This window comes from Scyliorhinus torazame, chromosome 15 (assembly GCF_047496885.1).
Source record: "Scyliorhinus torazame isolate Kashiwa2021f chromosome 15, sScyTor2.1, whole genome shotgun sequence".
Taxonomy (NCBI): Eukaryota; Metazoa; Chordata; class Chondrichthyes; order Carcharhiniformes; family Scyliorhinidae; genus Scyliorhinus; species Scyliorhinus torazame.
This window is the reverse complement of record NC_092721.1, coordinates 90,782,886-90,910,592: the sequence shown is the minus strand read 5'-3', so window position 1 is coordinate 90,910,592 and position 127,707 is coordinate 90,782,886. Positions and strand designations below refer to the sequence as shown.

The 127,707-nt window shown below is 48.8% G+C and overlaps 1 protein-coding gene and 1 non-coding gene across 2 annotated transcripts; one reads left to right on the top strand and one right to left on the bottom strand.

Annotated features, from left to right (window-relative positions):
• Window positions 1-6,192: 6,192 nt before the first annotated feature.
• Window positions 6,193-97,790, top strand: panx1a (pannexin 1a). Its single transcript, XM_072476421.1, has 5 exons — window positions 6,193-6,804; window positions 17,791-17,927; window positions 67,525-67,742; window positions 70,990-71,666; window positions 83,956-97,790. The coding sequence occupies exons 1-5, from the start codon at window positions 6,624-6,626 to the stop codon at window positions 84,072-84,074; spliced, it is 1,332 nt and encodes a 443-aa protein (XP_072332522.1). The 5' UTR covers window positions 6,193-6,623; the 3' UTR covers window positions 84,075-97,790.
• trnad-guc (transfer RNA aspartic acid (anticodon GUC)) lies at window positions 83,431-83,502 on the bottom strand. Its single transcript has one exon. It is a non-coding gene; the product is annotated as a tRNA-Asp (tRNA).
• Window positions 97,791-127,707: the final 29,917 nt, after the last annotated feature.

The window sequence follows — 127,707 nt, the reverse complement described above, 5'->3', positions numbered from 1 at the left end:
ACGTTTAAGGGGCATCTTGACAAATACATGAATAGGATGGGAATAGAGGGATACGGACCCAGGAAGTGTAGAAGATTGTAGTTTAGTCGGGCAGCATGGTCGGCACGGGCTGGGAGGGCCGAAGGGCCCTCGGGGAGGCCCGAGTCAGGGGTGAGGGGACCGGGCCTGTAAAAGGAGCTGCGTCAGAGGTGGCGGGGTCTGGTAGGTGGAAAGCGTGGTCTTTTTCCCGCGGTGAAGACTGGAGGGGGCGGGGCTGGGGCGAGGAAGCGAGGGTTGTTTCCCGTGCTTAGAACGGAAGGGGGAGGGGGAGAGCCTATGGATGGGGATGGGAGAGCAGGGTGTGCCACACAATGGGAGGAGTCGAAGGAGAGGCGGGAGTGGCCGGGGTCAGCAGGAGTCAGCTGACTTGCAGAAGTGCAATGGGGGGAGTAAACCAGCTAGGATGGGTCCTAGCCGGGGTGGGGGGGGGGGGGGGGGGGGGGGAGAATCGAGTTGCTGCTGCTAAGGTCAAGGAGGAGCTAGAGCGAGTGGGGGGGTCGAGACGGGGGTATGCCGCTGTGGGGAACTGGCCGGATGTGGGGTGCGGGCGCATGGCTGGCCGAGGAGGGGTCATGGCTAGTCGGCGGGGGAGGGGGGCGGGTAGCCCCCTGATCCGGCTGATAACCTGGAATGTAAGGGGACTGAATGGGCCGGTTAAGCAGGCCCGCGTGTTCGCGCACCTGAAGGGGCTCAAGGCGGATGTGGTTATGCTCCAGGAGACACACCTGAAGGTGGCAGACCAGGTAAGATTGAGGAAAGGTTGGGTAGGTCAGGTGTTTCACTCGGGGCTGGATGCCAAAAATCGAGGGGTGGCGATCTCTGTGGCAGATAATGGCGGCAGGTACATAATGGTAAGTGGTAAGTTGCAGGGAGAGAGGGTGGTACTCGTCAATGTGTATGCTCCAAACTGGGACGATGTGGGTTTTATGCGGCGTATGTTGGGTTGGATCCCAGACTTGCAAGTGGGGGGCCTGATAATGGGGGGAGACTTTAACATGGTTCTGGATCCGGCACTGGATCGCTCCAGGTCTAGGACGGGTAGGAAGCCGGCGGCGGCTAGAGTGCTGAGGGGATTTATGGACCATATGGGAGGGGTGGACCCTTGGAGATTTGCAAGGCCAGGGGCTGGGGAATTTTCATTCTTCTCACATGTCCATAAGGCTTAATCCCCCGAATCGACTTTTTCATTTTGAGTAAGGCGCTGATAGCGAGAGTAGAGGATACTGAGTATTCGGCAATAGCCATTTCGGACCATGCCCCGCATTGGGTGGGCTTGGAGATGGGGGAGGAGAGGGACCAGCGCCCGCTGTGGCGCTTGGAGGTGGGGCTGCTGGCGGACGAGGAGGTGAGCGAGCGGGTCCGAGGAACGTTATAGAGAGGTACTTGGAGACCAACGACAACGGGGAGGTCCGAGTGGGGATGGTATGGGAGGCACTGAAGGCGGTGGTGAGGGGAGAGCTGATCTCCGTTAGGGCCCTCAAGGAGCGGAGGGAGCGGGGGGGAGAGGGAGAGGCTGGTGGGGGAGATGGTGAGGGTAGACAGGAGGTATGCGGAGGAGCCTGAGGAAGGATTGTTTAGGAAGAGGCGTAGCCTCCAGGTCGAATTCGACCTGGTGACCACCAGGAAGGCGGAGGTGCAGTGGAGGAAGGCCCAGGGGGCGATTTACGAGTATGGGGAAAAAGCAAGCCAGATGCTGGCGCATCATCTTCGGAAGCGGGACGCAGCTAGGGAGATCGGGGGAGTTAAGGACAGCGGAGGGAGTGTGGTGAGGAGTGGAGTTGGCATCAATGGGGTCTTCAGGGACTTTTACGAGGAATTGTACCGATCCGAGCCCCCACGGGAGGAGGGAGGGATGGGCCGCTTCCTGGACCAATTGAGGTTTCCAAAGGTAGAAGAGGGACTGGTAGTGGGATTGGGGACCCCGATTGGGCTGGAGGAGCTGATCAAAGGGATAGGAAGCATGCAGGCGGGGAAGGCACTGGGGTCGGACGGTTTCCCGGTCGAATTCTATAAAAAAGATATGGACCTGTTGGGCCCGCTGTTAGTCAGGACCTTTAATGAGGCAAGGGAGGGGGGGGGGGGGGGCTTTGCCCCCGACGATGTCCCGGGCACTGATCTCCTTGTTCCTGAAGCGGGACAAGGATCCCCTGCAGTGTGGGTCTTACAGACCGATTTCCTTGCTAAATGTAGATGCCAAGGTGCTGGCGAAGGTCTTAGCCACGAGGATTGAGGATTGTGTGCCGCAGATCATTCATGAAGACCAGACGCGGTTTGTGAAGGGGAGACAGTTGAACGCGAATGTGCGGAGGCTTTTGAACGTTATCATGATGCCGGCGAGGGTGGGGGAGGCGGAGATAGTGGTGGTGATGGACGCTGAGAAAGCCTTCGATAGGGTAGAGTGGGGGTACCTGTGGGAGGTGCTGAAGAGGTTCGGGTTTGGGGAGGGGTTTGTCAGGTGGGTTAGGCTGTTGTATGAGGTCCCGATGGCGAGTGTGGCCACAAACAGGAGGAGGTCCGAGTACTTTCGGTTGCACCGAGGGACGAGACAGAGGTGTCACATGTCCCCCCTGCTCTTCGCACTGGCGATTGAACCCCTGGCTATGGCACTGAGGGAGTCAAGGAACTGGAGGGGTTGGTGCGGGGTGGGGAGGAGCATAGGGTGTCACTTTATGCGGACGACCTGCTGCTGTATGTGGCGGACCCGGTGGGAGGAATGCCGGAGGTAAAGAGGATTCTTAGGGAATTCGGGGACTTTTCGAGGTACAAGCTCAACATGGGGAAGAGCGAGCTGTTCGTAGTTCATCCAGGGGACCAGGAGAGGGGGATTGGCGAGCTCCCACTAAAGAAGGCGGAGAGGAGCTTCAGGTATTTGGGGGTCCAGGTGGCCAGGAGCTGGGGGGCCCTGCATAGGCTTGATTTTACAAGGCTGGTGGAGCAAATGGAGGAGGAGTTCAAGAGGTGGGACGCGTTGCCGCTGTCCTTGGCGGGTAGGGTGCAGTCAATCAAAATGACGGTGCTCCCAAGGTTTTTGTTCCTGGTCCAGTGCCTCCCCGTGTTTATCCCGAAGGCTTTTTTCAGGCGGATTAACAGGAGTATAATGGGGTTTGTGTGGGCGCGAGGGACTCCGAGGGTGAGAAGGGTGTTCCTGGAGTGGAGTAGAGATAGGGGGGGTACTGGCGCTGTCCAACCTCTGTGGGTACTACTGGGCCGCCAATGCAACGATGGTGCGCAAGTGGGTGATGGTGGGGGACGGGGCTGCATGGAAGAGGATGGAGACGGTGTCTTGTGTGGGTACGAGACTGGGGGCGCTGGCAACGGCGCCGCTGCCGCTCCCTCCAAGGAGGTATACCACGAGCCCGGTGGTGATGGCTGCCCTCAAAATTTGGGGGCAGTGGAGGCAGCACAGGGGGGAAGTTGGGGCCTCGACGTGGACCCTATTACGGGGTAACCACCGGTTCGCCCCAGAAAGAACAGGTGGAGGGTTTTCGGGGTGGCACAGGGCAGGGATACGAAAGTTGGGGGACTTGTTTGTGGACGGGAAGTTTGCGAGCTTGGGTGAGCTGGAGGAGAAGTACGGGCTCCCCCCGGGTAACACGTTCAGGTACTTACAGGTAAGGGCGTTTGCCAGACGGCAGGTGGTGGAATTCCCGCGGCTACTGCCACACACAGTACAGGACAGGGTGCTCTCGGGGGGTTGGGTGGGAGTGGGGAAGATCTCGGAAACTTACCAGGTGATGCAGGAGGAGGAGGAGGCCTCGGTGGTGGAAGTGAAAGGTAAGTGTGAGGAGGAGTTGAGAGAGGAGATTGAGGAAGGGACGTGGGCAGATGCCCTAGGGAGGGTGAACTCTTCCTCTTCGTGCGCGAGGCTCAGCCTCATACAGTTTAAGGTGCTGCACAGGGCACACATGACCGGGACAAGGATGAGCCAGTTTCTTGGAGGTGAGGACAGGTGTGTTAGGTGCTCAGGGAGCCCAGCAAATCACACCCATATGTTCTGGACATGCCCAGCGCTGGAGGAATTTTGGAAAGGTGTAGCGAGGACGGTGTCGAGGGTGGTAGGATCCAGGATCAAACCGGACTGGGGGCTCGCAATATTTGGGGTGACAGAGGAGCCGGGACTGCAGGAGGCGAAAGAGGCCGGAATTCTGGCCTTTGCGTCCTTGGTAGCCCGGCGAAGGATTCTTCTTCAGTGGAAAGATGCGAGGCCCTCAAGCGTGGAATCCTGGATCAGTGATATGGCAGGGTTTGTTGAATTGGAGAGGGTGAAATTCACCTTGAGAGGGTCGGTACAAGGGTTCTTTTGGCGTTGGCAACCGTTCTTAGACTTCCTGGCAGAACGATAGACATTGGTCAATGGCAGCAGCAGCTCGGGGGCTGGGGGGGGGGTGTTTTACTTTATTATTGTTTTTGTTATTGACACTGAAGGGTCTAAATACCTGTTGTGTTAAGTCGGGGTGTTAATGTTAATTTATTATTTATGTACAGGGGGGGTATGGGGGGTTGCTTTTCTAGATTGTGTTTTGTACTTAACACTTTTTTCATTTTGTTATTGCTATTTTATGAAAAAAATTTTAAAAAGACTTAGGGCGAGATTCTTCGACCCCCCGCCGGGTCGTAGAATCGCCGGGGGCTGGTGTGAATCCCGCCCCCGCCGGTTGCCGAATTCTCCGGCACCGGAGATTCGGCGGGGGCGGGAATTGCGCCAGTTGAAGGGCGCCCCCCACCGGCGATTCTCCGGCCCGTATGGGCCGAAGTCCCGCTGCTAGAATGCCTGTCCCGCCGGCGTGGATTAAACCACCTCCCTTACCGGCGGTACAAGGCGGCGCGGGCGGGCTCCGGGGTCCTGGGGGGGGGGCGATCTGGCCCCGGGGGGGTGCCCCCGCGGTGGCCTGGCCCGCGATCGGGGCCCACCGATCTTTGGGCGGGCCTGTGCTGTGGGGACACTCTTTTCCTTCCACCATGGCGGAGGCGGAAGAGACCCCCTCCACTGTGCATGCGCGGGGATGCTGTGAGCGGCCGCTGACGCTCCCGCGCATGCGCCACCCGGCAATGTCATTTCCGCGCCAGCTGGCGGGGCACCAAAGGCCTTTCCCGCCAGCTGGCGGGGCGGAAATCAGTCCGGCGCGGGCCTAGCCCCTCAAGGTTAGGGCTCGGCCGGTCAAGATGCGGAGGATTCCGCACCTTTGGGGTGGCGCGATGCCGGACTGATTTGCGCCGTTTTTGGGGCCGGTCGGCGTACATCGCGCCGATTACGGAGAATTTCGCCCCTCGTCTCCCGATGGGAGAATTGCGCCCGTGGTTTTTCAACAGACCTGATTGAATAATCTTCATTGAGGCACAGACTCTAAACCAGATAGCATTGACTATGAAGTGTAAATTAAATAAAAATCGTGTACACAAAGCAAACTAAAGATTGAGAAAGCAAACTGGGATTAAGAGGCAGAGATACAAGAAACAGAAAAAAAATGAAGAAGTTATGTCTTCTTATAGACCTCTGACACCAATTAAATTCTGAAAGAATGAGACTTCAGAAGTTAAGTTTTTAAGTTGTTTGGCAGTAATTATAATTGGTAACTCTGTTAAAAATTCACATGCCCTAAATGTATTTGCCATGCTTAGTGTAAAATTAGTGGGTAAATTCTACAACTGTACATTTGTTTCAATCCTAAATCTATTGGTGAAGTACTTCTTCAGCACAGCCTCAGGAGGAATTGGATAGCTAAATTACAGCTTCTAATCTCCATCTTTAACTGAAAATTTATATATGATCTAAATTCTGCCAATTTACTCCAAATAACACAAGAGCAGTTAGCATCATCTCAATTCTCAACACAAAACCCAGCTAAGTGATTTATATTTCATAACATCCTCTCTGGGTAAATAGACCAGAGGAATGGGACAGCCGAATAGCTTCCTTCTATGCTGTACATTTTCGATGCTGGATGCATACCTCATCTTCAAAAGAAACATTTTCATAAATGTTAATTGCATATACCGTTGAGCTTTGCAATTTAGGAAGGCGAGCGGTCGCGAATGGCGCAATTTAAATGCAAATCCCTGCTTAAAATGTTTTTAAAAGTTGGCAGTCCCATAGCAGGAAGCCTTGTTTGTTTTTGTTGCTGCTTTGTCCTCTGTGCATACAGCATGGTTCAGCGTGGAGCATCCCTCCCATTGTGAGTGAGCCTTTCTTTGTGATAACATGTTGGTGTTATGTGACAGTGTTCCGGGCATCTGTACCTTCTCCCAGCCGAGGACAGCGTCCGGAAGTGCAGCTGACAGAGGCAAATCCCAAGGCTGGCACACGTGAAAGTGAAAGCCGGCCTGGGGGAACCGGGGCAAAGAGCGCCAGTTTGGGGACCATTCCAGACACTGCGGGAAGCAGCCGGACTCAAGCTGCCTGTCCCCTTCCCCCCCCCCCCCCGGCGGAACCACACCCCAGTTTTCTACCCCCCGCCCAGCAAATCAGCCACCGTGCCTGTGCCGCCTTTTGGACGCTGCATTGGACACCCTCATGCACCCTGGACTCCAGCTGGGACAAGGCACGCATTTGTTCAGGAAGCTGGGAGAAGCGGCGGCTCTGGGCGATGGCGATAACACACGCTGCAGCCGAGTACGTGTTCTCGGATTTTCTGCTGAAGGAGCCGGGCGGCTGCAGACTCCGGGGAGTGAGGCTGGAACTGGCCGTGGATAAGATGGTGACCCTAGTGTCGGCCGGCCTGCCTCTCCTCCTCATCTCTCTGGCCTTTGCTCAAGAAATCTCAGTGGGTAAGCGCGGGGCACTCTCTCTTTTCCCTATTCCATGCGTAGTCAGCAACACCACCGGGCTGTCTACTTGTGCAGATAATATTTCAAACAAAAACGAATCAATATTTGGGGGGGTGTTAATGTTAACCGTCCCAGATGACCAGAGGCTACTTTCCCCTTTGATGGGGAGAGCTGACTGGTGGTGGATCACCACACCTCAGGCAAGGGGCAAGGTTGAGATAGCAGGGCCATTATGAATAACCTCCGCAGGTACGGGAATTGCCTAGCTCTGCATCACAAACCAGCCATCCAGCCAACTGACCACGCTATGGTGAGATCCCAATTTCGCCTATGGGAGTGGGCTGGTTGCATTGCCAACTGTTTGCCGCCTGGTTTGGTTCTCGTTCTTGGCCTTCCGCTATTCTCCAGCCTTGTTTCACTCGAATGAGAGTACAACGAGGCCGGAGAATCGCGCCATAGAGTGTGCACCATGGAAACTTTGCTAGCACCATTTACCTTGTGTGATTCCAGACTGCAAGCTTATTATCATAATTTGTTCTCACACTGATTAGGTCCTGAAAATGAATTTTATGTGTGGAAAGATTATCTGGTGAGCCACTGTAGCCACCTGGGATGGCCACTTCCCGATTACAAAATAGACACTTTGCAAAGATTGCAGGGAAAATGGACAATACTGAGAAAACAAGCAGGTTCAGGGTTTGTCTGTTGATTGGAGCTGCAGCTCCCAGACAAGACCAAAACTGCAAACCAATTAGCATACTAATGGCCCATCTCCGGGGACAAAAGAGTAACATTTGAGTAACTGATACTAAGGCAGACACCCCGGCGCCAGAGGAGACCACAACAAAGCAGGCCAACGCCCACCTATGACACGCCCAGCCATCAGGGCACCCACCCCTTTATTGCAGGAAATCGTTAGGAACGATTGAGAAACGGCCCAATTAATTGGGGCCAAGTTCAAGGCCCGCCCAAAAGTGCGTGAGGCCCCTTTGGGTATAAGAAGGATCCCCCAAGAGAGAATCGTTTTCTTGGCTCCGGCTCTCACCAAGGAGAGACCTGCCCAACAGCTGCACCAGAACAAGTAAGTCCAAGGTCGACACACGCTACCAGACAGACAACCATAGCTGCTCCCCTTCACCACTTCGACCCCAGCAGCCTCAGAACCGAACAACGGCCATTGTTCGTCTGATTGAGTGGGCGCCCGAAGCTAAGTATAGGCTTTAGTAGTATTGATAGTTTAGTCTGCAGTATTTGTGCATGAGTATATTTAACTGTGTAAATAAATAAGCATTTGACTTTGAACTAACTAACTGGTGTATCGAATCTTTGATCAGTATTCAGTTTGAACCTTGTGGTGGTATCGAAAGGTACCTGGCGACTCTAGAGTAAACGTAATTAGAATTAAGGAAGGCGACCATATTGACCGCCATATTCAGAGCCAAATAAAGAGAATTAACAACACCACCAAATCTTCAAGGGTTGAGTGTGGTGATACCCTCACAATGTAGGTTGACTGGACGTTTCAAACGTTAGCTGCAGTAAACTCGTGACAGTTGCCACAATGAATGGAACATTTTCTCGGCCGTGCTGAACTCTGCACACAATTTTAATGTGCTCCAAGCTGGGTGTGCATGTTCATAAAATAGTCCTGAATATGCCCCTTTAGTGTTAATCATAATGCTTTATACTTCCAACCTTCTTACCACATTTTATTAATCTTTCATCCGTATCATGTGGAACTAAATGTTTTCGATAATCCTGCAGCTGCAGTCAATTTGCATGTCAAAGGAATTTATTACACCCAAACCAATTGTTTCAATTTACCTACAATGGCTTCAGAGTAAATCATTTGTACACCAGCCTTTTCAGCACAAACAATTTCATGTAAATTTGCATTCCCTTCTCACTGAATTTTACACTTCGGTTGAAGAATTGCTGCTAATGGAAATTGCTCTGCAAAATTATGGGATTAATTCACCTCATTTGTGGAGTGAAGCAGATTTGGAGCGCAAGCAACAACCTTATTAAAAATAATCTCCATTTTGCAAATATTGCATTGTAGCACTGCTTGTGAAACCAACACTCAATAATACAGGCTATAAGGCAGCTTCACTTCTTTGTGTACACGTGATCAATAAAATCTTTAAGGAATTTGAATATCAGTACATAAGGACTACTCCGCTTTTAGAACTGTGTTTGTACCACGCTGGCACTGTTTTGTTTCCATATTGTGGTTTGCAGTATGTTTAAAGTTACAACCCAATGCTGTCTTAATATTCCATGCTGAATTTCATTTTGCCTCTTATAATTTATAAATAATAGTTTGTCAGGAAGAGTGACATGAACTGTCTTGATGCATGCTGATGTGCTACTCCAATATGACGTAAAGAGAAAAGGTTGAAGCTATAGACAAGCAATTTGTCAATTTGTATTTAAATCTGGCCGGTTACAGAATGGCGTGAAGGGTCACCAGGGATAAGTGTGTCCTCCCAATTGATTGTGGAGTTGTTGTCATAAAGGGTAGTGAAATCTGGGCACTATTAACAGATTTTGCTGACTGGTGGTGAGATCACCACACCTCGGGTGAGGGGCAAGGTTGAGAAGGCGGGCCTTCATGAATAACCAAAAAATGTCCATTGCAAATACCTACTCCTTGTTTACTCTTATCAAAACACTACATGGGCAAACTTTTACACACCCTTGCCTTCAGGTTTGCAAGTTTACTCTTGACCCATTTGAAATTTTAAAGGGGTGTGGGCAAGGCCCAGTGTGGCTCGCCTACTCAATTGAGACCCATAAGTGGCTCAAATTTGAGATCAGCAGGAGGAGTTCAAGCAGGTTACCTGCAAGGGCCTCAGTCTGGCCCCCATGTGCTCCCTCACCCCTGACCGGACTCCTCTCACCATGTGCACCCCCCCCACCGCCCCCCCCGCTTCACTCCAGTCCCTGCCATGTGACCCTTGCAATTCCCTGGGCTCTGGCATTTACAATCTCGGGTTAGATACAGTCTTAGCAGTGGTCACCGGTCCTGGTTGTGCTATTGAAACCACGGATTGGCTGCTAGCTTTTTGAGGCAAAGCATCCTTCCGAATGAGGCACACACACCCCGCCTCTAGCCAGTTAACGCGAGACTCATGAAATTGACAGGTAAAAATGCTGCCCCCTGATTTTGAGCACCTCTTACAACATCTTAACTTTTGCTGTGATACCTACCATATATGTGACTCAAATCACGCAAATCTTTTTGAAGCTGTACAAATGCTTTGGGCAGTGCAGGTTTTGACAAAAAGGACTAATGCTGCAAACTCTGGGCTGACACCAATATCGCCAACAAAGTTCTGGCGAGTAATCCAACAGTGGAGCCTCCAGAATTTGACTTCTGTCAAATGCTTGTCTGCGTGCAATAGTCTCCATGCAAGGACATCACACTGCCCACAAATGTAAATTTAAGGAGAGCTAGCCCAGCATGTGACAGTTCATCACAATGTGAATGAACATGGCCCACAAAAATTTGCTGCAATCCACCTAACACCACACAGTGCTGTGATTTAGCTATCCAGCGTCAATTTATAACACTGCGAAATCTCATATGTAAGAAGCCTTCTGTTTTTACATCATTTTCATTTTGCATCTCCTCTCGTCTCTTTGTATCTCGTTTCTCCAGAGCTAGTATCAAAACTCCTTTATGAGTTTATGGACAGGGATGGGAGGAAACTGCAACCGTTGCTCCCTAACCCTTACTCTCCGGATTGACCATGCATTTGGAAAGGAAGATCTGTGTCTTTCTCAACACCTAGAGTGTGTGATGAATTTAAATATCAGCAGCAGGCTTTCGTGGATTTAAATACAGAAGATTATTTGATCTAACATTTGCCCCAAAAGTCTGAACATAATGGGAGGGTTCCCCCTCTTCCCCACCCTCCACCCCACGGCATATTTTCAGGCAGCCGAGTCGATCCAACATTGGGCAACAAAGGGATCTTCCTGTGCCGCCGATGTGTATGGGGGTTTGTGTGCATCATCCCTTACTGCTGGGGAATTGGTTCAGTGGGTTGCCATCGGTGGGACGAGAAGATCTGTTGGTGGGGCGGGCTAATGTTACTCAGGCACAAACAGACATGAGAAAGATGCAGTTCAAGAGAAATGGCCATTTTTACAAGCTGTAAACAAACAAATACAGTTGTGGGCCCATTTAAGGTGGCATTTTCACTCCAAAAAAGTAGTTCAGGTGTAGTTCAATAGCTGGAGTCGCATATCACGACTACTGAAGGATTCCCTTGAAGAGATGGATATTTGGCAGCTGCAAAGTTAGTAACTCGTAGTTGTTTATCTTGCCAGGAGGTCCAGTTTTTTTAATAGGAACTAATGACAGAGGAATCATGTTGGGAGACCTTTGTAAGATGTAGCAGTCTCCAGGTTCACAAAAGCATAGGAGTTACTGCCTTGTTCTGTAGCTAGTGTTCTGCAGTGGGTGTTCTTTGTATACTGACCAGTTCTGCTCTGGTTCTTAGGATTAAAGATCTGCATTCAGTTTCAGTCACATGATGGCAAGTTTCAGTGACTTCCATCGTTCTCTTAATGGGTTGGAGTCAGGATGATTGATAGACAATAGGAGAATGATTGAAAACCCATCAACCTACCAGCTGCTATTAGCTCACTGGAATATCTTATTTGAGATTCCATCCTCACAACCCCGACACATATGGAAGTCATTGTTTGATTTAAGTTTGTTACATTTCTTCCATTGAGCTGATAAGGATGATCCCATTAGTATTTGAGAAACCCATTATATTTGAGAAATTTTCAGAGGCATTGTCAGATAGGAGTTAATAATTTGTCTGTCAGAAATTGCATAAATCGCCTAACTCTTGACAGCCATCTAGCCACCTTATTAATATCCATTTTTAAAAGACTGTCCCAGAAAGGTATACATTGAGTGCAGTCCACGTTTAACGTTAAGTCAACTGGACATGACAATAGCATTCCATCTTTCATCTTCAGGTTTGCTTGCAGGAAAAGGCCTCATTTTTTCTTATTTGCCTGTTAAATCCTTTCTGCTTCGAGCTGTTCATAAGCCTCATGTATCCAGTCATTGTAATTTCTTATCGGACTGTGGAACCGTGGAGTGATAGCTCTTATTTCTGCACACTAATCAACTTTTGCAGCCCAGCAAGCAATTAACTAAACCAGGTGAACTGAAAATCCTAATGCAGCATTTGGAGTGTAGTCATTGGTTTTAAATATCTATCCAGTTGCATTTTGAATATTGCAGACCACGTTCTCCTTTCAGGTTAGGTACCATAGCCAAAGAGTAACTAATCTACCGGTTTGTTTCTAGAGAGACTAAACATACAACACCAACCTAATCTGCTATCCCTTCCAAGCTGAATACTAAAGATATGTTTATCCTAAGCCTATTTCTAATTTCTTTTTTTAAAAAGATAATTTATTGAAGTATAACAAGAAAATACAAAAACTGGAACAATCAATAAAACAAAACAATATCGAACCCACCATAGAATAGTAACAATGCAATATAACCCATAAAAACACGCCATATATACAAATACATCAGCCACACCCCCAATAATTTTTAAAAAACAGAATAAAGTACCCCCACCCTTTAATAACCAATAGTTACTGTACCCCATCACCCTCCCCTACTTCTCCCTGCTGACGTACTAATACTTCTTGAAAAAGAGGATGAACAGCTTCTACCTCATGAAGAACCCCTTATCCATACCTTTAATGGCGAACTTAATTATCTCCAAATGAAGAAGCTCAGCAAAGTCTTGCACCCATGACCCCCGATACATGGTGGATCCGAGGACCGCCAGTTTAGCAAATTTCTCCTTCGGGCTAACAGGGAGTTGATAGCCACAAAGCTGACCTCCTTCCCCACCAAAACACCCCGATCCTCAGAAACTCCAAAAATAGCTACCCATGGAGAAGGCGTGACCACCATTCCCACCACTTGAGACAATACATCCATGACTCCCTCCCAGAACCCCACCAATTTTGGACAGGACCAGAACATGTGGGCATGATTCGCAGGAGACCTGGCACATCGTGCACACTGAACAACCATTCTGGGAAGAATCGGCTCAGCCTTGCTGGAATCATATGTGCTCTATGTCCAACTTTATCTGAATAAGACTAAGTCTAGCACACGATGAGGATGCATTAATCCTACGCTGTACTTCGTCCCAAATCAAACCTTGCACCGTGCCTCTCAATTCCTCCTCCCATTTTTGCCACATTGCCACCATCAAAACCTCCTCCTTCCTGGCCAACTCGGCGTACACATTAGAGACCTTGCCCTTCCCAATATCATCCTTGGAGAGGAGCCTGTCCTGTAGATCCAAGGGCGACAACATTGGGAACGAACCCACCTCCTTAGTCAAAAAGACCCTTATCTAGAGGTATCTGTACTCATTTACTGCTGGCCAACTGGTAAGCCTCCATCAGCTCAGTTAGGTCGACAAAAGTCCCACCCAGAAACAGGTCCTCGAAGCATTTGATCCCCCAAACGGTCCCACTCCTTAAACCTGGCATCCAATCTCGCTGGGACAAATCTATGGTTACCACAGATTGGGGCCTTCCTGTAAATGTCCACCAAACCGAAATGTAGCTGCCACTGATTCCACACCTTCAAAGTGGAAACTGCCACTAGATTTGATGAGTACCTACTCGGTGAGAATAGTAGAGGATCTGAATCCAGTGCCCTTAAGGAGGTCTCCCTACATGAGGCCTCCTTCACCCTACACCACACTGACCCTTGATCTAACACCCATTTCCGGACAATATTGGCAGCCCAATAGTAACTCTGAAAATTAGGGATAGCTAGGCCACCCCCTCGTCTACCCCTCTCCAGATAAATTCTTTTAATACAGGGAACCCTCCCCGCTCACAGACAGCCCAGAATAAGCATATTGACCTTTCTGAAAAACGATTTGGACAGAAAGATTGGGAGATTCTGGAACAAAAAGGAACCTCGGTAGGGTGACCAGCTTTATTGTCTGGACTCTCACGGACAAAGATAGAGGCAAACTATCCCAACTTTTAAACTCCTCTTTCATACCCTCTACTAAGCCTGTCAGATTTAACTTGTGAAACTGGGCCCAGTCCCGTGCCACCTGGATCACCAGATAGCAAATCTCTTTCTTGCCAAGCGAAATGGGAGCCCGCTCAAACGCCCCTCCTGCCAATCAGAAACATCTCGTTCTTTGCCGTATTGAGCTTTGTATCCGGAGAAGGAGCCAAAATCACTCAGAATCCCCAGAATCTTGTCAAATGACTCCATGGGATGAGTAATGTACAACAGGAGGTCATCCGCGTACAAAGTGAGCCGGTGCTCCACTCACCCACGCCCCTCCCCCGCCACTCCCCAGACACCCGAAGAGCAGAGGAGGGAGCGGGCGCCCCTGCCTCGTCTCGCATTGCAAAGTGAAATACTCAGAACCTCTTGATGCTTGCTTTTGGGGCCTTGTACAACAGTCTAACCCAGTCCACAAATCCCTGTCTGAATCCAAACCGCTCCAAACTGTCAAACAAGTACACCCATTCCACTCCGTCAAATGCCTTCTTGGCATCCATTGTCACCATAACCTCCATCACGCTTCCTCCTGCGGGCATCATGATTATGTTTAATAGCCTCCGTATATATGTCGCTAAAAACCCGGTTTGGTCCTCTCCAACCACATCCAGATCGCATCCCTCAATACGGGTAGCCAAGATCTTAGCCAGGAGCGTGCATCTACATTTAGGAGTAAAAAATCAGACGATAAGATCCACATTGTTCAGGATCTTTGTCCTTTTTTTTGGGTGAGGGATTATGGAAGCCTGTGACAGCATGGAGGGGAGCAAGCCCCTCTCCAGCACTTCATTGTACATCGTACCATTAACGGACCCAGCAAACATTCGGCTGGGAATCCGTCCGAACCTGGGGCCTTCCCTGGCTGTATCAAACTCACACATCCCAACACCTCCCGCAGACCTACTGGGGCCCCCAACCCCTGCGTCCTCGCCCGAACCACCCTCGGCAACTCCAGTCCATCAAAGCGCCTTTGTCTCAGTTCATCCCCTGGCAGCGGTTCCGATTGGAATAGTCTTTGATAGAAGGACTCAAACATTTATTGCTCCCTGCCAGGTCCATTGCCACCTCACCCTCCTCGTCCCTGAGCCTACCTATTTCCCTAGTAGCCGTCTGTTTCCTTAATTGGTGGGCACGCATCCTGCCAGCCTTCTCTCCGCATTCATACACAAACCCCCTATCTCTGCAGAGTTGTCTCACCGCCTTATCTGAAGTGACCAGATTAAACTCCATCTGGAGCCTCGTCATGTGATTCAAGGTAACTGCAATCGACATCCAAGATTGCCTCCACCAATCCTGTTTGCTCCTCTCACTCCACCCTTAGTCTGTGTGCCCAGATCAAGATGAGCTCTCCCCTAACCATAGCCTTCAGTGCCTCTCTCAGCACCCTGGCAGAGACCTCCCCTCTTGTTATTCTGATCCATATTGTTACAAATGGCCCCTTCTAAACTCTCAGTATTCCCTTATCTGCAACAAGGCCAACGTCCAGTCTCCATTACGAGACCAACGTCCAGTCTCCACTGGGGTCTGTAAGGGGACGGCTTTTCCACCCGCAGATCTATCCAGTGTGGAGGGTGGTCAGACATCATGCTTGTCGAGTACTCTGTCCCCGCAACTCTAGAATCAATGTCTTATCTAAAACAAAAAAATGTATCCGAGAATAACACTTGTGAACATGTGAAAAGAAAGAAAGCTCCCATGTCCTCGGCCTCATAAAGCACCATGGATCCATGCTACCCATAAGCTGCATGAATCTCGACAGCTCCCCAACCATTGCCGATATCCTCCCGGATTTTGGACTCAAGCGATCCAGCTCCGGGTCCAAGAGTGTGTTGAAGGTTGAAGTATCCCCCCCCCTCCTCCCCGAGGATGAATCTGTGCATATCCCGATCTATGATCAGGGACAGAAGTCGCCTCAGAAATTCCACATCATCCCAGTTTGGGGCATATGCATGGCACAATACCACCGGGGAGCCCTCCAAATACCCACTCACCAACACAAATCTAACATTCAGATCAGCAATGAGGCTCTCCATTGAGAAAGGCACCCTTTTACCGATTCACACAGCCACCCCTCTTGTCTTCATATCAAGTCCTGAATGGTAAACCTGACCAACTCGCCCCCTTCTCAGTCTTGTCTGGTCCGCTACCTTTAACTGAGATTCCAGGAGAAACATTAAGTCTGCCTTCGGGTTCTTCAGATGAACAAGTATGGTTGACGTTTTAACAGGTCCATTTAGGCCCCGGACATTCCATGGGACCAATCCAGTGAGGGGATCCCCCCCACTCAATTATCAGCCATATTTTCACTTGAGCCAATCACCCCAGGTTGTCAAGTTGGGCCCTTTGGGGAGCCTCCATGAGGTATCCACTGCCACCGACTTCTATATCTCCATGCCCTAACATTACTCACACCATCAGCTTCCCCATGCCCCCCTATCCCCTCCCCCCTCTAAACTAAACCAAACAGATATATTCAAAACCCTGCCCCCCTCACACCACCTCGCCCCCCACATCCCTTCCGTTTACTGGTTCTCTCACCAGTATAGTGACCCCCACACGAGGCCTGCGACTACCCTGAACCCACCATGTCACCCAAACCTGATAAAAAAAACCACAAATAAATAACCCCTATCCCACCCTCCACATGCCCCCGAACATCAAACTCACCTCAATAAAACGAAAAACAGAAAGGAGAATGATAGAGAGAAGAACATGACAAAGATATAGAAATGCACAGCCATCGAACTAACAATATCATCAATGGCACAGAACAACCACATTGTAACATATTTACAGATTCCCAATCCTTTGGTCCCAAAGAAACTTGCCCTCCTCCTCCGCGGTGTCTAAAAAGCACTCCTGTTTAACAAAGGTGATCTACAAACGGGCCGGACACTACATTCCAAATCTCACACCTTCCTTATACAGGACCACCTTGACTTTGTTGAATCCGGTGCACCGTTTAGCCAATTCCGTACCCCAATCGGGGTATATTCTGATTACACTTCCCTCCCACGAGTTCTTCGCCCGCCTGGCCTACCTCAGAATTTTTATCGTGTCCAGGAAACGGTGCAGTCTCACCACCATCGCCCTTGGTTGCTCACCCACTTTTGGCTTTCTTCTCAGCGCTCTGTGTGCAATCCCGGGGGCGGGGGGGGCTGAAACCTTTCTCACCTATCAGCTTCTGCAGCATCTGTGTCACATAATCCGAAGGTTGCGAGCCCTCCAACCTCTCCGGCAGACCCACTATTCGGATATGTGCTCGAAGCTCTCGATTCTCCAATATGCCCACCTTACCACGTACTTGATTGAAGCTGACAGCCATCATGGAAAGCTCTGCTTCTGCCGAGGCCAGCTGGTGTCATGGTCAGCGACGGACTCTTCCATTTTCTGGGGCGGCGCAAACTGAGCCTCTAAACGCTGCTCAACTCTCTCCACTGCCACCTTAATCGGATCAATGGCCCTTACCAGATTTCTGGACCTGAGCAGTTTAAGAAGTCAACCAACTGAGCAGTAGACCATTGGGCTGGTTGTGCCGACTCTGGGCCCGCCACTATCGCGCCTTTAATCACGTTTTCCAGTGCCTCGAAGTCTGCCTGCAGCCGCTTTTTGTTTCCGTTGCTCTGCCACGTGCATCCAGGACCCTGCTCAAAATATTGCCGACACCGTCACCTGCGAGAATCAAGATCTCGGCATCGCAATCAAAGGTCTGACTGGGATTTGAGGGCAAAAAGTCCTTGTACACGGCCGTTTAGTGCAAGGCCGCCACTGGAAGTCCTATTTATAATTTCTAACAACGACTCATGGTTCTGTCATGTTTTGGCACCAAACTGCAGTTTTCGTGATAATTTATCATTTTCATTATGCTTAATCATCTTTTTCTGTTACAGGTACCCAGATTAGTTGCTTTTCCCCGAGTTCATTCTCTTGGCGACAAGCAGCTTATGTAGATGCCTACTGCTGGGCCTCACTACACCGGCCTTTACCAAAGCATGATGCTGAAAGAATACCATTGTGGCTTCATAAGGTAAAAAAGGCTTCATTCACAAATCTTTACTTTTTATTTTAGTTCTATTTTTCTATTACTTTATAGTGAGTATTGTAAAAGGCTATGTACAATGAATGTCTCGGGGCGAAAGTCCTGTGAGTGAAATGTGCCTGCCAAATATTAGTAAGAAGTATGGTGGGGTATCAAACTAGCAGTTTATATTGGATTGCCACATTTTAGTTTCAAAGGGGCTTCTGACTTGATGTGAATCCAGCCGCCTTCTCTTTCTGCACTCCGCCCCCCCCCCCCCCACCACCCAAATCCCATCAGGAGACCTCCAACCTCTTCTCCCCCCCCCCCCCCCCACCTCTGCCCTCACCACACCATTCTCAAACTCCGTTCCCACCCCCCAGTTCCTAACACTGACTTACCTCTTGTTGCCGCTGTCACTGACGATATCACTTCCCAGCTGGAGGCCCGGCTACCATTCAGGCACTGATGTTCCTGATGTGCTGTTGTTTTAAAGCTGTATAGTGTGTGTGGAAATCCCACATAGTGGGTTCCCTGCGACTTTCTGACTGACCCTTTCCCTGTCAGTCAGGCCAATAAAGATTCTCCTCCAATGTTCCAGGCTGATGATCTTTCATTGCAACTCCAGTGCTGATGAAAGATCATCAATCTAAAACATCTCTGTTTCTCTCTCTCTCCCAAAGTCGAGAAATAAAATGGCTCTTCTGGCTGCAGGAGAAGACTGGCAGGTTGTGGTAAACACCACTAGTGGTATATTGTATGTATTATGCCACTGCCCGTATACTACAGGTACGACGGTAAATCCCTGCTTGCTGGCTCCGCCCAGCAGGCGGTGTATAAACTGTGTGCTCTCTGATGCTGCAGCCATTCTGGTTCCAGCTACAGGAGGCACAAAACTTCTCTACCTGCGGCCACGATCAGCAGGACCACAACACAAACCTCCAAAAATTCCTCCAGACCGCCAAACTCCTTAACCTCACCTACAATAAGGAGAAATGCGTGTTCCGCACCAACTGCTTAGTCATCCTTGGCTATGTAGTGGAAAATGGAGTCCTAGGGCCCGGCCCCGACCGCATGCGCCCTCTCATGGGAACTCCCACTGCCCCAAGGCCCTGAAACGATGCTTGGGGTTTTCCTCCTATTACGCCCAGTGGGTTCCTAATTATGCAGACAAGGCCCGCCCACTCATCATGTCCACAGTTGTTCCCCTGACGGCTGAGGCCCGCCAGGCCTTCAACCACATCAAGAGGGACATCGCCAAGGCCTCGATGCACGCGTTCGACGAGTCCTCCCCTTCCAAGTGGAGAGCGATGCATCGGACGTAGCTCTGGCCGTCACCCTCAACCAGGCGGGCAGGCCCGTGGCTTTCTTTTGCCGCACCCTCCATGCCTCTGAAATTCGGCACTCCTTTGTCGAGAAGGAGGCCCAAGCCATTGTGGAAGCTGTGTGGCGTTGGAGGCATTACCTGGCCGGCAGGAGATTCACTCTCCTCTCTGACCAACGGTTGGTTGCCTTCATGTTTAATAATACACAGCGGGGCAAGATCAAAAATGACGAGATCTTGAGGTGGAGGATCGAGCTCTCCACCTATAACTATGAGATCTTGTATCACCCAGGGAAGCTCAATGAACCCCCAGATGCCCTATCCCGCGGTACATGTGCCAGCGCACAGGTAGACTGACTCTGGGCTCTCCACTATGACCTCTGCCATCCGGGGGGTCACCCAGTTCTTCCATTTTGTCAAGGCCCGCAACCTGCCCTACTCCATTGAGGAAGTCAGGACCATCACCAGAGACTGCCAAGTCTGCGCAGAGTGCAAGCCGCACTTCTACCGGCCTGATAGAACACACCTGGTGAAGACCTCCCTCCCCTTTGAACGCCTCAGCATGGACATCAAAGGGCCCCTCCCCTCCACCGACTGCAACGTGTACTTCCTCAATGTTATTGATGAGTACTCCCGGTTCCCCTTTGCCATCCCATGCCCCGACATGACTTCTGCCACAGTAATTAAAGCCCTGCACAGCATCTTCACTCTGTTCGGTTTCCCCACCTACATCCACAGCGATCGGGGATCCTCTTTCATGAGCGATGAGCTGCTCAGCAAGGGCATCGCCTCGAGCAGGACAACCAGCTACAACCCCCAGGGTAACGGGCAGGTGGAGAGGGAAAATAGGATGGTCTGGCAGGCCGTCCTGCTGGCCCTGCGATCTAAAAATCTCCCGGTCTCCCGCTGGCAGGAGGTCCTCGCCGATGCGCTCCACTCCATCCGGTCGCTCCTCGGCACCGCCATTAATGAGACCCCTCATGAACGTGTGTTTGCCTTCCCCAGGAAGTCCACCTCCGGGGTCTCGTTCCCAACATGGCTGACAGTTCCTGGACCCGTCCTCCGGAAGCATATGCGGAGCCATAAATCGGACCCCCTGGTCGAGTAAGTCCACCTCTTGCATGCAAACCCACAGTACGCTCACGTGGCACACCCCGACGGGCGACAGGACACCGTCACCCTCTGGGACCTGGCACCCACTGGGTCCCCACACACGACCCCCGACCTGACACCGCTCCTCCCCCCCCCCCTCCCCCAACCCGAACCCGGTTGCCTCATTCACCCCTGCGCCACTCACCCTCCCTCCAGCAAACCTCCCCGCAGTCCCCACCCCAGCAGGATCCGTCCTCCCACTGGATCCATTCAGGGGTGACGAGGACAATACACTCCCGGAGTCGCAGGTGACCAGGTCGGCGCCCACATCTCCACCAGGACTGAGGCGATTGCGGCGGAGGGTCAAAGCCCCCGACAGACTTAATTTGTAATGTTTCCGTCACCCCCGCCGGACCCTTTCTTTAACAGGGGGTGAATGTGGTAAACACCACTAGTGGTATATTGTATGTATTACGGCACTGCCTGTGTATTAAAGGTACTTCGGTAAATCCCTGCCTGCTGGCTCCTCCCAGCAGGCACCGTATAAAAGCCATTCTGGTTCCAGCTACAGGAGACACAACATCTTGTTCAATAAAGCCTCGATTGTTCCACCATTCTCGTCTAGTGGCAATTGACGGTACATCACAGGTGAATTGTCCCAGTCGTAATGACGCAGTGCATAGCTTTAAGACTGAGAGGCCTGTAGTTGTGCTTCAACTCCTGCCCTTTCTTTCAACGCAAGGCCACGCTCGGGAGGATGGGTGTGCTTTGGCTCCTGATAATATCCAAGGACCGTAAATCCAGGCAATTCTTGACCTGGATGAACTCCGCATTCTTTGGGTGCGTTGCACCGAACTTCAGGGCAGAGTGGAACAGGAAAATCGTCCCTTTTTTTCCTCAATTATTTTGTCTGCAACATTATACCACATATTTATCATTTGCTGGATAAAAAATACCTTAACTTTTACCAGTTGTTTTTATGGATTTTAAAACTTCCCTGGCATAACTGAAGTGACATCCTGTAATGTGTGTGCCATTTATAATTTTATAAACTTTTTGACAAAGTTTTGCTTTAACCATCATTCTCAACTATAGGATTGAGATTTTCCGGTTGGGTCACAATCTCATCATCAGCCCCAATTTCGGGTAGGGAACCCAGAAGTGGCTGTGGCAGGATGTTGATCACGATCTTCCCAGAGGAATTAAGAAGCTGTTTAAGGAGCTCCAATAAGGATCGTGGGTGGATGTTGTTTTGTGAGGGCCACGAAGAATCCAGCACGAGTTTGTAGAGTCAAACAGAAAGTAACTTAATTTGCAAAAATTGTGTACACAGCAGCAGTAGCTCACCACTGCTTCCTTCGCTGGTACCACACTGACCAGCTCCATTTATGCAGCTTTTAAAAAAAAAAAAAAAAAATTTATTCAAAAAAATATACTTTATTCATAAAATTTATCATGAGCATTTTGAATTGTCTTGACTGTACATTTCCGTCACAGCTACACATTGCCTTGACTTTCTTCCATTCAATTTTGATATTATTATACACATATCACTCTTTACATTACAATTCCTTCTTAAATATTTACATTGTCATGTTTGTTTTATACATTGGCGTGTTGGTGGCCCAGACCGAGGGGGGTTTACACTGTTACCCGCCCCTCGGTGTACATTTGCTGGAAAGACCTTACACAGTGGTCTTTGCCCATTGCGCCTTGGCGGCAGCTGCCCCAAGCTTGAGTGCGTCCCTCAGCACGTAGTCCTGGACCTTGGAATGTGCCAGTCTGCAACACTCGGTCGAGGACAATTCTTTGCACTGGAAGATCAGCAAGTTTCGGGCAGACCAAAGAGCGTCTTTCACCGAGTTGATGACCTTCCAGCAGCAGTTGATGTTTGTCTCGGAGTGTGTCCCTGGAAACAGTCCGTAGAGCACAGAGTCCTGTGTCACAGATCTGTTCGGGATAAACCTTGACAAATACCACTGCATCTCTCTCCAGACCTTCTTTGCAAAGGCACATTCCACAAGGAGGTGTGTGACCGTCTCATTTCCCCCACAGCCACTCCGAGGGCAGCGTGCATTGGTGCAGAGCCTTCGGGTGCGCATGAAGAATGTGACAGGGAGGGCCCTTCTCACCACCAGCCAAGCTAGGCCTTGGTGCTTGTTTGAAAGTTCTGGTGATGAGGCGTTCTGTTATGCAGCTGCAACTACTAGTGATTGCCCCGCCCCCCCCTCATTGGGGGAGCTCATACGCCTCAAGAGTATGTCCTGTGAGCTCCTCACCTTTGGATTTCGAACTTTGCAAGCTGCTGTTCCATACAGACTGGAAAACGGACGAAAGGAGAGATATGCTGCTGCCTGTTTTATGTGAAGCTGCGTGATTGCTACAGGGAGCTGCAAGAAGGGGAAAGGAATCTTTGCAGGCGAAGGTTTGCCTGCCCTGGCCTCCAGCCTGCCCAGTCTGGATCCAGACTGGATTTAGACACTGCCGGCCGGCCTCCCTGCATTTCCACAGCCTGCAGCAGAAGGAGGGGAGGGGCTGGGACTGTTTGCTGCTTGTTTCACCTGCAGGGCCCGAGGGCATGAGGCCTCCCAGTAAACAGGAGGCTGCTGCAACACCTGGAAGGGGACGAAGTTCTGAATTCTCCTTCTGTGTACCTTACAGTACCCGAACAGGCGCTGGAGTGTGGCGACCAGGGGATTTTCACAGTAACTTCATTGCAGTGTTAATGTAAGCCAACTGTGACACTAATAAAAATTATTATTATTATAAAGAGGCGAGGAAGATTGGTGCAACTGGACTTCATTTTTAAAAATTTGCTGATTGGACTGAGACGGGATGACACCCATGGACTGTTTGTGGACCCCCTGCCAGGCTGAAGACCCTGTCCCCCATCCACCCATTGCTGAAGCAAAGACATTTTTGGGAGACCAGCCTGCTAGCCTTTCCCTGTCGTGCTTGGGGCACCGGCCTGTCCATTTGTGCCTCACCGATCCATCTCCCTGCACCCCATCTTGTGCCTTTCCATCCACCCCTTTCCCCCCCCCCCTTCAATTACTCTCTCCATCCCCCTTCTCCCCCATCGTTCACCACTGACCGGGATGACAGTAATGCTGCTTATGCTGGTGGCAGGGCCCTTACGGGGTAAAACCTATCTCGTCTCTGGTCCATGGTTGGTGTACGGTGCCATGCCCGCAAGAAGATGGGGCATGTTAGAAAACATTGCCCCACCTCCAAGGCTGCCGTACTCACCAAGGCAATTGCTGATGGTGCCACTGCCCCCTCTCCGTCCACTGGTCTTGCAACTAACCCCCTGTTGGGGGGAGCCCACCGATCTCAGCTGGCGGCGTGGAGGTGAGGGAGCACCCGCATGGACAGAAGGTGCAGAAGAAGACAAACAGGAAGGTTCAACAGCGGTCAGGTTTGGATCGCTCTGACCCCCTGACCCTGATTGATCCAGTGCCCCTGGATATCGGCTCGGGTAGCTGTTACGCCTCAGCCCAGCAGCACCCCCAGCCCGGTGACATTTCATCATCGGATGCCCGCCCGATGACATTTCTACACAGGGTGAGGGGCGCGACCTCAACTCAGGGGGCGCTCTGTCCCAACACTCTCCCCCGGAAATGGCGTCACTCCAGGGAGGCAGGTGGGGTGAGGAATATTCCCTCCCGCACCCCACTTCCCGGGTGAGTTGTGGGTGACGCCTCGTTTCATTCCCATCGACGTCACACCCAGTCCCCAAATGAAAAGAGACCAGGGGATAGTGAGGAAAACCCAGAAGCTGTTGCGGCTCCCCCAGCAGGGTGCTTCGGGGTCGGATGGGATCCTAGGGGGCCCGTTCCACCCAGTCCAATTTAGCACCCCGGACTTGTTCAATTTCTCAGGGGGGCGGGGGCAGCGATAACTCCCTGCTTCTTGGGTTTTTAGCGCGTAGTGGTTTGGAAGACCCTCTTTCCCCCTGTCCCAACCTCTGACTTCGAGCACCTCCGCCACCGTCCCGGAGCTGTTTCTGACTTGTTTCCGGGGCATTGCGGTGACCGGGCATTGGGGCTTGAGCAGGGATCTGCACCATCACCTCCCTCTGGCCCGGGATCAGGAACCCAAGGAGATCCCACCTGTCGATGATCCTGGTGGCGGGATCGAGGCAGGCCCTGGGTTAGTTGGTGGGCCCATGTCGTCCGCCGCACTCAGTGTGGTGGAGGAGCCAGACCCAGAGGGTGATTGCCCCAAGGCTGCCCGATGTCGGGAGCGGAGGGTGCACGTAAGGCTTTCTGCAGTGGGGTGCGGGGCTCACTTGTGCCTGACACTGTGTCGCCCATCACCCCATCTGGGGTCTCCTGGAATCTGTCACGTTATAATTGAGAGTTTTTTTTTCTGCCTCCATCGATAGTTCAGGCAGTGCCCTATTGGACCCCCTCCCTCCCCACCACCCCCCTTTCCCCTCCCTTCCCACCACCCCCCTTAACTCCTCTTCCCCCCCCCCCTCTTCCCTCCTCCCCCTTATGTTGGTGCAGAGGCGAGGGTATCTGGTCTCTCCAGTGCTTGTACTGTTTGTTTTTGTACAAATGTGTTGTTTACTGTTTTAATAATCAGAATATCCCCCCCCCCCCCCCCCCCCCCCCCCCCCCCACCTTGTATGTTCGTACAGAGGCAAGAGTACCCAGTTTCTCCAATGCAAAATTGGTGTTTGTACCGTTTGGTCTTGTACAACTGTAATGTTTACTGTTTCAATAAACAAAATATTTCATGGGGTAACCAATAGTCCCCAACCAATAGGATTTGGCCAGGTTATAACATGTTGGAAGCGGAAAGCCCAAGGGAGGGCTTGAACAGTTAACAATTCTCCTACTAATCTTGCTATAGTAACTCAGTCTAACTAACCAGTCTGCTCTAATCCATGCGGTGGGTGTGATGCTTCCGATCTGCCCCTGTGTCTCTCTCTGAGTGTCGCCTGTGGAAAAGAGAAAGAGCATGTGTGCCCTGTCCTTTTATATGGGTTGCCTCCTTGTGGTAGTGTCACCTCTGGGTGTCTTGACTGCCCATTGGTCGTGTCCTATTCTATGTGTTCATTAGCTGTATGTCTGCATGTCATGATGTCTCTGGTGCTCTAGTCACGTTATAATTGAGAGTGTTTCTACCTAGTTGCAGTGTACCTATATTAACACCTTGTGTATTGACAGTGATGCATATCACCACAGTGGGCACTGCTGAGGCATGCAGAATACCGTGAAGGGGTACCCAACAGTAGGCCTGATTGGCGACTTACCACTGCAGGGTTGGTTGACTTGGCCGCATTGACGGCACTTCCAGCAGGAATGCTCAGAGCTTGGAGAACACGTTTTGCAACTTTGCTCGGCGGGACTGAAAAAAGTCAGCCCGTAAACTCTGAATTTTTCCTGGCTTGTTTGTCTAAATTTGAGATGTTCTTGCTCTTGTCTACAAAACTCCAATGTCTGTATGTTTTTTTTCTTGGTTTGGTGACCACAATTGAATGCAGGACAATCTGTGTATTGTAAAGCCACAACGTAATGGCTGAAGGCTTGGGCATTAGCATCACTGGAGAATGTTTTTACAAGTGGATTTGGAGTAGAGCAGAATCATTCCCTGTCTCAAATTCTTGTGTCAGGAACAATCTGGATGCAATCTTCCCAAAGGGAACAAAGTCCCGGCATTCGCAGTGCAGAGAAACAAATGACTATTCAACACGACTCGCTTTGAATAAGAGGCCTGAAAGGGGAACGCATAGCCGGGGCCGCACATTGCCCCGTATTTTACAATGGGGAGCTCCGCTCGCCGGAACTCCCCATTGTAACTAGAGATCAGGAGGGCATTTTTCAATGCTGTCCTGATCTCCGAAGCCTGCCCTGTGCACCCCCCCCCCCAAACACCCACATTGGGAAACCCCAGCCCGATTGCGCTGGGTAAAAATGCCACTTGGCCGTGTCAACCTGGAACCCTGACAATGCCCAGGCCAGCTGACAGTGTCACCTGGGCACCTTGGCAATGCCAGTCTGGCACCTAGGTGGCACTGCCATGATGCCAGGTGGCACCAGCAGTGCCAGGGCATGGCCCTGCCCATAGGGCCATGCACCTGGGTGCCTCCGAACCCCTTGGAGATCACCACGAGTGCCGTTCCGTCTGCTCCCCGTTTGTTAGACCAGTACCAAATGGCGCTCACCCGAGGCCTTGTGGAAAAGGGGTTGAATCCCAAAGCCTCAGCTACCACGGGAATCTGCGCATTAGAGTAAGCCTTACTGCCTCGCTCTGATATGCCGATTTGCCAAAAAGTGCTCCCGCCCTTTGTGGGCGGGATTCATCTCGCATCGTCTTGCGAGATTGCGTTGAATCTGCGAGGCGTTGCGAACCGGGTAGATCCTGGGAGCGGGGTCCCCGGCTTTCAACGACCGCACTGTGCTGCAACGAGATGCTTTTCCGGCACAGCGTGGCTGGAGGATCTCACACATTGTGTACTGTTGCCCTGATGATCAAGTGGATGGAAGTACTTGGCATTGCCGTCCATCTGCAGCAGCAGTGGGCTGATCCAAATGTACAATAGAAATTCAGCCCCTGTACACTCCGCCTCCATCTTCCCTTTGAGAAATAGCTGATCAGAGTCCCCAGAATATTCATTTTATTCTGGCAGTCCTCCAGTGCCTATCTATTTCAAGTTTAGCGTTAGCTTGACATTTTTTTGAGGATTAAACAATAAGAAAGAGACTTGATTAGAAAGTTCGGAAACTACACCAACACTTCAACACTATCTGGTTTAATGGCAGAGGACATCACAGGTGCCAAATGACATTTTGAAATATTTAATTTTCATTCCACTATAACGCAGCTCAAGGAATTTTTTTTAAAAAATCGCACCTCAAATCAATTTTATTGGTTGAAATTGATGGTGTCACTAAATGAAGTAGCATAACTAACTGAATGAACAAGATTTAAACATCTGAAATTAGTTACTTTATGCTATAACATGAATGTACATGTGCAGCTGACATGGTGGGTTTGCAATGGAGTTTTCAAACAGAATGATCTAGAAACTGATTCCTCGCTTGATAACAACCCTTTGAATAACTTGTTGACAAATGTGGAGCCTCATCTCAGTTCAACGTTCAATATGTTTGTAATAATTTGTTCTGAGGGTCAGAGTATATGATTGGCAAAATTATCCATTTCCAGCTTATATTGCAAAATAACAGTTGGCAATTGTATTGCTCCTGTTCATAGAACAGTACAGCACAGTACAGGCCCTTCATCCCACGATGTTGTGACGACCATTTATCCTAATCTAAGATCAACCTAACCTACACCCCTTAAATTTACTGCTGTCCATGTGCCTGTCCAAGAGTCGCTTAAATATCCCTAATGACTCTGACTCCACCACCTCTGCTGGCAGTGCATTCCACACACACACCACTCTCCGTGTAAAGAACCTACCTCTGACATCTCCCCTATACCTTCCTCCAATCACCTTAAAATTATGTCCCCTCGTGACAGCCATTTCCACCCTGGGGAAAAGTCTCTGGCTATCCATTCTATCCATGCCTCTCATCACCTTGTACACCTCTATCAAGTCACCTCTCTGCCTTCTTCGCTCCAGTGAGAAAAGCCCTAGCTCCCTCAACCTTTCTTCATAAGACATGCCCTCCACTCCAGGCAGCATCCTGGTAAATCTCCTCTGCACCCTCTCCAAAGCATCCACATCCTTCCTATAATGAGGCGACCAGAACTGGACACAATATTCTAAGTGTGGTCTAACCAGAGTTTTATAAAGCTGCAGCAAAACCTCGCGGCTCTTAAACCCAATCCCCCTGTTAATGAAAGCCAACACACCATACGCCTTCTTAACAACCCTATCAACCTGGGTGGCAGCTTTTAGGGATCTATGTATGTGGACCCCAAGATCTCTCTGTTCCACCACACCTCCAAGAATGCTGCCTTTAACCCTGTATTCAGCATTCAAATTCGACCTCCCAAAATGAATCTTCACATTTATCAAGGTTGAACTCCATCTGCCACTTCTCAGCCCAGCTCTGCATACTGTCAATGTCCTGTTGTAACCTGCAACAACCCTCAACACTATCTACAACTCCACCAACCTTCGTGTCATTGGCAAACTTACGAACCCACCCTTCCACTTCCTCATCCAAGTCATTTATAAAAACCACAAATAGCAGAGGTCCCAGATCAGATCCTTGCGGGACACCACTGGTCATCGACCTCCAGGCAGAATACTTTCCATCCACTACCACTCGGTCTTCTTTCGGCCAGCCAATTCTGTAGCCAGACAGCCAAATTTCCCTCTATCCCATGCCTCCTAACTTTCTGAATGAGCCTACCATGGGGAACCTTATCAAATGCCTTACTGAAATTCATATACACCACATCCACTGCCCGACCTTCATCAATGTGTCTGGTCACATCCTCAAAGAATTCAATGAGGCTTGTGAGGCATGACCTGCCCCTCAAAGCCATACTGACTATCCTTAATCAAACAATGTTTTTCTAAATAATCATAAATCCTGGGCGCGATTCTCCACTCCCACGCCGGTTGGGAGAATCGCCAGGGCCGCGAAAATTTCCCGGGACGCCGGTCCGACGCCCTCCCGTGATTCTCCCAAGCGGCGGGAACGGCCCAGTCGAGTTTCGCGGGCCACAGGCCAGAGAATCGCCGGAGACACGGAAAATTGCGATTCTCCGGCACCCTCGCTATTCTGAGGCCCGGATGGGCCGAGCGGCCAGGCCAAAACGGCAGGTTCCCCCCGGCGCCGTCCACACCTGATCGCTGCAGTCGTGAGCGGTGCATGAACGCTGGGGGGGGCGGCCTGCGGGGGGGCGAGGGGGGATCCCGAGGGGGGTACCTCAGATGTGGGGTGGCCCGCGATTGGTGCCCACCGATCGTTGGGCCGTCCTCTCTGAAGGAGGACTTCCTTCCTTCCGCGGCCCCGCAAGATCCGTCCGCCATCTTCTTGTGGGGCGGACTTAGAGAGGACGGCAACCACGCATGCGCGGATGACGCCCGTTATGCGGCGCCGGCCGGGTCATCTATGCGGCGCCGCTTTTACGCGGGCGACAAGTAGATGACGCGGCCCCGATCCTGGCCCATTGTCGGGGCCTGAATCGGTCGGGACTGGGGCCGTTTCGCGCCGTCGTGAACCTCGACGGCACGGCCACTTCGGCGCAGGAGTGGAGAATCCCGCCCCCTATCTTTCAGAATCGTTTCCAATATTTTGCTCACCACAGATGTAAGACTGATGGGTCTGTAATTTCCAGGGATTTCCCTCTTCCCTTTCTTGAATAGGGGAACAACATTCGCCTCCCTCCAATCATCTGGTACTACTCCAGTGGAGAGTGAGGATGCAAAGATCATCGCCAACGGCGCAACAATCTCCTCCCTCGCTTCCCGTAGTAACCATGGGTATATCCCGTCAGGCCCAGGGGGCTTATCTATCCTGATACTTTTCAAAATTTCCAACACATACTACTTCTTAATATCAACCTGTTCGAGTCTGTTAACGTGGTTCACACTGTTCTCATGAGCAACAAGGTCACTCTCTCTAGTGAATACTGAAGCAATGTATTAATTTAAGGCCTCCCCCCATCTCTTCAGATTCTAGGCACAAGTTCCCTCCACTATCCCTGATCGGCCCTACTCTCACTCTGATCATCCTCTTATTTCTCACAAAGTGTGAAAGCCTTGGGGCTTTCCCTAATCCTTCCCGCCAGGGCTTTTTCATGTTCAAGTTTATTATGAAGATATTAATGGAAAACATACAAAATTCTTTGCTCGTGTAACCATTTAACTGCTACATATAACAGATATGTGTTCATCCTTGTTGATTCTGTCCTGAGCTCAGTTTTCGGCAGTTGACGGGAGTCATCTTTCCTCCTTCATCAGTTTTTCCTCATTGTGTTTCAAGCTAACCTCCTACATATATTTGAACGGTCAGATTACATTTCTTAAATATTTAATCTAAATTGTATTACTGAGCTAACACAGTATATTGCTTTGTGAGAAAGTCACATCAACCATTGTACTCCGTGCTCACTAGCTTACTGATGTATGAACGCTTCACGCATTTGTCTGAAATGCCCCTCATCTATTTTAATTGAGACATTCACCTGTTTAAAATATATGGGTTAGTGCCTCCCCTAATGGAACTGGAAGAGTGCATTGTGTTCACACACCAGTAACCCACAGCTTAATTTCAGTTTAAGGCTGCACCTGCTATTTTCACTGCGACTCTTGTGGCCAACAATTCGAGACTTTTATCCCATTAAATTTGATTGCATTCCAACTTAATAATAATAATAATAATAATAATAATCTTTATTATTGTCACAAGTAGACTTACATTATCTCTGCAATTAAGTTACTGTGAAAATTCCCTAGTCGCCGAAGTTGAAGGACTGTTCTAGCCATTCTTCCTTCTATGCTGAGACACTGCGACAACCTGAAAATTTCCACGCGGGCCATGCACAAGTTGGTGCTTCAAGGCAAAAAAAAGGGTCTGTACATTTAAATGAATCGGCCACACACCACAAAAGAATTACAGGGTACATTGGTTATAACTCAGTCCTTCCAGTGTAATGTCGCTAATCTTTAATTTGCCTTGAATTATTTTGGGGCCTGTTTTATAATGTAGAATGAATCATGGACATTTTCAAGTTTAGAAGTGAATTTGATGGTCTGCAATTTGTTATTACTAATTGGATTTGAATTTGAATGTATGTATAGACTGGACCAATGATCCAGATTTAAGAATTCAAATCCTACCACAGAATCTGGGGAATTTCAATTCAGTTAATTGAATACAACCCAAAATTAAAAAGCTGGTATCAATAATGGTGACCGTGAAACTACAGACTGTCCTGAAAACCCATCAGGTTTGCTAATGTCCTTGAGGGCGGATAACCTGCTGTCAATCCTGGTCTGACCTACATGTGACTTCAGACCCACAGCACTGCGGTTGATTCTTAGGGTATCTAAAGTGACCTAGCAAGCCACTCACTTGTATCAAAACCAGTATAAAAAAGCCTAATAAGAAAACTCAAAGGATTATCTGGCAGTGACTTAAGCATCAGACACGATGAAGGTATACGCAGGCCCAGTCAACCATGCAAAGTATTCCTCACGAGCAACTGGAGATTTATGCCAAATTTGGGAGAACTGCCCCGCAGACTAGTCCAACTGCATCTTGACAGTCATACCCACAGAATCGTACCTTACAGCTAAAGTCCCACACTCCTCCATCACCATAATAGATAAAAGCAAATTACTGCGGATGCTGGAACCTGAAACAAAAACAGAAAATACCGGCCAATTGCAGCAGGTCTGACAGCATTTGTGGAGAGAGAAGGGAGCTTACGTTTCGAATCTGGATGACTCTTTGCGAAAGCTTTGAGTCATCTAGACTCGAAACGTTCGCTCACTTTTCTCTCCACACATGCTGTCAGACCTGTTGAAATTGACCAGTATTTTCTGTTTCCGTTTCCTCCATCACCATCCCTGGATCTGCCTCGTATCCACTGACCGGGCAAATGCACAAAGGTAGATCTAGTATTGTGATATATGGTTGGAAGAGAGTGGCAAAGGGAGTTCTGAAATTTGACTCTGGACCCATGAAGTCTCTGACATCAGCAGGTTAAACATGGCAAGGATGATTAGCACTTTACGTCCCTTTAGCTAATGGGCTAGTACTTTGCCACATTGAACACTACGCGGAAGAATCATTTGAGGGTAGAAAGGTGTAATTTGTGAGGGGGCTTTCAATATCTCATAGCAAGGCTGACTTTGTAGCATCTCTGCTGACTGAGCTTGCCAAGTCCTGAAGGAGGGACTTCACCTCATCCTACCAACCTACCTGCCACAGATCATTTACCATGAGAGTAATGGTAAGGAAGAGCCCTGCACAGAAGTGGAGATGAAGTTCCATCTTCATGCTGAGGGAATCCTCCATTGTAGCCCGTGGCAGTATCACCATACTAAATAGGATCGACTTAGAACAGGTCTAGCAGTTCAAAACTAGGCATCCGTTAGGGGCTGTGGGCGATCAGCTAAATTATATTCTGACACCAGTTGTAACCTTATGGTCTGGCACATAGCTCACTCTACCATTGCTGACAAACCAAGTGACTAACCCTGGTTCAAAGACTGGTTTAGGATAGCATAGCAGAAACAACACCAGGTGCAGCTAAAAATGAAATACAAATTTAGTGAATGCACAGAACACGACGCAAGCATGCTAGACAGTTGAATGGTAATTAGCCAAAGGCCATGAAGGACAATGGCATCATTCTCCATTAAAGAGTGACTATTGGTTATATAGTTTTGGGGGCACCACGCCACATCAATATGGCGCAAAATAAGAATTCCATGAATTACCACAGCCGGAACAGGGAATGAAACTGCTGCTGCCATCACATTCTAGCCAACTAAGCTAAGCAAAATGTTATGGGCAGACAATCCCACAGTCAACAGATCAAAGCCCTGCAGTCTTGCCACATCAAATCATGAATGGTGATGGCAATTATACAAACAGAAAATCTGTTGTGTATTGTAACCAATGCCTCGCTCTATAGTATGTCACATGATTACGTGGTGAAATCATCGGAGCACTTGGAAGATTTTCCCTCTTCTTCCACTTAGACACCTCTGTAAGCTCCAACTGGTTAAGTACCTTAAGGTGTGGCAACCTGGTTATCCTTTGTTTATACTTTGAGCTCTCCCCGTGTCTGCGTGGGTTTCCTCCGGATGCTTCGGTTGCCTCCCACTCGTCCCGAAAGATGTGCTGTTCGGTAATTTGGATATTTTGAATTCTCCCCCCGTGCACCCGAACAGACACTGGTACATGGCGGCAAGGAGCTTTTATCAGTAACTTCAATGCAATGTAAGCCTACTTGTGTCTGCACGGAGAACGGAGTCTGCACGTTCTCCCCGTGTGTGCGTGGGTTTTCACCGGGTGCTCCGCTTTCCTCCCACAGTCCAAAGATGTGCAGGTTAGGTGGATTGGCCATGCTAAATTGCCCCTGGTGTCCAAAATTGCCCTTAGTGTCCAAAATTGCTCTTGATGTTGGTGGAGTGGGGTTACTGGGTTATGGGGATAGGGTGGAGGTGTGGGATTGGGTAGGGTGCTCTTTCCAAGAGCCGGGGCACACTCGATGGGCCAAATGGCCTCCTTCTGCACTGTAAATTCTATGGTATTCTTATGAGTAAATGTAAAACCCCCGAAAACACAACAACCCATCCTCAAAAACGCTATTCCAGTACATCAGTAACAGTGACAGCTACCGGACAATGTAGAAAAGTGCCGCGTTATGTGCTGTTCACAAAAGAAGGACAAATTCAATCCAGCCACTTATAGCCCCATCAGCCTACACTACATCCATCAGCAATAGTGCTTGAATGGGTTGCCGACAGTGCTATCAAATAGCACTTACACAATGCTCAATGACCAATGCTCAGTTTGTGTACTGCCAGAACCACTCAGCTCCTGACCTCATTACAGCCTTTGTCCAAACATGAACACAAAAGCTGAACTCGGATGTGAGGTGAGGGTGATTGCCCCTGACATCGAGGCAGCATTTGACCAAGTGTGTCATCAAGGAACCCAAGCTACATTGACATCATTTGGAACCGTGGGAAAACTCTCAACTGGATAGTGTCACACCCACTACCAAGGAAGTTGGTTTCAGTTGTTGGAGGCCAATTTGGACTGAGATGCCCCAGGACAAACTATCGGTGGCGGCATGTAGGAGGAAGTCACACGTTGGGTGGTTCCTGCTCGAGGCTTGATCTTTAGGAATTTTATGCCCGTTTCCAGGGGCAGTTTTCAAGTGCCCCAGCCCCTTCAATAAGTGCAGGAAGACACAAGGATGGAGGGGGATGCCCAAAAACCAAAAGAAAAACGCCGGAAGAAGGGGGAGAATGAAGGCTTGATAGAGTAGAAAGGGGGTACTTGATGACTGTTCTTGAGAGATTCGGAATTGGGCTGAGATTTACGGAGTGGGTAAGGCTATTATATAAGGAACCGATGGCAAGTGTCCACACAGAACATGAGTTCAGGGTACTTTGCTCCACACCAGGGGACCAGGCAGGGGTGTCATACGTCCCCTCTGCTATTTACATTAGCAATAGAGCCTTTGGCCATCGTTTTAAGGAGTTCTGGACTGTGGCAGGGAATAGTATGGGTGGGGGGAGGGAATGGCAGATAGGGTGTGATGGCTCTGTACATGGTCGACTTATTGTTATATATATTGGAGCCGAGTGCATCGGTGGGGAACATAATGAGACTTGTCCAACGATTTGGGTCTTTTTCAGGATATAAATTGGGCGACACGGTAGCACAGTGCTTCACAGAGTCGGGGTCCAAGGTTCGATTCCCGGCTTGGGTCACTATCTGTGTGGTGTCTGCACGTTCTCCCCGTGTCTGCGTGGGTTTTCTCCGGGTGCTCCAGTTTCCTCCCACATGTCCCGAAAGATGTGCTTGCTCAGTGAATTGGACATTCTGAATTCTCCCTCCGTGTACCCGAACAGGTGCCGGAATGTGGCAACTAGGGCTTTTCACAGTAACTTCATTGCAGTGTTAATGTAAGTCTACTTGTGACAAAGATTATTGAAAAAATATTTTTTTTAATTCAACCTGGAGAAGAATGAATATTTTGTGGTGTCCCAGCCGGGAGTGGGAGGGCTGCCATTTCACAGGGCGGCAACCCACTTAAGGCATTTGGGGGTGTAGGTGGCGCGGAATTTTAGGGGTCTCCATAGGTACAATTTTACTAGCTTGATGGGGAGGGTGAAAGTGGACTTGGCAAGGTGGGCCAACCTCCCTCTGTCATTGGCAGGTCAGGTGCAGACGATTAAAATGAATGTGCTGCCGCGATTTTGTTTTTATTTCACTGCCTGCTGATCATTTTGTCGAAGGCAACAGACCGGTCACCTTGCCTATTTGGGGCAGGGAAGGTAGCCAGGGTCAGGAAGATGGTCCTGCAGAGAGGGCGGCAGGCTGGGGGTTTGGGAATCCCAAATTTATTTTATTATTATTGGGCGGCGAATGCGGAAAAGGTGAGGAGTTGGGTTGGAGGGGGAATCCTGGTGGGTTAGGATGGAGGAACGTCTGTGTAGGGGGTCGGGGTTGAGAGTGCTGGGAGCAGCATCACTCCCGATGGCCCTGGGCAATTACTTTGGGAGTCCGGTGGTGGTGGCAACACTGAAGATTTGGAGGCAGTTGAGGCAGCACTTTAAGCTGGGTGCTAGGTCAGGGGTGGTGCCGATCAGGGAGAATCATAGGTTTGAGCTGGGGAGGGTGGATGGGAGGTTTCAGGGATGGGAGGAGAGCGGGATCAGGGTATTACAAGATCTGTTCCTGAGGGGACGTTTTGCGAGGTTGGAAGAGTTGGGGGAAAGATATGGATTGGGGCAAGGGGAAGGATTCATGAAACTGCAACTTCGGGATTTTGCTAGGAAGGAGGCTTCGAGCTTCCTTTTGGCGCTGACTCCCTCATTGTTGGAATAGGTATTGACGGCGTGGATTGGAGAAGGGGCTGGTGTCGGCGATTTATGGGAAGATTCTGGAGGAGGACGGTGTGTCCGTGGAGGAGATTAAAGCCAAGTGGGAAGAAGAGTTGGGGGAGGTTATGGAAGAAGGTTTCTGTTGCGAGGTGCTCTGGAGGGGTGAACGCCTCAACCCCATGTGTGAGGTTGGGGCTGATACTGTTGAAGGTCGTCTATAGAGCGACCTCACCAAGGCGAGGATGGGCCGACTCTTTTGAGGGAGTGGAGGACGTATGTGAGCATTGTTGGAGGGGCCCGGCAAACCATATACATATGTTTTGGTCCTGTCCGAAGCTGGAAAGGTATGGGAGGGAGGTTTTTAATATCATCTCAGGGATAGTACACATGAATTTGGAACCAGGTCCTCTAGAAGCCATTTTTGGGGCGTCGGACCAGGTGCAGGCGGTGCATGGGCAGATGTTTTAGCCTCGGCCTCGCTTATTGCTCATTGGCGGGTCCTGTTGGTGTGGAGGGCAGCTTCTCCACACTATGCCTCTGCGTGGCGGGGGGACCCACTTGAATTTCTGGTCCTTACGAAGGTGACGTTTGAGCTGAGGGGGATGAAGGATGGGTTCTACAATTCATGGGGCTATTTATTATGAACTTTTGGGAATTGGTTGCCATTGAACATTGTGGGGGGGGGGGGGGGGGAAGGGTTAGGGTTGATTTATTATTGTTGCATTATTTGATTGTTAACTTTTACCTGGAATGCACAAATGGATGTACTGAATTGTGTATTGACGGGGGTGTCTCTGGGGGATTGTTATTGTGGTTGTTCTTTTTTGTTTGTTTTTCTTTTGGTGTTTATTGGATGAAAATGTGGCAAATAACATTTTTAAAAAAGAGACATTGCTACAGGTATTCCTCAGTCCAATCGCTTTTAGTTGCTGCATCGATGACCTTCCCATTATCTTAAGGTCAGAAGTGGGAATGTTCACTGCCTGCGAAGTGTTTGGTTCTATTTGTAACTCCTCAGATAATGAGGCAATCCATGCCAGTATGCAGTACAACCTGCACAATATTGAGGCTTGGGCTTGTCAGTGGCAAATACAACTCATATCACTCAAGTGTCAGGCCTTGATCATCTCCAACGAGACGGAATGTAACCACCTCCCAATAATACGTGATAGGATTGCCATTTCTAACACCCCCACAATCAACAACTTGGTGAAGACAAGTGATAGAATTCCTTTAGCTACAAGACTAGGTCAGAGACTAGGGCATTCTGCAGTGAGTAACTTCGCTCAAAACATTTACCCTCTACAAGGCACAAGTAAAGAATGTGATGAAATATCCTCCACTTGCCAGGATGAGTGTGGCTCGAGCAACAATCAAGAAGCTCCGCACAAAACAGTCTGCTTGATTGGCACCCTATTCACCATTTAAAAGGAAAGTTGCTACCTCTACCTCTGTGGCACAGTGGCAGGAATGCGTACTGTTATGCTGACAGCAGATGTTATTGCTGAGCAAGCCAGATGCCAGAGGGAAGTCTGTCTTACTGATCATAAATCTTTTGTTTGTATTCTGAAAAACTACTGACCCCAAAAGCAAAGAATTCCAGTAATATCTTTAAGATTAAAAAAATTAAAAGATATATCTGAAAAAAATGGAAGCACAGTTTCATAGTTAAAACATCCTTACTGAAGAACCCCAAAAAAACCCAGTTGGCCAGAAATACACAAGTAAAGTACTTGACGATAACTCCCTTATAGATTTTAACTATAAAAATCCAGTAATATTACCCAAAGCAAAGAATTTTGTTATTTTAATAAAGAGATGCTGCACAACTCCTCAAACACTTCCATTCAGATGTGGAAATCCAGAAAGGTTCAGAACCAAAATTATTTCTGAAAACTAAAGACTTTTCTGGCTTTGGATAACTGCTTCAGATTGAAAACTGTCACGCTTTCTCAGCACATTGACCTGATTTTGAGAACGTTTTCCCACACGGCCACACAATTCAGCTAAACATTTTTCCTTAAATATCTTTTTTCCTTTTCAACTCAAGATTCCATTGTCTTCAAACATTTCCTTGAACTTAATCTCTCCAAATATAACAATCTTTACTGTCTTTCTATTTACCTCTACTTTTGGCCAGTATTATTTAAGATACTTTCCCCTGTTTACTTGTGAAACCTTCGTAATTTGCCGTGTCATCTCTGGATTTCCCATTGAAATTCAACAGGTGAAAGGCAAAGTTTCCATTTATCTTATAATGCAAATTTTATCCAACCTATTTACTTATAGCACAGACACACCAGAACCCCTCATTTGGCATTATCCAAACACCTTTATCCATTTATCTCTCAGTTCTCACAGACAAGCTGTCTCTAATAACCACCCCTAGTTTAATTAATCATAGACACACACAATCACAGCTTTCTTTACCTATATACCAAAACAATCCCAAAAATATTTTTTTAAACTTCCGATATCATAGTACCATCAGTGAGATGCATTGTAGAAACTCACCAAAGCCCCTTCAACGTACCTTCCAAACCCACCACCTTGAAGACCTAGAAGGGTAAGGGCAATAGATACATGGGAACCCCATTATTTGCAAGTTCCCTCCAAGTCACAACCACGCTGAATTGAAAATTGTTGTTCATTTGTTGTTGTTTGATCAAAATCCTGGAACTCCCTAACAGCACTGTAGGTGTACCACATGGACTGCAGTAAGGAAATCTTCTGCTGATTACCATGTACCATCCCCCTCATTTGATGAATCAGTACTTCACCACGTTGAATACCACATGGAGGAAGCACTGAGGGTGGCAAGGGCAAGAATGTAATTAGGGTGGGAGACTTCACTATCTATCACCAAGTGTGGCTTGGTAGTGCCACCACAGACTGAGCTGGTCAGGTCCTAAAAGACATAGCTTGCTAGACTGGTACTGTGGCAGGCGGTGAGGGAGCCAATAAGAGGGAAAAACATACTACACCTCTACCTCACCAACTTCCCTGCCTCAGATGCATCTGTCCATGACTGTATTGGTTAGAGTGACAACTGCACAGTCCTTGTGGAGATGAAGTCCTGTCTTCACATTGAGGATATCCCTCACTGTATTGTGTGGCACTGCCACTGTGATAAATGGGATAAACGTGGAACAGATCTAGAACTCAAGACTGGGCATCCATGAGGTGCTGTGGGCCATTAGCAGCAGCAGAATTGTATTCATGACAATCTGCAACCTCATTGCCTGGCATATACCCCACTCTACCAAGCCAGGGATCAACCTTGATTCAATGAAAAGTGCAGGAGGGCATACCAGGAGCAATATCAGACAAACTGAAAATTGAGGTGTCAATACAGGTCTACCTGTGTGCCAAACAACATAAGCAGCAAGTAATAGACACAGATATGCGATTCCACACCAATGGATCAGATTTAGTTTCTGCAGATCTGCACATCCAGCTGTGAATGGCGGTTGATAATTAAACAACTCACTGGAGGAGAAGGCTCCACAAATATCCCCATCCTCAATGATGGAGGAACCCAGCACATCTGTGCCAAAGATATGCCTGAAGCACTTGCAATACTTTTCAGCCAGAAGTGCTGAGTGGGTGATCCACCTTGGTCTCCTCTGGAGGTCCCCAGCATCACAGATGCCAGCCTTCAGCCAATTTGATTCACTCCATGTGATATCAAGAAACAGCTTAATCACTGGATACTGCAAAGGCTATGGGCTCTGACAATATTCCGGCAATAGTACTGAAAACCTATTCCTCAGAACTTGCTTCGCCCCTAGACCAGCTGTTCCAGTACAGCTACAACACTGACATCTACCCAGCAATGTAGAAAGTTGTCCTGTACACAAGAACCAGGACAAATCCAAGCCGGCCAACTACTGCCCCCATCAGTCTACTCTCAATCATCAGCAAAGTGGTAGAAGAGGCCATGAATAGTGCTATCAAATGACACTTACTCAGCAATAACCTACTCATGGACGCTCAGTTTGGGTTGTCAGGGTCACTCAGATCCTGACCTCAGTACAACCTTGGTTCAAACATGGACAAAAGGGCTGAATGCCAGGGGTGAGATGAGAGTGACTGCCCTTGACATCAAGGCAGAGTTTGACAGAGTATGGCATCAGTGAGCCCTAGCAAAACTGGAGTCAAAGGGAATCAGTGGGAAAATTCCACTTGTTGGAGTCATACCTGGCGCAAAGGAACATGAACTGTCAGCATGGACTTATGAAGGGGAAATCATGCTTGACAAATCTGTTGGAATTCTTTGAAGATGTAACTGACAATATTAATTTCTTTACCCGTCAGTCTGGCCTCAATAAAATTCGAGATGGATTTGTAGGTATAGTATGACTCGCTTCATAATGAGCCTCAGAACACAGGCTGTGTCTTCTGAAACTCTAGGAACCGAGTGAGATTGGAGACAAAGAGATCTCTGCAAATACATTCAAATAGCATCAGGTTTCACATACAAGATTCCCATAAGCCATCCTATACCACTCCTTACCTGGCCATACATCCTGATTGGCTCACTTTGCATTCCTTAACCCTGGGCCTCTTGTTACCCAGCATCCTTTTCCTCATCCTTGCCATGTTTTCTGAATTCCTTTGTGCTTTGTCCTTTGTGAACTCACTAGAATTAAACTGGCCTACATCTAAGTTACTGTAACTAATATTTGAACTAACTATTTTTTATCACATTCGTCATTCCCTCCTTTTATCATTTCATGATAACCTATCTGTCCAACCCGTAGCTATGGCCCCTCATCGAAGAAGATTTGTCGCTGCATTTCCAATTCCTGTTGCAGCACTCTGTCATCCGCTGCACCCTCGTGGATCCTAACAGCCAAGATTCTTGGGGCGTCTATCCGTTCCAGTGCACCCTGAGACAATTCCTTAGTTATTGCCCCGAGGGCTCCCAAGGTTTCGTTTCCCAGGATGGTAAGGCCACAAATAAAATAATTCCTATCGCTAACCGCCAAGGAACCCCCACACCTCCCAGTGTCAAGGCGCTCAGAATTCCCCATCCGGCTGAGTGGCCCAGGTTGGGTGCGAGAACCCGAGGTTTTTTCCAGTTCTCGCAGAATTCGGCTGAGACTGCCCGGTGTGCCAACTGATTGTGCAGCATCCACGCCGAGGGGCAGGGGACTGTGGTAGCGACTAGAGTCCCGATAGCAATTTGGCAGGGAAATGGGGGTGACAAAACATTGGTCGCTGTGCCATTAAAAAAAGTAGTATCCTTGCTCCGTGTACAGGCTAGCATCACAATCAGTATATCGGTTTTGCAGGGATCCCCCAATAGCACAGTTTATCCAGCTTTGGAACGCCCATTCGGGCCTCCTAGCAATGCGGAAAGCCCTAGTCCCAACAGTGATATGAGAGACATTCGCCCAGCCACAAAGGAGTTGGAGGCCGGTGTTCAATGGAACGCAGGTGGTGTTATAACAGACGCAGTGGCCGGATGCCTGAGTGATATGACACCTCTTGTCCGTTCACGTGGGGAACAAACATGTTATATTCGTTTCCACCTCTACCAGCAAACAGCCGTACCCGTCACTGCTGAAACAATTCTCGTACGACCGGGAGTCTCTATTGGGAGTGAAGTGGCTAGGTATGTACGCCCTCCACCGTTGCAGCCTATCATACTGTGAGTGGGAATTATCCCGAGGCAGGGGAAGGCAAATAGCCGGTGGTGCTGAACCCGGATCGTAAGGAAGAGTGACTTGCTTGGGCGGTGGCTCGGAACGGTGACAATGAACCACCCTTTGGGGAGTGCCCCAAAGCAGTGAAACAAAAATAACCTAGACACCTATGCGGGGTTCGGGTAGCAGACAACCTGTCCCTGGCCATACAAGCGGTGGTAGATCTGGTAGAAGAGATTCATACTACCCAGGTTTCCCTCATTCTGGGTCCTAAATGAATTAAGTATATCGCCTGATAACCTTGCCTGATAACCCACGTACTAGTTGTACTCCCCTTCTCACACGCTCCGTCCTCTTTCTTGTCCTCCTCTCTCTCACAACCTCTTCCTACCCTCTCCCCATGGTCTAACTTTACCTTTGTGGCACCAATCTTAACACATCCAAAATCAAATTTACATGCACTCGAAAAACAAGGCAATGTCCATGTAATGTTCCCTTCCCATCGCCGGGACTGATGCAATTGCTTCATGAGTCCTTCATTGTCCGTTAATCTGATGACCTTCCACGAGTCGATACCCTGTACTCTTAAATGGGGGCAGCGAAGAACGTCACCTCGGCATAAGTGAAATGTCCATGTAGTTTGGTTGGGGTTACAGATGTAGATGATATTCCCTTTTCCCTTTCCGCCGCCAATGTCACTCCAAGCGAGACGAGGCCGAAGATTACACAGGCGGTGCTTCACACCTGTAAAACAGCGCTGGTGAAGGGAGGCAGGTTAACCTGTCCAAGAAAATGAGGCCCGTTATCAGAACTCAACTGAGCTGGTATGCCGTACCGGGGAATGATTTCCCGCCTCAGAACTTTAACCACAGTAGCAGCTTTATTATTGGTAGTCGGATACACCTCAACCCATCTGCTGAACACATCCACAATAACCAAAACATATTTATAACATTGACAACATTGACACCTTTCCAACTCAATGTAATCCATTTGGAGCGTCTCAAAGGGACCACTGGGCAACGGGGTTTGCCCCATACCACAAGGGATACCTTTGCCGGTGTTATATTGCTGACAGATTAAACACCGATTACTGATACTCTGGGCCAGCCCCTGCATTTTAGGGTGCCACCAAGTGTCCAGCAACAAATCACTAGTCCCCCGAGCCCCACAATGAGTTGCAAAGTGTACACATTCGATTACCTATTAAGCCAGTACCTCAGACATACAAGTCAGATCTGCTGGCGTGGTCCATAAAGAAGAAACAGAATCATATGTACACATTTGTTTATCACTCTCAGGAGCGTCCTCCTGTAACCTTATGACGTCTTGGATGGTTGGCATTGGCTTGTCAGAGGCAGACCTATTTATTGCAGAACGTTTAGTCTGACCTAACATCTTAGGCACCATCATTTGCTGAATTTGCGCGGCTGTCCGCATTGCACAATCTGCTCGTTCATTACCAACGTCAACTGGGGTCTTAACATTTGTATGGGCAGCGCATTTAATGACGGAAATCTGCACGGGCATAAGGAGGGCCTGCAGTAAGTCATTAACTAAACCCCGGTGGGATATTTCCGTGCTGGCCGAGGTAAGGAATCCCCTATTCTTCCAGAGCTGTGGGTTGGCTGAAGTCGACTGTTAATCGTTTCAGGGACCTCAAAATATTTTATGGAAGTGCCGCCTGGCATGACTTGAAGTGTGTACTCTGTTGGATCTGAATGGTCCACTACCCTCTTTACCATAGGTCCCAGATCCCTGGCATGGTACTGGTCGTGGACCTGACGTGTAATATGAGGGCTTACCGAAGCTGACTGTGGCCATAAATGTGGTGGTATTGTAACAAAATCGGCTGTACCCTCTTTTCCCGTGACTGTGGCTGTAATCTTGACTGGCCATTCGGTCCCAATTAACGGCCGGTATTTGTCCTCCAACTCACTGTTTTGTCCGGTTCAGTCATAGGCCAGGGTAACTTGGTGCAGTGAATGTTCAATGTCTAATGTCCACCACTGGGGTGTAATAGAAATATAGCACTGTTGTCTCATCCTCCATGATTGAACCGTTACCCCTTCGTCTCCGCACTCTAGCTGTAGCTGGAAGATACACAGTAAATCTCGGGCCAACAAGTTACAGTCCAATTCCCAGTAGTCACCACAAACTGATGATCTGTAGACTTATTCTCATAAGTGACTGTCACAGGTTCAGAAATAGGATACTCACACACCTGTCCTTGGAACCCCGACAAATGCTGGGAGTGGTCGGATAGTGGTAGTCGAAGTTCTGATTGCACCGAAGATATAGCTGCTCCAGTATAGATTACAAATGGGTAATGTTGATCTCCTGTCTGCAGAGAGATAATCAGTTCCCTGTCCGATTGGAGAATCCTTATGACTAAATTAGCTAGTCAATCTTGTGTTGGGAAAGGGTTTGCCTGGGAGAAGTCGGTGTACCCCGTCTGTCCTCCCCTTGGTGGGTACCCCTCCTTTTGGGTCGGGTAGTCTCCTTCTGCTGCCCGTCTTTTAAAGGGGCATTCCTGATGCCAGTGATCTGTACAGCCACAATTAAAACATGCATTGTTCCCTCTATATCTGCCGCTGGTTGGAGTCTCAGATCATCCTTTTTCATTACATACTCAGTCTTAATCTTTGTAACTGAGCCTCCTTCCTGGCCTACACCCTCCTTCCAATAAAATCTGACTGCCCGGGCCATCTGGGAAGGGTCGTTCTCTGTCCAATTCATGTTATTTCATTTCACGGCAGTAGCCACGGAAGGTGGTAGGCAATGCATTAACATAGCACAATATTGAGGGGAATTCTGACCATTTTGGTACAGCAAGTCGCCTGACTGCCCACAGTAGATTTCATCAAAACGTTCCAGAAATTCCTCTGGCTCTTCAGTCTTTTTAGGTTTGAGGTCTAAGATAGCAGAGATGTTTATGGGCTTTTGAAATGTGGCATTCAACGCATTCAGGATTTGTGTCCGTCTATCATCGTCCAAGGCATGGGCTTGCTGAAGTGCGGCGTGGCTAGCATAATTCAAGTGGTTGAGGTAACTGCGGTGCTCTGCTGGGGTTAAAAGCTGCTGGACTAGGGCCCAGAGGTCCCTAGAATCAGCTTGATAAACTGAGATGGTAGTTCTCAGATAATCCACGAAAGCAGCAGGAGATTTCTTCCTGTCTGGGATTGCAGCCAGAATAGCCATCATCTCACTGGGTCTCCATGGGAAATAAATGTCTATCGTGGGCTGGGCTCCTGCTGTTGCAGCATCAGGGTTAGGTATTTTCCTAATCGGCAACTGTCTCAGAGTCTCACTAGGGGGCGCTTTAGCGGATTCCTCTGGCTCTTCAAAGACTTTGACGTCCTTCCCTTCCACCAGGGGAGCCCCAGCGCCTCAGAACCATTCCCATCCTCTTTCTTTGTTCTCATACTTTTCTAACCTACCCTCTCGGTCTTAAGGAATCTAGGTGGTATGCGTAATTGTTTCTGGATAGGATCAGGCCCTTCTCTCTTTGTCCGAGATCGGGTCCTATAGCTAACTGGGTTTGTTGAACAGAGCTCCCCTTCTCTAACAGACGGTGAAGATGCTGAAATAGGACCCAAGCTATCAACCGAAGGGACTGGAGAGGCTGGCATGATTTGAATCTGGGGAGCAGTGACTGGATATAAATTATGATACCCTGGTGGTTCTGGAATTAGTGCAGACAATGCTACCGATGCAGTCGGTCTAATTCTCCAGTTCATCCTCTGTCTCTATCAATGCAAGGCCAGCAATTGAACTACGTAGCCCATTGTTTTTTTTACTCGAGTCCACTCTCTCTGTACTTGCGTGTTTTTTTGAATGCACACTCCTTTTTCAAGATCTCCAGAGTTTTCTGGTTCCCCCCTTCACTAATTGGAATCCCCATTTTAAGGGCATTTTCTTGCCAACTTAATAACATAATCTTATCCCTCTCCCCTTGACAATATTGTCTCCATAATCCAATTAACTCCTTTTGGCTTTCATACTTTGGCTCTTTTTAAAAATTTATTTATTTGCCTATTTATAGCCAATGGCAATTTTTGCTACTTGCAAAGTTATTTAAAAGGTTTTGACAGTGTTCTTTTAAAACTTAAAATGTTTGAAAATTCAAATTGCATTACTGCAAACTGCAAGCTTAGTTCTGATCTCGACTCAGAACTGAATTTACGATTTGCTTAACACAAACTTGTATAACTTTTACAACTTAATTAATTCTTTATCTTAACAATTTTTCTTTTAACAAGTTTTTCTTACATTCACAAAAATGTTGGCTGCTATCAATGAGGGAGCAGTTAGCTGCGGTGATTTATACCAGAGCAAAGTCAACTGTCATCTCCAGATTTACACTTTTTAAAATGGTGTCAGTGAGTTTCTTCAAGTTTCTATTAATTCACAAATAAAATGAAATAAACATTATTTCAAGTAATTCAAACTTAAGATTCTGGCAATTTCAATCAATTGCTTGCTAAAATAATTAACTTTTATCAAAGAGGTGGAGAAATCCACTGGTTTCCTTTAATTAATTCAAAATGTAACTTTGCTGGAGTTTCACTGACTCGAAAGAAAGATATCCGATTAGACCACAGGCTGCTGCTGTTATCTCAAAGCCCATGTGAGAAGCACTGTCTGTAATCTTTAACTTTGGCTGCTGTTAACCCTTTGAGAGACTTCTGCTTTAACTAACATGCAGCATCCAGTTCTATGGATGTTCTTTGTTTTGAAATTTATCCAAGCAATTCCCCATAATCTCTAACTAGTCCTCAAGACTGCGTTTCTCGCCACTACAGTCCAAGGATACAATTTTAGCTTAATCAACTATAGTTTTAAAAACACTCTTGTGGAACTGAACCATCCTTCCGATGTCCCATCAGTTCATCAAAAACACTTGTAGAACTGAACCATCGTTCCGATGTCCCATCAGTTCATCCATCAGTTCATCAAAAACAGGCGTGGAACTGAACCATCTTTCCGATGTCCCATCAGTTTAATTTTCTAATCCCCAGACTGACGTTTCATTTCGTCGAGACGATTTTTCCGTACCAACCGCGAGTGACCAGACCAATCAGACCATGAGAAGAGGGGAAAACCAATGTGGGTCATTTTCCAGCTACACACATTGTGGGCCCGTTTCCACTTTCCTTGTCTAACATCAGTCTAATTCTGATTTCGCAGCTGGCTGGAGACCATCTGGAGAAATCCCGGGTTTTCGGCACCAAATGACAATATTAATTTCTTTACCCGTCAGTCTGGCCTCAATAAAACTCTAGATGGATTTGTAGGTATAGTATTATTTATTTTTAACCAACTTGCAAGTCTTGACTCGCTTCGTAATGAGCCTCAGAACACACAAGCTGTGTCTTCTGAAACCTTAGGAACCGAGTGAGGTTGGGGACAAAGAGATCTCTGCAAATACATTCAAATGGCATCAAGTTTCACATACAAGATTCCCATTGGCCATCCTATACCCCTCCTGACCTGGCCATACATCCTGATCGGCTCACTTCGCATTCCTTAACCCTGGGCCTCTTGTTAACCAGCATCCTTTTCCCCATCCATGCCATGCTTTCTGAATTCCTTTGTGCTTTGTCCTTTGTGAACTCACTAGAATTAAACTGGCCTACATCTACATTACTGTAACTAATATTTGAACTAACTATTTTATATCACATTCGTCATAACCAGTACAATTGACAAGGGGGAGCCAGTCGATGTGGTATATTTGGACTTTAAGAAGGCGTTTGACAAAGTCCTGCATAGAGATTATTGTGCAAAATTAAAGCACATGGGATTGGGGGAAATGTATTGAGGTGGATAGAAAATTTGTTGGCATAGAGGAAACAAAGAGTAGGAATTAATGGGTCCTTTTCAAATTGGCAGGCAGTAACTAGGGGGGTGCCACATGGATTGGTGCTGGGACCCCAGCTATTCACAATATATATTAATGATTTGGATGAGGGAACAAAATATAGAATCTCAAAGTTTGCAGATGATACCAAGTTAGGTGGGAGGGTGAATTGTGACAAGGATGCAGGGATCCCTCAGCATGATCTGGACAGGTTGGGCGAGTGGGCAAATTAATGGCAGATGCAGTATAATTTGGATAAGTGTGAGGTTATTCACATTGGAAGCAAAAACAGGAAGGCAGATTACTACCTGAATGGTTGTTAATTGGGAGAGGGGAGTGTGCAGCGGGACCTGGGTGTCCTTGTGCACCATTCGCTGAAGGTAAGCATGCAGGTGCAGCAGGGAGTAAAAAAGGCTAATGGTATGTTGGCCTTCATTGCGAGAGGTTTCGAGTACAGAAGCAGGGATGTGTTGCTGCAATTATACAGGGCCTTGGTGAGGCCACACCTGGAGTATTGTGTACAGTTTTGGTCTCTTTCTCTGAGGAAGGATGTTCTTGCTCTCGAGGAAGTGCAGGGAAAGTTTACCAGACTGATTCCAGGGATGGAGGGACTGTCATATGAGGTGTCATTGACTAGGTTAGGATTGTTCTCACTGGAGTTCAGAAGAATGAGGGGAGATCTCATAAAGACTTATAAAATTCTAACAGGGCTAGACAGGGTAGATGCAGGGAAGATGTTACCAATGATGGATGTGTGCAGAACCAGGGATCACAGTCTGAGGGTTCAAGGTAAACCATTTCAAACATATGGATGATAATGGTATAGTGTAGGTTAGATGGCTTTTGTTTCGGTGCAACATCGTGGGCCGAAGGGCCTGTACTGCGCTGTATTGTTCTATGTTCTATGTTCTATAGAGATGAGGAGACATTTTTTCACCCAAAGAGTGGTGAGCCTGTGTAATTCATTACCACAGGAAGTAGTTGATGCTAAATAATTAAATATACTCAAGAGGCGGCTAGCTATAGTAGTGGACTACAGGGAGAATGGGATCAAAGGCTGTGGGGAGAAGGCAGGATTAGGCTATTGAGCTGGATGATCAGCCATGATCGTGATAAATGGCGGAGCAGGCTCGAAGGCTAAAAGGCCTCCTTCTGCTCCTATCTTCTATGTATCTATCTATGTATGTACCTATGGATGGAGGTCAATTATCTCAGTTCCCGGACATTTTTGCAGGAGTTCCTCAGGCATGGTCTAACCATCTTCAGCGACTTCATCATTGACCTTCCTACCGCCTTAAGGTCAGAAATGAGGATGTTTGCTGATGACTGCACAATGTTCAGCATCATTCACGACTCTTGAAAATGCTGAAGTAGTCCATGTCCAAAAGACTGGGCAGCATCCAGGCTTGGGCTGATTTGTGACAATTAACATTCACGCCACACAAGGGCTAGGCAATGATCATCTCCAACAAGAGAGGTCATAACCATCGTTCCTTGACATTCAATGGCATTACTATCGCTGAGTCCATTACTTTCAACATCCTAGGGGTACTATTGGGCAGAAAATGGACTAGACTAGATATATAAATAGTGTGGCTATCAGAGCAGGGTAAGAGGAATCCTGCAATGAGTAACTTACCTCCTGACTCTCCAAAGCCTGTCCACCATGCACAAGGCAGGAGTGTCACGGAATACTCTCCATTTTCTTAGATGAGTGCAGCTCCATGGCAAGGTAGCACAGTGGTTAGCACTGCTGCCTCACAGCACCAGGGACCCTGGTTCAATTCCGGCCTTGGGTAACTGTGTGGAGTTTACAAATTCTCCCAGTGTCTGCGTGGGTTTCCTCCGGGTGCTTCTGTTTCCGCCCACAGTCCACAGATGGGAAGGTTATGCGGATTGGCCATGCAGAATTGCCCCTTGCTGTCCAAAGATGTATAGGTTAGGTGGCTTGGCTGTGTTAATTTGCCCCTTAGTGTCCAAAGGTTAGGTGGGGATTATTATGGGCCAGGGTTTAGAGAGCCCCAAAGTGTACCATGGAGTTCACCTGACCCACAACTTTAATAGATTGTGGTTATGGGGAGCACACGGGCCTACCCGCAGGTGTGATGCAACAGAAATCTAAAGTACTTTTAAATTAAAACACTTTATTTATGAAACCAGTTAACACTTTATAAACCCACAGTAAACATCTTAACAACTATCAACACTAATAAATGCCCCAAAGAATACAGTACTCTCTAAGTAACTCTTAATCTTTCCTCGCAACATTCATAAGACAAAAAGAACCCTTTTTACAGAAAGACATCAGATTTAACTTCTCTACTGAGAACAGTTACCACTTTGAAATCACCAAATGAACATTCATAAGCTTGCAGAAATTCATACACATCTTGCTGTGATTGTAGCTTTTCCAAATCTAAAACTAAACACACACTGTAGCAAACAGCCTAAAGCAAAAGTAAAAGCAGACAGACAGCCCAGCTCCACCCACACTCTGACATCACTGATAAACACCCATTTCTTAAAGGTACATTCACTACAGATATTTTAATAAACACTAATTTCTTAAAGGTACTCTCACATGACAGGATGCAGGGATAGGGTGGAGGATGGCCTTGGTGAGGTGCTCTTTTTAAAAATAAAAATAAAAAAAATAGATGAGTGCAGCTCCAACAATGGAAGAAGCAAGACACCACCCCAGACAAATCAGCCCGCTTGATTGCTCCCCCTTCCACAAACATTCAATCTCTCCACCACTGACAACAGTAGCAGCCATGTGTACCATCTACAAGGTGCACTGCAGGAACTCACCAAGGTTCCTTAGTCAGCACCTTCCATACCCACGACCACTACCATACAGAAGGACATGAGCAGTAGATACCTGGGAACCCCACCACCTGGAGGTTCCCCTCCAAGTCACTCATCACCCTGCCTTGGAAATGTATTATCGGTCCTTCACTGTCGCTGGGTCAGAATCCTGGAATTCCTTCCCTGACAGCACTGTAAGTCTCAAGACTGCAGTGGTTCAAGAAGGCAACTCACCTCCACCGTCTGAAGGGCAACTAGTGATGAGCGATAAATGGTGGTCAAGACAGCGATGCCCACATCTCGCAAAATGCATTTTTTAAAGTTCAAGGATGCAGCTTGCATCACCTTCGTAAGGAAATTTAGAGATGGGTAGTGAATGCTAACCGTGCCAATTAAAAAAAAAAAAAAAAAATTATTCAATCCATTGCAGATCAAATCCCTGTGGATTTCCTTCCTTCCTTTCCCACTTCTCTCATAGGACTGTTTTGCTTCATTGTTTAAAATATTATGTGTGGAATTGAGGAATAATTGTGATTGGGCCGAGTGATAAAGGTGAAACTAATCTGCTATGAAAATATGTAGTAATTTGTAATAACATTATGACATGGCCGAGTGACATCAATGAACCCATCGATTCGCAGATGTATCGTTTGAGTTTGGAAGATAGATTGCACAAACTAACAATTCCTACATCTTTTTAACTTGCTTAGCTATTTAAATAAAACATGATTCAGAATGGTACTTCTGTGGTAGCTTAAAAGACATGGTAATAAGTTGGCAGCTAGCTTCATATCGTGCGTAATTTTACTTTTTCATTGACGTTAATGTAAAGAAAATGTGGTTGTTTGTGAAATGGGTTGCCAGTTCACGAGAGATGGTTTTTGTGATCGTGCTCAAGTCCAATTTCACAACCGATCTTTTGATATTGTAACAAAAACATGAGTAAGCTTGGGCGATAACCTTGTTACTGTGGAATGAGAGCCACTCCTACCTGTGCTAATTATACATTTGGTTTGTCGTATTGTTGTTTATGCAATATTCAAGAGTCATACGTCGAATTGGGCCAAAGTCTCAATCCTTTGGTTTTACTCAAAGAAATCAAACAGAAAATATTCATATGAAATCTGGTAGAGCAGGAAGAAATAGGACCCCTTAGGTGACAACAACAGATTATATTTACAAGACATTGCTTGTCTGGGCGCCTGTGTAGACCAGCAAGCATTGGCGTGTTGAGGGAATAAGACTTACTACAAGTTAAGGCACCAGCAGCATAGTTGTGAATGACCTCAATAGAATGTGCCAGAAATGACAGTTCCTTATCCCATTGATCCCGCTATCTTCTACCCATACTTTGATGTTATTGTACTGTTTTGAGCCCTTCCTTAAACATTCAAACCAGGGCCTGGTGATGTAATCAGGATCTGACTTACAATTTTGTATGAGCAGGGGAACAGGCTTGCCTGTCAGGCCAGTTATAGAACATACAGTGCAGAAGGAGGCCATTCGGCCTGTCGAGTCTGCGCCGACCCACTTAAGCCCTCACTTCCACCCTATCCCAATAACCCCTCCTAACCTTTTTGGTCACTAAGGGAAATTTATCGTAGCCAATCCACCTAACCTGCACGTCTTTGGGCTGTGGGAGGAAACCGGAGCACCCGGAGGAAACTGATGCAGACACAGGGAGAACGTACAGACTCCGCACAGACAGTGACCCAGCGGGGAATCGAACCTGGGACCCTGGCGCTGTGAAGCCACAATGCTATCTACTTCTGCTACCGTGCTGCCCTACTCATGCTGGGAGTAGATCGCCACCTCAAAGAGGTCTGGGAAGGTAAATAATTTAAGTTCAATTTTGTGTCTCCTCGATTGACCGGGAGAACAGAAGTAAATCAGGGTTCAGGAAGCCCAATAAAAAAAGCCTATGGGATTTGTCATTAAGATTGGCCACGGTTCCGTGCCATCGGATTCACTTCCCATTTTGGAACTTGTGTGTGCAGTGCTCCCCCTCCCACCCAAATGCCTCTTATAAATCAGGCTTTCTGTCTCCATATTATTGGTAAAACAACAGTGCAGACCAGATTGAGACAATCGATGGCCTTGGTTTCCTCTGTCAGCTCTAACTTCTACTCCCAGGGGAGTACGCATGTAATGCTAATACCAGTTGAGCAACATTCCTGCTGATATTTTTAGATGGATCACCTCGTTATATGTTCTTTTTAATGCAGCCAGTCAAACTCTTTGAACCTCTGGGAAACTTGCCCTTTCATATTGGTACACATCCAAGCTGGATTCCCCTCCGTCGGCATGCTCCGTTTTGGCGGAAGCCGGGGGGGTTTCCTGACGGCCTGGGGCTGCCCCACAATGGGAAACCCCATTGACCAGCCGGCAAAACGGAGCATCCTGCCGGCGTGCTGAACCAGAAATCTGGCGGGACGGAGAATCCAGCTCCTCGAACATGCACCTTGCGAATTGCCTGTGCTTCAATGCTGCTTCAAAGGTTCACTTGTCATACTTTTAAACTTAAACTTTTAAACTTAATTGTTTGAGCATAAATTCAATCACCATCACTTTCTGTTCTGAGCTACTATCATAGATTATCATAGAATTTACAGTGCAGAAGGAGGCCATTCGGCCCATCGAGTCTGCACCAGCTCTTGGAAAGAGCACCCTACCCAAGGTTAACACCTCCACCCTATCCCCATAACCCCATAACCCAGTAACCCCACCCAACACTAAGGGCAATTTTGGACACTAAGGGCAATTTATCATGGCAAATCCACCTAACCTGCACATCTTTGGCCTGTGGGAGGAAACCGGAGCACCCGGAGGAAACACACGCACACACGGGGAGGATGTGCAGACTCCGCACAGACAGTGACCCAAGCCGGAATCGAACCTGGGACCCTGGAGCTACCCACAATGCTACCGTGCTGCCCCAAATTGTTTGTCATACTATTGTTTGTCATAAGTAGAAACCACACCATTTTAATAATTACCAACAATCACGAGCTGCATGGTGTCTGTTAAATTAAATTTGGCCACAGAGAACCAAAACATAACCAACATTTTAAGATGTTTGGCAAGACACCAGAAAGGAGATGGAAATATTATATACACAGTGAGTTATTATGACCCGGAATGCACTGCTTGAAAACATGGTGGACCAAATTCAATAGTAACTTTCAAAAAAGGAGTCAGCTACTTCCTTAAAAAGGGAGCACTTGACACAGCTATGGGAAAAAGAGGGCAGTTGGACTAATATTTAACTCTTTGAACGAGCTGGAACTGGCTTGATACGTAGATACATAGACGACAGGAGCAGGAGAAGGCCTTTTGGCCCTTCGAGCATGCTCCGCCATTCAACACAATCATGGCTGATCATCCAACTCAATAGCCTAATCCTGCTTTCTCCCTATAGCCTTTGATCCCATTCTCCCCAAGTGCTTTCTCTAACCGCCTCTTGAATATATTCAATATTTTAGCATCAAATACTTCCTGCGGTAACGAATTCCACAGGCTCACCACTCTGTGTGAAGAAATTTCTCCTCATCTCTGTCCGAAATGGTTTACCCTGAATCCTCAGACTGTGACCCCTGGTTCTGGGCACACCCACCATTGGTAACATCTTCCCTGCATCTACCCTGTCTAATCCTGTTAGATGTGCACAATGGTTTCCTTCTGTGCTCTGTGATTAGATATGCAAATTCATTGAGATAGTTTTCAATTTGTTACTGCATGGATCAGTTATGTTTTATTCAAAGTCCTCAAAATATTTAAAATATAAGTTGTCAATCAAAAATACAAATTTCTTGTTCAACCAAGCTAACATAGGTAATTTTCCAATACACATGGTGGGGTGCGGGGTGAGGGAGTGTGGCAACTATAAACCTTTTTTGAGCATTGAGTGCTACTGGGGAGCTACCAGCTGAAGGATGGGCTGCGATGGGCTAAGCAGAACCGTGAGGCAAGAAGTTGGGCAGCCTTCAACAAGGCAAAAGCAGCACTTTACAAGAGTGGAGTATGTTTGTAGTGGTCTACCCAGCAAAATTGAGGGTCACTCAACTCAAGGGATCATTTTTTCGAGATGGCAGAGGCGGTGGAGGCGTTCGTAAAGGCAGAGGGTTTAAGGGCGACTTTGTTGTGAAAATAGGGGTGTTAGAATGCTACGTGTTTTGTGGTTTCTTTGCATCTGGGACCATTATTTTATTTGTATTTGGGTATTGTTAATTAAAAATTGTTTAGGAGGACTGTTTACTGGATTGGGTGCTTCTCTCCCCTTTTTTATTTTGTGGCTTTTAGGGACGGATGTGAACATTTGAAAAGTGGGAGAGGAACAATGGTGTGGAAGGAGGGAGTGGGTGTGGAGGGTCCATTATTTTATTGTTAATTTTTGGGTGAGGGGGACTCTGGTGGAGGGGCTACCCTGCTAGCAAACTGCAGTTTGTTAGTAAACGGGAGCGAGGTGGGGGAAGGGGCTGCGGCTTGTTGACCCTGTGTGTGAATGGTGGGAGGATGAGGGGGATAAAAGCGGTTTCAAGTGGAAGTGGTTGTGGGATTTATGGGAAAGAGGAGGGGGAAGGGGTAGTTTGCTGACGGTGACTGGGGTTTGTCTTTTGCTCCATCTGAAGGGTGGGGCCTGGTGCCATCTTGGGCGGGAACTGGTTGGGGAAACGTTGGGGGGGTGGGTGCATCCCCCGTAGGGGTGATCACTGACCCAAGCCGGAGGGGGAGGGGGTGGGAGACCCCCCCCCCCCAATTTGTTTGGTGATATGGAATGTTGGGGCGGATTGGGGCCTGGAAAATGGGCGATAGTTTTCGCTCATCTGAAGAGTTTGAGGGCTGATGTGATGCTGTTGCCGGAGACTCATTTGCGGGTGAAGGACCAGGTAAGCCAAGTGTTTCATTTGAGCTTTGACAGTAGGGTCTGAGGGATGGCAATCTTGATCAATAAAATAGTCCAGTTCCATATCAGAAGGTGATGGCGGGTTGTGGGGTAGATATGTTATGGTCTCGGGGGTGTTGGAGGGCAGGTTGGTAGTGCTGCTGAATAAGTATGCTCCAAATTGGGACAATATAGATTTCACGAAGAGGATGGTGGCGACTGCCCCGGATGTGGACATACATCAGTCAATGCTGGGGCAGGGGATTGGAATAGGGTCTTGGATCCAAAGGTGGACCGTTCCAAGCTGAAGTCTTTGTCCCCTTCCGGGGCGGGGTGGGGGTGGGGGGCAGGGGGGGTGGGGGGTTGGAAGTGTTGGTGGCGTATGAGGGAAATGGGGGGGGGGGCGGATCCGTGTAGGTTTCTGCACTCAGAGTGGGCAAGGAGTTCTCATTCTTCTTGCCAGTGCATAAGGTGTATTCAAGTATTGATGTTTTTAATTATGGAGAGCTCCCTGTTGGCAGGGGTGCAGAGTGTGGAATATTCGTCAATTGTAATTTTAGATCATGCCCCGCACCTGGTTGTTTGGCAGATCTGAGGTTTTGTGTCAGGGTGGCAAGGGTGCTTGATGAGTAAAACAGGTTTAATAACAATGGGGAGTTCCCGCCTTCGGTGTTACAGCAGGCTTTGAAGATCGGAACCACCGGAGGATGAGTTGGACATGGGGGTGCATTTGGAGGGGATGGAGTGTCCCACATTGGAGGAGGGGGAGTATTTGGAGGGGTTGGAGTGTCCCACATTGGAAAGAAGAGGATCGGGAAGGGTTAGTGGAGCCACTGGAGTGGGGGAAGTTCGGGGGGCAATCAGAAATATGCAGACGGGTAAGACGCAGAGGCTGGATGGGTTCCTGGTGGAATTTTCTGAAATGTTTGCCGACTGGCTGGTACTGTTTTTAGTGGAGACATTTGAGGACTCAGTGGCTTGAAACCTAGGACTTGGCTCCCCACTCTGCAACTGGATCCTCGATTTTCTGCCCAACAGACCACAATCAGTAAGAATGAACAACAACATAGATCCCTGAAATGATCCATAGATCCCTGAAAGTTGCCACCCAGGTTGATAGGGTTGTGAAGAAGGCCTATGGTGTGTTGGCCTTTATTGGTAGAGGGATTGAGTTCCGGAGTCATGAGGTCATGTTGCAGCTGTACAAAACTCTGGTACGGCCGCATTTGGAGTATTGCATACAGTTCTGGTCACCTCATTATAGGAAGGACGTGGAAGCTTTGGAATGGGAGCAGAGGAGATTTACCAGGATGTTGCCTGGTATGGAGGGAAACTCTTATGAGGAAAGGCTGATGGACATGAGGTTGTTTTCGTTAGAGAGAAGAAGGTTAAGAGGAGACTTAATAGAGGCATACAAAATGATCAGAGGGTTAGATAGGGTGGACAGTGAGAGCCTTCTCCCGCGGATGGAAATGGCTAGCACGAGGGGACATAGCCTTAAACTGAGGGGTAATAGATATAGGACAGAGGTCAGAGGTAGGTTCTTTACGCAAAGAGTGGTGAGGCCGTGGAATGCCCTACCTGCAACAGTAGTGAACTCGCCAACATTGAGGGCATTTAAAAGTTTATTGGATAAGCATATGGATGATAATGGCATAGTGTAGGTTAGATGGCTTTTTTTTAACTTCCCATGTCGGTGCAACATCGTGGGCCGAAGGGCCTGTACTGCGTTGTATCGTTCTATGTTCTATGTTCTAACACCTCCTCCACAATAGTCCTCAACACCGGGGCCCCGCAAGGCTGCGTACTTAGCCCCCTACTCTATTCCCTGTACACACACAACTGCGTGGCAAAACTTGGTTCCAACTCCATCTACAAGTTTGCTGATGATACGACCACAGTGGGCCAGATCTCGAATAACGACGAGTCCGGAGGCAGGAGATAGAGAACCTAGTGGAGTGGTGTAGCGCAACAATCTCTCCCTCAATGCCAGCAAAACTAAAGAGCTGGTCATTGACTTCAGGAAGCAAAGTACTGTACACACCCCTGTCAGCATCAACGGGGCCGAGGTGGAGATGGTTAGCAGTTTCATATTTCTAGGGGTGCACATCTCCAAAAATCTGTCCTGGTCCACCCACGTCGACGCTACCACCAAGAAAGCACAACAGTGCCTATACTTCCTCAGGAAACTAAGGAAATTCGGCATGTCCACATTAACCCTTGCCAACTTTTACAGATGCACCATAGAAAGCATCCTATCCGGCTGCATCACAGCCTGGTATGGCAACTGCTCGGCCCAGGACCGCAAGAAACTTCAGAGAGTCGTGAACACCGCCCAGTCCATCACACGAACCTGCCTCCCACCCATTGACTCCATCTACACCTCCAGCTGCCTGGGGAAAGCGGGCAGCATAATCAAAGACCCTTCCCACCCGGCTTACTCACTCTTCCAACTTCTTCCATCGGGCAGGAGATACAGCAATCTGAGAACACGCACGAACAGACTCAAAAACAGCTTCTTCCCCGCTGTCACCAGACTCCTAAACGACCCTCTTATGGACTGACCTCCTGTATGCTTCATCCGATGCCAGTGCTTATGTAGTTACATTGTCTATGTTGTGTTGCCCTATTATGTATTTTCTTTTATTCCCTTTTCTTCCCATGTACTTACTGATCTCTTGAGCTGCTCGCAGAAAAATACTTTTCACTGTACCTCGGTACACGTGACAATAAACCAATCCATTCATGAGGGCAGCTGGAGGAGATGCCGCAGGCATCTATCTCACTCCTTCTGAAGAAGGGGAAGGACCTGGTGGAAGGTCGATTTTATTATTGAATGTGGATGCAAAGACCCTCGCAAAGGTGCTGCCGTTCAGATTGAAGAGTGCCTCCCGAGCATTGTTTGGGAGGATCAAACAGGGTTTATGAAGGGTGGGCAGTCATCTTCTAATGTGCGGCGCCCGCTGAATGTGATCCTATCCCTGCCGGAGTAGGAGCAGGAGAGGTTATTTAGCCACTGGATGTGGAAAAGGCCTTCGTTATGGTAGAGTGGAAGCACCTGTGGTTTTGGAGCAGTTTGGGGTTTTGCCCCAAGTTTGTGGGTGAGACTGTTATACAAAGAACCTAAGGCTGGTATGTGCACAAATAATATGAGCTCAAAGTATTTTCAGCAGTATAAGAGAGCTGGGCAGGGGTGCCCTATGTCCCCGCACTTATTTGCGTTGGTGATAGAGCCATCATGTTGAAGAAGTCGGGTATGTGGAGGGGGATAGTGAGGGGGGTTGGATGGAACATAGGGGGCGGGATTCTGTGATCCGTCGCGTTACTCGAAGGCGTCAACATGCCCTCAGGTGCTGAAATTCTGACCCCTACAGGGGGCAAGCACGGCACTGGAGCGACCCACGCCACTCCAGCTGCCGATTGCCGGCATCAGATGAGCGCTGCGGGTCTGCAGATGCGCAGTGGCTCCCTTCTCCGCGTCGGCCCCGACGCAACATGGCGCAGGGCTACAGGGGCCGGCGCGGAACAAAAGAGTCCCCCAGCCCGAGAGGTCGGCCCGCCGATCGATAAGCCACGATCACGGTCCAGGCCACAGCAGAGCGACCCCCCCCCCCCCCCCCCCCCCCCCCGGTGTCGGACCGCCCCCTCCCCCCACCATGGAATGCTTAGACCCGTCAGTTAGTTCAGCCCTTCCCGACCCACAAAATGTAGGAGGAGGTAGCCTCCAAGACATGAAAACAGCCATTTTAGATGCCATTGGCTACAATAGAGGAGATCCGGTAGAAGGACTCAACCGGTGCTGACAGAAAAAGGGAGAGCATCCAACAGCATTTGCTGGACGTCTCTGGATACACTTTACCGCTGTATTTGATGAGTTAGCCCGCGCCCGTTTATCAGCAGACGATACGGCCAAATGGACCTGTAGTCTAGTATCCCATGCCACAGAGGCAGGACAGAAGGCATGTGCCAACTACGGTGTTCGGGCTCCCCAACTTGGGTCTGTGATATCCTTTGGGATAAGTCCGGAAGACCGGTAGTTGCAGGCATAGTCCCGGGGACACCCCGTAGAGTTCCTTTGGGACACAGGAGGGTCCCAAATCACGTTAAACTCCTCCATGATGTACCAGCGAGATATCTGGCCCACTATGGACACCATTACCCTTCGTGGCTTTACAGGTCACCTCCAGCAGGGACACATCACAGCCCCTGTGGATGTACAGATCGGCAAAATTAAAACAAAACACTCGGTCGTTTTAGTAGATTTACCCCAGGCGGCAGAACACATCCTGGGCATAGATTTCATGAGTACACACAACCTTTCATTTGACCCAGTCGACCGATGTATATGGGAAATGGCTAGAGCAGCGCGAGCCCCCGCCACGCTCACAGTAGGAGACTATGCACACAGGATTAGCCCGGTAGGAGAGTACTGGTTTGATCCACAAACCATTACCACAGATAAAACGGTGAGAGAAGTCTTGAAAAGACATAAAGCATCGTTTGCCCAGCACAAGCACGATTTCAGCAAAAATCCCAGGAGTGGTTAACATTACTTATCCCGATCCTAAGCCCCAGAAACAATACGGCTTCCCCCAGCAAGCTGAGGGAGAGATAGCTGAAGTAATCCAGAGTTTATTGAACCAAGGAGTGATTCGACCCGTAGCATCAACGGACAATGCCCAGATTTGGCTCGTAAGGAAACCAGATGGTTCATGGCGATTGACCGTCGATTATAAGGAATTAAACAAAGTGACTCCCATAGCAGCCCCCACCGTTGCCACGAGTCCCAAGACCATGTTAAACAGGGACTCCAGTCAAAAGTTTTCACGGTATTGGACATTAGCAATGGCTTTTGGTCCATACCACTGGACAAAGCGTGCCAGTAAAATTTGCGTTCACTTTCCAGGGACAGCAGTACACGTGGACGTGCCTTCCACAGGTCTTCCACAACTCCCCCTCCATTTTTCACAGACAATTGGCGAACAGCTACTCAAAACTTTCCTGCCCTGAATGCCTTGTTCAGTATGTGGACGACTTGCTCCTACAGACTGACATGAAGGAAGAGCACATTTTGCGTCTTTCGGAATTATTAGGACTCCGAACAAAAATTGGATGCAAAATTAACCCAAGAAAGCCAAAATTCTCCAGGAAAAGGTCACATATTTAGGTACGGTCATCACGCATGGTAAGCGTGAAATAGAACATAAACGCATAGACTCGATTTTAAAATTGCCCTTGCCCCAAAACGTTACAGCACTCCGGTCATTTTTAAGACTGGTCGGTTATTGTAGAAACCACATAGACGGTTTCGCCACAAAAGCAGCCCCACTTTCCGAGCTCCTTAAGAAACAGGCCCCATGGCAATGGCTTCCACAGCACACGGATGCCGTGGATGCATTAAAACACGCCCTGAGCACAGCCCCCGCTTTGCAGGCCCCTGATCGACACTCCCCATACGCGATAGAGGTAGCGACCACCGACTGAACCCTTTGGGCCGTACTCCTGCAGGAAAAGCATGATCGCTTAGGACCCGTAGCCTATGCCTCACGAGTTTTAGATCCAGTAGAGCAGGGATTTTCAGCCTGCGAAAGGCACCTGCTAGCAGTTTTCTGGGCGGTACAGTACTTCTTGTACATAACTGGACTCAACCCAGTAACCATTCTGACCGAGCACACCCCGACACAGCTTTTATTAGACGGCAGACTAAAAGACGGCACAGTAAGCCAAAGCAGCGCGATGGACCCTACTCCTTCAAGGACGCGACATTACCGGAAAACGGACAAAAACGCCCACGTTTTTGGCCGACAATTTACACTATGCCGGAACCCCACATGAGTGCGACATGAGTGCGAGATCATAGCCCCCAAGCACAGCACAGGCCTCTTTGCTCCTAAGTTGGTACCGAAAAAGACAGGCATCCGACCACAGATGACCCAGCCCACAGACAAAGCTTTAAAAATTGATGTAGATGGGTCCTCCACAGTCCTTGATGGAAAAAGAATCACAGGATGTGGGATTTATGTAGTGGACGCGCAGGGACGCACTTTAGAAGAGATCGCCTTAAAGTTGCCTGGACACTTAGGTTCGCAGGCAGCCGAGTTGGCAGTCATCGCTTACATTGTCCAGCATCCCGATTCGTTCCCGACCCCAGCAGACATATATTCAGACAGTTTGTACGTCTGCAACAGCCTAACAGAATTCCTACCCCTGTGGGAATCAGGAGTATTTATTTCCGCTGACGGAAAACCTCTACCCTCAGCGCCATTACGCAAACACATCCTCCAAACAGCGAAAGACAGAAAATACGGGATAGTTAAAGTTAGAAGTCATCATCGTTCCTCCCCGCCCGGTAACGTGAAAGCTGACGCCCTAGCGAAGGCAGGCTCACGACACGGCCACTTTTGGCAATCTCCCGAGAGTGCCCCAGTACACGCAGTTCAGGTCTCACAGACCAACATTCAAGACTTAGCCCAAGCACAGAAGGAAGACAAGACCTTAAAGGAAGTTTTAAAAGGAAACTTCCCAACTCCCTACAAAAAGTTTAGGAATTCTTTGACGATCCATGAGGGAATCTTTTTAAAAGATGGCACTTATGTAGCCCCCACCCAGGATAGGAACGAGATCATTTGCAAATTCCATGATGGACATGGACACCAAGGGATAGAATCCACCCTTGCCCACCTCAAACCTCTCTGCTGGTGGCCTGATTAAAAACCAACATTTCTCATTACGTTTGATTGCACACAGAACAACCCGGACAGATATGTGAAGAAAGCCCAGCTAAGACACACCCACCATGTAAATGGCCCGTGGACAAACTTGCAGTTAGACTATATTGGTCCCCTCCTCCCCTGCAGAAATGGATACAAATATGTGTTGGTTGTCATCGACACATTTACGAAATGGGTCGAAGCTTTCCTCTTGAGAACAAATACGGCCAAAGCCACGGCAAAAATTCTAACCGAGCAAATTTTCACCAGATGGGGACTCCCCCGTAGTATTGAGCCGGACCAAGGTTCGCACTTTACAGGCAGGGTCATGAAAAACGTCATGACGATTTTTGGCGTAAAACAGAACTTTCACATTGCCTATCACCCGCAGTCCAGCGGCATTGTGGAACGCATGAATCGGACACTAAAGGCCACACTTAGAAAAATGGTGCAGCAGCATAACATGACATGGGACACAGTGCTCCCATTCGCACTGATGCTTATAGAAACACGGTGTCGAGTTCGACAGATTACACGCCCCATACCCTCATGACCGGATGACCCATGAAGGGTACGGAGTATTTATTTGGACTTGATTTGGCCAGCCCTGCAGTCACCGCCCTTACCCATGAGAAAGCGGTCCAAAACATGTTAGTGAATATTAAAGCAGCACAGCTCGCTGCGGCTGTTCGACTAGGCGCTAAACAAAAGCAGAGTAAGGTCTGCTTTGATAAGACAGTACACCCGACAGAGTATACAGTCGGACAGCAAGTCATGATCTCCTTATACAATCCCAGCTCATTCCTCTCCCCTAAATTTGCAGGACCCTATTCAATCTCTGACAAGGTAAGCCCCTCAGTTTATAAAATCACATATCCCAATGGAAAGTCAGGATGGTTCCATGTAAACCAGCTTAAGGTTTATGGAACGCAGTGCAGCCACTCGCACCACCTCTCATTGGCAATGGCAGACAATGGAGACCCGACCACTGAAAACTCAATCCCACCCTCTCCCAGCAACAACAGACATGACCTTGACCCCGCCCCCACCATCAAATTTCACCCTAACGCTTGATTCGGCTGCTAGGACAGCGACAGCACAACTGACGCCCCTGAGAGACCCGAACACTGGAAACACAGACCAGGCCCCAGTCACTACAGCCCCAGTGACACCGACCATGATATGTTCAGCCCCTTAGAGACAATTTATCTGCCGTTACCGGAACCTGACCCACCACCTGACGATAGCGACACCCCCACTGCCCCTACTGCCCTACAGAATTCGAAACACTGGCACCGCGATAATTCCTGTTGTTTGACACGGAATGACGAGATGGACCCCACATCGGCACACGCCGCATTGGCACTAAAACTCCATGCACGAGTTTGGAACATGGGAGATGGTGATGACTCCGAGTCTGACTCCCACCATGGTAACCCCTTTGAGACCCTTTTTGGAATGGAACCTTGAGGTGTCCAAATGATGGGAGAAAGGAACCGATTGAGATTTACGGTATCCTATACTCTGATGGAACCTGCCCGCTCTTCTTCTTTAGTTTTAATGTTGTACGTTCTCTCTTGTACGATTTTGTGTGTCGGCCTCACGATTAATTTCTTGATACAGTGACTACTCTTCTGACGCCACATGGCAATTAAAGAAACAAGTTTGTTGGAGCCCATATATCCTCAAATTCTTACCGCTCTTGGAAGGTCACTCAGGCAGTGGAGCAACGGCACTGATCACCGCCCTACCTGGGGATTCCACCCATTCCTGCCCTGCCGCGGATCATATGCACCCCATTCGGAGAATTACTTTCAAAACTCTTTTGCTGTTCTTTTTACAACTGTGGTTTAAAGAATGCACTTTTGCCACAACTTTTGCCCCCTTCCCGGCGACCCTTCGGTTGCTATCCCCCCACCTGCTATTTACATGTTCAAATCACTTGGTTAAAACGAGTTTGCAGAGGATGGAGAAATTGTCCGCCCACTCAGCCCATCAAACACAGGCTGCGAGACTGCTCGCACTGTGACAGAATCTTTTTCGGATGCCTTGTCACCCAAATGGTTGTTTTATAAAAAAAAAATGAGGGAGTCTAACGATTCTGAATGGGAAATTGACGTTAAGGAGAAACAGACAGACAAACGAGATATTAAGCAACAAGATAATAACAGATATTATTCTCCTACCCCAGGAAGATACGAAGATACTTGAAGACGGAGAAAAGCACCGACAAGATATCGTAGAATTTACAGAATTTACAGTGCAGAAGGAGGCCATTCAGCCCATCGAGTCTGCACAGGCTCTTGGTAATAGCACCCTACCCAAGGTCAACACCTCCACCCTATCCCCATAACCCAGTAACTCCACCCAACATTAAGGGCAATTTTGGACCCTATGGGCAATTTATCATGGCCAATCCACCTAACCTGCACATCTTTGGACTGTGGGAGGAAACCGGAGCACACGGAGGAAACCCATGCACACACGGGGAGAACGTGCAGACTCCACACAGACAGTGACCCAAGCCGGAATCGAACCTGGGACCCTGGAGCTGTGAAGCAATTGTGCTATCCACAATGCTACCGTGCTGCCCCCAAATGAAGACGAACCTGATGATCTGCATCATGATCGTCGCTGGAACAATACAGTTGCGCGCGTTACCCACCCCTACACCCCTCACCACACAGGCCCTGAACACAACTACCCAACACAACACCCCCAACCCGGACACTACACCACACATAGACACAGCCACTGATCCCCCCACATGGTGTGAGAATCTCGTTAAATGGTACTCCCTGTCATACACAGTAGAAGCCCTACTGGTGATAGCCATATTGTGCAGTGTCATCCAGACAATCAGACTCCGGAAATGGAGAAGGAGAGCCTCCCGCCCTCCAGTATACACACTTAGAGACCCTTTCCTCGGACTCCAGCAAACCCCACACTCTTTCTGAACCCTTCCTCCCTAATGAATTCCGCGGTTGTTGTTTCTTTAATAAAGTTACTTCTTTGTACATAGACATGTGTTAAGTAGGAATGTGATGCTGCTACTGGTTATTTGTATTGTAAGATAAGTTCTTTGATTATTAAGATAGCAGCATGAGTGTCGTCTAGTTAGAGACAGTTAGAGGTTCCCCTTTTTGTGTAAGGAGACTGAAATGTAGGTTTGAATGTTAAATGCCCCCTTAGGAATTTTTAGAATATGTGTTGTATTACGGAAACTTAGGTAAATATTTTGACCCATAGGACAGAGTAGGGTAGAACCTGTCCTTGATTGAGGGTACCCAGCATGTCAGAGAAGATCCAGTAGTGTGATCCTTCACGCTTCGCTTTGAGGATCAAGAGGACGGAGTGCAGCCATCTGGGATGGCCACTTACAACCAGGAACAGAGAGCTCACAAAGCATGGCGGGTAAAATGGACAGAGCAAGATTCAGGCAGGCTCAGAACCTGAAATGTATATTCGCGAGTGAGGAATCCAGACGGTATCGAAACTCGACCAATTAGCATTTGATGGACTGATTAGCATTTGATGGCCCATCTCCGCCAGACAAAGGACTGGTACTTGAGCGACCGGTACACTCCCAGACATTTCAGCACCACTCCCTGTGCTAGGGAAGCGTAAACAACAGGGTCAGTGACCGCTTGGGACACGCCCAGCCATCAAGGCACCCGCTCATTTATTGGTTCGAATCGAACAGAGTGATCAGGGATCACCCAATTAGTGGGGTCCAAACTGAAGGACCGCCCAAAAGAGCGTGAAAACCCCCAAGCATAAGAAGAGAGTCCACCATGTGTTCGTCCTCTTTTGGACCCGGTGCCCCGGCAACGTCCATCTCCAATCGCAGCAACACCAGAAGCAAGTCCAAGTTCAACGCCCGCTACCAGACGGATGAGCCCACCTGAGCAGCAGTTACTTCTACAGACCCGATAGATTCCGAATCGAACAACGGCCACTGTTCCTCTGACCTAAGCCGGGTGCCTGAAGTTAAGTACAGGTTGTCTGAGTCGATAGGAGTAGTTTAACTAGTAGTGTTTATGTTGCATGATTAATTGTGTGTGTGTAAATAAAGTACCCTTGACCTTGAACTAACTTACTGGTGTTTGGCTCTTTGATCGATAGCCGGTTGAACCTTGTGGTGGTATCATTTGATACCTGGCGACTCTGAGCATTAGAATATTGATATCCAAAGGAAGGAGGGCAATCTCACTGACTGCCATATTTACAGCAGATCCAAAAACGCAACAAGTCCCAACTCAATTCTGCCCTTTCCTCCCCAGAGTGAAAAGTACTTCTGATGGTAATCTTTTTATCAAACTGGGTCTGTCAAGTTGTGAACTTTCAGGACTCAAGCTGCCTATCTCGGTAGTGAAAATGGGGCCCTTTAACTGGCATTTTTAGTGATTTACCAAATTCATCTTAAAAATGCAAGGAGTCCTGATACTTCAAGTGCAGCTCATGATTAATTTGAAAAGAATATTGCATGAATATTAAGATTACATAAGACCAGGAGTAGGTAATTTACCAACTCAATCCTATCCTGCCATTCACATAGATCATGGCTGATCTGACTGTTAATTCTATTTTCCAGCCGTGTTTCTATATCCCTTAATATCTTTGGCTCTCCGAAGCCTCTAATAATTCAGTTGATATTTAGGATTGAAATGATCAGAAACATTACGTATAAAAACAGGGCACCATCGATCCAATTCTCCAGCACAATCTCCAACATTTTTTCATTGTTCTTGCTTCAACAATATTTGGGGGGGAAATAATTTAATATTTCCAGTGCTTTCTGATACTACCCCTGAATGACCCAACTCTAATTTCAAGGTCGTGCCCTCCTGTTCCGGATCTCCTCCACCAGCGGAAATGGTTCCTTTCTATCTCATCTATCAAATTCTTCAATTATCTTAAATACCCAAGCATTATCATCCCTAACATTCTATAGTCATAGGATTATAAGTCTATGCAAGATGTGCAGCTTAGGTGGATTTGCCATGCTAAATTGTTCCTGAGTGTGCAGGTTAGATGGGGCGATGGGATTACTGGGGATAGGGCGGAAGTGGGCCTAGGTAGAGTGCTCTTTCAGACGGTCGGTGCAGACTTGATGGGCCAAATGGCCTCCTCTTGCCCTGTAAGGATTCTATGATTCTAAGATAAAATTTGCATTTATTTATTTAAAATTCATTTTTTCCAATTAAGGGGCAATTTAGCGTGGCCAATCCACCTACCCTGCACATCTTTGGGTTGTGGGGGCGAAACCCACACAAACACGGGGAGAATGTGCAAACTCCACACGGACAGCGATCCAGAGCCGGGATCGAACCTAGGACCTTGGTGCTGTGAATCTGTGGAATTCACTACCACAGAAAGTAGTTGAGACCAAAACGTCGTGTAATTTCAAGCAGGAATTAGATATAGCTCTTGGGACTAAAGGGATCAAAAGATATGGGGGGAAGGCAGGGTCAGTGTATTGAACGTGATGATCAGCCATGATCCTAATGAATGGTGGAGCAGGCTCGAAGGGCCGAATGGCCTCCTCCTGCTTCTATTTTCTATGTTTCTATAACCTGAAATGGCAAGTGTACTGAGCTACCTCATACAGTGTACTGAAAGAAACCGAGCATTGCCCTTCCCGAAACATCAAATCGGAACTGTTATTTATGTAAAGTACTTTTACAAAATTGATGAATATGATAATTATAAACTATTATTTTTCTGCATTAGCCTAATTGTTGTTATTGATTTTTTAAATACAGGTTTTTCCATATGTTCTCCTGCTGGTAGCGATCCTTATGTATGTTCCAGCCTTATTCTGGCAATTCACAGCAGCACCTCAGCTTTATGGAGAATTGACTTTCATAATAGAAGAGCTTGATAAGGCCTACAACCGTGGAATCAGATTAGCACAGCACATTGTCAGCACCAGTGGATTTGATGCTAACAGCTGTTTCCAGTCCTTTGGGGAACAGAGCAGGTATGTAGATAAGCAGATTGTTAGTTGTATATTTGTGTGGTTGTAAATGCTGTAGCTATCCCATGCCTCTAGATTCTGCACCAGATTTGTTTGCTATGTTCAATAAATCACACAGAATAGTGGGAGGATAAAGTCATATTTTTTCTATATATCTACAGTAACTACCGTTTATTTCATGTAAAATTGTATGAGAGAAAAAGCTTAGCCTGTTTCCTGACTTTATTTTGTTTTTAAAAAAGGTTTTGTGCCCCTTTCATAGTTACAACACACAAACCAAAAGGGGAGAGTGGAGATTTTGTAATGTGCAATTTTGTTGGCTGGATCAAAAGCATAAGCAGCCAATTACGGCACAGTACTCAAATAACTAATGAGCCAAAAAACAAGAATGAGGGGGAAAAAGTACCCAATTCACTTGCAGCATGCTATGGGTGGGATTTTCCAGCCCTTCCTGCCAGCGATCCTACCAATGGCGACCCCCTGCCATAGGTTCCCCAGCGGTGGAAGGTGCGGACAATGGGAAACTCCGTTCAATGTGGTGAGACTGGAAGATCCCACCATCGGCCAATAGCAGGGTGCCTCCACTGTCACAAAACGTACCACGGGCTGGGAGGGGGGGAGATCACCCAACATTTCTGTACACTGCCCCATTGACTGGATTCTCATCTCGCTTGGAGGGCAGTAGTAGTACAGCCCACCGTTCTGACCTTACAATGGTGCTGATCCATTTTTCTTGCTCGGGTTTGCTTAGTATGCAGTGTGGTCTCCAGCAGATTCCCATCGCCAAGATGGAACCTGCTGCTGCCAAAGAGGGAAATTGTGGCTATTCCGCAATGGGACTGCTGGAAGAGGTGGTCGGATCTAAAGAGACAGAAGAGTCCTGCACAAAAATTCTTTCTAATTTTTGTAAACCTTCGGAAAATTTAATGTTGATGCGGTGGTGTTGGGCCTCACTCCGTGATGTTGCCTGACTTTCCTCCTTCCAAGCCCAGAGTCACTGATCATAGAACCTGAGGTTCTGCCTTGGCTGAAACCAGATGACTCAGCAGGCCTTTGGAATCTAACCTAAACTTTAGGTTATAGTATTTAAAAACCTTTCCCATACAGTTCAATTTGTTACTGTTTTGTTATATGGATATTATTCGCAGGTCGGATGTATTCTGTTTTCTAGAATTATTTTTAATTATGCACTAATTAGAAACTTGTTAAATTATCCAAATCCTTTATTCCCATGAGCATTGGGAGCAGCACGGTAGCACAGTGGTTAGCACAGTTGCTTCACAGCGCCAGGGTCCCAGGTTCGATTGCCGGCTTGGGTCACTGTCTGTGCGGCGTCTACATGTTCTCCCCGTGTCTGCGTGGGTTTCCTCCGGGTGCCCCGGTTTCCTCCCACAGTCCAAAGGTGTGTAGGTTAGGTGGATTGGTTATGCTAAATTACTCTTAGCGTCCAAAAAAGGTTAGACTGGGTTACGGGGCTAGGATTGAGGTGTGGGGCTTAAGTGGGGTGCTCTTTCCAAGGGCCTATGCAGATTCGATGGGCCGAATGGCCTCCTTCTGCACTGTAAATTCTATGTTCTGCCTGTGTCTGTGTGGGTTTCCTCCGGATGCTCCGACTTTCTCCCACAATCCAAAGATGTGCAGGTTAGGTGGATTGGCCACGCTAAATTGCCCTTAATGTCCAAAAGGGTTAGGTGGGGTTACTAGGTTATGGGGATAGTGTGGAGATGTAGGGTGTTGTTTCTAAGGGTCAGTGCAGAATCGATGGCCCGAATGGCCTCCTTCTGCATTGTAAATTCTATGTCTATGATGGATGTTAAGTTGAATGTTCTTGTTTTCTTGGAGGATGAGGGGGGAAAGAAATTATATATTTCTCTTATTTTAAAATAGTTTTTGGGAGCATGTCACCTGATGCTCTGTTGACTTAAGTATTTTGCTCCCCAAACAAAGTTGCATTTTGTTTTGATCCCTATTAATTTAAACAAGAGATTTGAATTCCCTGTGACTGGCTGAAAGGATCACGCTACAAGATATCAACTTTTAAGACTTTTATTGCAACAAATGAACGAAACCAACATCAACTGATCACTACTTGTTAGGTAACTAATACTTAAATTACAGAAAAAATATCCCCCAATTAATTTTGTTTTGTCCAATTAAGGGGCAATTTAGCGTGGCCAATCCACCTACCCTGCACATCTTTGGGATGTGGGGTGAGACTCACGCAGACATGGGGAGAATGTGCAAACTTCACACGGACTGTGACCCGGGGCCGGGATTGAACCTGGGTCCTCGGCACCATGAGGCAACACTGCTAACTACTGTGTCGCCCTCACCCTTTAACTTTTAACATTATCAAAAAGCCCACACCACAGATTAGCAGAAAGTAAGACCCACTTTGGTGATTCTTCTACGCCCCGACCATACCAGGATAAGTCTTTCAACTTCCTTAGATTGCAATGTGATGCATCTCTTTCACCAGAGACCATTCCTCCTGTATTTCTACTTTCAGCTTGGATAAGGAGCATACTCTCCTTTCTGTTGACCACACTAGCTGCAGTCCTCTGACTCTCCCTCTGTAAAACATCTTTTCTCTCCAAAAACCTGGAGACCGAAAGACTGTTCACAATCAGCACAGCTGCTCTTACCTTTGTTTCATGTGTGAACATTTTACATTTTCCTCCTTATAAGTCTCACCCTAGACCTCTCTGTTCCCATAGTAACCACACCAGCTGGCCTGTTGCCGGGTGGAACACATAACAGATCTCATGACTCCGTTCATTAAACTATATTACCTTGAATTAAAGAGACAGCCCTAGGGCAGCATGGTAGCACAGTGAGTAACAGCGTTCCTTCACAGATCCAGGGTCCCAGTTTCGATTCCCGGCTTGGGTCACTGTCTGTGCGGAGTCTGTACATTCTCCCTGTTTCTGCGTGGGTTTCTTCCGAGAGCTCCGGTCTCCTCCCACAGGGCCCGAAAGACGTGCAGTTAGGTAATTTGGCCATTCTGAATTCTCCCTCTGTGTACCCGAACAGGCGCCGGAATGTGGCGGCTAGGGGCTTTTCACAGTAACTTCATTGCTATGTTAATGTAAGCCTACTTGTGACAATAAAGATTATTATTATTAAAACATAAAATCTTTAAAATCTCACATTCATAGCAAAATGATGAAAATAGTATGCACAAAACCTGAAAGAAATAATATGGCACATTATACGTTCTTTTCATTTAATGTTCTTTCTTTAACTTTAGTGCCAAGGAGAAAAGGGAGAATTTTTTCCAGTTCCCAATCGTGGAACGTTACTTGAAATCAAAAGAAGACTCCTGGAGTATGTTGGCACTTTATCTTATTCGCAAAGGCCTTGCTCTCACATTTCTTGTTCTTGCCTGCATCTACTTGGGATATTACATCACTCTGACCTCTCTCACGGATGAATTTAGATGCTCAGTCAAAACAGGCATTTTGGGGAACGAAACAAGTATACCGGAATTCTTTCAATGCAAACTCATTTCAGTTGGAATTTTTCAACTCCTAAGTATTGTCAACATCGTTGTATATATCCTCCTTATACCAATCGCAGTGTACAGTATGATTTTTCCTTTAAGAAAGAACTACACTTTTCTTAAGGCGTATGAACTTCTGCCACAGTTTGAGGTGATGAACATAACCAAAGGCTATTGGAATGATTTGAATCTGTACCTCCTCTTTTTGGAAGAAAATATCAGTGAAATAAAATCCCATAAATGCCTTAAAGTACTAGAACACATAAAAGGAAAAGGAACATCAGAACTATCGATGATGGATGCAATGATGCCTTTAATAGCCCTTGGACAAGTCAAGTCAGATACAATAGATGGTTTGGCCAAGAGAAAGAAAGCTGAACAAAAAAACGACCCCAATATGGACACGAATGCAACACAACTAAGAGGTAAGGTTTTTTTGTTGTTCAAATCCAATTTCTTGTACTTTATACACACTTGGATTAACTACCGGGTTTTAAATTGTGGATTTGTCGATGGCAGTTAACATAAATAAAGATCAAGCAGTTTCTGTTACAGATAACTGATTCACAACTCCAGTGTTACACCTGATCTTTGCTTCCATCAATATCTCCAATAATACATTCTAATGATTTCAGTCTCGAGTGCTCGAACAAAACCATCCTTCAGTCCCTCCTCTACTTCCACTCAAATTCAACTGGGCTGTCTCTGTCCTCTTGGAGTCTATCACTATTCTCCCCCAACGTTCACAATGCTGCCAAGTTTTGTGCTATCTGTGAATTTTGAAATGGTGCCCTGCACACCCAAGTCTATGTCATCCAAATATATCAAGAAAGCAATGGTCCTAGTACCCACTCGACACTTTGTTGTGATCCCAAAAGCAACTGTTCATCAGTACTCTCTGTTTCATGTCACTCAGCCAACCATATCCATGCTGCCACTTTCCCTTTTATTCCATGGACTTTAATTTTGCTGGCAAGAAGGGCAGCACGGTGGCTCAGTCGTTAGCATTGCTGCCTCACGGCGCCGAGGTCCCAGGTTCGATCCCGGCTCTGGGTCACTGTCCATGTGGAGTTTGCACATTCTCCCCGTGTTTGCGTGGGTTTCGCACCCACAACCCAAAGATGTGCAGGGTAGCTGGATTGGCCCCGCAGAAATTGCCCCTTAATTGGAAAAAATGAATTGGGTATTCTAAATTTTTTTTAAATTTTTTTTTTTTTAAATAAAATTTTTTTGCTGGCAAGCCTGTAATGTGGCACTTAATCAAACATCTTTTGTCAACCGACATACACCAAAATCAATTGCATTACCTCTCTGTTACCTCACCAAAAAGCGCAATCAAGTTAGTTAAACACAAAATGCCTTTGATAAACCTATGCTGGCTTTACCTAATTAATCCACATTTGTTGCAAGTGAATGTTAATTTTGCCCTGGATTATTATCTCTAAAATCTTGCCGGGGTGAAACTAATAAGCCTGTAGTTTCTGGATTTATCCTTACTCTGTTTTAGACAAGGGTGTAACATTTGAAATTCTCCAGCAGCACCCCTGTATCATAGATTATCATAGAATTTACAGTGCAGAAGGAGGCCATTCGGCCCATCGAGTCTGTACCGGCTCTTGGAAAGAGCACCCTACCCAAGGTCAACACATCCACACTATTCCCATAACCCAGTAACCCCACCCAACGCTAAGGGCAATTTTGGACACTAAGGGCAATTTATCATGGCCAATCCACCAAACCTGCACATCTTTGGACTATGGGAGGAAACCAGAGCACCCGGAGGAAACCCACGCACACACTGGGAGGATGTGCAGACTCCGCACAGACAGTGACCCAAGCCGGAATCGAACCTGGGACTGTGGAGCTGTGAAGCAATTGTGCTATCCACAATGCTACCGTGCTGCCATGCTAAGGGCAATTGGAAAATTATGGTCTGTTTTCACTCTTGTTCAGCACAGCATCCTCCCATCCAGTCCTGGTAACTTGCCAGCTTTGAGTACAACCTGCCTTTGCTCTCCCTCTACTTTTGACTTTTTTTTAGCTCATATTTCCATCCAGGCTTTCTTGTCACATTTCTTCTTCTACCATATGCCTCATTCTTTTTCTAATGAGCTTTGCTTGCGAAATCGTATTGAACGCCCGCTGATGTCTGGAGTTATTTGCACTATCAGTAACTTTTTCAAAAAGGAACTGTTAATATTTTTCGAACATAGTTTGCCTTTAATAAATCTATGCTAACATCTTTGATTGTCCCATTTTTTATTTATTTCCCCAATTAAGGGGCAATATAATGTGACCATTCCACCTACCGTGCACATCTTTGGGTTGTGGGGGTGAGACCCACACGGACACGGGGAGAATTTGCAAATTCCACACGGACAGTGACCCGGGGCTGGGATCGAACCCGGGTCCCTGGCGCCGTGCAGCAGCAGTGCTGACGACTGCGCCACCATGCCATGCTCCCATTTATTTCTAAATGCTTACTAATTTGATCTCAAAGGTGAGAACAAAGAACAAAGAAAAGCACAGCATAGGAACAGGCCCTTCGGCCCTCCAAGCCTGCGCCGACCATGCTGCCCGTCTAAACTAAAATCTTCTACACTTCCGGGGTCAGGGGCACAAATAGGCGCTTCTGTGGGCATGAAAGAGACTCCAGGATGGTATGTTGCCTCCCTGGTGCCAGGGTCCAGGATGTCTCTGAATGGGTAGTGGGCATCTTGAAGGGGGAGGGCAAACAGGCAGAGGTCATGGTACATATTGATACTAACGACATAGGCATGAAAAGGAATGAGGTTCTGCAGCAGGAGTTCAGGGAGCTAGGCAGAAAGTTAAAAGACAGGACCTCTAGGTTTGTAATCTTGGGATTACTCCCTGTGCCACGTGCCAGTGAGGCTAGAAATAGGAAGATAGAGCAGCTAAACACGTGGCTAAACAGCTAGTGTAGGAGGGAGGGTTTCAGTTATCTGGACCACTGGGAGCTCTTCTGAGGAAGGTGTGACCTGTATAAGAAGGACGGGTTGCATCTAAACTGGAGAGGCATAAATATCCTGGCCGCGAGGTTTGCTAGTGTCACACGGGAGGGTTTAAACTAGTATGGTGGGGGGTGGGTACCGGAGCAATAGGTCAGAAGGTGAACTTAAGGGAGAACTAGGGAATAGGGCCAGTATGGCTCTGAGGAGGAGCAGACAGGGAGATGTTGCTGAAAACAGCGGGTCTGGTGGCCTGAAGTGCATATGTTTTAATGCAAGGAGTATAACAGGTAAGGCAGATGAACTTAGAGCTTGGATTAGTACTTGGAACTATGATGTTGTTGCCATTACAGAGACCTGGTTGAGGGAAGGACAGGATTGGCAGCTAAACGTTCCAGGATTCAGATGTTTCAGGCGGGATAGTGGGGGAGTAAAAAGGGTGGAGGAGTTGCACTACTGGTTAGATAGGTCACCACAGCTGTACTGCGGGAGGACACCTCAGAGGGCAGCGAGGTATTATGGGTAGAGATTCGGAATAAGAAGGGTGCAGTCACAATGTTGGGGGTTTACTACAGGCCTCCCAACAGCCAGCGGGAGATAGAGGAGCAGATAGGTAGACAGGTTTTGGAAAGAAGTAGATGCAACAGGGTTATTGTGATGGGAGACTTAAGCTTCCCCAATATTGACTGGGACTCACTTAGTGCTACGGGCTTAGACGGGGCAGAGTATGTAAGGAGCAGCCAGGTGGGCTTCGTAAAACAATATGTAGATAGTCCAACTAGGGAAGGGGCGGTACTGGACCTGGTATTGTGGAATGAGCCCGGCCAGGTGGTAGATGTTTCAGTAGGGGAGCATTTTGGAAACAGTGACTACAATTCAGTAAGTTTTAAAGTGCTTGTGAACAAGGATAAGAGTGGACTTGGGGTGAATGTGCTAAATTGGGGGAAGGCTAATTATAACAATATTAGGCGGGAACTGAAGAACCTAGATTGGGGGCGGATGTTTGAGGGTAAATCAACATCTGACATGTGGGAGGCTTTCAAATATCAGTTGAAAGGAATTCAGGACCGGCATGTTCCTGTGCGGAAGAAGGATAAATATGGCAAATTTCCGGAACCTTGGATAACGAAAGATATTGTAGGTGTCGGCAAAAAGAAAAAGGAGGCATTTGCCAGGGCTAGATGGCTGGGAACAGACGAAGCCTGTGTGGAATATAAGGAAAATAGGAAAGTGCTTAAGCAAGGAGTCAGGACGGCTAAAAGGGGTCACGAAAAGTCCCAAATAGGGTTAAGGAAAATCCCAAGGCTTTTTACATATACAAGAGGGTAGCCAGGGAAAGGGTTGGCCCACTGAAAGACAGGGGAGGGAATCTATGTGTGGAGCCAGAGGAAATGAGCGAGGTACTAAATGAATACTTTGCATCAGTATTCACCAAAGAGAAGGAATTGATGGATGTTGAGTCTGGCGAAGGGTGTGTAGATAGTCTGGGTCACATTGAGATCCAAAAAGACGAGCTGTTGGGCGTCTTGAAAAATATTAATGTGGATAAGTCCCCAAGACCTGATGGGATCTATCCCAAAATACTGATGGAGGCAAGAGAGGAAATTGCTGAGGCCTTGACAGAAATCTTTGGATCCTCGCTGTCTTCAGGTGATGTCCCGGAGGACTGGAGAATAGCCAATGTTGTTCCTTTGTTTAAGAAGGGTAGCAAGGACAATCCAGGGAACTACAGGCCGGAAAGCCTTACCTCAGTGGTAGGGAAATTACTGGAGAGAATTCTTCGAGATCTACTCCCATTTGGAAGCAAGTGGACGTATTATCGAGAGGCAGCGCGGTTTTGTGAAGGGGAGGCCGTGTCTCACTAACTTGATCGAGTTTTTCGAGGAGGTCACAAAGGTGGTTGATGCAGGTCGGGCAGTGGATGTTGTCTTTATGGATTTCAGGAACGCCTTTGATAAGGTCCCTCATGGCAGACTGGTACAAAATCTGAAGTCACACGGGATCAGAGGTGAGCTGGCGAGATGGATACAGAACTGGCTAGGTCATAGAAGGCGAAGAATAGCAATGGAAGGGTGCTTTTCTGATTGGAGGTCTGTGACTAGTGGTGTTCCGCAAGGATCAGTGCTGGGACCTTTGCTGTTCGTAATATATATAAATGATTTGGAGGAAAATGTAACTGGTCTGATTAGAAAGTTTGCGGACGACACAAAGGTTAGTGGAATTGCGGATAGCGATGAGGACTGTCAGAGGATACAGCAGGATTTAGATCGTTTGGAGACTTGGGCAGAGAGATGGCAGATGGAGTATAATCCGGACAAATGTGAGGTAATGCATTTTGGAAGGTCTATTACAGGTAGGGAATGTACAGTGAATGGTAGACCCCCAAGAGTATTGACAGTCAGATCTAGGTGTACAGGTCCACAGGTCACTGACAGGGGGAACACAGGTGGAGAAGGTAGTCAAGAAGGCATACAGCATGCTTGCCTTCATTGGCCGGGGCATTGAGTATAGAAATTGGCAAGTCATGTTGCAGCTGTATAGAACCTTAGTTAGGCCACACTTGGAGTATAGTGTTCAATTCTGGTCGCCACACTACCAGAAGGATGTGGAGGCTTAAGAGAGGGTGCAGAAGAGATTTATTAGGATGTTGCCTGGTATGGAGGGCATTAGCTATGAGGAGAGGTTGAATAAACTCGGTTTGTTCTCACTGGAACGACGGAGCTTGAGGGGCGACCTGATAGAGGTCTACAAAATTATGAGGGGCATAGACAGAGTAGATAGTCAGTAACTTTTTCCCAGGATGGAGAGGTCAATGACTAGGGGTCATAGGTTTAAGGTGCGAGGGGCAAGGTTTAGAGGAGATGTACGAGGCAAGTTTTTTACGCAGAGGGTAGTGGGTGCCTGAAACTCGCTACCGGAGGAGGTAGTGGAAGCAGGGACGATAGTGACATTTAAGGGGCATCTTGACAAATACATGAATAGGATGGGAATAGAGGGATACGGACCCAGGAAGTGTAGAAGATTTTAATTTAGACGGGCAGCATGGACGGCGCAGGCTTGGAGGGCCAAAGGGCCTGTTTCTGTGCTGTACTTTTCTTTGTTATTCCCATCCTATTCATGTATTTGTCAAGACGCCCTTTAAGCATCACTATCGTCCCTGCTTCCACCACCCCCTCCGGTAGCGAATTCCAGGCACCCACTACCCTCCGAGTAAAAAAACTTGCCTCATACATCTCCTCTAAACCTTGCCCCTCGCACCTTAAAGCTATGTCCCTTAGTAATTGACCCCTCTATCCTGGGAAAAAGCCTCTGACTATCCACTCTGTCTATGCCCCTCATAATTTTGTAAACCTCTGTCAAGTCGCCCCTCAACCTCAGACTTTCCAGTGAGCACAAACCGAGTTTATTCAACCTCTTCTCATAGATAATGCCCTCCATACCAGGCAACATCCTGGTAAATAGTTTCGGGAGTTCACGGAGAGAGAGTCCATAAAGCAACGGGAGTTCAAGGAGAGAGAGTCCATAAAGCAGTGGGAGTTCACAGAGAGAGAGTCCATAAAGCAACGGGAGTTCACAGAGAGTCCATAGTTTCGGGAGTTCAGTTCCGGGAGCAGGCCTATTGGCTGACTGAAAATCAGGAAGGATACAAAAGGTGTGGCTGAAATGCCTTTAGAAAGGGAGTGCTGGAAGCAAACAGAGTGTATCTGAGTTTGGGTAAGGCTGAGTTTGGGTAAGAGGTGAGTGAGGGCTGTGTTTTTTTGGAGTTTGGTGTTTGGGGTTGAGTTTCCAAAGAAAAAAAAACCAATTGATTAGGTAAATTAATTAACTAGTTAAGGGAATTTGGTGCTCATCTTAAGGAGGTGCAGAGAAGCAGACCTGTGAGGGAGTCTCGGGAGCAATACATCACAGCCAGCAGGTAAGTGATTGGCTTGTGACTGGTAAGTGATTTTACTATTCTCTCTTTGACTTTCTCTTAGCTGTGTAGTGTAGTTCAAATTTAACTTCAGGTTTAAGTCATGGCAGGAGAGCTCAGACCCGTGTCATGCTCCTCTTGTGAGATGTAGCAATTCAGGGACCCTTCTGGTGTCCCTGACTCCTTCATCTGCAAGAAGTGTGTCCAACTGCAGCTCCTGTTAGACCGCTTGACGGCTCTGGAGCTGCGGATGGATTCACTTTGGAGCATCCGCGATGCTGAGGAAGTTGTGGATAGCACATTCAGTGAGTTGGTCACACCGCAGATTAAAATTACTGAGGCAGATAGGGAATGGGTGACCAACAGACAGAGGAAGAGTAGGAAGGCAGTGCAGGGATCCCCTGCGGTCATCTCCCTCCAAAACAGATTTACCGTTTTGGAAACTGTTGGGGGAGATGGCTCACCAGGGGAAGGTGGCAGCAGCCAGGTTCATGGCACCGTGGCTGGCTCTGCTGCACAGAAGGGCGGGAAAAAGAGTGGCAGAGCTATAGTGATAGGGGATTCAATTGTAAGGGGAATAGACAGGCGTTTCTGCGGACGCAAACGAGAATCCAGGTTGGTATGTTGCCTCCCTGGTGCAAGGGTCAAGGATGTCTCGGAGCGGCTGCAGGGCATTCTGGAGGGAGAGGGTGAACAGCCAGCTGTCGTGGTGCATATAGGCACCAACGATATAGGTAAAAAACGGGATGAGGTCCTACAAGCTGAATTTAGGGAGTTAGGAGTTAAACTAAAAAGTAGGACCTCAAAGGTAGTAATCTCAGGATTGCTACCAGTGCCACGTGATAGTCCGAGTAGGAATGACAGGATAGCTAGGATGAATACGTGGCTTGAGAGATGGTGCAAGAGGGAGGGTTTCAAATTCCTGGGACATTGGGACCGGTTCTGGTGGAGGTGGGACCTGTACAAATCGGACGGTCTGCACCTGAGTGGGACCGGAACCAATGTTCTCGGGGGTGTGTTTGCTAGTGCAGTTGGGGAGGGTTTAAACTGATGTGGCAGGGGGATGGGAACCGATGTAGGAAGTCAGTGGGGACGGAAACAAAAGGCAGGAAGGGAGAGTGTGTAAAGCATGACCAGAGAAAGCAGGGCAGAGAGCAAGGAAAGTCTACATTAAACTGCATTTATTTCAATGCAAGGGGCCTGACGGGCAAAGCGGATGAACTCAGGGCATGGATGGGAACATGGGACTGGGATATTATAGCTATGACTGAAACATGGCTAAGGGAGGGGCAGGACTGGCAGCTCAATGTTCCGGGGTACAGATGCTATAGAAAGGATAGAACAGGAGGTAAGAGAGGAGGGGGAGTGGTGTTTTTGATTAGGGAGAACATCACGGCAGTACTTAGAGGGGATATATCCGAGGGTTCGCCCACTGAGTCTATATGGGTGGAACTGAAAAATAAGAAGGGAGAGATCACCTTGATAGGACTGTACTACAGACCCCCAAATAGTCAGCGGGAAATTGAGGAGCAAATATGTAAGGAGATTACAGATAGCTGCAAGAAAAATAGGGTGGTAATAGTAGGGGACTTTAACTTTCCCAACATTGACTGGGACAGCCATAGCATTAGGGGCTTGGATGGAGGAAAATTTGTTGAGTGTATTCAGGAGCAATTTCTCATTCAGTATGTGGATGGACCGACTAGAGAGGGGGCAAAACTTGACCTCGTCTTGGGAAATAAGGAAGGGCAAGTGACAGAAGTGTTAGTGAGGGATCACTTTGGGACAAGTGACCATAACTCCATTAGTTTTAAGATAGCTATGGAGAATGATAGGTCTGGCCCAAGAGTTAAAATTCTTAATTGGGGCAAGGCCAATTTTGATGGTATCAGACAGGAACTTTCAGAGGTAGATTGGGGGAGACTGTTGGCAGGCAAAGGGACGGCTGGTAAATGGGAGGCTTTTAAAAATGTGTTAACCAGGGTTCAGGGTAAGCACATTCCCTTTAGAGTGAAGGGCAAGGCTGGTAGAAGTAGGGAACCCTGGATGACTCGAGATATTGAGACTCTGGTCAAAAAGAAGAAGGAGGCATATGACGTACATAAACAACTGGGATCAAGTGGATCCCTTGAAGAGTATAGAGATTGTCGAAATAGAGTTAAGAGGGAAATCAGGAGGGCAAAAAGGGGACATGAAATTGCTTTGGCAAATAATGCAAAGGAGAATCCAAAGAGCTTCTACAGATACATAAAGGAAAAAAGAGTAACTAGGGACAGAGTAGGGCCTCTTAAGGATCAACAAGGACATCTATGTGCAGAGCCACAAGAGTTGGGTGAGATCCTGAATGAATATTTCTCATCGGTATTCACGGTGGAGAAAGGCATGGATGTTAGGAAACTAAGGGAAATAAATAGTGATGTCTTGAGAAGTGTGCATATTACAGGGGAGGAGGTGCTGGAAGTCTTAAAGCGCATCAAGGTAGATAAATCCCCGGGACCTGATGAAATGTATCCCAGGATGTTGTGGGAGGCTAGCGAGGAAATTGCGGGTCCCCTAACAGAGATATTTGAATCATCGGCAGCCACAGGTGAGGTGCCTGAAGATTGGAGAGTAGCGAATGTTGTGCCCTTGTTTAAGAAGGGCAGTAGGGAAAAGCCTGGGAACTACAGGCCGGTGAGCCTAACGTCGGTAGTAGGTAAGTTGCTAGAAGGTATTCTGAGAGACAGGATCTACAAGCATTTAGAGAGGCAAGGACTGATTCGGGGCAGTCAGCATGGCTTTGTGCGTGGAAAATCATGTCTCACAAATTTGATTGAGTTTTTTGAGGGGGTGACCAAGAAGGTAGATGAGGGCAGTGCAGTAGACGTTGTCTACATGGACTTTAGCAAAGCCTTTGACAAGGTGCCGCATGGTAGGTTGTTGCAGAAGGTTAAAGCTCACGGGATCCAGGGTGAGGTTGCCAATTGGATTCAAAATTGGCTGGACGACAGAAGACAGAGGGTGGTTGTAGAGGGTTGTTTTTCAAACTGGAGGCCTGTGACCAGTGGTGTGCCTCCGGGATCGGTGCTGGGTCCACTGTTATTTGTGATTTATATTAATGATTTGGATGAGAATTTAGGAGGCATGGTTAGTAAGTTTGCAGATGACACCAAGATTGGTGGCACAGTGGATAGTGAAGAAGGTTATCTAGGATTGCAACGGGATCTTGATCAATTAAGCCAGTGGGCCGACGAATGGCAGATGGAGTTTAATTTAGATAAATGTGAGGTGATGCATTTTGGCAGATCGAATCAGGACAGGACCTACTCAGTTAATGGTATGGCGTTGGGGAGAGTTATAGAACAAAGAGATCTAGGAGTACAGGTTCATAGCTCCTTGAAGGTGGAGTCGCAGGTGGACAGGGTGGTGAAGAAGGCATTCGGCATGCTTGGTTTCATTGGTCAGAACATTGAATACAGGAGTTGGGACGTCTTGTTGAAATTGTACAAGACATTGGTACGGCCACACTTGGAATACTGTGTGCAGTTCTGGTCACCCTACGAGGAAAGGTTGAGGGTGCTAGGCCTTTTCTCATTAGAACGGAGAAGGGTGAGGGGCGACTTGATAGAGGTTTATAAGATGATCAGGGGAATAGATAGAGTAGACAGTCAGAGACTTTTTCCCTGGGTGGAACAAACCATTACAAGGGGACATAAATTTAAGGTGAAAGGTGGAAGATATAGGAGGGATATCAGAGGTAGGTTCTTTACCCAGAGAGTAGTGGGGGCATGGAATGCACTGCCTGTGGAAGTAGTTGAGTCGGAAACATTAGGGACCTTCAAGCAGCTATTGGATAGGTACATGGATTACGGTAAAATGATATAGTGTAGATTTATTTGTTCTCAAGGGCAGCACGGTAGCATTGTGAATAGCACAATTGCTTCACAGCTCCAGGGTCCCAGGTTCGATTTCGGCTTGGGTCACTGTCTGTGCGGAGTCTGCACGTCCTCCCCGTGTCTGCGTGGGTTTCCTCCGGGTTCTCCGGTTTCCTCCCACAGTCCAAAGATGTGCGGGTTAGGTGAATTGGCCAATGATAAATTGCCCTTAATGTCCAAATTGCCCTTGGTGTTGGGTGGAGGTGTTGAGTTTGGGTAGGGTGCTCTTTCCAAGAGCCGGTGCAGACTCAAAGGGCCGAATGGCCTCCTGCACTGTAAATTCAATGATAATCTATGATTAATCTAGGACAAAGGTTCGGCACAACATCGTGGGCCGAAGGGCCTGTTCTGTGCTGTATTTTCTATGTTCTATTATAGAAAGGATATTATTAAACTAGAAAGAGTGCAGAAAAGATTTACTAGGATGTTACCGGGACTTGATGGTTTGAGTTATAAGGAGAGGCTGGATAGACTGGGACTTTTTTCCCTGGAGGGTAGGAGGCTTAGGGGTGATCTTATAGAGGTCTATAAAATAATGAGGGGCATAGATAAGGTAGATAGTCAACATCTTTTCCCAAAGGTAGGGGTGTCTAAAACTAGAGGGCATAGGTTTAAGGTGAGAGGGGAGAGATTCAGAAGGGCCCAGAGGGGCAGTTTCTTCATTCAGAGGGTAGTGAGTGTCTGGAATGTGCTGCCAGAGGTAGTAGTAGAGGCGGGTACAATTGTGTCTTTTAAAAAGCATTTAGATAGTTACATGGGTAAGATGTGTATAGAGGGTTATGGGCCAAGTGCGGGCAACTGGGACTAGCTTAATGGTAAAAACTGGGCGGCATGGACTGGTTGGGCCGAAGGGCCTGTTTCCATGCTGTAAACTTCTATGATTCTATCTCGTCTGCACCCTCTCTAAAGCCTCCACATCCTTCTGGTAGTGTGGCGACCAGAATTGAACACTATACTCCCAAATGTGGCCTAACTAAGGTTCTATACAGCTGCAACATGACTTGCCAATTTTTATACTCAATGCCCTGGCCAATATAGAACATACAGTGCAGAAGGAGGCCATTCGGCCCATCGAGTCTGCACCGACCCACTTAAGCCCTCACTTCCACCCTATCCCCGTAACCCAATAACCCCTCCTAACCTTTTTGGTCACTAAGGGCAATTTAGCATGGCCAATCCACCTAACCTGCACGTCTTTGGACAGTGGGAGGAAACCGGAGCCCCCGGAGGAAACCCACGCAGACACGGGGAGAACGTGCAGACTCCGCACAGACAGTGACCCAGCGGGGAATCGAACCTGGGTCCCTGGCACTGTGAAGCCACAGTGCTATCCACTTGTGCTACCGTGCTGCCCCAAAAGGATTCACAACTTTTTTCTGGTAAGGTACAAACTCTCCCCGTCGGGGAATTGAACCCCGGTCTCCCGCGTGACAGGCGGGGATACTAACCACTATACTAACAAGGAACTTCAAGTATGCCTTCTTGACTACCTTCTCCACCTGTGTTGCCCCTTTCAGTGGCCTGTGGACCTGTACACATAGATCTCTCTGACTGTCAATACTCTTGAGAGTTCTACCATTCACTGTATACTGAATTTTGTGATGGATTCAAAATGTTTTCCTACAACCTGATAAAATCCCCAAGACTGAAATAAGGTAAAGGGCATCCTCTGATGATTTCCTAGGTTTATTACAAATAAACCTCAGAACCTGGTCAAGTGAAAACATTCTGGAGCATAGAGCACAAAAGAGTTACATCCAAGAGACATTTAAAACCGAGAAACCCAAAACCTTTTGAGTGGTGAAAAAGGTGAATGAAACCACCCCCCAAAAAAGTAATCATACATTTGAAAATACGTAACCTGAATTTTGTTCATTATGGAGATGAGTAAACAATCTCTTTTTACAATTGTTTTCAGTTATAACTAAATCAGTTTCTGTAGAAGATGGGATCAGATCCACCGATGAAGAAAGAGATGAGACCATGGCCCTGCGACAGAGACTTCTGGAAGCTCAGACTTGCAGTTCGGACTGTTAAACATGGAATTTAATAACTTGCATTCTGTTCCCAAAGACAAATAGTAGACCTTAACTTACAACAGTATTAGCAAGCTGTATATTGTAGTGGGATAGTGGGCTATAAATTTACAGCATTAAGTTTCTTAAATTTAAATTGTTTGTTACCTGGAAGAATACTCATTCTTTAAACCGGTACTTTCCTTTTTAATTTGTATTTCTCATGTTTTGCTAAGTAAATATCAGTATTTTAGCAAGAATATTGAGTAAACTCAAACATAGAATGTAGATTGACAGACCTGGTTGAAATTAATCAGGTAACCCAAAACTTGACTCTATTGAGTTGATGTCTCTTTTAAAAAATATATATTTATTTATACTAAAGATATTGAAATAGTTTGCTTGGTAGTACAAAGCTTGAGTATTACTGAAAGACGAGACATGCTGTCAAAGTTTTTCATCTTGCACTCATCAGGACAGACACAAGGTTGTCAAATTTCAAAGGGAGCAACAATTCATACTGCATGAATAAAGGACAGTGATTGGTTGGCAAGTTAACTCTGGTCAAGGCGTTGCTGTGGAAAATGCACCAGGAATGGGATATTTTGACTATACATTCCAATGACATATTAAACAGCATAGGCAAAGTACTGATGATACTCAACCAGCCTGTCCTTCCAAAACGCCAAACATAATGTCTAATGTTAGATGTAATTCCACGATCGGACAGGGTTTGTCGAATAATCCTGAGTGTGCTAAGAATCATATAACACTAATTTAAGATTATCAGTCAGGCTCACAATGTGGCTCGCTTACGTTGGCTAGAAACTATAGATTCATACTCAGGGATTTAGCCTCTGCAGGCAAAAGGAAAATGTCCCGGCATTGCACCTTTTTGAATTAAACAAAAGCATGGAGGACAATTGTTCCTCGGTGCAGGCTCCATGGCAACACCTCAGCCAATCAGAGGCTACTTGCCAACTAATCAGCACCTTTTCTTCATGCAGTATAAATTTTTGCTCCCTTTGAAACTTGGCATTCTTGTGTCTGTCTTGATGAGTACAAGACAAAAAACTTCAACAGATTGGAATAATGTCATTTTCATTATCTCTTATTGGAGATACAGTTGGGGGTATTGTATTGATAGCAACCCTTTGGCTTAGTGGTAGAGTCCTCATATCTGAATCAGAAGGTATAGGGTTGAAGCTTGAGTCAAGGTAGCCTTAACCAGGAGAGACTGGAATGTGGGGCGTCATTCTCCGACCCCCCGCCGGGTCGGAGAATCGCCGGGGGCTGCCGTGAATCCTGCCCCCGCCGGTTGCCGAAGTCTCCGGCACCGGAGATTCGGCGGGGGCGGGAATCGCGCCACGCCGGTTGGCGGGGCCCCCCCGCTCGATTCTCCGGCCCGGATGGGCCGAAGTCCCGCAGATAAATTGCCTGTCCCGCCGGCGTAAATTAAAGCACCTATTTACCGGCGGGACAAGGCGGCGCGGGCGGGCTCCGGGGTCCTGGGGGCGGCGCGGGGCGATCTGGCCCCGAGGGGCGCCCCCAGGGTGGCCTGGCCCACGATCGGGGCCCACCGATCCGCGGGCGGGCCTGTGCCGTGGTGGCACTCTTTCCCTTCCGTCTCCACCATGGCGGAGGCGGAAGAGGCTCCCTCCACTGAGCATGCGTGGGAAGCTCAGCGGCCGCTGACGCTCCCGCGCATGCGCCGCCCCGACATGTCATTTCCGCGCCAGCTGGCGGGGCAACAAACGCCGTTTCCGCCAGCTGGCGGGGCGGAAATTCCTCCGCTGTCGGCCTAGCCCCTCAATGTTGGGGCTCGGCCCCCAAAGATGCGGAGCATTCCACACCTTTGGGGCGGCACGATGCCCGTCTGATTGGCGCCATTTTGGGCGCCAGTAGGCGGACATCGCGCCGTTTCGGGAGAATTTCACCCCTGGTTTCTGTCATTGCAGTATTTATTCAGCAAGGTGTTCGATTCTAGGTTTCCCCCACCCCTCCCACAAAGTCGTAAAGTGTAAATGAGGAAGTTTAGCCTTGGTTGCATTCGAGGAGAAGATTCTCTGATGATAAAAACCATGAGTGAGACGATGGTAAGCCAACTCAGCTATTCCCCAGTAAGTGGCTCAAGAATCTCGTGTGTGAGATTTGAGTTCGGATCTGCTCTTGGGACAGTATTGATACCGACACAGAAACTTTATATTTATTTTAGAACAGTTAAACACGGATGCTGCGTAACATTGACCTGAAAGGAGGATTTGAGGGAAAATGCTCTCAATGTCAAGTTTATTAAAACGATCATTTGTCCAGTTATGGAACATAGAGAAACCTTCCAATGTATTGCTCTCACACTCACCATCTTTCCCACTCCAGGGGCGTCATTCTCCGACCCCCCCGCCAGGTCGGAGAAACGCCGGGGACTGCCGTGAATCCCGCCCCCGCCGGTTGCCGAAGTCTCCGGTACCGGATATTCGGCGGGGGCGGGAATCGGGCAGCGCCGGTTGGCGGGCCCCCCCGCTCGATTCTCCGGCCCTCATGGGCCGAATTCCCGCCGATAAATTGCCTGTCGCGCCGGCGTAAATTAGAGTACCTATTTACCGGCGGGACAAGGCGGTGTGGGCGGGCTCCGGGGTCCTGGGGGGGGCGCGTGGCAATCTGACCCCGGGGGGTGCCCCCACAGTAGCCTGGCCCACGATCGGGGCCCACCGATCCACGGGCGGGCCTGTGCCGTGGGGGCACTCTTTCCCTTCCGCCTCCGCAACGGGCTCCACCATGGCGGAGGCGGAAGAGACTCTCCCCACTGCGAATGCACGGGAAACTGTCAGCGGCCGCTGACGCTCCCGCGCATGCGCCGCCCCGACATGTCATTTCTGCGCCAGCTGGCGGGGCACCAAAGGCCTTTTCCGCCAGCTGGCGGGGCGGAAATCCTTCCGGCGACATTACATTCATCCCCCACCATCTGGCCTGCGAAATCCTACCAACTGTCCTGGCTTGATACAATTCACACCTCTTTAACCTGGGGTTACCCCATCTCTGGATCTGTAAAGATTTAATCACCTGCTAATGCTCGCATTCCTAGCATTGTTTGGCATCTTTGAATTTGTCTATATATATGTTTCTGGAACAGACCTCTTCATTCACCTGAGGAAGGAGCAGCGCTCCGAAAGCTAGTGACATCGAAACAAACCTGTTGGACTTTAACCTGGTGTTGTAAGACTTCGTACTGTGCTCACCCCAGTCCAACGCCGGCATCTCCACATCAAAGAAAAGTACAGCACAGAAACAGGCCCTTTGGCCCTCCAAGCCTGTGCCGACCATGCTGCCCATCTAAACTAAAATCTTCTACACTTCCTGGATCCGTATCCCTCTATTCCCATCCTATTCATGTATTTGTCAAGATGCCCCTTAAACGTCACTATTGCCCCTGCTTCCACCACCTCCCGGCAGCGAGTTCCAGGCACCCACTACCCTCTGTGTAAAATACTTGCCTCGTACATCTCCTCTAAACCTTGCCCCTCGCACCTTAAACCTATGTCCCCTCGTAATTGACCCCTCTACCCTGGGGAAAAGCCTCTGACTTATCCACTCTGTCTATGCCCCATATAATTTTGTAAACTCTATCAGGTCACCCCTCAACCTCCGTCGTTCCAGTGAGAACAAATCGAGTTTATTCAACCACTCCTCATAGCTAATGCCCTCCATACCAGGCAACATCCTGGTAAATCTCTTCTGCACCCTCTCTAAAGCCTCCACATCCTTCTGGTAGTGTGGTGACCAGAATTGAACACTATACTCCAAGTGTGGCCTAACTAAGGTTCTATACAGCTGCAACATGACTTGCCAATTTTTATACTCAATGCTCCGGCCAATGAAGGCAAGCATGCTGTATGCCTTCTTGACTACCTTCTCCACCTGTGTTGCCCCTTTCAGTGACCTGTGGACCTGCACACCTAGATCTCCCTGACTGTCAATACTCTTGAGGGTTCTATCATTCACTGTATATTGTAACGATTTTCAGAGAAGCTGGCAAACTAGGACCTTCCCACGACAGATTCTCTCACATTTAAGGCTAAAAACGGAAAATGCTGAATAAACAAAGCAGGTCAGTCAGCAGTTGTAGAAATGAAGCCAGTTCGAAACTTTCAAAATATCCTGCATGAGAAGACCTGTGTAATAGCCGGGTTCCTATTTTATAAATTCAGAAGTTTTGTTTTTCATTTTGTATTTTTCAAAATTATGGGGCTATTATTGTGGAACTCTCATAAATGTTTAATGCAGAGTTCAGGAAAACATGACAGTAGTTTTCTATTAAAATCACTTAAAATTTTCTCTGCCAGCATTTTTATAGCTTTGGATTTATTCTTGTCATGAGGGGAAACAAAAGTAATCTCATAGTAACAATAGTCCAAACTCAACAGCAAAAACATCCTCATTTGTGAGGTAATTGAAGGCTTTTTGGCCCTGGGACACAAGCATAAAAAGATATCGGGAGCGATATTCCGGCCTCGTTACACTCTTGCTCAAGCGAAATGAGGCCGGTGAATAGCAGGAGAGTCCAAAAACGGGAACCGCGCCAGGCGCCAAACAGTTTGCGATGCAACAGGCCCGCTCTCATAGGCAAAATCGGGATCTCGCTTAGCGAGGTGAGAAACCAATTATCACCCAATTTCCATACAATTAACCAAAGCCACCCCATATCCAACGGCCCCCTGTCATTCAGTAGCCTCCCCAGCAAGTGGTCACGCTGGTGCCGATTAGTACTCCTTTTAAGAAATCTGAAACTGACAAGGTCTTCTGTGGGGAGCTGAGGAGGGAGGTAACCATCTTTGTTCGCAGACAAAGAATCCGGGGGTGCTGGGACTGGCACCCCAGTGCCCGTTAGGGGGTGGGGGACCCTCCGCAGGAGTAGGTCGCCCTAGGAGGTTTGAGTGGAGGAGCTGGATGGAAAACCAGGGGGGCAACCGCTCGCGGCACCACCATACAAACCCCTGGATCATTTAGTCGTTCTGGGGCAACCATTGTCCCTGCCCGTCTGCGCCAACGACCACCCATAACCCCCACCGACTGCCGAGGCCTCTGGCCGTCCAGCTGAAGGCTATTGCTAATAGGGAATTAGCAATCGTGGTTAAGTGAGCATTTCACACAACCCAAGTGGATTCCTGTTGGTGTGTAGGCCATGTAGTATATGGGAGTCCGTGCCTAGCATCCCAATCACATCTTGATGCCTGGACACTGTGCTTGAACACTGCGGGAGGCAACACCATACGTGCGGTAACGAACATCCAAACACCGAGGGGTGGGACACCGCTCTGCAGACATGTCCATGGCCGGAGGGTGGGTGGGTGCCACGGGGACAGGGGGATGCCTGGAGAGATGGGCCAAGGGATCGGAGGTCAGCCTGCATTGCAGAAGAAAGTAACAAAGGCATCATACTGGTTGTGCACAAAGGTGTTTAATGTGTTTTACAATTCCCCACTCTCCCGATGGTGCCAACCCCCGTCCCCATCCCCTACATTCCTCCCGACCCATCCCCCGGTGCCCTCAGTGATCCTTGATGTGATTTGCCCTCCTAGCTCTACCACTACGTCTAGGTGTGTTCCCAGGATGCACATCAGAGGTGGAGGCAGCCAGCTGCCTACTTTGTCCCGTGACCTTCGATACCCTTGTGTGTGTCCCCTGAGGGCTCTGAGGCTGGAGGGCCCCAGCGCAATTTTCGGCGGCACATGCACAGCTGTGCTGCTCTGTCCCGTGTGCTGACTTCGAGATGCAGCCTTATCAGAGGGGTGGAACTCAAGGGAGCTGGTGGCCACCATCCCCGCTCCATGGGATGGGTCCGAGTTGGTACCCAGCGCCCCCTCCTCTCGCTCGGTGCCCATAAGGCCCTGGGACAGAGAGAGAGCTGGTTCGAGCCCCGGCCGCCCCTGCATCATCTGGCTCTGCCAGCCCTGGTGGTTCTCTGATGTTCGCACCATCGTGTCGACGCTCTCGCCGATGTTCCTCAGTGGCTGGGCCATGCTCTGCAGCACCTCGTCAGTGCCCACCTGCGACTGGGACAAGCTCCGCAGTGCCTCAGCCATGCCCATCTGAGAATGGGACATGTCCCGCAGAACCTCATCAAGGTCAGCCTGGTACTGGGTCATATCCCCCAGCGGGTCGGACATTCTGCCGAGACCCTCAGCAATGGCCATCACCGACTGCGCGACGCCTTCACTAATGATGCCAATGTCGTGCACCAGGTTATCCACTGCGGTCGCCACCCGAGCAGTGTTGGCCTCGGTGCCACGCATTGTTGGCACCATCTCCTGCTCCCATAGCCTCTGGGACTCCTGCAAGCGGCTATGGATCTGCTGGAGTGTCGCTGACATCTCCCTCTGAATGTCCCGGCCGCTCCCTAACATCTCCATCAGCTCCGGGTAAACCAGTTCCACAGGCTCAGCATCTAGCTAGGACCCAGCTGGGTCCTGGGATCCAGCAGCCCTCCGACTGCTGTCTTGCCTGGGAGTTCCTGCCTTCACCTGATGTACATCATCAGCAGTGTGGTGCTCACCAGATTGTGCCCCAGAAGCCTGACCACTAACATGTCCCACCGAGGTGCGTGTATCTGCGCTGGTGGAGGGTGGGGATGGCAGCTGTGACACGACTATAATGGTTGCATTCTCAGAGCTCTCCTCTGAGGTATTCTCCTGGGAGTCAGGAGAGGGTGCCGCCCGGGATTGGCTGGAGAACCTGCGGGAGAATGGACATGTGGTCAGTGGGAGAGATGGGTCAGTCAGAAAGGCAATAACTCCCTTTGACAGGTCCACCGGGTGGAGCCCGGTGGTTCCTCATCTCTGTGGCGTCGGCCAACCTCCATGTGAGTGACCACCTGTCCTTGGCCATCCTGGTCACCTCCAGGGCGCGCTCCTCGAAGGCGGTGAGGATTCTTACGTCCGACTCACCACCACCAGTCTCGGACCTCTCCCGGCAATTGTGGGAGAGCTTTTCCTTCGGAGGAGCAGAGGGGGCATCGTTTGCCACACGCGTGGTTCATAGTGGTGTGAAGGGAGGGTTCGGGTTCTCATGGAGAGTTAGGGGATCGATTCTCCCTTGGCGGGGGCCGTGTGGGACTCATTCGTGCTGCCCGGTGTAGGTCATTGGCCTTGTCCCGGCACCGGAGGCCAATCCTCCTGATCACACTCTCCGAACTCACTGCCGTCGCCACCTCATCTGAGGCGGCACAGGCTGCCCTATGGCTGACTCCCCTGGACCCTCAGGGAAACAGGACATCCTTCCTGGTCAACACGGCTTTTAGCAGCCTCCCCAGACCTGCGTCCCCGAATCTTGGGGCCAGTTTCTTCGGCATCATTGTTGCGAGCTGGCTGGGGTTGGCTGAGTAAGTGCTGCTCAGAATTGTTGGCAGGGGGCTGGTGAGTGCGATGCCGGTGAATCAGCTGTCGAGACTTCATTTGCCGCAAGAAGCCTTAAGTGGACCAATTAATGTTGAATTGCATTGCTGGCCTCGCTGGACCCAGCGCCGGGAAGCTCCCGGCAATTCCTGCTCATTCCCACACTTAGAAATTTTTCCCGAGAACCGCGCCCAATCACAGTTATTCTCTTGCTATTTTAACATGGTTTATCCTGTAAAAAAAATGGAACAAAACCCCTTCTGGGCGTGATTTCAGTGGGGTGCAGGGGCATATATAAAATCGGTCGGGTGGCTAGTCCACCATCTTCCTGCCCATGCCCCTGACCCAATGCCCACAATACACTAGTTCGTTAGGAGCAGCCTGTTTGCATCTTTAAATGAACAATTCAAGATCAATTTGACTGGTTAGCAAGATTACTGAACTGGATAATGTCTTCCCGGGGCAAAATATGGTTGGTGTGGGCAGGAATGGGCACACTGTTTTTTTTTAGGTTGAACTGAGAAAACACAGGAAGGGTGCGAGCCGAATTTCAGGGCGGCCAGCTTTATAGAGTTTTGTCCCAGGGCTTAGAGGTAGTTCACGTGTAGCAGCATGTATAGCAGCAGTGAGCAGCAACCAATTGTGTCATATGTGTAAATAGCATGTGGGCAATGACCAGGAGGTAAAGGAAAAAATGGGTGAGAGAAGAGAAGGCGAAACTAAGGCCTGCCAAAGGCAATGCGGAGTGTAGAGAACCATTCCAGAGTGTATGAAGTGACGGGAACATGAGGTGTGTGTGGGCCGCTACGGGAGAAGAATGAGCGGAATGCCCGGTTCGTGCCGTTACTCCACTACCCGAGCTTAACTGACCGGATGAATTTGGGGTCCTCTGGTAGGGCAGGGATCAGTGCCGTTACTCCCTACCTGGGTGATCTGGGTGGAAGGAAAGAGTTTGTAGTCGTGTGGAAACCTGTCATAAAGACTGGGAGAACAGTGATCTGTTTCCCAACAAACCTTTCAAGGAATGAGCTGAAAAAAGGGCTTAGGAGAGCTAAAAGGGGGCATGCGAAGTCCTTGGCGGGTTGGATCAAGGAAAACCCCAAGGCTTTTTACTCTTCTGTGAGAAATAAAAGAATGACCAGGGTGAGGGTAGGGCCGGTCAAGGACAGTAGTGAGAACTTGTGCTTGGAGTCAGAAGAGAAGCATTGAATGAATACTTTTCTTCAGTGTTCACAAAGGAGAGTGGCCATGTTTTTGAGGATGAGAGTGTGATTTAGGCGGGTAGGCTGGAGGAAGTAGATGGTCTGAGGAAGGATATATTAGCAATTTTGAAAAATCTGAGGGTCGATAAGTCCCCTGGGCCAGATGGGATATACCCAAGGGTTCTTTGGGAGGCAAGGGATGAGATTGCAGAGCCTTTGGCTTTGATCTTTGGGTCCTCGATGTCCACGGGGATAGTGCCAGAGGACTGGAGAGTGGTGAATGTTGTTCCTCTGTTCAAGAAAGGGAATAGGAATGACCCTGGTAATTATAGGCCAGTTAGTCTTACTTCGGTGGTCGGGAAGATAATGGAAAAGGTCCTGAAGGATAGGATTAATGACCATTTGGAAAGATGCAGCTTAATCTGGGATAGTCAACATGGATTCGTGAAGGGTAGGTATTGCCTCACAGATTTGATTGAGTTCTTTGACGAGGGAACTAAGTGTATAGATGAAGGTAGAGCAGTTGATGTCGTATACATGGATTTTAATAAGGCGTTTGATAAGGTTCCCCATGGTCGGCTCATGAAGAAAGTAAGGAGGTGTGGGATAGAGGGAAATTTGGCCAATTGGATAAGTAACTGGCTATCACATGGAAGACAGAGGGTGGTGGTGGATGGAAAATTTTCAGACTGGAGACCAGTTGCCAGCGGTGTACCACAGGGATCAGTGCTGGGTCCTCTGCTATTTGTGATTTTTATCAATGACTTGGAGGAGGGGGCTGAAGGGTGGGTCAGTAAATTTGCTAATGACACCAAGATTGGTGAAGTAGTGGATGAGGTGGAGGGCTGTTGTAGGCTGCAAAGAGACACTGATAGGATGCAGAGCTGGGCGGAAAAATGGCAGATGGAGTTTAAGCCTGATAAGTGCGAGGTGATTCATTTTGGTAGAAGAAATTTGAATGCGGATTACAGGGTCAACGGCAGGGTTCTGAGGAATGTGGAGGAACAGAGAGATCTTGGGATTCATGTCCACATATCTCTGAAGGTTGCCACTCAAGTGGATAGAACCGTGAAGAAGGCTTATAGTGTGTTTATTAACGGGGCTTGCGTTTAAGAGCCACGGGGTTATGTTGCAACTATACAGGACCCTGGTGAGACCACATTTGGAGTATTGTGTACAGTTCTGGTCACCTCATTATAGAAAAGATGTGGAAGCATTGGAAAGGGTGCAAAGGAGATTTACCAGGATGCTGCCTGGTTTGCAGGATATGAGGATATAAGTCTTATGAGGAAAGGTTGAGGGAGCTAGGGCTTTTCACTTTGGAGCGGAGGAGGATGAGAGGCGATTTAATAGAGGTTTATAAGATAATGAGGGGGATAGATAGAGTGGACGTTCAGAGACTATTTCCTCGGGTGGATGTAGCTGTTACAAGGGGTCATAACTATAAAATTCAGGGTGGGATGTCTGAGGTAGGTTCTTTACTCAGAGAGTGGTTAGGGTGTGGAATGGACTGCCTACTGTGATAGTGGAGTCGGACACTTGGAATTTTCAAGCGGTTATTGGATAGGCACATGGAGCACACCAGAATGACAGGGAGTGGGATAGTTTGATCTTAGTTTCGGACAATCCTCGGCACAACATCGAGGGCCGAAGGGCCTGTTCTGTGCTGTACTGTTCTATGTTAGAGTGCACTTAATTGGGGGAATGCTCTGCATGCATCAGGGGCATCGCCTCAAGATGTCACACCTGCCCCCCGCTACCTGCCCTACAAAACTGTCCGAGCCCCCCCCACCCCCCATTCCAACCCTCTCTGGCTGCAGGAGTCCTCCCTACCCTAAAACTCCAGGACTTGCTCTATCCTGGGCAGATATGATCCTTTTCAGCTTCTTCTTGCAGTCCTGCCAACAGCAGCCACTGAGATCTGGCACTGCCGGGACGAATGAAGCTGTCGGCCGATCAGATTAATCAGCAGCTACCGAGGTCGCAGCTTCCTCCCACTGAGCGGCGGAGACCCCGCTGTTAAACAGGTTAACCTGCCTGCAGGATGTCATGGCTGCCGGGCAGGCTTCCTCAGCGCATAGAACATACAGTGTAGAAGGAGGCCATTCGTCCATCGAGTCTGCACTTAAGCCCTCACTTCCATCCTAACCCAATAACCCCTCCTAACCTTTTGTGGACACTAAGGGCAATTTAGCATGGCCAATCCACCTAACCTGCACGTCTTTGGACTGTGGGAGGAAACCGGAGCACCCGGAGGAAACCCACGCAGATACGGGGAGAACGTGCAGACTCCGCACAGACAGTGACCCAGCGGGGAATCGAACCTGGGACCTTGGCGCTGTGAAGCTGCAGTGCATGTCGGACTCCGGCTGACTTTCCTTCCGGAGGTCAGCAGCCGCCCCTCACCCTGTAACACCCAGCCCATTATTTTGGATGAGGGCCGTTCATCCCTTCACGCTGACCATTCAGCCAGGTCATTGTTGCTCTGTACTTCCATTCCATTCACCTGACTTCGATCCCCATGTTTTGATATTTTGCCAAATACTAATTTGTTAATCTTGGTCATTAAAATTTCAATTGATCCCAGCATCCACAGCGTTTTGAAGGAGAGGATTCCAGATTTCCACTACTCTTTTTGTTTGAAGAGGTGCTCGCTAATAAATAAGATAGTAGTCACATTCTACAGCCAAAGTACTGTAGCTGTGAATCTATGGCTCTCCCTGCACATTCTCCATTAATCTGGTGGGAGTGTGGGAAGAAGTCACAAATGAAGCAGTATCTGGACCCGAGGCTTGCATGGGAGTCTCCAGGGCCTTGTTAGGGGATGTAACCTCAGTGTATTTAAACAATTAATCTTTATTATTGTCACAAGTAGGCTTACATTAACATTACAAAGAAATTACTGTGAAAAGCCCCTAGTCTCCACATTCCGGCGCCTGTTCGGGTACACTGACAATTCAGAATGTCCAAATGACCTAACAGCACGTCTTTCGGAACTTGTGGGAGGAAACCGGAACACCCGGAGGAAACCCACACAGACACAGGGAGAACGTGCAGACTCCACACAGACAGTGACCCAAGCCGAGAATCGAACCTGGGACCCTGTGAAGCAACCGTGCTAACCACTGTGCTGTATGCTAAATATTTCATCGTGCACACCCTTCAAGCGGTCATATTGAATCTCACACTGTCACCTGCGCCATCCTACCCCTACCCCTACCCTGACTGCATGTCACTTTGTCTGATATTTCAACATGTGTAGATTCTGTTGCAATGGTGGCCTCTACGTTATGTGCAGCGCCAGTATTTGTGATGGCTGTGAATGTGAAATTCAGTGACAGTGTATCTTCACCAGCACTGTGCATGTTGTTTCTCCATTTCCTGTCTAGGTTGAATTTTTTTACATATCTGAAAGGAGAAATGCACAAGTGCAATGTTTGGGTTTGGAAAGGATAGAAAGATGTGCATGCTTACACTATCTGCAGTTTATAAATCCCAAGAGATCGTAGGATGCAGGGAAGGTGGGATTTAAGGACTATGTCAAAGGATGCCATACTCCTCAATGGGTTCAGCCACAGACTCTGCAACGGCCAACCCAGTAATGGCTAGTGCTATCTCCTCGAGGGGATTGGGGCCTGCAGGTGTGTCTGTCCCCCTTCTAGTTAACTCCTGCTGTTGATGGCCATGCATCATCTTCTCCAGCAAGAAAGAGGGAGGTTTATCCACCAGCATTCTGCAGCGGGTTTCAATGGTGTGGCTGTCATCGTAGAATAGTTGTCAGTGTGTGTGAAAGCAGTAAGGCGTGGGTGTGAGGGCTGCTGCAGTGCTAAATATGTAAGGATGTGAGGGAGCTGATTAATATTAGGTATGAGTCCCAGACATTGGTGCGGAGTGATGGGGGTAAAGTGAATTGGTCAGACTGTAAACCAGTTTGTGGGACATGGCATTTGAACATCCATTCACTGACCTTGACCGTTAATGGTTGGTCAGTGACCTTTTAACAGTATTACATCCAGATCCTAGGGACATGGCTCATGGCAATGACTGTCAAGGCTATCTGCTTCCAATGCTTTCTAACCATTTATCTAGAGAATCTTCTGGCTCCCTGCAGATGGACACAGGCCATATCTCCTCCTTTCTATCTCCTTTGTTGAGGCCCCTAGGTGCTCATGTTGCGTCGTTCTTCAATGTTTCCAAAGTCAGATTCACTTCTTGCACAACCCCTTGCATCCTCACCAGCCACAATGTACTTCCAGCCCTGAAGAGATGTGTGGTAGTTTTAAGCAGTACAATTTTTAAGTGGTGCTGGTGCTATTGATCCCCTGCTGATGTATCAGTCAATCAGGAGCATGGTTAGTGCTGACTGAATTCTGAAATCATTCAAATCAGCAGATAGCTTGAAGTTGGTGCGCTGCCTGCATGTCAATGAATAATTGTGCATCCCATTCCCCACATCGTTTTCCGGGGCTATTTAATTTAGGCCCATCCCTTGTATTATCTGTGTTGTCTGGAAGGACTGTTGATGTCCAACATGTGTTTTACTAACTCATCAAGCCTGAATTCCTTTGCACAGATTTAGCTACAGTGGTTGCTATTTTAGCGCAGTTAGTCGTAATTTAATCAGTATTGGAAGCAACGGAGTTATAACATCTGACCATTATGTGCTTGCTCTAAAATGTCACACATTTTACCTTTCAAAAGTCAATTATAATTACCTCATTTCATTCTCATTACTTTATAATCTTTTTATAAACTGTACTAAATGGAATAAACTAAAAAAATTAAAACTGTAGAAGTTCTGTTCGATTTCTGTCTATTAGGATTGATGTTTTATGTGTGGTTGCTGTAAGCAGGCATTTTAACCCTTTTTTTTGGCGTTGAAGAATCAATTGAATGTCTCTCACATTTGTCTGTACTTAAAGTAAAAGTATCTTCATGTTATTTAAACTTATTTAAAAGACTGAGCCCACAGTATATCTGTGGCATTAGAACTGCGAAATCTAAAAGCAATCTTGAAAACTAGCATTTTATAAAAGTGTTAAATATTAACATTTTGTGTAAATTATATATTTATGTATTTTTCAATGGATGATGAAACGTTCCCATTTATCATTGTTGCTTTTGTTTAAGTAAAGGTGGTTGAGAATATTGCTTAAATTGTCTTCTTTTTTGTTGCCCTGCCTTCTTAGGCCATAGGACTTGCAAAAATGCACCACATTTCAAGACAAGCAAACTTATATACAAAAATAACAGACCAGCTAGTCTATTTAACCTGGCCCAGATACAACATAGACACTGCCTACCCACATACTATGTAATCTGGGAGAGGCTAAAATACTTAGAAAAGCCTGAGTTAATTAGGAGGAAATGTGAAAAATTGCTTCTTAAGCAATCAAAAATATTTCAGAAGATTGCATTTACCTTGGTTTCTGTTACAATGCACCTACCTCTCCGCCCCAGCCAAAAACAGATCCAGTGCTTCCTGAGGTAAATGCACCAAATCACCGTTCACTACAATTCGGTGCACAGGTTTACGTCAGATTCTCCATTTTGGAGACTATCTCCACCCGGAGCTGAAATGCGCCAGTTTTACGATCCCCTTGCTGTAATAAAGCAGGATGCAATTCAGTGTTCCATGCCATGTAAAAAAGAGGTAAGTGCAGTGAAATCACACACTTGAGTGATTGGAATGCACTTACACTTCTTTGATGTGGTCAGTGATTACAAACATTTTTGGTTTCACCACTTAGGCCACTGAAAAGAATATGAATGGGTCAAGCCTGCAGATGGTTATTAAAAGCTGTCAATCATGACCATACTCCAAAGCTACCAATGGCTTTCAGATAATGGATCTGTGGGAACCAGATGCAGGCACAGCTGTTCTCCTTTGAGGAATAGACACGTGGGGCTGGATTCTCCATTCTGGGGACTAAGTGCTGACGCCGTTGTGAAATCTGTGCAGTTTCACGACGGCAAAACCAGGGCCTCAGCCACTCCCAAGGGGCTTGCATGGGTGTCACGAGGAACGCCACACTCTGGAAGCGGAACGGCGGCGGATTCGCCAGTTCCGTGATTGTCGTACAGCTGCGGCCGCACTTCAGGGATTCTCCCCTTCCCACACAATCGTCGCAGCCAACATGGCTGGCAAGGGATCAGCACCGTGCTTCCAAGATGCCGGACTCGAGACCCTCCTTGACCCCGTGGAGGAGAGGCGGCTGGTGCTGTACCCCAGCCCGGGAGGAAGGTCCTCATGCGCCACCATTCACCGTGACTGCGCGAAGGTGGGAGCCGCCATCAGCACCGTCAACAAGGTGGCTCGGATTGGAAACCAGTGCAGAGAAAAACTGCACAATCTAATCAGGGCGGCCACGGTGACTACTCAGCACTGTGCCCTGGCACTAACCCCCCCCCACATGTGACCCTGACCCCCCCCCCCCCCCTGGGGGGATAGCCGGACCCCCACCCTGCCCCGCATACCAGCACCCATGCCAGCCCAGCCGCATTGGCCATGTGCCCTTGCCACTGATGCCATCAGCTATCCAACACTAGGCTGCATGCACTGCACTGTCTAACAGTGTTGTGTGTGTTTGCCCCCCCAGGGCAAGTCTGCGCACAACCGCCGGGACTGGAGGGTGACCACCAGACCTGCGCCCCCTCACCATGCCTGAGCAGAGGACACTGGACGCGGTCGGTGGCTCGGACGGGAGGGAGGTTGCTGAGGCGGAGATCGGCGGCACGCGACGAAGTGAGACCCCCTGCCTAGTTACGGATCCTCATGACGTGTGCCCACCCCAACCCTCCACACCCTCACCCCAACCCCCCTCACCCCACACCATAACCCCCCTCACCTCACACACCAACCCCCCTCACCCCACCCCAACCCCCTCACTCCCCCCAACCTCCCCTGACGCCAGCCCTCACCTCAGCCCTCACCACATCACGCCACCCCACCCTCCGGTTGTCTAACCATACATGCCGTTTTGTGTCTGACAGGACCTGCCGGAGATGGGCTTGTGCCAGAGCCGGTGCCCCCCAGACAGCAGAGCACCGATGGGGATAGGAGCCGGAACACCAGCCCTCTAACCGAGGCCCAGGAGACCCCGTGATTCGGGTCAGAGGAGGACACGGACATTCCGTCACTGCTGCCTCCAACACCCTCCACCATCTCAGAGACTATCACCGTGGTTGGGCAAACTAGTGAAGAGGCTCCTGGGACACAATCTGGCATGCACCACACAGTAGGTCCGGTACAGCAGGTGGAGGTAGGAGCTGCCGAGGAGCCGGACGGTTGGAGGGCAGGAACCAACTGCCGCCCAGACATGTCCCGGGCTCCTGGAACATCCAGTCCCACCCATAGTACAGGTGCAGGCAGAGACTAGAGGAGGGGATGACGGCCGACTTCCAGCACCTGCAGGGGCAAGTGGAGGAGTCCACACGTGTGCAGGAGCAGGGGGATGGTACAGTCATGCGTGTCTCCCAGGCCAAAACCGCATGGGTGGGATCCGCGGTGGAGGCAATGGGGCCGACAGTATCGGACATGGGTCAGCGTGTGCAAAGCCTGGGTCATTCTGTGCAGGCGGGGGCCATGGCCCAGGGCAGGGTTGCCGAATCACAGGCAACCATGTGCCAGAGCCAGCTGGAGATTGCAGCGGTGCTCCTCAGTGTGGCCCAGTCACAGCAGGCCATGGCTGAGAGCGGCAGCAGCAATGCCCAGGCGCAGGCTGGCGTTGCTCAGACACAGAGGGAGGTGATCCAGTCCCAGAGGGACGTGGCCCAGTCACTGGCTGCTGTGGCACAGAACCTCAGTGTGGTGGCACAGTCACAGGGTGAAGTGTTGCAGTCCAGACTTTGCCCTCTTCCAGACCCTTCCATCAGGCAGAAGATGCAGAAGTCTGAAGACCCGCACATCCAGACATAGGGACAGCTTCTTCCCCACAGTTACTAGACTCCTCAACGACTCTCCCTTGGACTGATCTGTTCCCTGAAAGAACACTATTCACGACGCCCTATGCTGCTCTTGTTTGACCTTGTTCCGCACTGTAACCAATCACTATTTGTTGATGCACCACTGTCAATGTACTCTGTCGATTATTCTTTTGTCTACTATGTACGTACTGTGTCCGTTCCCTTGGTGGCAGAAAAATACTTTTCACTGTAACTTCGGTACATGTGACAATAAATATCAATCAATCAATCAGTCCCAGAAGGAGATGGGCCACTCCCTCTGCTCCAAGGCTGCTAACGTTCAGACCCTTGTCGATACCAGAGTGGATCTCCAGGACTGGCTGCAGCAGGTGTCGGGAGGCCTCGGGGGATGGCTCCGCTCGCACCCCCGTCCCATGGAGAAGCCCCGGGGGCCATCTGGCATCCCGAGGGAGGAGGAGGTGCTGGGGCCCGTAGGGGTATGGCGGTAAGTGCTGTCCGCTGGGAGTGAGGGTTCGTGGGGGGGGGGGGGGCAAGTAAGGCCAGAGGGTGGATTGTGTAGCTCCCGCCCCGACCGTCCCCGGCACCTCATCCCCAGCGATTCGGCAGGGCTGTGTGATGGACTGGCCAGTTCCCATGCAGGGATCACCCAAGTGGAAGGTGCTACCTTCATGAATCAGACATTATCTAACTATGTGGAGCATGTGGCACATCGCAGATTGGGCTGTCATCATCCTCCATTCCATGGACCAGACCCGCCAACCCAGTGCCCCCAGCTCGTAGGGCCGCAGGTATATATAACGGCGGAGGGGTGCATACGGGTGGTTTGGTGGTGTGGGAGGTGAGGGTGTTTGATGGTGTGGGAGGTGAGGGTGTTCGATGGTGTGGGAGGTGAAGGGTTGTGATATAGTGGTGTCCGTGCCCCTGGCCAGCGAACCCCCTCCCGCCTCCTAGTCTGCGAAACATGTTTTGATTTGTGTGTCCCGTGTGCGCTGACCCTGGCGAGTGCATTGTGCAGCCTCCCATGCCTGGCCAGGCCCCATGTCCCGCTCATTGCCGCCTCCCCCTCATCTGACAAGGTCTGCCCTCCCTCCTCATCCTCCTCCAGCACATCACTCCTCTGCTGGGCTATATGGCGGAGGACGCAACAGACCACAATGATGCGGAGGCCTTCCTGGCCTCGTACTTTTTCAGGACCTGAAGCAACTCTTGACAACACCCCTGGTCGCACAATGGGCATCATTGAATCGGTGGTCTGCGTCGGTCTGTGGCCTCCGTTTTGGCATCATCAGCCTTAATCGCAATGGGTAACCCCTGTTGCACAGTAACCAGCCCCGCAGCCGGGGGCGGGGGGGGCGTCCCTCGAACATGTCGGGGATCACCAAGTTTGCCAAGATAAACGAGTTGTGTACACTGCCCGGATATCAGGCACTGACGTGCAGGATCCGCAACTGATGTTCACAGACCACCTGAATGTTCATGGAGTGGTAGCCCTTCCTGTTCGTGAACAGTGGCCTGTTATCCGCTGGTGACCGTAGGGCGGCATGCGCCCCATCGATTACCCCTGGACCCAGGGCATCCCGGCGATGGCACATAACCCTGCTGCCCGGTAGGCACGGTCCACAGGGTACTATATGTACCGCTCCTTCTGGGGATGCAGGGCATTGGGGACTGCACGGATGCACCTGTGCGCCGATGCCTGGGAGCTGCCGAACAGGTACCCACTCGGCGACTGGAATAACCCCTTCGCATAAATGGTCAGCACCACCGTAACGTTGACGGCTACCGGTAGCGGGAGCCCTCCCTCATTCACATGCGGTGCCAGGTGTGCCATCATCTGGCAGATGTGACGCACTGTCTCCCTGCTTATCCGCAGACTCCATCTGCATGCCAGGTCCAGAAGGACCTCAAAAGACATGCGGCCGCAGTAAACGCGGGTCCTCATCCAGCGCTCCCTTGGCACCTCTTCCTCCTCGTCCTGTTGGGCAGCCGGCTCTCCAGCCTGAGCAGCTGCCACCTGCCCTCTGCAGGCCGCTCCTCTGCTGCAGCCTCCGCCTCCTCTCTGAGCCGCTCCTGCTGCCATAGGGCTGCATGCAGGGCAGTGGCCGTCGCCACGGCGGCCAGCATTACAGCGCCATGTAGCACAAGTGGATAGCACTGTGGCTTCACAGCGCCAGGGTCCTAGGTTCGATTCCCCGCTGGGTCACTGTGCGGCGTCTGCATGTTCTCCCCGTGTGTGCGTGGGTTTCCTCCGGGTGCTCCGGTTTCCTCCCACAGTCCAAAGACGTGCAGGTTAGGTGGATTGGCCATGATAAATTGCCCTTAGTGTCCCAAAAAGTTAGGAGGGGTTATTGAGTTACGGGGATAGGGTGGAAGTGAGGGCTTACGTGGGTCGGTGCAGACTCCATGGGCCGAATGGCCTCCTACTGCACTGTATCTTCTATGTACAGGTTGATGTCTGAACGCCAATATTTTCTGCAGGGGGTAAAGGCATACATGTCATCATGGCGCACACACCCGTGCCCAACCAGGTGCCATGGGCTGCACGGTGGCCTCTGTGTGCCCAAACCAGGCATGCCCCCCACCCTAGCACCCGGGCCCCGTCACCCCTGGTCCTGGCGCCCGTCTCTGCTGCCAGGGACACTGTTTGATGGCACTGCCATCACTGTAGGCTGAATTGGCGTGGCGTTGGGTGGTCCCCCCCATGGATGGTTCTGGGGGGGGGGGGCAAGGTGGCACCCCCCATACGGCTGTTTTCACTGCGTGCACCCAGGGGCCGGGGTGGGTGGCCAGCAAGGTGGCCGCTGTAATGGCGGCCGGAGCCTGGGCACCGCCCCTGTCCTGTTGGGGGCTCCCCGGCTGCTCGGCCTGCCCCTCCCCTCCCCTCCACTGGCCCTTGAAGGCCCCCCCCCCCGGCAGAAAGCACGTCCGGTGTCCGATCCAGAAGCCCACAGTTACCCCACGCCACCTCCTCTCCCAACCGCTTCAACCAGCACGCCAGGTTCACGATTTGAAGCACAATAGAAACACACCGTCGAGAATTCGGCCCATCCGAGGTGCTGAGGCCCCGGAGAATCAGTCATCACGACCGATAACGAGATGCATACTGCACTTCCGGGCCATGTGCCGCGATTACCGCGTTTTTAGGAATCCGGAGAATGCCAATTCCGCGTGAAACTGGCATCAGGCCCAATTTCGGCATCGGAGCCAATTCTCCAGCCGATCGAGTTTTGTGATTTCGGCGACACCTCACGGAGAATCTAGCCCGTATTCAAGGTACGTATTACAGCTATGAGACTTCCCATTGCCTCTGTCTGGACTGCTCTCTAGCTTCCAGACAGGGGTCCCTTTTCTGGGGAAGGGGAGGTTCTATCTGGCGGGGTGGTCTGTGGAGTGGGCTCCTTTAGCCAGGGCGTCACTGGGGGCCCCCCCTATTATAGGGTCCCTGGGCATGATCTCCCTTATTACAGGGGCTCCTGGGAGAATCCCCCTATTACAGGGGGTCCCCCTATTACAAGGGGTCCTGGGGGTTGGTTTGCTGGAGGAAACATGGGCAGGCAGTGCACTGGTGGGGGGGGGGGGTGACCCTCGTATGGTCTCTACCGTCATGGCCCTGACATGATGGACCTCCCCCGGAACCAATCCCGATTTTCCTCAGTCCCATCGGGGAACGTATTTGGGCATTCCAGGATGGAGAACCCCACCCTTAATATTCTCTGGGAAAACAATCACCAAATATCCAACCAATTCTGTCCTTAACTCGTGTAACTTCCAGTCCTCCTGAACCTATCCAACTAAATAATTGGCTCATAATAAAATGTGGGCGGCATGGTAGCACTGAGGTTAGCACTGTTGCTTCACAGCTCCAGGGTCCCAGGTTCGATTCCTGGCTTTGGTCACTGTCGATGTGGAGTTTGCACATTCTCCCCATGTCTGCGTGGGTTTCCTCCGGGTGCTCCGGTTTCCTCCCACAAGTCCCGAAAGACGTGCTGTTAGGTGAATTGGACATTCTGAATTCTCCCTCCCGAATTGGACATTCAGAATTCTCCTGTACCCGAACAGGCGCTGGAATGTGGCGAATAGGGGATTTTCACAGTAACTTCATTGCAGTGTTAATGTAAGCCTACTTGTGACAATAAAGATTATTAATTATACATTTAAAAAAATCTCTTTATTATTTCATAAGCTCTTAAAATCACCATCACCCTGAGTCGACATCCGTGAAATATCAGCTTTGAGCTTATTTGGTTAGCTTAAGTATTTTAAGTTGCAAATTAATCTTGTGGTCATCACAAATTTAAACATAATTTGCAAAACATTAAGACATCAGCTATCAGAAATAAATGACCCATAAGCTGTTGTAAAAATGTAATCTTATTTATTATTAACTTGTGTTATTAAAAATATTAAGATGGGATTGATACAGCATGTCCCCATTTTGTTGCAGTTGGAATGTTATTTATACTTGCATTTAAGAGCTTTAAAATTGGTTTGACTTCTTGATATGCGCCAGACTCCCCTCTTGTTGCCCAGGGCTTGGTAAGAGCTGAAACCCTTGTCACATGGAACCTCATAAGGGATACAGGATATAGTCAATAATAATGCATTGTAACAGTTCTGTCAAAAAGATGCTGGAAAGAGATTTCTTATGAAAGAACCTGGTCCAGAATATTCCCTCCTCCTGCTCCATAGAAATATTATGAGGCTAAGGGAAACTAAGCGTAGATAGGAAAAATTTGGATGAGGCCTGTTTTGGCGTGTGGCTAGCGATTGTCCATCGCCTGGTCCTGTTGAAGCTGACAGCGTGCAAATTTCATGTTGCCTGTTCGTCTTAATGATTTCAGCATTCTGCCCAGTGCAGGACACACTGCTGGCTGGCTGGCTGCATGTTCCAGAGGGGCATCAGCAACTTATATGGCTGGCACTCTTAAAGGGGAACTGCTATTATGCAACAGAAGTTAATGCAACTGTCTCTGGAAGGTTTGGCTAGAAGCAAAATGAGCAAATGAACCAAGAGGGAGTGCTCCCAGGTGCACTGATATGGTGCTGGAGGCATTAGTGATGGAGGTGGAAAGGAGAAAATAAGTCCTGTTCCCTTGGGAGGCCAAGAGGCCATCAAGGCACACCCTGGAAAAGGAACAGGAGCAGGCAACTACTGAGGACCAGACATCCATTTTGGAAAAAAATGCTCAATGACTTCTTGTGGTAGTCAGTGAAAGCATTTTCACATAATTTCTCCAACGCAATGCTCCACCAACAACTCACATTGCTCAATGCACCATGGTCCAGTCACTCACTGGAGGGCAAGGCCACAGAGAGGCTTTGCTACAAACTCAGATGAAGGCTTGAAGCCAAATCTAGGAGAATGCTGATGGGCAAGCACACCAAGATGCTTGGTGCTCAGGCAAGCTTGGCATTGAGGCTGCTGACACTATCAAGAAGCACAGACGAGTTGGACTCCAACTTGGCACAGGGCTTCGCACAGAGCTTGGAACCCATTGTTTCCGGCGTGGATGTGGTGGCCATGTTCACGACAGCATAGAACATAAGAACTAGGAGCAGGAGTAGGCCATCTGGCCCCTCGAGCCTGCTCCACCATTCAATGAGATCATGGCTGATCTTTTGTGGACTCAGCTCCACTTTCCGGCCCGAACACCATAACCCTTAATTCATTTATTCTTCAAAAAACTATCTATCTTTATCTTTAAAACATTTAATGAAGGAGCCTCTACTGCTTCACTGGGCAAGGAATTCCATAGATTCACAACCCTTTGGGTGAAGAAGTTCCTCCTAAACTCAGTCCTAAATCTACTTCCCCTTATTTTGAGGCTATGCCCCCTAGTTCTGCTTTCACCCGCCAGTGGAAATAACCTGCCCGCATCTATCCTATCTATTCCCTTCATAATTTTATATGTTTCTATAAGATCCCCCCCTCATCCTTCTAAATTCCAATGAGTACAGTCCCAGTCTACTCAACCTCTCCTCGTAATCCAACCCCTTCAGCTCTGGGATTAACCTAGTGAATCTCCTCTGCACACCCTCCAGTGCCAGTACGTCCTTTCTCAAGTAAGGAGACCAAAACTGAACACAATACTCCAGGTGTGGCCTCACTAACACCTTATACAATTGCAGCAGAACCTCCCTAGTCTTAAACTCCATCCCTCTAGCAATGAAGGACAAAATTCCATTTGCCTTCTTAATCACCTGTTGCATCTGAAAACCAACTTTTTGCGACTCATGCACTAGCACACCCAGGTCTCTCTGCACAGCAGCATGTTTTAATATTTTATCATTTAAATAATAATCCCTTTTGCTGTTATTCCTACCAAAATGGATAACCTCACATTTGTCAACATTGTATTCCATCTGCCAGACCCTAGCCCATTCACTTAGCCTATGCAAATCCCTCTGCAGACTTCCAGTATCCTCTGCACTTTTTGCTTTACCACTTATCTTAGCGTCGTCTGCAAACGTGGACACATTGCCCTTGGTCCCCAACTCCAAATCATCTATGTAAATTGTGAACAGTTGTGGGCCCAACACTGATCCCTGAGGGACACCACTAGCTACTGATTGCCAACCAGAGAAACACCCATTAATCCCCACTCTTTTCTTTCTATTAATTAACCAATCCTCTTTCCATGCTACTACTTTCCCCTTAATGCCATGCATCTTTATCTTATGCAACAACCTTTTGTGTGGCACCTTGTCAAAGGCTTTCTGGAAATCCAGATATGCCACATCCATTGGCTCCCCGTTATCTACCGCACTGTTAATGTCCTCAAAAAATTCCACTAAATTAGTTAGGCACGACCTGCCCTTTATGAACCCATGCTACGTCTGCCCAATGGGACAATTTCCATCCAGATGCCTCGCTATTTCTTCCTTGATGATAGATTCCAGCATCTTCCCTACTACCGAAGTTAAGCTCACTGGCCTATAATTACCCACTTTCTGCCTACCTCCTTTTTTAAACAGTGCTGTCACGTTTGCTAATTTCCAATCCGCCGGCACCACCCCAGAGTCTAGTGAATTTTGGTAAATTATCACTAGTCCATTTGCAATTTCCCTAGCCATCTCTTTTAGCACTCTGGGATGCATTCCATCAGGTCCAGGAGACTTGTCTACCTTTAGCCCCATTAGCTTGCCCATCACTACCTCCTTGGTGATAACAATCCTCTCAAGGTCCTCACCTGTCATAGCCTCATTTCCATCAGTCACTGGCATGTTATTTGTGTCTTCCACTGTGAAGACCGACCCAAAAAACCTGTTCAGTTCCTCAGCCATTTCCTCATCTCCCATTATTAAATCTCCCTTCTCATCCTCTAAAGGACCAATATTTACCTTAGCCACTCTTTTTTGTTTTATATATTTGTAGAAACTTTTACTTTCTGTTTTTATATTCTGAGCAAGTTTACTCTCATAATCTATCTTACTCTTCTTTATAGCTTTTTTAGTAGCTTTCTGTTGCCCCCTAAAGATTTCCCAGTCCTCTAGTCTCCCACTGATCTTTGCTACACTGAACATAGAACATAGAGTGCAGAAGGAGGACATTCGGCCCATCGAGTCTTCACCACCCCACTTAAGCGCTCACTTCCACCCTATCCCCGTAACTCAGTAACCCGTCCTAACTATTTTGGTCACTAAGGGCAATTTATCATGGCCAATCCACCTAACCTGCACGTCTTTGGACTGGGAGGAAACCGGAGTACACGGAGGAAACCCACGCAGACACGGGGAGAACGCGCAGACTCTGCACAGACAGCGACCCAGCGGGGAATCAAACCTGGGACCCTGGCACTGTGAAGCCACAGTGCTATCCACTTGTGCTACCCTGCTGCCCTTATAGACCAAGTCACGATGCATCTTCTGAAAGGCAACTAGGGATGGGCAATAAATGCTAGCCTAGCAGCGATGCCCGCATCGCGTAAAAACTAATTTTAAAAAAGCATCTGATGGCCAATCAGCTGCCATTGCAGTGCAGACAGTAACATCACGAGGCTGTTTGAGGTTTTCCTGCAAAGTCTTCTACATTCTCACTCTATTGAAAGCTGACAGTCTTTCACCAGCTCCGCGACAGTCACTGGGGTAGGACCGGGCCAGAGAAGACACCTGTAAGATAGGAATTAAGTGAATGCACTTGGATTCACAGTACAGTTTTGTGTGCATTGCTGGATTGGATTTGTTTATTGTCACGTGTACCGAGGTTAGTGAAAAGTATTTTTCTGCGAGCAGTTCAAACAGATCATTTAGTACATGAAAATAAAATAAAAGAAAATAAAAAGAAAATACATAATAGGACAACACAAGGTACACAATGTAAATACATAGACAGCGGCATCGGGTAAAGCATACAGGAGTGTAGTATTAATCGGGTCAGTCCATAAGAGGGTCGTTTAGGAGTCTGGTAACAGCAGGGAAGAAGCTGTTTTTGAATCTGTTCAAGCGTGTTCTCAGGCTTTTGTATCTCCTGCCCGATGGAAGAAGTTGGAAGAGTGAGTAAGCCGGATGGGAGGGATCTTTGATTATGCTGCCCGCTTTCCCCAGGTGGTGTAGGTAGAGAGTACTGCTTGAAATACTGTTAAATTGTTATGGAATGGTTTTGCATTTGTGGCTTTTATTTCAGGATTTTGGAAAAGAGGGCACTCTGCTTGTACATAGCAGATAGATTAAAATGTAAGAAATTGTGGAACAATGATGATGTGGGGCTGACATCACGTTGAACAGGTATCTGAACATCTGATGGACAGCCTACCTGGTGTGAAGGAGCATTGGATGACTTGACCCTCCCTCCTCGTCTTGCTTCATCAGGTGACCTCCACCTGACTGTAAGGGTTGGGCTTTCATGAGAACAAGATTGTAAGGATGTAGCCAACCACCACAAACTGAGAGACACTCTCTAATGCTGGAGGAATCACACGAGCATCCCAGACAGCAAAACCAATGTTTGAGGATGCCTATGGTTTGCTCCATGGCACTCCTGGCACCTGCATGGCTCTCATTATAGGCACAATGTCTTCAAGGTCATGAGCTGGGTACAGATCGCGCATCCCTTGCCACCCGAGCAGCCAGACTCTGGTTCTTCATGGTGACCCAAAGATGCGGGGTAGAGCTGGCACAGGTTGAACACATTGTGGCTGCTGCCAGGATAGTGGGCAATCACAAAGATGGGGATGGTTGCTCACAAACTGGATTTTAATAGAGAGGTAGCTCTTGCAGTTATAGGATATATCGCCATTAACGTGCTGCTTACAGTTGATTGCACCCTGTATCATTGGGAATCCTGCCAACCTGCTAAATCTACACTTTCTTCTGCCTCTCTCCAATCATTGAGGAGATGGTGAAGATCTATCTCCTTTTATCCGGTGCATCCGTCACCTCCCTGATGCAGTGTTGGACAGCAAAGTGTGCGATATTGCAAATGTTTCCTGCTTCTGTCTTGAAGGATCCACCAGCTTAGAACTCGTGGTTCCCTACCTTTTCAGTGACGAGGCACACTCCAATGAGACAAACAATTCCACACCCACTTTTTTTCAGCTGAATCAATTGCTCATAAATCCTCCACAATGTAGCAGTGAACTGATAGTGGCCAATCACATGCAAAGGGCAGGAGTTAGGGTGTACCACAATTAAGCAATCTACTGCAAAGTTTCTTCATTGCACAGCCACTCATCATACGTGCCCAGTTTAAATCAGCTTTCGGACTGAACTTCAGTTTAATTCAAGGCCGTTACATTCGGTGCGACAATAAGTCCAGTCAAAATGCTAATAGGTATTAGACATGTAGATATATCAATCAATACCAACCAGAAAACAGGGAAAAACATATTGTTGCACTGTATCATAGAATCATAGAATTTACAGTGCATAAGGAGGCCATTCAGCCCATCGAGTCTGCACCGGCCCTTACAAAGAGCACCCTGCTGAAGCCCACATATCTACCCTATCCCCGTAACCCAGTAACCCCCACATACCATTTTTTGGACACTAAGGGCAATTTAGCATGTCCAAGGGCAATTTAGCATGTCCAATCCACCTAACCCACACATCTTTGGACTGTGGGAGGAAACCGGAGCATCCGGAGGAAACCCACGCAGTCACGGGGAGAACGTGCAGACTCTGCACAGACAGTGACCCAGCCGGGAATCAAACCTGGGACCCCAGAGCTGTGAAGCAACTGTGCTAACTACTATGCTACAGTACTGCCCACACTAAATGAAAACAATCTTTCTCACATTTATCAAGTTAAATATCACATCTAAATACTGAAGTTAGTGTCGTGTAATGTATTGTACATGCTTGTAATTGTGAGACGTGAATTTAATTTCATACTAATTAACAAGACACATATTATTTATTTCCTCTTCTTTAACATCACATGGTTTACATTGACATAATTTTGTGTTCGACTCTGTTACTCAGTTACATATCCCTGCTGTGTGCCAAATGATAACATATTTAATATTAGAATATGACTACTTACTTTACAAATATTGTTTTGGGCACTTGAGTGGGAATAGTATCAACATAAAGTTTTACAATCGCGATGAGTTTGTGTTGTATCTATAAAACCTCAGATACCTTTTTGACAGTTCAATTACTCAGAGGTTTTACTTAGGTATTAGCGAGGAGAACAAATGACAAACATAAATACAAGTTCAACAATCTTTATTAAACACACAATTAGACGGTAAATCAGCGTATATTATATTTCATATTATGCAGAGGGGAAATGAGGTTGCGAGAAAGCGCAAACCTAACTTACGTGTAGTTTTTCCTGGTTCTATCCTGTAGTATGAATAACAGACAAAGACTCCTAAGAAGCAAAGGATTAGCCACAGCTTCCTGCTGAGTATTTTCTCAATGAGGATTTGGTTGCCTCGCCCATCACTTTTTGATGACAGCCAGTGATCCAACACACGGCAAGGCTTTTGGCCCTCTCATAACTCCCATCCCCCCATCGCAGGGTCGACCACAGCACAGGTGTACCTCGGAGCCAGCTCCGCAGCAACAACCTCAGCCAGTCCTGTCAACCCACCCACCCATCAGGACACCATCACCCCCCCGCCTCCCACCCCTAAAACTAGCACCTGAATAAATCTCTGCAGCCTCACAACACAAACTGCAGTTGCCGCTCCCTTTTGACTTTCAGATACTCCTTTGGAGAGAAATTTCTGTGTATGGTGAGAAATAACCGGCATGACTGCGTCCCTGGCAAAGGAGTCTTGCAGTGATGGTTTGGGCTTGTGGGTTGGCTTGATGCATCGGCACGTGTGCGGTAGCGCCGGTGGCCACTGCACACTTGCACCTTTCTCACGGCACACCAGTGTGTTGTGCCACAGCAATTGGGAACCACTGCTCTCGAGCAGTGTTTTTCAAACTTTTTTTCCTATACCCATTTTTGCCAACCGGCCGATCTTTGGGACCCATGCTGGCCGACCTTCGGGATCCACGCCAGCTGACCTTCACAGCCCACACTGGCCAACATTCTTGACCCACGTCACACTAATTTACCTTTAATGCGAAAAGTGAGCCTGCTTGCTCCTCACGATCTCAGTCCAATCAAGTTCACAGGAGGAGAGGGCAATGCACATATCAGGTGCAGAATTCAGTCAGTTCACCTTTGTGAGACGGGAAAATACAACTTCGCACATGTAGGTGATTAAGAAGGGCAATAACAACAAAATGTTAATCTTACTCAGTAATGGATACTCTGGGAGATGCTACTCCTGAATGCTGACAACCACATGGATCTTTGGCATGTATTTTTTCAAATGTGCTGTCAGGCCTGGTGCAGCAGCTCAGTTGCCTCATTTGGAGTCAGCTGTAAGTTAATAATTAACTCTAGAGTCTCAAACTCAAAGAGATTTTTGCCCCACCTCTTTCAAAATCTGAAACTTCTCCCCTGGAATGTAATGACAAAAATGGTTGGTCAGCGCAGCCAGATGAGACTGAATAAGGCTTGTCAATCTATTGACACTAACAGTGTTTTCTTCCATTTGCCGTAGCAGGGAAAGGAACAAGACAACACTTGTCAAACTTTCAATTACTTTTTGAAAGCATCTATTTTTTCACAGTGCCAAAAGCAATCATCATCTTTCTCTTGCAATTTGAAGTTCAGTTCATTTAGAATTGAAAAGATGTCTGGAAGGTAAGACATAGCATCCAACTTTCATCACCAAACGATTCAGCCAGGGGGAAGATTTTTCAAGGAGGAAAGGGTGTATTTGATACCTTAGTTCGTAAGCTCTGCCAAGCACACGACCCCATGACAGCCAATGTACCTCTGCGTGGAACAATAAATGTGTGTGTTCGGCCCCCATATCGGAACACAGAGCCTCAAAAAGCCAAGTACTGAGTCCACTGCGTTTAATGAAATTCACAACTTTCACAATTCCTTTCAACGTCACTTCAAGATCAGATGGAATTCGACACCAATGCCTCACAGTGAATATAGCAATAATCCCAAACAATGTCCTGACCAGCTGCCTCCTTAATCCTTATTATAACTCCGCTGTTTTTCCCAGTCATGTTGGCTTCTCCATCGCTTGTGATTCCTCTGCAATGAACCCAGTCAAGTCCGCATTTTCCAACCACGTAACTATTCAATGTTTCAAAGATCTGTGTGGCAGTTGTGCTGGTTGTCAAGCAGCACAGCAAATCCTCAACAAATTTATTGTGCCAAATATACCTAACATAAACTAGCAAGGTTAGTCAATATGGAACATCTGGGGCAGGGTTTTACATTTCTGAGACTGAGTGTTGACACCAACGCAGAATTCATCAACTTTCGCGGCAGCAAAACTGGCGCCGCATCTGGATCGATTCTGCTACAGTTTAGGGGCGAGCACTGGCGTTACATGGACGACAATCGGTTCTAATGAGAATCGGTGTTGGATTTGTCGGTTTCGCGATTGACACTCAGGAGGCTGACAAGCTGCAGCCGCATATACACACTACACTCACCATCCCAGCCAACATGATGGCAGCGAGGAGAACGGCCCCGAGATTTACTGATGCTGAACTGGGGAGCCCCTTGGATGCCGTGGAAGGAGAGGAGGATAACCCTGTACCCCGGGCCGGGAACGTGACTGCCAGCCGGCGCCGTTCGCTGTGCCTAGTTACAGGTGATAGCGGCGGTCAGCGCCATTGGCAACACCGTCACAACCAGCCAGCAGTGCCAAAATAAATTGCACGACCTCCTCAGGGCGGCCAGGGTGACTAGGCAGCACTGTGCCCTTGGCACCAACCCCTGTCCCATACACCTATAACCCTATCCCCCCACCTGGAGGGCGGCCGAACCCCCAACCCTGCACCACATGCCAGCACCTATACCAGCCGCCATGACCGGGTGTCCTGGCCTCTGAAGCCACCAGTTACCCACCCCTTGGGCTGCATGCATCGGACTGACTAACACTGTCGTTGTCTGTTTCTGCACCCCATCCCACCCGCCATGAGAGGGCCGCACACAACTGCCAGGAACGGGAGAAGACAGGAAGGGGATCGCCGGACCTTCGGCCTAAATCTGGCAAGCCGAGGGCCTTGGATGTGGTCGGTGACCCAGAGGAAAGGGGGGTCACCGAGGTGAGGTTCGGCCGCGGGTGTGTAAGTGAGACCCCGCTTAGTTGCTGTTCCCCATGACATGTGTGTCAACCCCTCACCCAACACCACCCCCACACCACCCTCACCCTTCAACACCCCCACCCCACCACACCCCCACCCCACGCTCACCCCCATTCACTCCGGTCCACCGTCTAATCATGCACCTTGTCTTGTGTCTTACATGACCTGCTGGTGATGGGGCAGGTCCATCTAATGACCCCAGCCAGTGCCACAGCTGGAGCCTATCCCCCCCCCCCCCCGTGAACCAAGCAGTGATGGTAGCAGCCCGGACACCAGCCCCTCCGCCTGAGACTCAGGAGGCCCCGGAGCTCGAGTCAGAGGATGTCACTGACTTTCCGTCACAGCTGTCTCCAACACCCCCCACCATTCCTGAGACCCTCACCTCAGTTGGGCACTTTAGTGAAGAGGTCCTGGATCACTATCTAGTGCTCACAGCTGCTCCGGTACTGCAAGTGGAGGTAGGAACCCCCGAGGGGGCAGGCAGTCAGGGGGCAGCCAATCCCAGGGACTAGCTGTCGTACGGGCAGGTATCTGGCTTCTGAAACAGACAGTCGCATCAATCATGGAGATGCAGCCGCAGAACCAGGGACTACATGAGGGGTTGTTGGTGAGCATCCAGTACCTGCAGCTGCAGTTGGAGGAGTCCAACCGTGTGCAGGAGCAGGAGGTGGCACCGACAATGTGTGCCACCCAGGCCAACACCGCACGGGTGTTATCCGGAGTGGAAGCATTGGAGGCGACAGTTTTAGATATGGATCAACGCGTCCATAGGGGCATTCTGTGCAGGTGCTGGCCGCGCCCAGGGCAGGGTTGCCATCTCACAGGCAACCATGTGTCAGAGCCACCTGGACATCACAGTAGTGCTCCTGAGCATGGCCCAGTCACAGCAGGCCATGGCTGGGAATGGCGGCGGCATTGCCCAGGTGGGAGATGGCCCTGACCCAGAGGGAGATGGTGCAGTCACTGGCTGATGTGACACAGACCCAGAAGGTGATGGCACAGTCACATTGTGATGTGGTGCATCCCAGATGGAGATGGTCCAATCCCTGCGCTCCATGGCCGGAAGCGTGTGGACCCTGGTTGAGTCCAGATTGCGCCTCCAGGACTGGCAGTGCCAGGTGGCGGGGGAGCCTCAGAGGTTACCTCTGCTCACACACCTGTCCCATGGAGTAGTCCGTGGGCCATCAGGCCTCCCAGGCCCGGTCGCCCCAGAAGATGCCCGCCAATGGGGACCCAGGTCGCAGGGTAGTGTTCGTAGCAGGTCGCCTCCACTCCTACTGTACCGTCTGGGGAACCACCTAGGCGCAGTGTTCGGGTCTATAAGGCAAGAAAGTTAGCCACCAGTTGAGTTGGCAAGGGTGCAGGGCACAATTTAGTTATAGGATCTCGGGCACAGATCTGTAAATATCTGTTCACATTAAACACCTGTTACCACTGTTACAACCTGTCTCGGTGCTCTGTCACATGGGTGTGAGGGGTGGGCTGGGCTGGCCAGAGGGAGAAGTAATGGGCGGATGTTGTGGGTGGGCTGTGCTCCCCACCCCCCTGCCCCCTCCCCACACCCGTCCCCACCACCTTCACCGCAGGGATTCGATAGCACCATGTGATACAGTGGCCAGCTCGCATGTAGGGATCACCCAGGTGTATGGCGGAAAGTGCTACCATTGGCAGGAGTCAGACGTTGGCATACGATGTGGAGCACCAAAGTTCATCGCAGAGTGGGTTGTCATCATGTTCCACCTCCTCCTCCAGCACATCGCTCCTCTACTGTGTGATGTTATGGCGGATGCAGCAGGCCGCCAAGATGCGGGTGACCCTCTCAGCATCATACTGGTGGGTCCCTCCAGAGCGGAAAGGCACCTGAACCGCATCTTCACGAGGCCGAAGCGCGACTTGATCTCACTCCTGGTCGCTGTATGGGCGTCGTTGTAGTGGGTCTCTGCGTCGGTCTGTGGCCTCTGGATAGGTGTCATCAGCCATGACTGCAGTGGATAACCCCAGTTGCCCAAACCCCCAGCCGGGGGGGAGGGGGGGTTCTCAAACATGTCAGGAATCGTTGGGTGTGCCAGGATGAAGACATTGTGCACATTGCCAGGGTATTGGGCACAGGCATATGTGCTGCACATCTGATGGTCACATATCAGCTGCACATTCATTAAGTGGAATCCTTTTTGGTTGAGCGGTCTGACATCTGCACGTGCTCATAGGGGGACATGCATCCCGTCAATCACTCCTGGACCAGGGGAATGTCAGCAATGGCGGCGAACTCCGCTGCCTGGGCATCCTGGTGGGTTGGGTCCACATTGAAGTGGATGTATTGTGCCGACTGGGCATATAGGACCTCTGTGACAGCACGGATGCACCTGTGCACCGAGGTCTGTGAGATCTCAGACAGGTCCCCACTTGGCGCCTAGATGGTCAATGGCGCCTAGAAGTTAAAGGTGACCGTCACCTTGATGGCCACCGGATGTGGGTGTCCTTCCCCATTTCCCTGCAGTGCCAGCTGTGCCATCATTTGGCAGATATGTCGCACTGTCTCCCTGCTCAGCCGGAGTCTTCGATGGCATGCCCGGTCCAGCAGGTCCTTGAATGGCAGGCGGTGCCGGTACATACGAGGCCTCATGCTATGCCTCCTTGGCACCAACTCCTCCTCGGCCTGTTGGGCAGCCGGCTCTCCAACCTGGGCAGCTGCCACCGACCCTCTGCTGCCCGCTCTGCTGCTGCAGCTTCCTCCTCTCGATCAGCTCCAGCAGCAGGGCATCCCCCAGGACTGCGGCGACTAGCGTGCAGGCCACCATTGCTGGTTGAATTCCAATACCCATTATCTGCTGGGGGTGAAAAGCCAACATTTTTAAATATGTTTATTTTATTGAAATTTTTTTCCCAAACAACAATTTTTTCCCTCTTACAAAGCAAACGTAACAGTAAAGAAATTTTTAACAATACACAAATAACTAAACCCCATAATCTTTTGACATAAACTAAACTAAACACCCCCCCCCCCTCCCCCCTCCCCCCCCCCCCCCCCCTGGGTTGCTGCTGCTGGTCATCTGTCTTCACTCTAACGTTCCCCTAGGTAGGCGAGAAATGGCTGCCACCGCCTGGTGAACCCTTGAGCCGATCCTCTCAGGGCAAACTTTATCTGCTCCAGTTTAATGAACCCCGCCATATCATTTACCCAGGCCTCCAGTCCGAGGGGTTTCGCCTCCTTCCACATGAGTAGGATCCTGCGCCGGGCTACTAGGGACGCAAAGGCCACAACGTCGGCCTCTTTCGCCTCCTGCACTCCCGGCTCATCCGCAACTCCAAATAGAGCTAGCCCCCAGCCTGGTTTGACCCGGGCCTTCACCACCTTCGAAATCACTCCCGTCACTCCCTTCCAATACCCTTCCAGTGCCGGGCACGCCCAAAACATATGTGCGTGGTTTGCCGGGCTCCCGCCGCACCTCCCACATTTGTCCTCCACTCCAAAGAACCTGCTCAATCTTGCTCCCGTTATGTGTGCTCTATGTAGCACCTTAAATTGAATCAGGCTAAGCCTGGCGCATGAGGAAGAGGAATTTACCCTGCTTAGGGCATCAGCCCACATACCCTCCTCTATCTCCTCCCCTAGTTCTTCTTCCCACTTTCCTTTTAGTTCGCCCACCGACTCCTCCCCCTCTTCCCTCATCTCTCGCTATATCTCTGACACCTTGCCCTCTCCGACCCACACCCCTGAAAGCACTCTGTCCTGAATCCACTGTGTCGGGAGCAGCGGAAATTCCCTCACCTGTTGTCAAGTAAACGCCCTCACCTGCATATATCTCAGGAAGTTTCCCCGGGGCAACTTATACTTTTCCTCCAATGCTCCCAAGCTCGCAAAAGTCCCATCTATAAATAAATCTCCCACCCTCCTAATTCCCAACTGGTGCCAGCTCTGAAATCCTCCATCCTGGGGCGAACCTATGGTTGTTCCTAATTGGGGACCCCACCAGGGCACCCCGCACCCCTCTCTGTCGCCTCCACTGTCCCCAGATATTCAATGTTGCCGCCACCACCGGGTTCGTGGTAAACTTTTTTGGCGAGAGCGGTAGCGGCGCCGTCACCAGCGCCTCTAAACTCGTCCCTTTACAGGACTTTCTCTTCAGTCTTTTCCACGCCGCTCCCTCACCCTCCATCATCCATTTACGTATCATTGCCACATTGGCGGCCCAATAGTAATCGCCCAAGTTCGGTAGTGCCAATCCTCCTCTGTCCCTACTACGCTGAAGGAACCCCCTCCTTACTCTCGGAACTTTCCCTGCCCACACGAAGCTCGTGATGCTCCTGTCTATTTTATTGAAAAAGGTCTTAGTGATTAGTATAGGGAGACATTGAAATACAAATAAGAACCTCGGGAGGACCATCATCTTAATTGCCTGCACCCTGCCCGCCAGCGACAGAGGCTGCGTGTCCACCTCTTGAAGTCCTCCTCCATTTGTTCTACCAGCCGTGTCAGATTAAGTCTGTGCAAGGTTCCCCCGCTCCTAGCGATCTGAATCCCCAGGTATCGGAAGTTTCTTTCCACTTTCCTTAGAGGCAGGCCTTCTATCTCTCTACTCTGGTCCCCTGGATGTATCACAAATAATTCACTCTTCCCCATGTTTAGCCTATACCCCGAGAAATCCCCAAACTCCCTCAACATTCGCATAACCTCTATCATCCCCCCCGCTGGGTCCGACACGTATAACAATAGGTCATCTGCGTATAACGAGACTCAGTGTTCTTCTCCCCGTCTAATCACCCCTCTCCATTTCCTGGAGTCTCTCAACGCCATGGCCAGAGGTTCAATTGCCAACGCGAACAACAATGGAGACAGCGGGCATCCCTGTCTTGTTCCCCTATATAGTCGGAAATACTCCGATCTTTGTCGACCCGTAACTACACTTGCCTTTGGAGCCCCATAAAGAAGTTTGACCCAGCTAATAAACCCGTTCCCGAACCCAAACCTCCTTAACACTTCCCATAAATACTCCCACTCCACCCTATCAAATGCCTTCTCTGCATCCATTGCCGCCACTATCTCTGCCTCCCCCTCCACTGGGGGCATCATTATCACCCCTAATAGTCGTCGCACGTTAACATTCAGTTGTCTCCCTTTTACGAACCCTGTCTGGTCTTCGTGCACCACCCCCGGGACACAGTCCTCTATCCTCGGTGCCAGTACGTTTGCCAACAATTTGGCGTCCATGTTCAATAATGAAATAGGTCTATAGGACCCGCACTGCAACGGATCTTTATCCCTCTTCAAAATTAGCGATATCGTCGCCTCCGACATCGTCGGGGGTAAAGTCCCTCCTTCCCTGGCCTCATTGAATATCCTCACCATCAACGGGGCCAACAAGTCCACATATTTTCTGTAATATTCCACCGGGAACCCGTCTGGTCCCGGAGCCTTCCCTGCTTGCATGCTTCCCAGTCCCTTAATAACCTCGTCCACCCCAATCGGTGCCCCCAGGCCTACCACCTCCTGCTCCTCCACTTTTGGGAACGTCAATTGGTCCAGGAACTGCCGCATCCCCTCCTCTCCCTCTGGGGGTTGAGACCTATACAGTCCCTCAGAGAAGGTCTTGAACACCTCATTTATCTTTCCTGCTCTTCGCACCGTGTCTCCCTTTTCGTCTCTAATTCCTCCTATCTCCCTCGCTGCTGTCCTCTTTCGCAATTGATGAGCCAACAGGCGACTAGCCTTTTCCCCATATTCATACCTCCTCCCCTGTGCCTTCCTCCACAGCACCTCCGCCTTTCTGGTGGTCAGAAGGTCAAACTCCGTCTGGAGTCGTCTCCTCTCCCTGTACAGTCCCTCCTCCGGGGTCTCAGCAAATTCCCTATCCACCCTTAAAATCTCCCCCAGTAATCTTTCCCTTTCCTTGGCCTCTGTTTTCCTTTTGTGGGCCCCAATGGAGATCAGCTCTCCTCTGACCACCGCTTTTAGTGCTTCCCATACCACTCCCACAGGGACCTCGCCGTCGTCATTGACCTCCAGGTATCTCTCAATACACCCCCGCACTCTTGCACACACTCCCTCATCCGCCATCAATCCCACATCTAATCGCCAGAGTGTTCTCTGCTCCCTGCCCTCTCCTAATTCCAGGTCCACCCAATGTGGGGCATGACCCGAAACCGTTATGGCTGAGTACTCAGCTTCTTCCACCCTAGAGATTAACGACCTTCCCAAAACAAAAAAATCTATCCGGGAGTACACTTTGTGGACATGGGAGGAGAAGGAGAACTCCCTAGCCCTAGGTCTAAGAAATCGCCATGGATCCACTCCCCCCATTTGGTCCATAAACCCCTTAAGTACCTTGGCCGCTGCCGGCCTTCTTCCGGTCCTTGAGCTGGATCTATCTAGCCCCGGGTCCAGCACAGTATTAAAGTCCCCTCCTAAAATCAAGTTTCCTACCTCCAGGTCCGGTATACGCCCCAGCATCCGTCTCATAAATCCCGCATCGTCCCAGTTCGGGGCATACACATTAATCAACACGACCTCCATTCCCTCCAGCCTGCCACTCACCATTACATATCTACCTCCGCTATCTGCTACGATGTTCTTTGCTTCAAATGCTACCCGTTTCCACCAAAATGGCCACCCCTCTGTTCTTTGCGTCTAGTCCTGAGTGGAACACCTGTCCCACCCATCCTTTCCTTAACCTAACTTGGTCCGCCACCTTTAAGTGCGTCTCTTGGAGCATAACCACGTCTGCCCTTAGTCCTTTCAAATGCGCGAGCACTCGGGCCCTTTTTATCAGTCCGTTCAGGCCTCTCACGTTCCACGTGATCAGCCTCACTAGGGGGCTACCTGCCCCCCTCCCGTGTCGACTAGCCATTACCTTCTCTAGGCCAGTCCCATATCCCGCCTCCGCGCTCCCACTCGCTCCCCCAGCGTCGCATACCATCCCCGTCCACCCACTCTTTAGCCATTTCCTTTTGGATTTCCGCAGCAGCGACCCAGTTGTCCCCCCCCCCCCCCGCCTCCCCCCCCCCCCACTAGATCTCTTTCTAGCGTGATTGCTCCCCCCATATTACTTCCGTAAGTCAGCTGACTTCAACTGACCCCGGCTACTCCTGCTCACTCCTTGATCCCCCCGTGTGGGGAACTCCCATCCGCCTTGCGCCTGTCTTCCCGCCATATTCTTTCTGGCGCGGGAACATCCCTTTACCTGACTTGCCTGTTGTGGCGCAGCTCCCTTTCCCCTCCCCCTCCCCTTCCTCATTCTCCATCTATGTCCCGTCTTTCCCCCCTCACCGGTGCCCACATTTCCCAATGTCTCCCCCCTTCCCAATTTACTTCTCAATTAACTTCAACCATAACATTAACAATAACATTTCCTGCAGCATCAGTCCCTCAGTTCCGATCCAATTTCTCCTCTTTAATAAAGGTCCATGCTTCCTCCGCCGTCTCGAAATAATGGTGTCTCTCCTGATACGTGACCCATAGTCTTGCCGGCTGCAGCATCCCGAACTTCACCTTCTTTTTAAGCAACACCTCCTTGGCTCGGTTAAAGCTCGCCCTCCTTCTCGCCACCTCCGCACTCCAATCCTGGTACACCCATACCACTGCATTCTCCCATCTGCTACTCCGCACCTTTTTAGCCCATCTCAGGACCTCTTCTCTATCCTTAAGGCGGTAAAATCGCACGATTATCGCCCTGGGTGGTTCTCCCGCTTTTGGTCTTCTCGCCGGGATCCGATGTGCCCACTCCACCTCCAAGGGGCCCGTAGGGGCCTCAGCACCCATCAGTGAGCTCAGCATCGTACTTGCATAAGCTCCACAGTCCACTCCTTCCACACCCTCAGGGAGACCCAGTATCCGAAGGTTCTTCCTTCGCGCTCCGTTTTCTAGGGCCTCGATCCTTTCAGTACACTTTTTATGAAGTGCCTCGTGCGTCTGTGTCTTAACTGCCAGGCCCAGGATCTCGTCCTCATTATCCGTCACCTTCTGCTCCACCACGCGGAGCTCTGTCTCCTGGGACTTTTGTGTCTCCTTGAGCCCCTCAATTGCCTGTAGCATCGGGGTCAGCACCTCCCTCTTCAGCAGCTCCACGCACCGACTCAAAAATTCATCCTGCTCGGGCCCCCATGTCGCCTGCGCTTTCTCCGCCGCCATCTTGTGCTTCTCCCTTTCTGACCCTTTGGTCGACGATTCCTCGCGCTGCAGCCGCCGCCGCCGGTTTTTTCCTCCTTCGTTGGGGGGGGGGGACTCCCTTCTCACTCACCCCACACCGGGTTGCGTCGCCAAAACATTTCCCGTTGGGGCTCTTAAAAGAGCCCGAAGGTCCGTCAGAGCTGGAGCCGCCGAAACGTGCGGCTAGCAAGGCATCACCGCAACCGGAAGTGGTGAAAAGCCAACATGTTAGCATGTTGCATACCCCCGTGTCCAACCATGTTTACCGGGCTACATCATGGCCCAAGTTGGCATTGCGGGCTCCGCCCCTGCATTTCCCTCCCCCCCTATCCCAGTCGGTGACTGGCACCCTGGGGGCCTCTGGTCCTGGCGCCCCTCCCAGATGCCAGGGGTACCATTGGCTAGCATTGCCCCTGCCAGGGGTTGGCATCACAGCTCTGGATGGGCGTCCAGCAGGTGGGAGTCATGTGGCAGGGCTGCGAGGGGGGGGAGGGGGGGTGCAGCCCATAGTCGCTCCTCTCTTTGTCCTACCTCCTCTCTCTCTCCTTCATCAGCCGCAATCCTATTTTCACGATTTTTAAATGCACAAGTGAACTGCGCCTTTGGGAACTCGGCCCATCGGAGGAGGAGAATCGTGAAGCCCCCGGAGAATACCGGGTCGGGCCCTCTCATGATATCCAAATGGTGTTTACTGTACGTGATTTCCGATACCCATTGACGCCGCTGTTGAGGTTTGGGAGAATTTCGATTCGGCGTCAAATCAGACAACTATTTTGGTGTCTGAACCAATTCTCTGCCCATACGTGATTTCGCCATTGGCTAACGGTGAATCCCGCTCCAGAACTTTAATCTGATCCATTGTGTGTAGCTCTGTCTATCGCATGCTGCGTCCATTGTTTAGTATGTATGTAGTTCTGGGTTGTAGCTTCATTAGACTGGCACTTCACTTCTTGTACACTTGAAATGAAATTAATGAAAATGAAAATCGCTTATTGTCACAAGTAGGCTTCAAATGAAGTTACTGTGAAAAGCCCCTAGTTGCCACGTTCCGGCACCTGTTCGGGAATTGAACCGTGCTGCTGGCCTGCCTTGTTCTGCTTCCAAAGCCAGCGATTTAGCCCTGTGCTAAACCAGCCCCTGGTGTTGGTGTTGCACTTGGTGTTGTCCTGGCAACTTCTTCTACACTCCTCATTGAACCATGGTCGGCTGGTTTTATGATGGTGGTGGAGTGAGCAATATGCCAGAATATGAGGTTTCAGATTGTGCTGCAAAAATATTATTTTGCTAGTCATGTCCAACAGAACCTTGTGGATGTCCAGTTTGGAGCTGCAAGATCTTTTCTGAATCTATTAATACACTCAGGCAGCATCCTTGGAGGGAAACAGAGTTAAGTTTCAGGCCAATGACCTTTCATCAGAGCTGAGGAAATCTAGAAATATAATTGGTTTGAGCAAGTGGATACTGTGGTGATAATGCATCACTGTAAATACACAAGGGGTTAATGTAAATACACTGCGACTAAGTAAACACTAGAGGGAGCACCAGAGACGTCATGACATGCAGACATACAGCTAATGAACACATAGAATAGGACACGACCAATGGGCAATCAAGACACCCAGAGGTGACGCTACCACAAGGGGGCATTACACAACCCATATATAAGGACAAGGCACACGTGCTCTGTCTCTTTCCACAAGCGACACTCAGAGAGTAGGACTAGGACAGGGGCAGATCAGAAGCATAACACCCACCACGTGGCTTAGAGCAGACTGATTAGTTAGACTGAGTTACTATAGCAAGATTAGCAGGAGAGTCAAACTCATAGAGAACTGTGCTAATGGTTCAATAAATCACATTGAACTTACTTCAAAGTCTGGAGTATCTTTTGGTCAAAGCTGCATCGAGTTGCAGTCTGTGTTATCCCAGAGTACATAACACAACAGATACGGGGTGGGGGAGGGGTGTGGGGGGCGTGCGGTGAGGAAGAACAATAGAGAAGGACTTCGATAGGGTGGAAGGCAAGTGGGATTTAATTACAAAAGGTTTTCATGGTACCAAAGCCAAAGAGAGTGGTAATGGCACAGACCTCCATATGTACTGCCTGACCTGTTGAATATTCCCAGCATTTTCTATTTTTATTTCTGATTTCCATCATCTGCAATATTTGTCTTTTATTGACATAGTGTCGGTGCACATAATATAATGGAGTGCTATGAAAATGGAACTGTGTCATTGTCACCTGAGATAGGTAGATTTGTGGGAATGAAGTCAAGTAGATTTTTCTCTCATATTAGTTCTCTTGCCACATGCTACAGACCCAGTCTGGCAACAGTACCCTTCAGGTTTTAGACAGTCATAGGACTACGGAGCCTGTCTTGGTGATTACCACGGAGTACACTCTGTGCCCTTGCTCCCCTCAGTGTCTCTTCCAAGTGGCTTTCAACATGGAGGAGTATGATCCATCAGCTGGTGTTGGTTGCGCAGTAGATGGCAATCAGCAGGAATCACCCTTGTCCATATATTACGGATAGGGGAGCGATGTGAGATCATTTTACCCCGTTCTTCACCCCTGAGCTGACCACATCAAGATGTATTTTAAAGGAGTCTTTTAACCCCTTGAGTTTTACGACTATAAAGAACAGGCAGGATAAAAGGCTTTCTTGTAAATCAAAAGAAAAGATGGATATTTATTTCTCATGGCACCCAAAATGGAAATGTAACAAACACCTCTTCCCATTAACACAAAATACACATACGATTTCTGAAGATGAAGCCTGCACTTAATTGGGTGAAGCCTGTACTTAATTGGGTATGATCTACCCACCGCATCCTGCCGGAATCGGGACGGGATAGACAAGGTCGATAGATCCCGAGTGAGGCCTCTTCTGGGATTCCCGAAGGTTGTTACACCACACGAGATCTAACCAGATCTCGCGAGATGTCACGATCTGGATTACACCCACAATGGGTGGAGCCCAAACTCGTATAGTTAAGTAAGCTTAAAAGCCCACTTAACTGTCCTAATGCCAGATCGAATGGCCACCGGCATCTTTTGGCCTCGGCGAGGAGACCCCAGCTGGTCCTCACAAACGGGGGTCAGGCAAAACAGCACCGGGAGGTCGGCCTCAGGACTAGCATCCTGGCTCTGCTGGTGCCACCTGGGCACCTTGGCACTGCCAGCATGGCACCCTGGCAGTACCACTCGGGTGCCACCTCACACTTCCAGGGTACCAGGCTGGCAGTGGCAGGCTGCCCAGGTGTCATTTTGCCGGCACCAGGGATAGGGCCCGGTGGTGCCCTGCGGTATGTGGCAGGGTGGAGGGGGATTCGAGGACCCCCCAACAAGTGAGTTGGGGAATTGGGGGTCCAGGGGTTACTCGGGGATTGAGAGATTATGGCACCATTTAAAAATGGCGCCCCGATCTCTTCCTGCACTGAGGAACTCTGCTCATCGGAGCTTCTCAGTGCAGGATACGTAGCTAAGTGCAGACTTGGTGGGGCAACCCTCTCCCGGAGGCCGATAAAAACAAGAGTGCCGTTAGATAGCAGGGTAGTAAAGATATATAATCTTTCCGAGAAAACAAATAAGCAGAGTCCTCCTGCGTGCTGGCTGAGAGATGTCGTCGCTCTAGCCTTCGTATCACATGTGAACCATTGGGCTTCCCTTGTGGATTAATGTCAGTCGTGTGACAATAGTTTTGATGTATTCCATTGCCCACACCAGGAATTGACGGTGGATGTAATTGGTACACACTGGGAAATGAATGACATCCCATTCCTGCAATCGGGGTCGCCTCCTGAATATCTTGATTTGAAATGCCACCTTCATGGGATCAGCAAATCTAACAGCCTTTATTACTTTAAATCTCTTCAATAGAAATGAGGAGAATAGTCATCAACACTTGGGAAGGCCATTTACATTTTAATGACGTTCCAGAGCTATGTCCAGACATGGAGTTGGTCTCTGTCTGTGCAGAAATGACAAAGGAAGTTACCTGACTCTCTCGAGTTCACTTTGTGAGGGTGCAGTGTCCGTATTCCATGCTGCTTTCTAACAGCAAATTTCCATCTTTCATCACGTTTTATGGGGATATGACATGACCATGACATCCATGTTGGACCTGATGCCTGATACTCCTCATGAGCTCTCCCAGGGCCATTCCCTTCTGAATGTATACCACTTTGCACCATCTCTGGCAAGCCAGTCCTGCAGTTGTAAAGGACCCATCCAGAGATGGTCAAGGAGGAGTGCGGGATGTTGACCGAAAGCTATGATTCTGTGAACATGACTATGTCAAGCTGCTGCTTGACTAGTCTGTGGGGCAACACTCTCAATTTTGGCACAGGCTCCCAGATGTTAGTGGAAAGGGCTTTTCTGGGTCGACTGGGTTGGAAGCGATGTCCGGACCTGGTGCCAAGGCCAGTAAGTGGAGCCAGGGAATCACGCAGGAAATTACTTGGGCTACTGGGTAGGCTGTCCAATCCTGTGGGAAGATACCTTCCCTTTAAATGGTAATGAGTAACAAGTGGCTGGGGGAGCAGGGAGGCGAACGGGTGTTGAAGATCAAGGAGAAATGGGAAGTGGAGTTGGGAGGGGAGATAAATTGAGGAGTATGGAGTGAGGCACTGCGTAGGGTAAACGGGACCTCGTCATATGCAAGGATGAGCCTGATACAGTTTAAGGTGGTGCACAGGGTGCATATGACACGGGCGAGAATGAGAGGGTTCTTTCAGGGGGTAGCAGATGAGTGTGAGAGGTGTGGGCGGGGCCAGCGAATCACACGCACATGTTTTGGGGTTGTGAAAAATTGGGAAGATTCTGGGCGGGAGTGTTCGCGGTCTTAGTCAGGATAGTGGAGGAGGAGGTGGACCCGGACCCTTTGGTGGCGATATTTGGGGTTTCAGAGAAGCTAGAGCTCATGGAGAGGAGGAAAGCCGATGTCTTGGCCTTCGCCTCTCTGATTGCACGGCGGCGAATTTTGCTGGAGTGGCGGTCGGCATCGCCACTGGGGGTAGCAGCTTGGTTGGGTGACCTGTACGCATTCCTGTGATTAGAGAAGATAAAGTATGAGTTATGGGGCTCTTCAGGGGGTTTGAGGAAAGGTGGGGGATGTTTGTGATTGTGTTTGAGGGGCTGTTCATCGCGGGGGAGGGGAGGTGATAAAGGGGAAAAATCTGTTCAGACCATATCGTTGACTGTTGGGAAGTATGTTTCCCGGGGTATTTATTCGCTGTAACCTTTTTCGATGCATGTTTGGAATAAAATACATTTTTAAAAAACTTAAATGCAAATGAGTTAGGGCGGTAAAATAGCCCCATCGCATAGCGACCATGTGGAGACCTTGATGCTGGTCAATCCTCACCCAGAGTTAA

Coding starts and splice junctions, on each gene's coding strand:
- panx1a (XM_072476421.1), top strand. CDS start 6,624: ATGGCGATAACACACGCTGCAGCCGAGTACGTGTTCTCGGATTTTCTG. Junction 17,928..67,524: donor TACCATTGTGGCTTCATAAG/GTAAAAAAGGCT, acceptor TTTTAAATACAG/GTTTTTCCATATGTTCTCCT. Junction 71,667..83,955: donor GAATGCAACACAACTAAGAG/GTAAGGTTTTTT, acceptor AATTGTTTTCAG/TTATAACTAAATCAGTTTCT.